The sequence below is a fragment of the Mya arenaria genome, chromosome 11, assembly GCF_026914265.1.
Source record: "Mya arenaria isolate MELC-2E11 chromosome 11, ASM2691426v1".
Taxonomy (NCBI): domain Eukaryota; kingdom Metazoa; phylum Mollusca; class Bivalvia; order Myida; family Myidae; genus Mya; species Mya arenaria.
This window is the reverse complement of record NC_069132.1, coordinates 52,942,956-53,078,441: the sequence shown is the minus strand read 5'-3', so window position 1 is coordinate 53,078,441 and position 135,486 is coordinate 52,942,956. Positions and strand designations below refer to the sequence as shown.

Genomic DNA, 135,486 nt, shown 5'->3' with positions numbered 1-135,486 from the left:
CCACTCTGAAATATGGATGTGTCTTAATATCCGCTAACGGTGCTTAGAAGACTTGTATCTGTAGTCTGTATTAAACTTACGAACAAGTTCAAACCATATTATCTTATTATCCGTATTAACTTATTATCCCCTGCCGATATGTAAAGGGGATTTACGCACGTGTGTGTGTTTGTGTGTGCGTGTGTGTGTGCGTGTGCGTGTGTGTGTGTGTGTGTGGACGGGGTGTGAACGGGGGTATGCTTGTGGGCGCATTCGTGCGTGTGTGAATCAACGCAATTTTGTCCGGAGCATAACCGAAACTGATAACTCGAAAAGTCTTTCAAATTTTCAATATTTGACAGACCCTACTTAGCGTTATTGTTGGAATTTTCATTAAAAAAGTGGTTCATTTTAAGGCAGCATATCAATAATATATAACAGATAACAATTATAAATGAAAGGCAGTTGTTTTTTGTAACAATTACAATGTAAAGAAATTATGCACGAAAATGACGCGCAATATCTGTGTAATCACTATATATTTACAGTAAATTGTAATATTTATATCCCGTAGCCCCGATTCAGTCTATAAATATGCTAGTGTGCCGCGTTGTTCCTAGGAAGACAATTGATGGATATTCTATAGAATAGTAACGCTATCTCCGGCTGGCCCTCCATCTCCAGGCAGTGTCCCACCAGGTGTAAATACGTTTCCTTATGGTAGAGCTGGGGACGAAGGCTGTTGTCAAGGAAGCAGTTATTTAAGTTGATTAAAGCTTGTAGTTGTCTCCGTTATTGACCAAGACCGCGGAATGTTAGGTACTGCAGGTAGTAGAGGTAGGGTTGCGCGTCCACCACGGCCCAATTCATGCAGTCATGTTCAGTCATGTGTCTATGATTGATATCCTCACCTATTCCCTTCAGCATCTCGTAGCGCAATATCGGTGGTGCACAGAAGACTTCCTGTCTCATATAGCGAACCCATAACGCGGTTTTATTTGTTAAGAGAACATCGTCGTTATCAGCAACACTGGTAGTACACAGTGGTTTGTGATGTTCTTTATCGAAAGGATTCATTCGTCCACATAAACATACCGGTTGCACGCTGTCGTCATATCTGCGTTCAACATCATTTAGCACCTCCACTGCTCTTTCAAGCTCATTATGACAGATGAGAAAAGAAGCCAACTTCAGTCTTGATGAGGCCACATTCGTATCTAGGGAACTTTCAAATAAAAACAGTATATTTCTAGGAACACCATAACCATTCCATATGCAACATGATGCAGCAGTGGATGCCAAAATGCTGAGAAATTGTTTCGAGGTATAGCGGAAACATTCTTCTATAAGAGGAAACGGCAACCCATGTGCATGTGTAAGCGCTGTTTGAAGATATAGGCCGACAAAAATACTCATTTGTTTAGGCATCAAATCAGACGTCTTAGAAAGAATAACCAGAAGATGTTTATTGATTCTAATGTGAGCGAAAACACTAAGCCACCTACATAAACTATTGTTTGTCGATAAAAGACACCCCTCAGTGAAACGAACAGTTCTGATATGCGTGATCACCATTCGATTGCCCAAATCGTCTGCTTGTATGCAAGCAAGTATTACTAAGTGAGTGTCAATGATGTTTGAAAGGACCTTAGAAAGATGTGGTAACTGCGGATTAGTAATTTTTCCATGGAAAAGATTCACGCCAGCTACAATGTAGTGAGGGCACAAACCGCTTTTCGTCCAGCCAAGCAACAGTTTCAAACAATAAACAATGCAGTCCATCAGGCGGTCTTCCTTCCACATTCCGGGCGGCAGCATTTCCGCGGCGAAAAAGAGTGCAGTTTTGCAATGAAAGCTTGTCAGCTTTCCGTTATTATGTAAACAGGGGTTAATGACGTGAGATTTCAGAATCTTGAGGACCACATAACATTTAAGCTGTAATGTTTTCATGCTGAACATCACGGTTCTCTCAATAAGACTAGGAGAAATTCTCCATTCCACATATTTGTCACGGCTGTCAAAGTAGCCATCAGGAACAAGAAAACATCCACACTCCTTTACGTCTCTTAACAGTTCCGGTGTCGGCCAGTGTCCGGACCTAGGTCGTTCAAACCACCCGTGGCATTCTAGCGGAAGTTACCTGCACCAAAACGCGCACACTAAGTCATACATTTTAGCAAAGCTATGAGATGGACCACTGGAGTAGAAACGTGAATTAGTTGCTACTGAAAATACTTGTGTGGCAACTTTAGCTAGTATGTTGGTAAGTAATACACGGCCGTTTCTGTCAAATACACTAAACATATCACTTGGAATTCTGGCAGGTTCAGGTGAGTCTGGTCTGATCACTTGTAGAAGATAATGTTGTGGAGAGCACGTCTCCTCCTTTACCATCAGAAAGTTTGTCTTCCCGAACTCCCATTCAGACCATGAGGACATGATATTGAAGTTGTTGTAGCAGATTAATTCGTCAATATCGGAGTTAAGTCCCGGCGTTGTTGTTCCCTCTGACTGACTTCCGAAATGAAAGTGGGTAGTATGATTTCCATTTTTTTAACACTAATCGTCTCGCCCGCCTCTATCATGAGGAAAGTTCTCCTTCTTCTCCTCACCATCCAACTGTTGACGCCGATGTCGCTTAACGCCCTCGAAAGGCGGAGAGACATGGACCGGTAAAACTCTGGAGGGTTCTCCATATTTCACAGAGAAACAATGATTATCATATTTTCATTGGACAAAGTATGTATTAAGAATTTATAGAAATTACTGTTAATTTCCATTTTCGCTTTCGAATCGTCTTATAATATCAGTGTATATACCGTGATATCATTTATATTCGTGGGCTTGAAATCTCGTTGTTTTACGAAAAAGGACAATTTCGTGGGTTCTTAAATTCGTGCATTTTTATTTTTTGGGGAACAATGAAACTGCGAACCTAAATTGTCTGCGAATTCACCATGCGCCAATCTCGTGTTATATATCATCTATGTCATGCAGCTTATGATACTACAATGGGACAATATGTTAATTAGCGCAGATACCCATGTCAATTATCGCTTGATCGGTAATTTGAAGTTCATAAAAGATGTTAGGGATATAAGAAAAAAATGAAGCCATTAAATCTTTTTGTTTATTGCAAACAGTGAAATCATAGCAAAGGTGTTCAATTAAATAACCGATTAAACATTTGATCAAAGAAACAAAATAAAGTGACGACGCTCAAATACACGGGATTAATAATCAGCACGATTTATATGTGGCAAACAGGAGGATTGATAATCAGCTTGTTATGTCATACAAAGAACGTAAATGCAAGTACTAATAACTGAATTTAATCATCGAGCCTAAATAATATATAATATAAACAGTATTAACGGTGAAATAAACAATGATTTAGGTACTTAACAAGTTGTATACCGCGACCAGGTATATTCTGTGAAAACATGTATACCCTTATACAAAGGCAGCATTATTTCAGAATTATAGATCAAATTTTCAATTATTGAGGGCGTGGCTAATTTATACTTTAATTAGTTTACCATACGCCTAATGTAACAATTATATGCCAAACTCACTAACTAAAATCAAAGTATACTTACTATTTTCACAACGTGCTGTTATATCATGACATCGGTAATGACCATCTCTCTGTAATTTTCCCAGTTTAGCTGATCATCAACTGCGCAACGGAGTTGGCCAGAGTTTGGATAAGGATACAACTGAAATAAAATATACAGAAAATGTTATATGATTGTTTAATGTATACTTTAGGCAATTCTATTATTCAACATCACACTTTTTCTGATATCAGTAGCCAAAATCAAATATGAGTTTTGGGTGGATGTGTAAGTTTATTTTTACGTGCACGCTGACAAGGTCCATTCGAGTGATCCGAAAAGAATGTAAATCATATTAGGTTTTTGGAGCATAATGCTCAGACAGGCTGAAGCTCTAGTTATAGCTTCCCTGTTTTTTTAACATGCACTATATAGCACTGTCACACGTCCGGGATCCCCATTTAATGTCTCTTCCGGCCAACGATTAATATTTTGTTTTTAGTGGTGCGGCGTGGAATTTACACCACATCGATAGCGACAATCTACGCCTACAAAGTCACATGACCTCTGAGTAAGGGCCCTCCGACAAGTTCGCAAAAGCAGACGAAAATATACAAAAAAAATATACAGATTTAAATTTCATGGAGCATGTTAAAACATAGCAATAAAATCAAGTATAACATTAAATTAGTTCACTGTTATTTATTGTATACAATGTATTATTCTGGTAGAAATAATGTCAAAACAACGAAAATAATTCATTTCTAAATAGCATCGTAATGTTTTACAGTAGAATAACTGTCTCTATTTAAAAACTCATATTTAGGGAAACAAAACCTGTATTACTTTCCTGTACGAAAGTCTACGTTTGTTTAGATCCATCGATTTCGCTGTTTTTCTTCTTTACCTTAATAATCTCCTGTTTATACAATTGCGATGAGTTTTTATTATTGATATAACTACCTTAATGCCCCTCTCAATGAATTAATATCCTTATTAAATGAAATGCAAAACTGTTATACACAATATCGAAATTAAAAATGGCCATAGTCAGTATAAATGCATAGGTTTTTACCTTGATTTTACAAATATAATTTTGCTTTTGGTGACCTTTATTAACATTTTATAAGATATTTTAATTGAAATCACATGAGTTGTCTTTTTCACTAATATATCCTAACAAACTTGAATACAAATCTATATGCTTCGGATTTAAAACTAAACGCACACGAAGAAGACATATTTCAAAATAAAAATAATTCTCAAGTTATCGTCAGTATTATACACTTATATTCATTATGATATTTCTCGTTTTAATACTAACGGAAAAAATACGCATAGTATGTACGGTTACATTTAGACACCTGGAGGTTATAAATAGTCTACTAAAAGGGCCCTTGTTATTAAACAAATGCAAAAAATGCATAATTTGAGCAGCATTAAGGGAAAATCTCAGTATTTCGGATTTCCTTAATTGTCTCTTGTCTTAGTTATGAGAAACATAATTTGTATTAAATATTGAGAAAACAGCGTAATTACACAATTGTTGATAAGTGCAGATCGTGGAAGGTCATGGCGGATATCAATGGCAACTGATCAGCCCCGCCTAGTGTGGACGCTAATTGGTCAGTCGAGAATCATCCAGCTAGTTTGACTGACAGTCCGTGTCCTGTAAATTGAACCTGCGACCCCTGGATTGACAGACAAATGTGTTACAACTAGACCAGGAGTCTGACGCGACTTATTGTGAGTAATAGAGACGTGATGAAATAAAACAATATGAGACTACACGATCAGCAATTGGACCAAGATCCTGTTAATTTTCTTATTCAATGTCATTTATACACTATTCATTAAGATCGATTGTAAATAGAGCTGATAGTTGATAAAATCACTACACGCTTAACAAGTACGGGACAAGGGAGACAACGCTACATTAAACAAAGTCAAACTTCACTTAGTGTGACGTCCATTACAGTATAGTAATTACATCCATCATGCGAATCACGTGACCATAGATACTATGTTAAATTATCTATACTATTTAAAACTTTATTTTGTATTTTCGACTTAATGCACCTTGAATAATTGAAATTTAATACAACTTCCTAAAATGAGAGAAGAAGAAACAATTTAACAATAAAGTTTATATAAATGAAATCCAACGTTTGCAGAGTTCTAGTTTCTTATTCTGCTAGACAGGTGAGATCACAATTGATCCAAGATCAAAATGAACCAAATATCAAAAATCAAAATAAGATTATCGTCTTTGGTATATGAACAATTTAGAAACCGATTTCCAAATAAGTCAATTAAATACAATATTACGCATGCTTCAAGTTGACAACTATATTCCCCACACCATATAGTCACATTCTCCGAACCATCATTTCCATGATGTTTTAGTAACTTATTTCGTAATCGTGAAATACATAAGTTTAAACTAAACTATATACATAGATGGCTGGTCGTTAGAGGAATTGAACTCACAGGAGTACGGTTTATTTTATTGAAACCTTCTGTTCTAAAAATTGCCTACTTTTATTCGAAGTCTGTTAGCTATATCCTTTGTTAGATGGTCCTGGAAGAGTTGTTTGGATATTAACACACACGCAAAGTGTCCAAACAACTCCTGCAGGACCATCTAACAAAGGATATAGCTAACAGACTTCGAAAGGGCAGACCCTTGACTCACATGAAAAAAAATAAAATCGAAGATTTTACCTCTAATAACCGTATGATTTATTTGTGTTTGTTTTTTTACAAGTGCACCCTTGGACATAGCGCACACGCGATCCAAGGTTTAAAAGAGAAATCTCAGTGTGACTGACAGCAATGCTGTTTGCATACACCGGTGTACAAGAGTCATTAAGCCATAATCAATGATATGGGCAAGGCAGTCAACCCCACCTAGCCGTATTCCAAGAGTCATAAAACATATTCACTGATATGGGAAACACTGTCAACGCCTCCTTGTGGTATTATATGTTCAATGTCATCAATCCATATTCACTGATATGGGAAACACTGTCAACGCCTCCTTGTGGTATTATATGTCCAATGTCATCAATCCATATTCACTGATATGGGAAACACTGTCAACGCCTCCTTGTGGTATTATATGTATTCATTAAGCCATATTCAGTCATATATACAAGACTGTCAACGCCCCCCCCCCCCCCCCCCCCCCTAGAACGATCGAAAGCGATATTCTATTTCCAAGAGTCATAAAGATATATTCAATGATATATGCATCCATGTCAACGCCCCCTTACAAATACAAATACAAATACAAAGCATTTATATAGCACAAAAATGTATAAAATATTCGATTGCGCTGTACAATATCAGAACAAAACATCGCATACATACGATCCCAAGCGACGTTCTATGTTCAAGAGTCATTCAGACATATTCAATGAAATAGGCAGCACTGCCATCGTACCCTTACAACGTATTGACAGGTATTCTATTAACAAGAGTTTTAACAAATATTCAATTATATGGGCAACACTGTCAACGCCACATAGCACAGACTTATTCTATGTTTAAGAGTCATTATGACACATTCAATGATGCTTGCATTACTGTGACCCCCCTGCACCAGCACCCGACTTAAGCAGAATTGTATGTTTACGAAGCGCTATCATGACACATTCAATGATGCGTGCATCACTTGTACCCCTCCCCTTAGCATCTACTTAAGCGGTATTCTATATTTACGAGTCGTGAAGCCACATTTAATCACTAGTAACGCCCCCTAACACTGACTGTGTTGTATATGTTATCGAAATACCAAATGGTATACGCAACATTGGTAAACATCCACTTAGAACCGACTTATACGATAGTCTATGTTCACGAGTTAATAGGACATATCCAATAATATGGACAACACTGTCAACGCCCCCTAGCAGGCTCAAGACCACAGTTATCTGCCCCCCATTGACCGGATGTTAATACAGAAAAAAGTGCTTGTGTTCAAGTATCAATATTTTATTAAAATTGAATGAAAAAGGAGCAAAAAATGTGGTTTTTGCAGAGAACTTGACTGAATTTGACACTTTATTGCAGAAATTGATAGTTTTCAGTGTAAATATTGGAAAAATCATAGCTTGTGGAAGTCTGAAAATTAGTTGTTTGTAGCCGATTGACGCCTTGGCGGAAGGGTTCTGTATTTGAACTCAATTTTGACAGTCGGGTCAATGGTCAACATGGTGTTTTCTTGTGATTATATTTTGTGTCTTGAATTGTTCTAGAGATGCCATGTCCTTATTTTTCAATTGGGATGTGTATAAAGTCAAAAGCCACGTAAGTGTCTATATGAAACATATTGTAAAAATAACTGTGGTCTCACGCCAGCACCGACTTGCGCGGTGTTCTATGTTTACGAGTCATAATGACACATTAAATGATGCTTGTATTACTAGTAACGCCCGAAAGCACCGACTGTGTTGTATACGTTATAGACATATCCAATGATAAACGCAACATTGGTTAGTAGCCACCTAGAACCGACTAATGGTGGTATTCTATGTTCTCGAGTATTAAGACATATTCAATGAGAAATTTCAAAACAAATAAAGTAGAATATATTTCAATGATTGAACACATAAAATCCAAAAATATATATCAAGATTTCTATTTTATACAGATATCAAAAATAACAATATAGAATTAAAGAACAAACAAAAGTGAGAAAACTTTTTTTCATAAGGAGTTAAATTGGAAGCAAATTAACATAATGCCTTACGTAGACACAATTGATACATGTATACAAACATTTCAGTTTAAAATAATAAATAGAACCATACCTACAAACAAATATTTGTTCAAATGCAAAGTATCCAACTACAGGCGACGCGACTTGTACTCAAGCAATGAAGAAACAATTAGTCACATGTTTTGGGAGTGCATAAGATCCGTGGAAAAAACATCAAGATCAATCTTCAGATTTAGGGTATACTTATTGTACTTAATCTATTTATAGTTTTATTTCGAGTAAACACCAAATCAAGTAATAAATATAGCAGAACAAACTTTATTATTCAATTGGTGAAATAGTTCATTCTCTGTTCAAAATACCGACAAGCGTTATCAAACTTTCGTAACTTTGAAAGGTACTTGCAAATACGTATAAATATCGAACGCGAAATAGCAATCATGAAAAATAAATTAGAGATCAATTTACTTTAATGGAATATCTTATCATGAATACACACAACAACAACCAAACATGAAATACCAGTATGTCACACAGAAACCCCTTTTTTATTTGCCTTCCTCCACACTTTTCCCGATCCCATTGGATCCACTCTGAAAAATGGATGCGTCTTAGTATCCGCTTATAGTGCTAAGAAAACTTGTATCTGTAGTCTGTATAACACAACTTTAAATCTTATTATCAATATATACTTATTATCCCCCGCCGATAGGCGAAGGAGATTTACGCACGCGTGTGTATGTGTGCTTGTGCGCGCGCGCATGTGTATGTGTGCCTGCGCATGAGCACGTTTGTGTGTGGGGGGGGTGCGTGTGTGTGTGCGTGTGTGTGTGTGTTTGTGTCCGGAGCATGACTTGAAAAGTCTTCCAATTTTACAATATCTGACAAACCCTGTTTAGCGTGATTGTTGGAATGTTCACTGGGAAAGGTCTGTCATATAACGCTAGTATCAATAATATCTAAAGATAACAATTATCAATAAAATGCAGTTGGATGTTTCGTAGAAATAACAATGGAAGGAAATAATGTTTGAAAATGACGTGCGATATCTTTGTAATCTCTATACATGTACATAAGCAGTTATTTGTATTATCTAAACCTCGTACCCATGTTTCAGTCTATAAATATGCCAATGAGCCGCGTTGTTCTCTTAACCTCGTACCCATGATTCAGTCTATAAATATGCCAATGAGCCGCGTTGTTCCAAGGCATTAATGCGACGGATATCCTGTAATGTAGTAACGCCCATTCCGGTTGGCCCTCAATCTCCATGCAGTGCCCCAAAAGGTTGTTATACGTCTCTGGGTGGTGGAGCAGAGAACGGAAGTTCATGTCAAAGGAGCAGTTCTCTAAGTTGTTGAAAGCTTCAACTTGTCTACGTAGTTGACCAAGACCGCGGAACGTCAGATACTGCAGGTAGAAGAGGAAAGGTTTGGCGTCTACCACGGCCCAGTTCATCCAGATGAATTCAGCATGATATCTATGATGGATATCTTCGCCAATTCCCCTCACCACCTCGTAGCGCAATATCGGTGGTGCACAAAAGACCTCCTGTCTCAAGAAGCGAACACATAACGCGGTTTTATTTGTTAAGAGAATATCATCGCTATCAACAACACTGGTACTACACATTGATTTGTAAACAGCTATTTCGTTTTCACCCATTCGTCCACATCCACATACAGCTTGTACGCTGTAATCATATCTACGTTCAACATCATTCAGCACATCCGCTGCTCGTTCTAGCTCATTATGACAGACGAGAAAAGATGCCAACTTCAGTCTTGATGAGGCCACATCTGTATCTAGGGAACTTTCAAACAGAGTCAGTACATTTCTAGGAACAACATAACCATTCCGGATGCAACACGATGCAGCAGTGGATGCCAATACACTCAGAATTTGTTTCGAAGTATAATTGAGGTATTCTTCTCTAAGAGGTAACGGCAACCCACGTGCATGCGAACACACTGTTTGGAGATAAGCGCCGACGAAAACACTCATTTGTTCAGGCAACACATCGGACGTCAATGTCAGAAACAGTTCAAAAAATATATTCATTATAAAGTGAGCGTAAATACTAAGCCACCTACATGAACTATTGTTTGTCGATATGAGAAACCCTTCACTGTATCGAACGGTTCTGATATGTGTGATCACAATCCGATTGCCTAATTCGTCTGCCTGTATGTGCGCTAGTATTGCTAAGTGATTGTCAATGATTTTTGAAAGGATCTTAGAAAGATTTGCTAACTGCGGATTGGTAAATTTTCCATGGAAAAGATTCACACCTGCTACAAGGTAGTGAGGGCACATGCCGGTGTTCGTCCAACCAAGCAGCAGTTTCAAACAATAAACAATGCATTCCATCAGGCGGTCTTCCTTCCACATTCCGGGTGGCAGTCTTTCTGCGGCGAAAAAGAGTGCAATTTTGCAATGAAAGCTTGTCAGTTTTCCGTTATAATTTAAACGGGGGTTGATGACGTGAGATTTCAGAATCTTGAGTACCACATAACATTTAAGCTGTAATGTTTTCATGCTGAACATCAGTGTCCTTTCAATAAGACTAGGAGAAATTCTCCATTCTATATAATTTTCACAGCTATCAAAGTGTCCATCAGGCCAAAGAAAACACCCACAACCCCTTACGTCTCGTAACATTGTCGGTGTCGGCCAGTGGCCAGGTCTCGGTCGTTCAAACCACTCATGGCATTCTGGCGGAATGGACTTGCACCAAAAAGCGTACACAATGTCATACATTTTAAGAACGCTATGTGATGGACCACTGGAGAAATAATGACAATTATAGTTTTCTGCAAGTTGTCTTGCGTAAACTTCACTAAACAAGTTGGAATGAAATACACGACCGTTGCTGTCAACTACACTAAACATATCACTTGGAATTCTGGCAGGTTCAGGTGACTCTGGTCTGATCTCTTGTAGAAGATAATGTTGTGAAGAGCACGTCTCCTCCTTTACCATCAGGTAGTTTGTCCTCCCGAACTCCCATTCAGACCATGATGACATAATGTTTGTTCTATTTAAGCTTGCAAAGAGGTCAATATCGGAGTTTAGTCCCGGCGTTGTTGTTCCCTCTGACTGACTCCCGAAATAGAAATTGGTAACATCCAATCCGTATAGTTTTGAATTGATAGTAGCGCTCGCCTCTATCATGAGAAAATTTCTTCTTCTTCTCCTAACCATCCAACTGTTGACCCCGATGTCGCCTAACACTCTCGACAAGCGAAGAGACATTGGACGGTAAAACGCGGGCAGGTCCTCCATTCTCAGAGGAACGATCTGTAGCTCATCAAATTAAGTAAACTCAAAAACAAAATTAAAAAACAACACGCTGTAGTTACGTGCTTTCCTAAGATTGTTTATGATTATGGTGTTTGAAGAACACATAGTTCATTTTTGTTATCTTTTGTATCGGGTTCCCCATTGTTGAGAGACGATATCAATACAGCCTACATATATAAAGATAAAGCTTAAGGTCGTTAACAATAGATTTCAATATTTGTTTTCGATTAAAATTATAGATATACATATGATATACATTTAAATCTAGTAAAATAGCGAGTGTAAATTTTGCTCTTTTGGTATACATTCATTATGCCCTCCATTGATATACCGTATTATATGAAGGTTTATCACTTTTCTCTTTAACTGTTGAGCCAGCATCGCCCAATGCCCTCGACAGGCGGGGCGACATGGTCAGCTAAAACTTGGGCGGGTTCTCCATCTATCACAGAGATACAATAGTTATCATAGTTTCTTGTGACAGATTATGTATCTACAACTCGTTTTAACAGTTCGTAGAAATTTCTGCTAATTATTACTTTCGCTTTCAAATTATTCATCTCCGTTTAAACATATGCAATTTAAAATTGTCTAATAAAATCAGTGTAGACATGTTTATATATTACAGCTTTACAATTAGAATTTTCATCTTGTATTTGTCAACATGACAACACAATGTAAGGCTAAAAATAGGGGAAAGAAGTAAACTATTATATTTAAGTTAAAGGAGTATTACTAATGGCGTTACAATTGCATTTTACTCAACTAGACAGAGACATTATGCCTGCAAACACTGCCATCAACAATACCTATGTTATTGTCTGCACAACGATTGTCTGACGCCGACGCTTTTGGCCCAATAACTATGACATATTGGACGACACAAGCATAGACAATAGTGCATTTTATAGTATTCAAGATTACAATACAGCCTAATCAGTTATTTTAGTTTACTTTTTGACCGCTTTCAATACAGTCAGCCTTTCAGCACGTTGATTTTGCTGTTTTCCCGCTTTCTATACAGTCAACCTTTCAGAACGTTAATTTTGCTGTTTTCCCACTTTCAATACAGTCAGACTTTCAGAACGTTAATTTTGCTGTTTTCCCACTTTCAATACAGTCAGCCTTTCAGCACGTTGATTTTGCTGTTATACCGCTTTCAATACAGTCAGCCTTTCAGAACGTTGACTTTGCTGTTTTCCCGCTTTCAATACAGTCAGCCTTTCAGCATGTTGATTTTGCTGTTTTCCCGCTTTCAATAAAGTCAGCCTTTCAGCACGTTGATTTTGCTGTTTTACCGCTTTCAATACAGTCAGCCTTTCAGAACGTTAATTTTGCTGTTTTCCCACTTTTAATACAGTCAGCCTTTCAGCACGTTGATTTTGCTGTTTAACCGCTTTCAATACAGTCAGCCTTTCAGAACGTTGACTTTGCTGTTTTCCAGATTTCAATACAGTCAGCCTTTCAGCACGTTGATTTTGCTGTTTTCCCGCTTTCAATACAGTCAGCCTTTCAGTACGTTGATTTTGCTGTTTTCCCACTTTCAATACAGTGAGCCTTACAGTGCGTTGATATTGTTGTTTTCCCGATTTCAATACAGTCAGCCTTACAGCACCTTGATTTTGCTGTTTTCCCACTTTCAATACAGACAGCCAAAGAGGGCGTTGATTTTGCTGTTTTCCCGTTTTCAATGCAGACACCTTGAGTACTTTGATTTTGCTGTCTTCCCGCTTCCAATACAGTCAGCCTAAGAGTGCGTTGATTTTGCTGTTTTCCCGCTTTCATTAAAGTCAGCCTAAGAGTGCGTTGATTTTGCTGTTTTACCGCTTTCAATACAGACAGACTAAGAATACGTTGATTATGCTGTTTTCCCACTTTCAATACAGTCAACCTTTCAGTAAGTTGATTTGCTGTTTTACCGCGTTCAATACAGACAGCCTAAGAGTACGTTGATTTTGCTGTTTTGCTACTTTCAATACAGTCAGGCTTTTAGTACGTTGAATTTGCTGTTTCCCCGCTTTCAATACAGTCAGCCGGCCAATAAAGTCAGCCTAAGAGTGCGTTGATTTTGCTGTTTTCCCACTTTCAATACAGTCAGCCTTTCATTACGTTGATTTTGCTGTGTTCCCGCTTTCAATACAGTCAGCCTAAGAGTACGTTGATTCTGCTGTTTTCCCGCTTTCAATACAGTCAGCCTAAGAGTGCGTTGATTTTGCTGTTTTCCCACTTTCAATACAGCCAGCCTTTCAGTACGTTGATTTTGCTGTTTTCCCGCTTTCAATACAGACAGCTTTACAGTACGTTGATTTTGCTGTTTTCCCGCTTTCAATACAGACAGCCTTTCAGAACGTTGATTTTGCTGTTTTGCCACTTTCAATACAGACAGCCTTTCATTACGTTGATTTTGCTGTTTTCCCACTTTCAATACAGTCAGCCTTTCATTACGTTGGTTTTGCTGTTTTCCCGCTTTCAATAGTGTCAGCCTAAGAGAACGTTGAATCTGCTGTTTTCCCGCTTTCAATACAGTCAGCCTAAGAGTACGTTGATTTTGCTGTTTTCCCACTTTCAATACAGTCAGCCTTTCAGTACGTTGATTTGGCTGTTTTCCCGCTTTCAATACAGTCAGCCTTTCAGTACGTTGATTTTGCTGTTTTCCCGCTTTCAATTCAGTTAGCCTTACAGTGCGTTGATTTTGTTGGTTTTGCCGATTTCAATAAATCAGTTACAGATCGTTGATTTTGCTGTTTTCCCGCTTTCAATACAGACAGCCTTACAGTGTGTTGATTTTGCTGTTTTACCGCTTTATATACCGCCAGCCTTACAATATTAACAGTGCTGACCCTTATTATTTTGTTTTATGATAAAATATCATATTAAGATGATTGATATTGACTATCTTGAGCGTTATGTCTTAATTTTTAACCTTTACCTATGCTTCGGAAGTATAATGATATCTAGAGTTTAGTTATTTACATTGATCACAATACATTTACCTTCATTCACATCGGCAAACATTTAAAACATACTTTAAATAGTCCATACATGAACCAACTATTGCGCCAACATTCAGTGGAATTACGACAAACGTTAACCAGTTACGTGTTACAACTAGCCTTCTATTTTATTTTTATTTTTGATCACACGCTTTTAGCACTTTTCATTACGGCGAATCTGAAATCGATGTGCACGCACGGGCATACTAAAATATATAAATAGGTTCGGCCCTGGTAGCCGGTCTAAAGTGTAACAAGAAGGCAATGGTGGACCTTAATCGCTCTCCAGAGAATCATACACAGAAGTAATAGCAACAACCAAAGGCTATGACTTTTGGTCGAGGCCTAATTAGATGACCACCAGACACAACTTTATATCAAAATATCTTGCGGACTATTCGGGTAAGTCCGGTTAAAACAATCAACAATTAAAATACCTTAAAGGCCTATTTTAATGAATGTTAAGCATCATAAACTCCTACTGTGCATCTCCTGTTAATTGCGTTTATCATTTAGGCTGTGCACGTCCTTTAAGTTTATACATAAATATCCACCCCAGTAGCCATTAAATCATCATAATTCCTATATCAATGATAAAAATAGGTTTCATTGATAAGGACTATTTAACACACTTTTTCCTGACGCCGATTTTTTTTCCATAAAACATTATTGTTCCAAAGAAGAAAATGAGGACGCAATTATCAATACGCAATTCTTAAGAATAGGGGCTGTAGTTTTCCAAAGAAGTGGCTCCTGTCCATAGAAAGAAATATTCAAAACACGTATATTATACAATCTTTATTTCAGACAAATTTGGATATAAATATAAAAACGGGCAAGGCTATTTATTATGACCAGCATTGAAAAGACCAATAATTTATTACCTTAAAAAATACATGTAGGGATTTTATAATACATATACACACAGTTCACCATTTCGTTACCCGAACAAGCAGTCTACGGTGTGAAGAAACTGAATAGACTTCATCTATTCATTCCAACACAACTCACATCAACTCATCAATCAAACTTAACTTAAAAATGATACGATATGGCTTAAACTGTGGAGCAAAACTTTATATTTCAGTAGACAGTCATATCAAGTTATATCAACATGCTTTGCAAGCATTCGGAACACCTCGGCTATTTTCCAGCGAAATTAACCTCAAATGTAAACGACTTACAGTGTCAGAAACCTTTTCATTTAACTGCGCTGCAAGTAGATCGCGTAGTAATTCCAATTTATGAGTTAAACTAAATTCTTAACTCTTGGGATTTTTTATCGTTAATGCAATAATTTATTTTATTGGCAATCAATTTAAACTGAAATATACAACATACATGTTAAAATACTACAATAATTAAATACTATTTTTCAAAATCTTACGAACTACTTTATTGATGTACCGACACAACCGAGGTTTTTTCTATGGAAAATGGCCGAGAAGTTCCGAATGACATTGCAAGTACGCATATGCTAAACACTTTTTTTAGTTTTATGAAGCTGTATCCTGATAGGATGTTAAAGGGACTAGACACCATATGGTCCCAAAATCGGCAAATACAGCATTTTCTTAAAACAAGCCTAGAATTATCAATACGAGCAAGTATGAAGGTGATAATAAATCATTTTTCATGGCAAAAATAATATTTTGTCGCTGTTTCAGCTGAGTTTAACCGTTTAAAAATAGCGAATAACGGTTTCCCTGTTTATGGTGTGTATATTTAGCATGATTAGTACCGATACATATTCCGACGCTATTATTAAATTTACTGGAATTAACGTGGTAGACAAACCCAGTAAATTTCGAATTAGAAAAATACGCAAAAACTTCGAAAGATACATGTGTCGTAAGCGATGTGATACATAAGAAAGTTATATTCAATGCGTTGTGTACAACGATATCAATTTTATGTAGGTTGTTGGCGATCTTCGTTTTATCCATTGGTATTATCTGGTGCTTAGTCCCTTTAAAATATGTATAACACCTTAAATTGATGAAACATAAAAATGGTGTTTTCGAAACGTCGCTTTCAAAATCTGATGTCTTTCCTACACGGAGCATGTCTGAATAAGAAAATTTCATGAACAAAGGGAGGTAAATCTGCAACAATGAGACCAATAGTTATAGTTCTTGTGCTGTGTACACGCTAACATTACCATCTAAAATAGTTCTAAGTCACAATTACTTCCTTTGACTATTTTCTTTTGTAATTGGTTGGACCAATTTAGTTGACAGTAAATTAAAATAAAAAGGGGCGATAACATTGCAACAATTTGCTGTATAGTTATGATTCTTGCAAAGTGCACAAATTCGCATTGCCATATATGCTTCGATTATCTATCAATTCCTGCAAGTTATTTGCGAGTACTGCTTTAGACAAAAACAAATGGTTAAAAGGTAATGATAATAAGAAAAACACTGCCAACAACTGTATGTCTCTCTTTAAGAATAGTCTACGCCGCTCAAGAGTTTTCAACAACGGCACTGGCACATGATTTTCAGAAAGAAATTATCAAAACAAAGTAAAGCCCCAAGAATAATCATTTAATTCCAAACTAAAATTTACCATGCCAAAAAACTAATTTCTTTTTACTGAAACCTATTTTGTTTATAAGTATTCACTTTGAACTGTCTATATATATTCTCTGAGAATAGAATATAAAGAAAATATTTTTCAATACAGAAGAACGTTTCTAATATCCGATTTTTTTGACTGGAGTTATACTTTTTGTTTTTGGAATAAAAAATAAATAAAATCAGAAAATCATAGCTAGTGATATACACGACCAAAATTCAAAACGTAAAACAAAGTTGTTTTCCGAAAGGAATGGAATTGGGTGCTGAGTTGACGTTTACAAGGTATTATAAGTAGATCGAAACGTACGCCATGTTTCCCATTTCGTTGAACTTGTCAGTATGAAATTATAAAACGTTTTCAGTTGACTTGCGAGTTCATCTAATTTGCATTTATTAAAGCATAAGCAATGCAATTATGACTCATGGTTGCTTTTTTCACAACGTGCTGTTATTTCAGGACATCGGTAATGACCCTCTCTCTGTAATTTTCCCAATTTAGCTGATCATCAACTGCGTTACGGAGTTGGCCCGAGCTGGGATAGGGAGACAACTGAAAAAGATATTAAGAAAATGCAGTTTACCAAGACAAACTCCTAGAAGGGTTACTTCCCTTACAGTACAGTAATCACTTGCACCATGCAAATCACGTGACCATGGATGCTGTGTAACTAAGCTTTATTTTGTTTTTAACTTAAACTCTGTGCAGCTGGAATAATTGAAATTTAATACAGCTAACTAAAAAGTAGAAGTAAAAACATTTAAATAAAGAGTGTATATAAATGAAATCCAGAGGCTATAGAGATCTATTTACTATCTACTTTTTCAGGGATATCATTATGGCCAAAGCATCGATTTAATCAAATATCAGAATAAAATTATCGGCCTTGGTTTGTGAACAATAAGTCGATTAAATAAATATTACCCAATCTACATTACAATTTCCTTTCAGCACAAGATCACATTCTCGAGTAACATAATGCTAACGCAGTGGTTAATATAATGTACATTTTGTAATACATGTAACTTGTTTCACTATCGTTGAAATAAAAGTTTTAACTAGACTAATCTAGACCTAAACGATATAGATTGCTGGTTGTGAGAATACATAAAATAACATAAAGTATAGAAAACATGCTTTCATGAAAACGTATACCTTCATTCGAAGTCTGTTGGCTATATCCTTCGTAAGATGGTCCTTCAAGAACTGTTTTGATATCAACACACACTCTGCCCCGTGGCTCACCTGAAATAAATAAAACGAAGATGTTCTTTTTGACACCTTAAACATTGATTTGAGTGCAAGTTTTACAGAATAAGTATATTCTGAAAATGAGATATGGCTTAAGCCGTATTATTTGTTCAAGTGCCATTAAGATATATTCAATGATATGGGATACACTACTGACACCCCTTGCGCCGACCTAAGCGGTATTCTATGTCCAAGAGTCATTACGACACATTCAATGATATGTGATACACTATTGACATCCCTTCAACCGACTTAAGCCGTATTCTATGTCCAAGAGTCATTAAGACACATTCAATGATATGGGATACACTATTGAAACCCCTTCAACCGACTTAAGCGGTATTCTATGTCCAAGAGTCATTACGACACATTCAATGATATGTGATACACTATTGAAACCCCTTCAACCGACTTAAGCCGTATTCTATGTCCAAGAGTCATTACGACACATTCAATGATATGTGATACACTATTGACATCCCATGCACCGACTTAAGCGGTATTCTATGTCCAAGAGTCATTACGACATATTCAATGATGTGGGGTACACTATTGAAACCCCTTGCACCGACTTAAGCGGTATTCTATGTCCAAGAGTCATTACGACACATTCAATGATGTGGGGTACACTATTGAAACCCCTTGCACCGACTTAAGAGGTATTCTATGTCCAAGAGTCATTACGACACATTCAATGATATGTGATACACTATTGAAACCCCTTGCACCGACTTAAGCGGTATTCTATGTCCAAGAGTCATTACGACACATTCAATGATGTGGGGTACACTATTGAAACTCCTTGCACCGACTTAAGAGGTATTCTATGTCCAAGAGTCATTACGACACATTCAATGATATGTGATACACTATTGAAACCCCTTCAACCGACTTAAGCGGTATTCTATGTCCAAGAGTCATTACGACACATTCAATGATATGTGATACACTATTGAAACTCCTTGCAACGACTTAAGCGGTATTCTATGTCCAAAAGTCATTACGACACATTCAATGATATGTGATACACTATTGAAACCCCTTGCACCGACTTAAGCGGTATTCTATGTCCAAGAGTCATTACGACACATTCAATGATATGTGATACACTATTGAAACCCCTTCAACCGACTTAAGCGGTATTCTATGTCCAAGAGTCATTACGACATATTCAATGATGTGGGGTACACTAATGAAACTCCTTGCACCGACCTAAGCGGTATTCTATGTCCAAGAGTCATTACGACACATTCAATGATATGGGATACACTATTGAAACTCCTTGCACCGACTTAAGCGGTATTCTATGTGTAAGAGTCATTACGACACATTCAATGATATGTGATACACTATTGAAACCCCTTCAACCGACTAAGCGGTATTCTATGTCCAAGAGTCATTACGACATATTCAATGATATGGGATACACTATTCACACCCCTTGCACCGACTAAAGCGGTATTCTATGTCCAAGAGTCATTACGACACATTCAATGATATGTGATACACTATTGAAACTCCTTGCACCGACTTAAGCGGTATTCTATGTCCAAGATTCATTACGACACATTCAATGATATGTGATACACTATTGAAACTCCTTCAACCGACTTAAGCCGTATTCTATGTCCAAGATTCATTAAGACACATTCAATGATATGGGATACACTATTGACATCCCTTCAACCGACTTAAGCGGTATTCTATGTCCAAGAGTCATTAAGACACATTCAATGATATGTGATACACTATTGAAACCCCTTCAACCGACTTAAGCGGTATTCTATGTCCAAGAGTCATTAAGACACATTCAATGATATGTGATACACTGTTGAAACCCCTTGCACCGACTTAAGCCGTATTCTATGTCCAAGAGTCATTAAGACACATTCAATGATATGTGATACACTATTGAAACCCCTTCAACCGACTTAAGCGGTATTCTATGTCCAAGAGTCATTAAGACACATTCAATGATATGTGATACACTATTGAAACCCCTTCAACCGACGCGGTATTCTATGTCCAAGAGTCATTAAGACACATTCAATGATATGTGATACACTATTGAAACCCCTTCAACCGACTTAAGCGGTATTCTATGTCCAAGAGTCATTAAGACACATTCAATGATATGTGATACACTATTGAAACCCCTTCAACCGACTGAAGCGGTATTCTATGTCCAAGAGTCATTAAGACACATTCAATGATATATGATACACTATTGAAACCCCTTCAACCGACTTAAGCGGTATTCTATGTCCAAGAGTCATTAAGACACATTCAATGATATGGGATACACTATTGAAACCCCTTCAACCGACTTAAGCGGTATGCTATGTCCAAGAGTCATTAAGACACATTCAATGATATGTGATACACTATTGAAACCCCTTCAACCGACTTAAGCCGTATTCTATGTCCAAGAGTCATTACGACACATTCAATGATATGTGATACACTATTGAAACCCCTTCAACCGACTTAAGCGGTATTCTATGTCCAAGAGTCATTAAGACACATTCAATGATATGGGATACACTATTGAAACCCCTTCAACCGACTTAAGCGGTATTCTATGTCCAAGATTCATTACGACACATTCAATGATATGTGATACACTATTGACATCCCTTCAACCGACTTAAGCCGTATTCTATGTCCAAGAGTCATTACGACACATTCAATGATATGGGATACACTATTGACACCCCTTGCACCGACTTAAGCCGTATTCTATGTCCAAGAGTCATTACGACATATTCAATGATGTGGGGTACACTATTGAAACCCCTTGCACCGACTAAAGTGGTATTCTATGTCAAAGAGTCATTAAGACATTAAATTATATGGGCAACACTGTCAACGCCCCCCCCCCAACACCGAATTAATTAGTATTATACTATATCAAAAGTCATTTAGACATATTCAATAATCATTACATTGTTGGGTCGTTCATGTTTATGCACTTGAATATCATTTAAAGTTAAGTCATACATACCAGACTTAAATTTGGCATGTCTTCATAAATCAGCTGGTGTAGTCCCTGAAAAGGCAATATATTACAGTGTGAGGTCATTGAAGACAACGTCATTATCATCGTTTTCCGCTACGTTTTTAATATTGTAAAACAGTGAACGCAAATATATAAACCACTTCATGAAAAAATATCGGAAATACTGCATAATAAAACAACTTACAAAAACTCCCTTTTCCATCACAGTTCCGAGGCGTACGTAGAAAGTAGAACCAATCGTATCTCGCGGAGAATCACTCCCTGACCAATCAGAATGCGACTTTTGATTGTCTGAATCGGATGCATTCGATTGTTTCCGATGTGAAAACACTGACTCGTTTCCCGAAGACACACTTTCTTTCTTCAGTTTTATGTGAATCATTGATTCGGAGGAAGGACTTTGAGACCGAACTTTCTTAGTATGATTTACTGGCTCTGGCGTTTCGCACATTATAGAGTCATTTCGTGATAGTCTTAAAATGTCTGGAGTATTTTCACGATGACCCTTCGATAGTTTTATGTTTTCAGATGTTAATTTCTTCACCTGACGGGGCGATAACTCCTTAGACCCTCGTCTTATATTAGTGGTTGCGATATTTGGGGTCTGAAAAAATAAGTATTTTGTTTTAATATTTCTGATATTTACAAACAAAAAATTTGATCTTAACTATGATTACATCAAAACATTTTCATCCAAAAATATTTCGTTCTAATTTATTTGTTTTCACATTTTTATAAAACAAATAGTGGAAACCGGACTATCAAATTTACTACCGTGACACATACATGTATTTATTAAAAAAGTCAACAACACTTACCTTAAAAGAATTCTTTCTATGCACCAAGCAAGCATTTCCTGAAATAAACATACGCTTGTTAGTGTTTGAAGACCTTTAAAGTAATTTAGAATCGAATACAAATAACTCATTTCTTGAAATTCTAATAGTCTTTTTATTTCGTTCTAAAAAAGGAAAATAATATAACGGCTGTTTAACCAACATGTATCTTCATTCACAACATGCAAACTATAAATTTGAAGTAAAGGATCATTCTTAATTGTATAAAATATGATAAAATGTATTCGATTTGTGATCTGAACCTTATCTAGCTTACGAAAATCAAAACAGACTGTGAAAAAACAAAAGAATATATAATATGATATATCAAATTCGATTATAATGAATCTAAACGAACAATATTGTGCTATTTACGACATGTTTTGCCCATATACAATACATCCATACAGTGCTTTGATTTTGACAAGCTACATGGCGTAAGGGAGAGTAATTTAAGAGTGAAGTAGCGCATACCTGGGGAAAGAGAGGGTAGTGTCAGAGTGTGGGAGCGTTCCAAACCAGGGTGCTGGCCCCTTTTCTTCTTCTGTTTTATTATAAAAAAGGATTTTAATATGATATATGTATACATAGTTAAACCGTCTTGGATTTTGTGTCTGTAAAATTTAACCCTTACATTTCGCTTCGGTAGTTTAAAGGTGATTTCTAGGTTTTAGTTATTTAAGTTATTTACATAAAACACAAAATATATACCTTCGAGGAAATTTCATCAACATCGGCCAACGAGGCACACTTTAAAACATCTGAAATAACATAAAAATGAAGAAGATAATCACAGTACGTCCAAACAAAATAAATATGGTAATTATGCAAGCTACATAGTTTAAAGCAAAGAAAGTACACACTTGTTAAATTACAAAAGGTTTTAAATAATTTTTGATCAGAATGGAAATAATGTTACCCTGTTTAAGTTTGTGTATATTTGGCAGGACGAGCCCGCTGCCTACACGCTCCTTCTTCCGGGGGAGACCGGAAGCCGGGCGACTGTCTGGCATCTGTCGCCGCTCCTTCCTAGCGTCCTTGATCGCCTTATACACCTGACATGATCCCTGTAACACAAATGGTTTCAAAGTCATGTTTAAACCAACCCGCATATATTACTTTCATTTCAAACTAAAAGACCACTTATCTAGCGGATTGAAGAGCAAGTAGGGAAGCCGGGCACACTGTGACCACCCTCCCTCCCCCTTACGTCAATATCTGAGTAAAAATAAGAATATGATACACTTTTCACTTTTATTCACCCTTTCTATCGTCATACAAACAAACCATTTTTCGGTTTTTGTTGTTTTCACTCCTTCAAAAGTTCATCCCCCTCCCCCAACCAAATTTGCGCCCACTCTAACGTAAATTCAGACTATAAATGACCTTGCAAGCACAGCTTTAAGCAGCGAGGTTGAATGAGTATCATAAGATTCACTGAAGGCCTACAGACCATGACTGACATGTTCGCAGGTAACGACTCACAGATGTAGATGGGACCCGTTTCTATAATAATCGTAAGGCTTAAGATCGTAAACTTCCAGTGGTGTAACCTGGGTTGGGCGTTTCAATTAAAGCTATTGTAAAGGCATTTATAGCAGATCATGTCCGTATTTTTACGGGTGTGACTGAACAATCAGACCACTGTGCCATGTGTCAATTAAGATCGTAACTTGCCATGCGTAGCTCCGTTTATTTATTTATTTATTTTTTATTTTTTATTTTGGTTTTGTTTTATGGGTTTTTTGTGTGTTTTTGTTGTTGTTGTTGTTGTTGTTTTTTTTGTTTTTTTTTTTTTTGGGGGGGGGGGGGAACTACGTTGGCTCGAACTTCCAGGGACCGGCGAAAATACCTTGAGACTCGGAAAATTCGAGCTAAGCGGGAATGCTTACGTTCAGTGTTAAGAAATCGGGCCATTACATTCAGTTCGAGCCAACGATAAATTCGAGCCAAGCGAGTTCGACCTAACGGGGTTCAAATGTATACGGTTAATATTCTAACGATTATTTAATTGAAACGCAGTTTACACCCAGAACGATATTAAAACCTTGACATTAACGATCGGTATTGCCAAGAAGCTAGAAGCCTAAATCTAAAGTGTGACTGCTATTGTAACGACTTACAGATCTGACGATGTAGACCCATTCGGAATCGTTGGTATTCTTGACGACGACGGCTCCCCGGCGGTAGTTATGGACGGCCATGGAAAAGTGGTAGGTCTTCAGCAGCTCCAGTGGGAAGTCAGACAACTCGGGAATACCTCTGCGAATAAATGTTAAATACGCCAATATAACCAACCTATTCTAACCATTTGATATCAGCCTCCACCTTCGACCGATTGTTTTGTTATACATGAACACGAATTGAGTATATGATTTTTTTTATTTATACAGTTAAAATAAGGAGACTTTAAATTAATTGCTAAAGTTTCATCCATGGTTTGTCTATGCAATAAAAAAGAGCATATTCAACGGTGAAACAGTCATCTAAATATGTTGCCTCCGGCCCCCATTTTAAGAAAAAAATGGATGAAAAATTAGCACTGAATTTATATTGGCGTGATTATGCAATAATTAAGCAATATAATGTCATTTTCAGAAAAAGAAAATCAAAAAAAACATCTGGCCAGTGTGGGGGTCGAACCCACGACATTCGCGTTATTAGCACGACGCTCTAACCGACTGAGCTAACCGGCCTTGTGTCTACCGGGGCAGAAAAGATAGTACAAATATCATTTCTACTGTACTTAACTCTTCATCGACCATAATAATATATTATATTGGTTTATAAAAGAATTGCCTTGGATAAGATTATAATTTTGTTAATATTCTGTTTAACCATGCATAATAAATAGCATAATAATTGTAACAACCTTTATTCTATTCTATTTCATGTATTGTATATCTTTCGAGCCGATTGCTTTCGGGGCTTACCGGAGATGGCCGAGTAGTTACGATTGGTGTCAAACAGGTTATCAACTTTGGTGGAAAGAGAGGGACATAAAATATATTTTTTATTGTGTACCAACGTGATCACAAATTAATTAGCTCTTACGAGTACTAATGAATTACTTGGTCATGTTACATGGTTGCATGCCTATACGTAAGGCAAAACAATAATAACAAAGGTTTGGTAAGGGTAAGCTAGGTAGGTAGGCTTTTCTATTTTATTATGTTTTATGTAAGTACGTATAATTGTCATCATTGGAGATTGGTGTTTAAGTATTCTGTATAGAGTTTTACCACTTATATAAGTTACATATTTTATTTTTTTACCAACTGACTATGAAACATGGTACTATTTAATTTGCAGACCACGTGATAAATTACGTTATAATATAAATGCTACGTCGGAAGGCAATATTTTGCTTTAATGAAGACTCTGAACAAAGTTATATTCATTTTGGCGGGGCGTGGTCATAGGGGTGTGGCATAACAACGCACCCTGCCCCTGTGTAAATTTGCACATCCTTACCAAAAAAATATCCAGTATTCGAAGAATATGCGTGCGCGTCATAGTAAGTTAAGGGAAATAGACTTATTCTTAAAATGAACTGGGGACCGATTCAGTAAATATACACCCAAAAATCGCTATATCGAAGTCGTAGGAACGTCGGCAGCACATCGAGATAACGAACATTCGATATAACCGAGCTGTAAAAGATATTTAACTAAACCCAAAATATTAAAATCAGTTCGACATAACCAGAACATCGAGATAACAGAGTTCGATGTAGAGCGTTTCGACTGTATAGTGTCATAGTTTCATTATTTTGCTACGTATTTGAATGAACTGAACTTTAGCCAGTTTTACAGATGAACACAAAGTTGAGAAAAAATCAATATGTTGCTTTTACAGATTTAAGATTTCTGAAGCTACAACTTGAAACAGCCCCCAGACTTAAAACTGAACTTAAAATGGAACTTATTTTTTCCTGTCCATGATAACAGGTAGTTATGAGTGTTTTATGTTCTCGTTACAATGTTTCAGGAATATTTATGATGTGTGCGTTGCTTTCCGCCTTTTTTATATTAACATTTTAACTCCAATAACAAACTTGTCTGGCAGGTAAAGCTTAAATTTGTGTTGTGTATGGAATGTTTTAATGACAGGGAAGCCAATTGTTACCAAAACAAATATTAATATTATGGCTAGTAAAACAAATTAAATTAATGCATCTTAATAAGAGTGGTTATGAGCAAAGCCACTTTAAAGGCGCACTATTTACCACTTTTTATACAAATATACCAAAAGGATGAAAATATGTCGAAAACAATAGTTCTGATGAAGGATACCGAGTTTAATTTGAAAGAATGGTGCAGAAAACACGACATTTCTACCATATGAGACGATAGTTGATCACGTTAAACCTTTTAGCACTCACCAATCATTTAATATGTTTGCGTTTTCAGCTATTAAATACACGATTACAATCTTGTTATCAGTAATGAATATTTTCCATCAATGCATTATTTAGTAAGTAGTTAAAAGTTTATCACTCAAAATTTATGTTTGTTATACTTGGTTATGTATTGATTTTGAATAAGAGTGTCACTTTAAAGGCGCACAATAGTATAAGTTGGTGCCAAATCATTATTATTATTTTCTAATTTTAATGCATTTTCATGTTCAAAGTATTTGACTTTTATGATAAAAAAAAAACATTTCATTTCGGTACAGATAAAACATTTTAGCGATATTTAGGCTCTTATTTAACTGGAGAATTTGTGGCTATATCTGTACTTCACTCATGTGCCTTTTTTGTTTTGATCATAAAAGTAAAAAAAAAATGCATTTACCTGTAATGTGCGCATTTAAATGGCCGTCTCGTGTAAGAGAAACGTGTCCCTTCTTATACGCATTTGAAAGCAAAAAAACTGCGATAGTCTCCATCTCCCACTTTGACTTTATAAGCTTTTAGGTTCCGATCAAATTATATATTTAGAATGTAAAATATGTTGTCACTTGTGTATTTGAAATGAAATAAATATGTTTAAACCAGCCCTTAATTATACCTGAGAAATTCTATAGACCCCAGTCCGCCTGCAGCGTTAAATATTTCTAATAAAGAGTCCCGATCTAGTCCTAGCACCTCCACCGGCTCTTTGCAAACCACCGTCGCCGGCCGCTCCTGGCCCGTCAGGATTTCGCGTTCCTGTAACAAAATACAATGTTAAACACTGTCAATATTTGGTCTCAGACGTGTTTAAGTTAACAGTTTTTGTATATTCATATTACAATTGTAACTCATCGGCCATCCCCGGGAAGCTCGGAAAATTCAAAAGAGGACAAAAGCCACCTCCAGAACGGAACATGTCCGTGCCGTCTACCGGGTGTGCGCATGTACGTTTAAGAGAACAAACGCGTAAAACCGTCGTCCTATTTACGCCCCAGGTCAAACGAAGGATGCGTACCCTCGGCGTCCGAGCAACCAGAAGATCGGAATCGGTACAGGCTCCCTCGGGTGCGCGAATGCGCTTTTTTTGGATGAAAGCCGAAAGCGTTCCGATTTATAACCTTTGTCTTCATGCATGCACGACCCTACTGAATGTTTTTTCTCTCTTTTATTTATATACATTGGTTACGTTTTTCAATTTATTTATTTAGTAATGTTTTACTTTATGTCACGTGATCAATTATGTTAATGCAATTAATCATGAAACAAACACAATTATAATCATGTTAACGTTACGTTTGAATTGTGTATCCTATAAACCGAAAGCCCGAGAAACTGAATAAATTTTTAAATACAAATTATAATAACACTATTACCCCTAGAGCGTCCCCGGGTTTCAGATACGAAGCGACCATCTTGTTTTCGGCTGTGTTCGTTTCGTCAACCTCGGTGGTAATATCCCGGTACACCGCTGAAATTTGGAACATCAAATTGTGTTCATCAACACATGTAGTGAAACACTCGATAGGTTTTATGATAAAGGTAAAATTGTTTTCCCACTGACGAAAAACATGCTGCATTTTAGAACAAGAGTATGCAAGGAAAACATTGGCAAACATTAAAACTTCATTTAAAATCGTTAAAAATGTGATAAGCTACAGTAGAACGGTCATAGTAGAACACTATATATTAACGGTCGTAATATATGACATTCATCAGGTGTGTATAAAGTAATGGGTACGAAAGACTATGGGTACGGAAGAGCAAGGGTATGGAAGAAAATGGGCACGAGGAGCATGGGTACGGAAGAGCAAGGGTACGGAGGAGTATGGATACGGAAGAGTATTGGTACGGAACAGTAAGGGCACGGAAGGATATGGGTATGACAGAGTATATGGGTACGGAGGGGTAAGGGTACGGGAGAGTATGGGTACGGAAGAGTATGGGTACGGAAGAGTATGGGTACGGAAGAGTATGGGTACGGAAGAGTATGGGTACGGAAGAGTATGGGTACGGAAGAGTATGGGTACGGAACAGTAAGGGCACGGAAGGATATGGGTATGACAGAGTATATGGGTACGGAGGGGTAAGGGTATGGGAGAGTATGGGTACGGAAGAGTATGGGTACGGAAGAGTATGGGTACGGAAGAGTATGGGTACGGAAGAGTATGGGTACGGATGAGTATGGGTACGGAAGAGTATGGGTACGGAAGAGTATGGGTACGGAAGAGTATGGGTACGGAAGAGTATGGGTACGGAAGAGTATGGGTACGGAAGAGTATGGGTACGGATGAGTATGGGTACGGAAGAGTATGGGTACGGAAGAGTATGGGTACGGAAGAGTACGGGTACGGAAGAGTATGGGTACGGAAGAGTATGGGTACGGATGAGTATGGGTACGGAAGAGTATGGGTACGGAAGAGTATGGGTACGGAAGAGTATGGGTACGGATGAGTATGTGTATGGAAGAGTATGGTCATGGAAGAGTATGGGTACGGAAGAGTATGGGTACGGATGAGTATGGGTATGGAAGAGTATGGTCATGGAAGAGTATGGGTACGGAAGAGTATGGTTATGGAAGAGTATGGGTACGGAAGAGTATGGGTACGGATGAGTATGGGTACGGATGAGTATGGTCATGGAAGAGTATGGGTACGGAAGAGTATGGGTATGGAAGAGTATGGGTACGGATGAGTATGGTTATGGAAGAGTATGGGTACGGATGAGTATGGGTTCGGATGAGTATGGGTACGGATGAGTATGGGTATGGAAGAGTATGGTCATGGAAGAGTATGGGTACGGAAGAGTATGGTTATGGAAGAGTATGGGTACGGATGAGTATGGTCATGGATGAGTATGGTTATGGAAGAGTATGGGTACGGATGAGTATGGGTTCGGATGAGTATGGTTATGGAAGAGTATGGGTACGGATGAGTATGGGTATGGAAGAGTATGGTCATGGAAGACTATGGGTACGGAAGAGTATGGGTACGGATGAGTATGGGTATGGAAGAGTATGGTCATGGAAGAGTATGGGTACGGAAGAGTATGGTTATGGAAGAGTATGGGTACGGAAGAGTATGGGTACGGATGAGTATGGGTACGGATGAGTATGGTCATGGAAGAGTATGGGTACGGAAGAGTATGGGTATGGAAGAGTATGGGTACGGATGAGTATGGTTATGGAAGAGTATGGGTATGGAAGAGTATGGGTACGGATGAGTATGGTCATGGATGAGTATGGGTACGGATGAGTATGGTTATGGAAGAGTATGGGTACGGATGAGTATGGTTATGGAAGAGTATGGGTACGGATGAGTATGGGTTCGGATGAGTATGGGTACGGATGAGTATGGGTATGGAAGAGTATGGTCATGGAAGAGTATGGGTACGGAAGAGTATGGGTACGGAAGAGTATGGGTATGGAAGAGTATGTGTACGAATGAGTATGGTTATGGAAGAGTATGGGTACGGATGAGTATGGGTATGAAAGAGTATGGGTACGGATGAGTATGGTCATGGATGAGTATGGGTACGGATGAGTATGGTTATGGAAGAGTATGGGTACGGATGAGTATGGTTATGGAAGAGTATGGGTACGGATGAGTATGGTTATGGAAGAGTATGGGTACGGAAGAGTATGGTTATGGAAGAGTTAGGGTATGGAAGGGTTTGGGTATGGAAGAATATTGGTATGGAAAAGTTAGGGTACGGAAGAGTATGGTTATGGAAGAGTTAGGGTACGGAAGAGTATGGGTACGGCAGAGTTTGTGAACGGAAGAGTATTGGTATTTAAGAGTATTGGTACGAAAGAGTAAGAGAACGGCAGAGCATGGGTACGGAAGAGTATGGTTACGGAAAAATGTAAGGGTACGGAAGAGTATGTATATGGAAGAGTATGGGTGTCACTCACCAACACCGGAGAGTATGAGATAGTAGAACTCGGCTTTACATCCCTCCTTCACGATCACCCGGGTACTCTCAAATCTGCGGAGATAGTAACACATTTAAAAGTAAATGTTAAAAATATCCGTTAAGACAAACATGTTTGCTTCCGGTTTCCCCACCTACTCTATGTTTTCATATCTCTTTTTTTACTGCATCAGAAATTATTTAAACATAAATAATTGTTTCTGGGTCCCGACACATGATATTTTGACTCATTGAGGCCTTACTTTGTATATCACCCCGGCATAAAGAGGCCCGCGTGGAAGCCCAGACATATAGTTACATGTATATACCACATAAAATGTGTCGAACTTAGCCCTTACTTGGCGTACCATCCCCGTTTACAGAGGCCCGTCTGTACAGCCTGTGGGTAGTTGGAAAACTTGCTGAACCCGCGCATCGTGTGCACCATCTGTAAAGAAGACAGACATATAAGTTCAATCTATCTGAAATCATCAGTTTAATTGGCCATATAGCAAAGCTGTCCAGTTGTTACTACTAGTGATGTTGCGATTTTCGAATACAAACGATTGATCTTTGATGGTCGCCCATCATCAGCGATAATCAATTATGATCATCTATAATCGATGTTTATCATTCATTTCATTGTTTTTCTTTAAATGAAATTAATACACATGTGTAACGTGTAATAGTAAGACTAATTTTGTATTAGGTCTAAAAAAATATGTCCGTTTCGGGTAACCCGACCCTACCCATAAAAAACTAATTTTTTTCCGTTTCTGAGCAAAAAAATATTCGTTAGCGAATAGAGAGTTACGAAAGGCGGATAAATGCAGATTTTAATCAGAATTATTGTTTATATGATAAAACAAAGTCAGGCAATGACATTAATGTAGGAAAGACTGCCATGTGCAAGAAAACACTCTGAACTTACGACAGATTTTGAAAAAAAAATAATAAAAATCCCTATCTACCCTACCTAGAAATTTTGTGAAGGTTACCCTAAATAAACATTTTTTTTGGCCTTACATGACATGTGCTCTGCACAAATATGATCATACAAATGTACCATAACATATGACCCCATGTTGGCATGTTCCTTCAAAATACCAAGTTTCCACACTAAAACAATGACTGGTTGTGTTCAAGAAATTCAAGAACATCAAAAACATGAAGTTATTTATTATTAAATGAAAAAACAATTGTTGAGTTATTACATAATTTAACCAAATTAGTGCTATGGACGTACAAAATATAGCTCACTTTTTAATTAAATGATTCTGTCTTTTAAAGCTGCACTCTCACAGATTGAACGTTTTGTTATTTTTTTATTTTTTTTGTCTTGAAACAAGCCATTTTTTGCGAAAATCAATGGAAGGCAGTTATATAAGACTGCTGACAAAAAAATCAGATCGCAGATTTTTATATTTAAGTTTAAAAATTGATGTTTTATGCATATTTCTTAAACCGTTAGTAACGGTTTAAGCCATAAAACGGTAATTTTCGAACGGAAATATAAAAATCTACAATCTCATTTTTTGTCAGCAATATTTTATCATTGGTTTGCAGATATTAACGCAAAAATTTGCTCTTTCCAAGACAAAAAAATAAAAAAAGTTGTAAAAATGGTAAATCTGTGAGAGTACAGCTTTAACATGATGAGCCAATTATGAAATATATACGATAAAGTAGATAATGAAAAACATGAATGCTGAGAAAAAACACATTCGTTAATTTCATATTCGATGATCGATTATTGCTGTTCATTATAAATCGAGTATAATTATAATCGATTATAAAATATGGCCGATCGTCCAACATTACAATTTGTTTGTCACTAATTGTTATTGTTAATAAGAAAAACTGTGTTGACAGTAACTAAGCAAGAATGAGAAACAGTATGTAACAAGTTTTCCGTACATTTGTTTCAGTAAATTAGAAGTCAACTGTTATTGATTTTAATCAGGTTGAGCGGAAGAGTGGTCAACAGTATGTTTTGTCGAATGAGAAGACAGTATTCCACACGTTTGTAAATACATTTGTTTCAGAAAATGAGCAATCAACTGTTATTGATTTAATCAAGTAGAGCGGACGATATGAAACCGTGGCTGGCCCAGTTAATGATGTTTTGTTATATAATGCACACCACTAAAAATATCTTAGATTGTTAGTACAGTGTGCGTATACTACGTGATAAATTGTGTCATATATGCTGCGTCGGAAGGCAATATTTTGATATGAAAAAATGACTTTAAATAAAGATAACTTCAATATTTCTTCACCATTTTTAATAAAACATAGCGCAGTGTAAGTCGCTTACGGAGCCGCACATTCGGTCTTTTACCAGAATTTGATTGAGAGTTTAGTTAAAACACTTCGACAAACCTTTTCATAATTCGGCCGTCTGACGGAGCACTGTCAAAGGATTATTTTGGAAACAGGTTTATCGAAGTGTTTGATGAAACTAATGAACTCATCAAATTTCGGAAATAAAACAAATACGGGGCATTTTAAGCGGCATAGACTGCCCTTTGTTTCATTTAAAATGGTGTATTAAACGAAAAGTTATTTTTGAAAAGTCTTCATTTTAAGCAAAGTTTTGCCTTCCGACGTGGCATGTATGACGCAATTTTTTACGTGGTTTACACACACTGTAGTATGTACACTTACACATAATAAATGGCATGTCACTAGGTCACATCAAGCCACGATTTTGAAATTACATACTAAAATCTGTAACGTTCATCACAAGTGTACGTACGTGGTTGATTTGCGCGTCTGTCCGCTGCGGGGGAGGTATATCCAGGCACGACCGAACGCTCGCCATCTTCGTTTTCTGAAGAATTTCACAGAAAAGAGTTTGGACAATTATCTAAAGACAATTATCTAAAACTATTTCAAGAAGATAAACTTAAATTGTATCAGGGTGCTGTTATAAGACTGCGACTGAGTAAATGTATAATGGTGAGTGTGGTCTAGTGAAATATGTTTCCGCCTCTAACCTTGTGGTTGCGTGTTCGATCGTTGTCATGGCTTGTCAAAATGGACATCAGAAACGGTTTCTACCCATGAAACGGACTCACGAGTGATTTATTTCAACTCCCGACACAGATGAGTGAAAGAAATAAGTATAAACTAAATAACACGAATATGCATTCGATATCAAATCCCGCTATATGGAATGTAGAGGGCATTGTACATTCGCTGTCCGGGATAGTTACTCTTAAACGTTACATCCTCATTTCATTGTGACTTTCCTTTTATCAGTTCACTGATGGTAAACTGTGTTGTAAATTATTTTTTATTTGGTAGTTTCATCTTTATTTACATAGAATTGGTAAAATATATGGAACAAAGATGAGTTTGTGTTCCTAAATAAAAATGATTTTCCAAGTCTGATTCTAGCCTCAGACTTGTGACTGTTCGTAATCATTGACCAAGATGCATTGGCCTTTTATTTTCATTACAAATGACAGTTTAAATTGCATAATTACAGTAGAGTTCACAACTGTATCATAAACAAAACATCGCCATATACATTACCTGTCCGAGCGACTTGAAGGCATTGACGTCAAACTTGGGCTGCTCTCCGTCCACGTGTTCGTCCGTCTGTCTGTCCAGGAAAAACAGGATACTGTCCCGCCGGCTCAGGCTCACTGATCGCCGACTGGAGAAAACATTTTTACACATATGAGGTTTATACAACAATAGCTCATACAGTATTATGCTTGACTCAAATGCGTTTAAAGACCCAAATAAGATTTACCACAATTAATACAATTGTTTGAATATACCATAAAAGATAAATAAATGTCAAAAACAATGGTTCTTATAAAGGATAGTAGTGTTTGAAAATCGGACTCCATTTGCTATCGATAATCGAATCGTATCGGACCAAGCATTTCGATTTACTATCGGACAATAATCGTAGTTCATACATTGTACTATCAGTAAGGAATACATTCTTTATAAAACTGTCATCATGATCATTTAAATGGTTTAACCTGGAATGAGTACGTGTGATGCTATAGTCATGCTTTTTGCAACAGTACTTTCCATTACCTTTTCTGTCTTAAATAACTTAACAAAAACACATAACAACACAACACATACTTTATAAGTGCACATCAATTGCAAAATGATGCACACCGCATCAAGCAAGTTACCTTAGCATTTTATACTTGTAAAAGCGTATTAAATATTTATTAACCAGCTTAACATTCAATAACCTGTTATATTAAACAATTCATTAAATCTATATTTTAATATATCTTTCACAAAAAAGTAAATTAGTTAATTACAAACGGTACCAAAAAGGTTTCAAATACAGAATGCATCGAGCCGAGATCCCCGGTATTTGCAGGTAAGACCGGACCCACTTCATCATAGAGACAGGTTATTTATGAAGGTGTTATGAAATATATAAACACTTAAAAACCATTTGTAATTTTGGGAGAGCTTGTAAATTGTTAAGCAAAAGTGTTAATATTCACCGCAGTTGTATAAGAGAGTGATCATACTAATTAAAATAAACTTAACAGGAATTTACCGGAAGAAAATATTGACATTTACTCAACTTTTACCAAAAAACAAAACGAAAAAGGTAGATACCGAAAGTAGCATTAGCGACATGATTTTAGACAACCACTATCGATTGTCGGCGACATAGCATTGACAGCGACGATTAATCGATTATTCTCGATAATCGTTTCATCACTTAAGGATATACGAGTTGAATTCAAAAGAAAGGTGCTGAAAACACTGTATATTTACTGTATATGAGACGATAGTAGATCACAATATATCATAAATATGTTAAAATTCATTGAATATTTTTGCGTTTTCAGTTAAAACTTATTAGATACAAGGTTGTCGGTTATTAAAATTTTCCATAAATGCATTATTTAGTAAAACGTTTAAGGTTTATCACTCATAATTGATGTTTTGTGTATGTATTGATTTTTAAAAAGAGTGTCACTTTAATGATCAAAACAAAATAAGTTTTTGATTTGTGAATAGATAAAAACACATTTTTTTTTCTAAACACCATTTTAAAAAAATCTTGTATCTCGTGCCCATGAAATTTAAACTATAAAATGTTTATATAAATTTGTAAAAGGTAATTAAACAATGTCCATTTTTCTTCTTCTTGTGCTGGCTTTCAACAAGGGGAGATCGTATCTCCTTTACTATTTTCATTCGATGTTAATGATTTGCATCAATATTTTTCTGAATAGCTTAATTGTATATCGCATTGTTACTTATAATCATGAAAATGATTACAGATTTATCGATTTTTTAAAAGTTGTTTGTACAACTTTATGCTGACAATACTACTGTATTGTATGTATCAGCTACAGATTTATAGATAATACGTAATAAGAAAACAATTGTTTGCAGTGGAGTTTAACTATTAAAATGTCAAAAACTAAGGTTGTTTTCTCCAGAGGTAGATTCAATGATTATGCATTTTCTTTATGTAATGATGCAATATATTTTGTTACCGAATAAAAATATGTATGTGTTATTTTTGCTAAAAGTGGCTCGTTTTGCAAAGCAAATGACTATATAGCTTAACAGGAAACAATGTTTTGTCTGCTTGAAAGGCAAAACATTTATCTTAAAGTAATGATAAACAAATATTTGATTTACATATATATTTGTTTACTGACACACTTCTTGAACCTATTTTTATTGTACGGCTGTGAGGTTTGGTGATTTGGCAATAATTATGTACTAGACAAGGTTCAAATGAAATTCTGTAGTACGCCCACATGTATGATATATGTTGAAACGGGTGTCAAACCTTAGCAAAAAAAAATATAAGACTAACTAATCGCCAATCATTCCTTAAATGAAAAGGTGAACAAGTCTCTTTAATAAAAAAAATGTGTATGAGTTTCTTGAATGAAAACGTGAATCTCTTGAATGAAAACGTGAGAGAGTCCCTTGAATGAAAACGTGAGAGAGTCCCTTGAATGAAAACGCTGAAAGTCCCTTTAATGAAAACGTGAACGAGTCCCCTGATTGAAAACGTGAACGAGTCCCCTGATTGAAAACGTGAACGAGTCCCGTGAATTAAAACGTAAACGAGTCCCTTAAATGAAAACGTAAAAGAGTCCCTTGAATGTAAACGTGAACGAGTCCCTTGAATGAAAACGTAAACGAGTCCCTTGAATGAAAACGTGAACGAGTCTCCTGAATGAAAACGTGAACGAGTCCCTTGAATGTAAAAGTGAACGAGTTCCCTGAATGAAAACGTGAACGAGTCCCTTGAATGTAAACGTAAACGAGTCCCTTGAATGAAAACGTGAACGAGTCCCTTAAATGAAAACGTGAACGAGTCCCTTGAATGAAAACGTGAACGAGTCTCCTGAATGAAAACGTGAACGAGTCCCTTGAATGTAAACGTGAACGAGTCCCTTGAATGTAAACGTAAACGAGTCCCTTGAATGAAAACGTGAACGAGTCTCCTGAATGAAAACGTGAACGAGTTCCCTGAATGAAAACGTGAACGAGTCTCTTGAATGTAAACGTGAACGAGTCCCTTGAATGTAAACGTGAACGAGTCCCCTGGATGAAAACGTGAACGAGTCCCTTGAATGAAAATGTGAACGAGTCCCCTGGATGAAAACGTAAACGAGTTCCCTGAATGAAAACGTGAACGAGTCCCTTGAATGTAAACATGGACGAGTTCCCTGAATGAAAGCGTGAACGTGTCCCCTGAATGAAAACGTAAACGAATCCCTTTAATTAAAGCGTGAAAGAGTCCCTTAATTTAAAGCGTGAACGATTCCCTTAAATGAAAACGTGAACGAGTCCTTTTAATGAAAACGTGAACTAGTCTTTTAAATGTAAACGTGAACGAGTCCTTTAAATGAAAACGTGAACGAGTCCTTTAAATGTAAACGTGAACGAGTCCTTTTAATGAAAACGTGAACGAGTCCTTTTAATGAAAACGTGAACAAGTCCTTTTAATGAAAACGTGAACGAGTCCTTTTAATAAAAACGTGAACTAGTCTTTTAAATGTAAACGTGAACGAGTCCTTTAAATGAAAACATGAACGATTCCTTTTAATGAAAACGTGAACAAGTCCTTTTAATGAAAACGTGAACGAGTCCTTTTAAATGTAAACGTGAACTAGTCTTTTAAATGTAAACGTGAACGAGTCCTTTAAATGTAAACGTGAACGAGTCCTTTTAATGAAAACGTGAACGAGTCCTTTTAATGAAAACGTGAACAAGTCCTTTTAATGAAAACACGAACGAGACCCTTTGTTGAAAAAGTAAACGAGACACTTTAATGAAAACGTGAACGAGTTCCTTTAATGACACATAAACATACGTAAAATACATCAGAGGCCAAAACCATATTGTATTTTAGAAAGAAAGAATTATTACCTTTGCATGGGTAATACTAACAAATAATACGCTTTGTTTATTTGATTGTGTATGCTTCGCAAGTGCTTCGAGCAATAAATAACGCTGAAAACGCATTTTTAAGCGCAAAAAGATTATCTCATACTTAGTAGATATTTTACACGATTAGATAGTTTAGTTTAGATTAAACTTATTTGTTTTACAACGATTGTGTAACATCATTATATTAATCTCGTTGGTATAAGTTTACGCCAGAGAGTGGTAATGTGCTATGGGAGGAAATGGGAGTACCCGGAGGAAACACACTTGTCCGGCTTGGTGACCACATACCAAACTCGCATGCGCCCAGGCCGGGAATCGAACCCGCCCGGGACGCCTAGGTGAGAAGCGAGTGCGCTAACCACAGCGCTAACCGGACAATGATTAGATAGTAAGAGTAGATGGTAATTAAGTTCTGGCTTACCATGTGAAGATGTGCCGCGCAAGGATGACGAACTCCACCAGCTTCCGGAACCGCGCAACGCCCTGTTGGATCATAAATGCAGCCTTTAGTTTCCGTGCACGTTCATATATCGATGCATTGCTTGTTATAGTCGAACGAAAGTTTGAGTATCCATCAACTGGTAAACGCTCTTTTCCTATATTTAAACACAGCCATGCACTAAATATCGGCTCGTTTTAGTTAAAAATAAATCCAGTGTTCTAGTCTGTTCTGAAGTTACGTAAATCCACAAGTCCATGAAGTCCACAAAAAATAATCTTTAAACGGAACTCATAGATTTGAGGTTAATACCTTTCGTAATCAGTCATCATATTTCTATTCGGAAGCAGATGTTTAACTACATCATTTTTTTTCAATTGGGAAAAATCTAACACAACGCAAAAAAAAGCGCTTGTAAAAACGAAACGAATGATCGAAACAAACATTTTAACATGATTCAGTCTCTTTTATTTCACTTCAATACAATTTATTTTTGAGATAACGATATATAAAGTATCTGAATTTCTTCTTCAGTATTGTTTTGGGCTGATATTAAGATAGTTGTTGTCAATCGAGTTTATACCTCTTTGTTTATCAAACAATACTTCAGACGTATCATACAATTGGAGAATCCGAGTGCTAGAGTTGAATTGGGTACCCTGTTATCTGAACTTGAATAATCAAAAACATTTTTATCTTGAAATAAAATGGAAAATATTTCTCTTCTTGATATTTCGTTATCTTCAGAGCTACAACTTAAAATGTCATTCTATTTGCATTGTTGATGCAAAACAGTAGTTTAAAACTATAAACATGGACTCTGCACCTTTTAAAACACAAATAATTTGCTTAATCTAAGTAAGTGATTTCAATTGCCATCAACTCAACATTGAACAAAATCCTGTCAACCAATGATTACCCCATGACTATGGCAAACATTTAAGAAACATCATTTAAGCGTACAGAAAAGTGCTCATAGTCATAAATATTAGTAGGCATTCTATACATGTATATAAAATATAAATGGTATATAAGAATTAAACAAGTATATAAATTAAGGGTATTCGTATCTTAATTTGCATTAGAGCGACAGCCACTGGGAAAATTTGCTAAATATTTCATAATCACAAATCAAACCCCACGCTTCTCAAATCATCTTCAATCACTGAAAAAACGACGTAAAATTAAGCTTATATTAACTACCTTATTTCCGGCTGTAAAGCTCCACTTCCTGGTGTGCCGTGTTTTTAGCGTGACTTCCTGCTCCTCCTCTTCGTCGGAGTCTAGGGCCCCGAAAAACACCGGGTTCTTCGACTTCTGTGGGAGTTCTTTGCCCTTGTACTCGTTAAGCGTCTCTTGCACGAGCTTCTGAACACGGTCAGACTTCCGGGAGAGCGGCGGTGTGCCGGCCGCATAGTGAGTGTCGCGCGCCTTGGCGCCAATAATGAATGGACTCAGCTTGGTTTCCGGTTGGGAGCTCTTGTTTCCCTTTCCGTCGGCGGCGTCCTTTGCCTTCTTCCGGCGCGTGGTGCTGTGAGTGCGGACCATCTTCCGATGGATGGTCGTGAATTCTTCTTCCTCGTATCGGACTCTCTCCTCCACATCGTCCATAGTTACGTCACTTCCGCTTTGTTTTCAGTTAATTAACCTATTAATACTGCTATATTTGTTAATTCCGTTCTACGTTAACTTGATAAAGATACCCTCTAAAGATAACACATTAATTATGCACTAATACGCTTAAATACAACACTTTATAAGGTTATTTGCTTAGATCTTACAAACCTCTTTTTATGTAAATTAAAGAGCTCCATCCTTCGTCCGAAAATAAGGTTAACTAACGAACGATATAAAATAAATGATAAATAAAAATCTTGAATAACATTTGTCAATAAAACTGCCTTGGAGACAGCTATTGAGATTTGGGGAAACGTCAAATTGCGTGAACAACTCGTACAGCGACCGGCATGACAGCTTCAAACAGTCGATTATTAGGATACAATGCATTATAGCCCGAAGTCGAAGTGAGAACAACTTTTTATCAAGACAGTTTCGACGTATCCGCAATAAGTTGGATTTATATTGGTTTGTTAATTAAATCAATTTATTAGATATTATGCTATGTTCGAACTTGTAAACTCGAAAGTTTTTCAGTTCAACAGAAATGCTACCATATTATAGTGCCCTTCGATGACCCAATGACCAGGCATCTGAACTTTTACGAAAATCATACAGAAAAAAAACTTTTTCAAGGAGCGCAATTTTTACCGTCAGGAAAAAGGAGGAATTTTAATCACCTCAATTAATTGTCTGTATTGAATTGATTCATTTAATGACAGTATGTAAAGTCTAATATAGTTTCCTCTAAATACATATATATGTAGTACAGTCGACCCCGTTAGCTCGAACTCACTTGGCTCGAAAACCTCGTTTGCTCGAACTGGATGTAAAGAACCGATCTCTTTAAACTAAAGCTAAGATTTCCTGCTTGGCTCGAGTTTTTCTAGGCTCGAGGTATTTTCGCCGGTCCCTTGGTGTTCAAGCGGACGCTGAACTGGTTGATCGACTTTTTAGAGAATTGTTGATAATCGCCTCAGGATTTTAATGTATGAATAAAAAACATTGATTTACCATTATTTTCCAAGAAAACGCATGAACAGCTGCTTCGAAAAAGAATCTCGGCCAATAACTTTACGCCGCTAGGCCGCCAGGCCGCCAGGCCGCTAACTTCATGCCGCTAGGCAGCTTTGCCGCTAACTTCACGCCGCAAGGACGCTAACTTTACGCCGCTACATGGCGCTAACTTCCTGCCGCTAGGCCGCTAGGACGTCAATCTCATTAAAATCGTTAACTTCACGTTCATATGCTATCTAACCGAATATGTTTTAATTATTAACCGTTGTACAGTTCTGTTCATTTTGTTTTTCTCATTTGTGGTGTAAAAAATACAAAGGGTGTATCGATTATTTACCCCCTCCACGTGATCGCTCTATCGATCGGATAGCGTCATTTATGTAGGAGGTGAGATATAAATATATTTATGTCACGTGACTAAACATATACTACAATTCATATAAATTAAAGGCATACATTTCTTATAAACTATATATTCTGATCAGCAACGTATATTTATTTGATTAAGTTAAGACTTATTTCTAAATGCCTAATAGCAACATGAGCTGTTGAATAAAAAAAAATAATCACACATCTTGGTCCGGCCAGGGGGTGGGCGGGACGGGTCAATAAAGATCCAAGTGATTTTATTCGTAAATTAAAATGTTCTTAATAGTATCATAGTTTCATTAAATTGCGACATATTTGAATGAATTGAACTTCAGCCTATAAAAATAAACACAAAGTTGAGGAAATCAGAAATAGCAATGCTTTTTGTATTTGTGAAGTTTATATAGATTCAAGATTTTTGAAGTTACGAATAAAATCCATTATTGAAACTGGGGCCCTACATCTTAAGGGCGGCCCGAATGAGGCGTATCGCCATTGTAGGGTGTCAAGTCAATGCACAAGTACCGTTTAGACTTTTTTTATTGTGCTCATCAAAAGTTTTGAACGACGCCAACAACCACATTAATAATATTAAAGCTAATAACTTGGGACATTCTTTCTGAGCTTAAAAGTTGTTGTAGGTTTAAAGAAGTATAATATAATAGCTTAATGCGAAAGGAAATTGTAATTTAAATGCCTTATCATGTTTAACTCATTTGACATTAATGTTTAAAAAAATAAAAAATATATACTTATGATTTGTGAACAACTTTAAGCATTTATCCTTTTTTCTCAATTAATGACCACGTGGCCACGAATTCGCCAGATAAAAAGGTCAATATTACAAAGCATTTGTTGTTGTTTTTTATCACTTAAATCAATTAAGTTAAACATAAAATTGCATTTAACTGAAAAAATAACATTAATTTGGGCATCAATATTTGTCATCAGATAATTGCTTAAAACTTCGAATTTTTTTCCGAGCTTAAAAGCTAGTGGTTGTTTAAAATATTTATGATATTTCAGGGCCGTCTCCAAACAAGTCATCATTGGTGGGGCTTACAAGGGGTGGGCTTTTTGGGATGAAATGATGCATTTTCCAGCACTTCTTGGCTACTTGATATTCGACTTATTGCAGGTGCAGTTTTTGTGGGTTAACATGTCTTTTCCTCTTCAACCCACAACTAGCTGACTTGTAGTGGTTATTATAAACTTATATTAAATTGTACGAGATTCATTGTTATAAAACAGCGAAAGGGACCCAAAGTTTTGCAAACTACAGAACTTGGTTTCATACATAACTTTGTCTCATCATCATCATACATAACTTTGTCTCATTGTCATATAGAACTTTGCCTCAATATCATACAGAACTTTGTCTCATAATCATACAGAACCTTGTCTCATTATCATACATACCTTTGTCTTATCATCATACATAACTTTGTCTCATTGTCATACAGTACTTTGCCTCAATCTCATACAGAACCTTGTCTCATTATCATACATAACTTTGTCTTACCATCATACATAACTTTGTCTCATTGTCATACAGTACTTTGCCTCAATCTCATACAGAACTTTGTCTCATAATCATACAAAACTTTGTCTCATTGTCATACAGAACTTCGACTCATCATCATACATAACTTTGTCTCATTGTCATACAAAACTTTGACTCCATTTTATACAGAACTTTGTCTCATTATCATACAGAACTTCCACTCATTATCAAACAGAACTTTGTCGCATTGTCAAATAGAACTATTATCATACAGAACCTCCACTCATTATCAAAAAGATATTTGAGTCATTATCATACGGAACTTTGTCTCATTATTACATACAATATTGCCAATTTAACAATTTCATGTAATTTAAGGGCGTTTTTGTTGATACCAAACCAGTTTCAGTTTTGGTGTCAATGGTTTCAGCAGTTTCGAACTCGGTGTTGATAAGTTGGCTTGAAGTAACAAATGCATGGTTTTGTGGACAGTTTAAACAACATGGTGGGGCTTATGCATGTAGCCATTATTTCTTATTATTACTATAACCTTTATCATTTAGCTCATTTGCCCATTGTAAGGCATTGTTATCAAAAAGACTGAGTTTCAACAAAGGTGGCTGATAACTTTCCGCCATGTTGGTTTCAAAGTTTTCGGATGGAACGAACCGATGAAACCGCCTCCGGTAGGGGTCTCGATAGTTTGGAAAACCGGTTTCGGTTTTCGTTAAAAAAACCGATAAAACTGGTTTGGGTTTTTATTTGAAACTGTTACAAGAAATACACAGATCGTGAAACCGATATAAAACCGAAACCAGTTTATAACCAACAAAAACGCCCCTAGTTTAGGTATACATCAAATGTATCGCTGATTATGCTAGCAAAATTTATTAAAACACAATCACAACAATACCAATTTTATTAATAAAATTACCAAAATGTGCATAAGATCACAATAAAATAAACACGAATGAAGCTTTATTTAAATGACTGTAAAAGATATTCCCTAAATTATACACAAGGTTTGTTCACTAACTGTATAAGAGAGTTTTACATTTCAGATTCAAAGTATATTTCTAGAAAATTATTAATGGTTTGACAATAAATTGATCAACCTAATGGTTTGATCAAAACAACAAAAAATCATATTGTGTGTGGATAAAAAAGTAATAGCCTTTATAAAAAAATCAATTAATAACCACGTGGCCACACTCCCCACTTAAACAGCGCCAATATTTTTATATGTTCCCCAATTCATACTTTTTTGTTTTGATCAATCAAGTCAATTTAGTAAAACATAAAATTGCATTTAAATGATTTTTTATTATATATTTGGCATCAACCTTTGCCTAAAAAATAAAAGCTAATTACTTTTTTGCGAGCTTAAAAGTTGGTTGTGGTCAAGATATTTAATGTATTCGACTTGCTGCAGGTGCAGTTTATTGTCGGTCTACAAGTGTGTTTTTTTTTCATCTTCAACCCACAACTAGTTGACGAGCAGTGTATATTGACTTATCTTAAATATACGAGATTCATTGTTCAAAATAAGCGATAAGCACCGGAGTATTGCAGCTGAAATAGTTCAGATGGAAAGAGAAATTGATAACTTCCAGAACGTTCACACCTTCGACCAGGTGATTGAAATCTCACCTTTCGGTACCATCAATCAGTTGTGATTTGTACTCTACTGAATAAACGTTATTCCAAGACCCAGTTATATCTTGTCCCGGCAATAAGTAAAAATGAAATTTGCATAATGGAAAGTTATGATTTTAATCTCACATTTTAGGCGGGTCAAGTGGTAGATTTTGTATTATTGCATGGAATTTATATATAAAACTATCAAGGTTCATGTTTCCGTTTGTTTATTTGTGTTTTATTATGTTTACCTGTATATATCTGCCTAATGGTACTGAAGTTACTGATGCTAAATATGACACCTGTTGTTTATTTTTAGCTTCAAATAATTACAATATATCTGTAGATTACCTTAAAGCATGTTACATGCATTTCTGTTTTTAATTATTTCCTTAGGCTTAGCATTCCTATATGAGGAATAAAACAAGTGCGCCAACTTAACTTCTCTCTAAGATCTATATATGTAAACAATTGAAGTGAATTCATTTTGGACTTTTCAAGTTATGCGCCGTTAAGTGTTTACGCATTTCGAATTAAAAAGGTCATATTTCAAAAAAGAAAGCTATAATTATACTTACGTGTAAGACATGAGCATATGTTTTCTGGCAACATTTGTTCCAAGTTTCATATGGATATCTTGACCTGTGTTTGAGTGTGTTTTCTTGGAAATCAAATCATTGTTTTTATTCATACATTAACATAGCAGTCTTAAATTGTTTTCTACTCAGAGCATTTGTATGCGTTTTCTTCTAAAACATTAATTAATTAACCATTTTAATGCACATCAAATTATCAATCTGAAGCGATTACAAAAAAGTTTTTTTTTTCAAAAAAATCGAACAAGCAGTTCAGCAGCCTAGCGACCTAGCGGCCTGAAGTTAGCGGCCTAGCGGCCTAAAATGTTATCCTATTTTAAAGCCTGTATACATGCCTTTTCTTCTGAAAACAATGATTTATTAATTGTTATATGCACACATTATCACTCTGGAGCAATTCTCAACATTATTTTCAAAAAAGGTCGATCAAGCAGTCAGCTATTTCAGAGCATGTTGACATACCTGTTCTTTTAAAACAGTGATTTATTTAGAAGAAAACGTACAAATGCTTTGAAATAGAACCCAAGTTTATGCCGCTAAACCGCTAGGCCGCCAGGCCGCTAACTTCACTCCGCTCGGCAGCTGAAGTGCTTAATCGACTTTTTGAAATAATGTTGATAATCGCTCCAGATTGATAAGTTGTGTACAAAACAGTTAATATATCATTGTTTTAGAAGAAAAGGCATGTATACAGGCATTAAAATGGGAATTTGTTTAGGCCGTTAGGCCGCTTACTTCAAGGGCAAGGGGGGGGGGGGCTCTTTAAGCGGCATAAGCTGCCATTTGTTTCATTGAAAATGTTGTAGTAAAAGAAAAGTTATCTTTGTTTTAAGTTTTCATTTTCAGCAAAATGTTGCCTTTCGGCGTAGCATATATGACGTAGTTCATCATGTGGTATACACACACTGATAAACGCCGATCCCGGACAGTACGGGACGCCAATTATACAATCCCTAGTTCGAGTCAGTAAAATTTAAGGGAAAAGAGAGTGTCGGCGGGGAAGAAAAAAATGGTGGTTGTTTTGCTGTTCCTATCATCTTTTTTGTTGTAAAAAATATTCTTAAGAGTGACTTCCTGAGTTGGGTGTCTGTTTTAATGGTATAGCCCTAAATTTGGTAAACGTCTATTGCATGAGACAGTCTTTTGTTAGCACTTACTAATTTCACAATAAAATGAAGACATTGCACATGAGTCTTATGAGGATATAAGTGGTTTAACAAGGTTTTATAAAAAAAACACTTTCAATCCATTCTACATCATTATCATTCAGAATATTGTCTCGATATCAAACAGATATTTGTCTCATTATCATACAGAACTTCGTCTCATTATCCAACAGACATTTCACTCATTATCATACAGAACTTTGTCTCATTATCATACAGAACTTTGTCTCATTACCATACATAACATGATCTCATTATCATACAGAACTTTGCCTCAGTATCATACAGAACTTGGTCGCATTGTCATACGGAAAGCTGCCTCATTATCATACAGAACTTTGTCTCATTATCATACAAAACTTGGTCTCATTATCACATACCACGTAAGAGAGTTTTGCACTTCAGGTTTATAGTTAAGGAGCTACTTATACCATATTTTAACGTCTTTCGGTTTGACGCGACCGGAGTTTGAACTGGCGACGCGCTCTACCCCCGAGCTATCGTGGCATTCAGAACTCCTCGGACATTTTTATCGGACACAACCCGGGTGTATTTTGACGGTTTACGTTTAAGTCCGCTGCAAGTAGATCGCGTAGTAATTATATTTAGCAGCAAAACTTTTTGACTTAACTCTTGGGAATCTTCATCATGTTTGCAATCATACACTTCACTGGCATTCAATTTAAACTTAGATCAATAAATACAACTCTATTAGAAAGAGAGCTACGTTGGGGAAATCCCTACGATGAATAACTAACTATTAATACGCTGAGAAAGAGGCCTACGATGAGGAAGAGGCCTATGATGAGGAAGAGGCATACGATAAGGAAGATGCCTTCGATGAAGAGGCCTACGATGAGTGAGATACATATGATGAGGGAAAGGAATCCGATGAAGGAGATGCATATGATAAGAATATCCCTTCGTAGAGGAAGATACCTACTATGAGGAAGAAACCTACGCAGATGCGGCCTAGGATGAGGAAGATCGAGAAATATACCTTAGTGTGAGGAGGATGCCTTCGATTAAAGAGCCCTACGATGAGAAAAGACCTATGTTGTCAAAGAGGCCTACGATGAGGAAGAGCCCAGCGATGAGGAAGAGCCATTTGATGAGGCAGATGCCTACGACGAGGAGGAGTCCTACGATGTGGAAGATACATACGATGAGGAAAAGGCTTAAGTTGAGGAATGGACGTTAAACGTGAAAGAAATCTATGATGAGAAAGAGACCCCAATGAGGAGGCGAACGATGAGGACCTACGATGACGAAGGGCCCTACCATGTGGAAGAGGAATGCGAACAAGAAAAGCCCTACGTTGAGGAAGAACCCTATGACGAAGAGTCCTACGATGAGGAAGATCGCTACGATGAGGAAGAGGAATGCGATATGGAAGAGCCCTACGATGAGGAAGAGACATAAGATGAGCAAGAGCCCTACAATGAGGAAGAGACCTTAGATGAGCAAGAGGCCTACAGTGAGGAAGAGACATAAGATGAGCAAGAGGCCTACGATGAGGAAGAGACATAAGATGAGCAAGAGCCCTACGATGAGGAAGAGACATAAGGATGAGCAAGAGGCCTACGATGAGGAAGAGACATACGATGAGCAAGAGCCCTACGATGAGGAAGAGACCTTAGATGAGTAAGAGCCCTACGATGAGGAAGAGACCTAAGATGAGCAAGAGCCCTACAATGAGGAAGAGACCTTAGATGAGCAAGAACCCTACAATGAGGAAGAGACCTAAGATGAGCAAGAGCCCTACTATGAGGAAGAGACCTTAGATGAGCAAGAGGCCTACAATGAGGAAGAGACCTTAGATGAGCAAGAGGCCTACGATGAGGAAGATACCTACAATGATGAGGAGACCTTAGAGTTCATGGCAACACCTCAACATTTTTTTGAAAAAAACAAACAAACAACAAACTAAAAATATGTAGGTTTATTTTCAACTTCAGAGTGTGGTTCATTTCAACAAATTGTATATAAAGTTCAAAACATAACGTGCATTTATAAAAATGAAGGTGTATACAAATGTTTTACAAAACATGGAGAACTACATAATGACCTGTATAATCGAACTAAAGCATACAACCCATCCCAGGAAGGCAAACTTAGGAAATTCTTTAGGTTTGGACTGATGCTCTTTGTTTTTGTTTTAGAAAAATAATTATCTAGAGGGAGAATCTTGTTATGTGGGAAAACAACTGAAACAAACTTCTTAATGGAGACAGTCAAACCTGAAAGAGCCTTCCTGGGGTGGGGTGTATGTTTAAATGATATGACCCTTAATTTGGTATAAAATCTATTTCATTAGACAGTATTCTGTTAGCACTAACTAGTTTCACGATCAAGTTTTGACATTGCACATGATTTTTATCAGCATATAAATGTTTTCAACAATACTTAATAAAAACAAAAGTCATAACTTTAATCACACATATTTTTTACACATTATCATACATAACTTTTTCTTAATATCATACAGAACTTTGCCTTATTACCATTCACAACTTTATTTTATTATTATACAAACCCTTGCCTATTTATCATACAAAACTTTGTCTCATTATCATACAGAACTTTGTCACATCATATTCAAATAATGCCGATTTAACCTAAGAAAACACTCTACAAATACATCCACACTAAAATGGCTACATGTGTTATAATCATATCAAAAATTGAATAAAAAAGGTGCTAAAAATCACATTTTGGCGTAATATTGTAAATCAACAAAATCAATTAGGTATTTTTTTCTTAAACACTACATGTACCTCATTAATGTTTAATATGTATATTTATATCAGTTATAACAAAAAGGCAACATTCACAGTCATGGTATTTACATAAACTAGCACAACAATTTGTTTCATTAAAAAGTCTCAGACATTGTCTACAGCACACGAATGAGATTTTTGTGCTCACTTACTTAAATGATTTTCAAACAATCTATTTTCACACATTAAAAAACACACACATATTAATACTTTTCTTTTATTTTGACATTGACAAAAAAATATTCACCGTGGAGTCCTGGGAATATATTCCATATTAAATAATCAACTTAGATCCTACTTAAGTTTAAGGGTTGAATTTGAGTGTTTTAGTTGGAATGTAAAACTGGCCGACATACAGAATGGAATCACCGAGGCAAAGCTAATGATAAGGGTAAGAATTAAATTAAATACTGCCTCTGGCGGCATTTCATGAAGAAATCTAGGAATAAGTTCGTACCTAGAAGAGCTTTTCAACAGTGGTACTTGGGATGATATCTTACCTAGGAAGGATTCTCAAACAGCAGTACTGCACTCTTAAAAATCTCTCCTAGATATGAATTCGCTCCTAGAAGTCTTGATAAAAAGAACCCAATCACTATTGAAAATCTCTTCTAGACTTGAGACCATTCTTAAGATTCTAGAAACAACTAGGTGGAAAAGCCTCCTGTTGCTAAAAAAAACCCCAGAATACCCTTAAGTCACACAATCATTTTTCAACTTCTGTATAAAAACACTCTTTCATTTTAAGGTAAGCCAGCCTTCATAAGTACAAAAATACTACTTGTAAAATTTCATTTTAAAGGTACAAAATATAAAGTGAAGATATTTTTAAAGTGTTCACAGAGGGATTTTGAAAATATTATGTTATTTAAGATAAAAATTAATAAATTTCTATATAATCATAGTCAAGTTTTGTTTTCTTACCTCCCTTTACTATATCATGTCATTATAGTAGCGTCATTATGGTTGTATTCATAAATGTAATCAATGCAAAATTAATATAATGGTTAATCAATATAAATCAAACATAGAAATAATCTCTGATGTTAATATCTAAAATATCACCAACACATCTTTGCATCTTTATAATGGATGGCTTACCTTAATGCACTTACTAATCTTTGCATCCGAATAATGGATGACTTATATTAATGCACAAACATTATATGCATCCTAAAGATGGATTGCTTACCAAAGTTCCACTCACATAAAGGTCTTACATTTTTTTTTAATTTTCATGTAATTCAATTTAGGCAAACATAAATTTTATCGCTGATTACGTGCTCAGCTGTTTTAACTATTATGCCATTAAGTTAAAGCAGAATTTATAAAAACACAATCAACAGTCTACAAATTGTTAAAAAATGCTAAAATGACTAAAAAATAGACCTGATCTATATAAAAAACAAATGAAGCTTTATTCAACTGACTTATAATGCTTGCTTAATAAAACATGAGATGGCGTTACATAATGTATAGGAGAGTTTATCATTTTAGACTCAAAGTATGTCCCTAGAATATCAATTTCTCCAAAATTTATAATGGTGCAAGAAGAGATTTACAAGGTCTATTCTAAAATGTGACTGAAATTGATAACTATGATCTTGTGCCCTTTGGTGCATTATAAGTTATTATAAAACCAAGAGCTGTCACAGAGCAGCACGCTTGACTATTCTGCCACTTTTGGCAGTAATATAACTTGATTATTCGAGTAAGTTGGGTTGTTGAGTACCGTTGTATCAAGTTTCAATGCAATACATCAAGTAGTTGCTGAGATATAAATCTATGTCTGCTTAAATGCAAAATCCAGAATTTAAAAATGAAGTAATTTCGATAGTTTGGAATACATATATCTTAATTTTCAATGCAATACATGATGTTTTTGCTGAGATCAGTGGTCGAAATTAGCACAAGCCCGCAAGCCCTGCACTGGTAAAATGTCTTTCGGGCTTGCTCAAATTCTGAATTTTATATAGCAGGGCTTGTTACAAAATTTGATGCCAAGCATTAGTATAAGCATTCAGGCTTGTTCAAAAGTCTAATTTCGATGACTGTGAGATGACTTAAAAGTGCTTACATGCAAAACCTTAAGGTGTAACGCTGACACCAACTCTATTGTGAGTAGAATAGCTCTCATTATTCATTGAATAATCAAGCTAAAAATACATTAGTGCCACCTAAAACTAACTGAATAATAATCTAGTTTATATTGAAATTGACATCACCATCACGAAATAACGTCATTATACATTTTTATATAAAACTAGTTTTATAATTCTTAGACATGATGTCACAAATAAATAGCACTGAAAAATTTGGTTAAAATTCTTTGAGGCCTTAGTAACATTCTGTACCATGGCTTATCAGCCAATACAAGTTTTCCTTAATGCCACACCAACACAGGTGCCTGGAGTCTCGTTCATGACTCTGGTTTGTCGGACACGTCCTCCTGGTTCGATACAGAGTCTATTTCACTATCTCGCCGCGCACTGTCCAACAGAGGAACATCTGCAAAAACACCAACATGTAATGAATACAAACTTTTTAAGGGGCACAATATTGTAAGTTACGGGGTAAGAAGGTGACCTGATATGGGATATACGGGGCAAAGGAAACCATATGGAATGAGAGCTAAGCTCCAACCCGAATATGGCACTTTTTTAATTGGGGAATCAGTAAAATATGTTGCATGCCCTTTTTGGTAATATGTACATTTCTACGTCAATTTTTTCACTTTTAAGGTATGCAAAATAAAATATCGTGCCTTTTAGGTTTGGATCATAAAATCTGGCCCTTGGGCATGCTACCAGCTTATGCATGTGTCCTTGGTAATGATTCTTCTCTATAATACTACATTTTCATATATGGAGCTAGTAACATCTATCTGACACCAGTTTCAAAACTTCTCAAGTAGATACTCAAAATATACTTAATATCTGTTAGAACTGATGTACAATGATGGTGAAAATTCATCATGTTTAAGAGACCTTTACTTCCATGTGTGATGGTGAAGATGGTCAAAATTCCGCTTGCAAATTCTAAATGTTTATTTAATTATCATCAAAATCTCTAACATGAGATTGTTTTCCTCAGTATAATCTTTTTTAGGACGTATTCTTACCTTCAGTGACGAGACTGCCGTTTGATGAGTTTATGCTGCCAGCGTTGGCCCTGCGCGACATATTGGAATGGTGTGATCCTGTGCTATCCATTGTCTCCACGGTAACAGCCGTACTAGCATCACTCATGCTCACATTCACCGTATCAATAGACCCGAACACTTCCCGATCTGATATGCCATCCCTATTCATTGTACTCGTAGTTAATATCGAATGTCTACTTGTCCCCTCCCCATGGGGTAACTGAGTTGATCGGAAAGTATTAGGAATGCTTGGTAAAGGTCGATATTCCCCGACCTGACCCAGATCGTCATTTCCGACACTATGATGATGACCTTGACCTCTATTATTTCGGTTATTTTCTCTTCTCGTTGCCTCTTCGTATGACGGTAAAGCAGCTTGAGCATTATCATACCCGATTAGCAACATACGATCATGTTCATCGAGAGGAGCGCTACGAACGCGGGAGTAAGGGGGCGGCACAGCTGACGTGCGACATAACCGAGGTGGGTGGGGTTTGCGACGACGGAAAACCATAATGACCATGACAAGCACAAGGACACCAAGAACACTGCACGCGGTGGCTAGGACGACTGCCAAGGTGCTCATGTGGTATGTGGATCCGGATGAATTCATGCCTTGGTCCCCGTCTATTTCTGGTTCTGTAAAAGATAAAAATCACTGGTTATTGCTAAGGCCTAAAAGTACTTCTTGTTTGGGTAATCTGACCGAAACCTACTTGTTTGGGTAATGTGACCAAACCTTCCTTATTAAGTAGGTGAACCTGACATTTTTATATTGAATCATTTTTTGCAGATTCATTTTTCTGTGTGTTTTAATATGCCATTCTTGATCCTACATTGCAGGACCGGACCAGTTTTTGCAGGACCAAACATTTTTTGTATACCGTAAATGACTGGGTATAAGACGATAGGGGGTATTAGACGCAGGGAAAAAAAATCTGTGAAAAATCCGAGAAAAAAACTTTTAATCTATGTTTTTGGTTAAAAGACGCATAGAAAAAATGTCAAAATCGTCCGGCATTTTCAGCCACCATGTTTGTTGACAGTGACAAAAAATATTTTTTTCGTGAAAATGGCGATGGTTATCTTTAAAACCATACTGTCAAGAATGAAAAGTTATGTTAAGCAAAAAATATTTTGACAGTGCCCAACTTTGCTTTTTTATATGTAAGTTTGATTATTGTTTAATTCAATTTATTATTCAAAATAATATTGAATACCGTAATTCACAAGAGTTCGGACACCATTAATTATTTTTTTTTTTCGCTCTCCGAATACATAGAAAATAATCATTTTTACATTTTATTTACATGTTTGTTTAACCTGCCTTTTTTCTTCATGTTTGCTTTTTACCACTTATTAATTTATCCGTAGTAATCAATGGTCATAAACTTATTTATTACGCCTATAAGTGTAAATCCTTCATGAAGTTAATTAAAACACCATTTTATACATGCACTGAACTGAATAAACACATTCTATCGGCTTCAGTTCAAAGAGTCACACTGTGTGACGTCACATAACTTACAGTTATGCCCACGAGGATCTTATTAATTAAAAGTCAGCGCTTCCAACATTGTCTAAAACACAAGAGTAAATGACTCTTGAGATCTGATTTTCAAGAGTCAAAATCAGATCTTCAAGTGTCATTGTCCGTGTTTTTCTAAGTACTTGGTCTTTCTTTATAAATTATAGTTCTCATCTGTCATAAGATGGCAAGGTACATGATTATCTATACTTCCAAATCTTTAATTAAAAAATATTACAATTCCAGTGTTTTATTAGGATCAGCTGTATTAATTCACTTTTTATTCAAGAAAAATCTCAAGAAAGAGAAAAAAAATATCAATATAACTTAATAGTATACCCGTGCTCCAGTCAGTATTTGAAAAGGGTAGGGTGCTAGGCTATTAAAAGGCAATTTTGATGTACATTGAATGACCCTTCATGAAGCATTATTGCAAGGGCCAATGATAAATTCTTATTGTGTATGTGTAGTAACTACTTTCATGCTATGGACACCTTAGCTGTTATCTTTACTTTAATTAGTGTCAAAATTAGGTATATTTTTTATACTTTAATTTCTGAAATACTGCTCTGTCAAACAAAAGGGCACTGAAGGGTGCGGTAAAAAGGCAGTAGAAGGCTGGAAAAGACCTGCAGGTAACCACACCTTGCTATTTAGGTCTACATGTAGCCTGAGCACTGGACTATACCTTGTTGTCTTATTTCCTGCTCTTAGGTGGTTAAAAAAAATCCCAGGGTCAAAACTTGGACATTTATGTTTTGACTCGTATGAACATATTATTTATTTACTGCATGTTCAGTGAAACAGGAATTATGCATGTACTATTCTTTATGTAACCCTATGCATCCTTGTCAGAATCCTACATGCAACAGTGATTGTTGAGTTGCACCGACATCTCTCATTTCTACTTTCAGTTCACTTTCATGTTTTTCATTTTCAAGTAAACAAAAACATTCAACGTTCCTATTGTCAATATTGCAACACTGGTTTTATTTTTTCATAAATGGAATAACAATTAAACTATTATATTATATAACAATACTCTACACTGGCAACGTTTTACACAGTAATCTCCTTTCACTTTCATTAAAATTGACAGAAGGTAAGCGCGCACCTGCTTCCCGCGCTTTTTAGACCATGTGCTACGAAAAATGTTTATCTTTATCAGTAACACATTAAAATCTAATACAAATATATATTTTAAATTGATATAGACATGGTATAAAAAACTTAAACAAAATATATTTAAGCATTGTTGTTTCTTAAACCATCGTACTAAGCGAAAAAGCTGAAGGTATCCGTTATTTTGCATAATGGGCGGAGTTATCACGTCATTGAGTTTGAGTGCTGCTAATTGACATGGAAACCGTATAGATTCCAGATTGATAATAAGTTGTCACTTTGGGTTTTAATTGCTCTTGACTTTAATTGATTAAAAAGGCATTTAGAGCATGCCTTGCGGCTCCTTTCAAATGATAATAATACAAATTTACAATAATATTACAAATTTATTATGCATCATTTTCGGGTCATTTACTATTTCTATTCGTCAAAACCCGAGGAGCTCGGGTCGATAAATGCCCTGATTAAGTTGGTTTGATCAAGTAAACATAGGTAAGTTAATAAAATTAACAAGTTACACGTTTGACACATATTTATTAAAACAGTTTGCCCCAAAAATTATTGCCGGACATGCGGGCCTACAATATAGCTGTGATTATTGGACCTCGCCATTTATTATCGGCGGGAGCCAAGGCCCAGCGAACTTTCATACAGATTGCAAACACGCTATTTTATAGGGCTGAAAAAATACCTTCTCTACCTGTTCAACACTAAACAGCAATTATTTCTAAGTGAAATCTTTTCTACAGCTGGCCCCAATTTCTCGAAACTTCTTAAGTCCCTTATAACAGGATTAAGCTAATCTCACTATTTTTGTTGTTCTATAAAATGTGTTATATTCAATTCTTCAAGAATTTTTAGAAATTATGTAGGAATAATCTGTATGATTATCAGAATAAACCATTTTTCATTTATCAAAATTCATTTTCAGTATGTATTTTGGCTAATTGAAATAAGCGTCTTAAGCCTGTTAAGCTTAAGAAGTTTCGAGAAATTGGGGCCTGATGCTTATATATCAGGGGTGAGAAAGGCTGCAAACAAACATCCCTGAATTTCTCGCCCGGGGTCCAGGGTGTCGAGTTACGTCCCATGGCAGGACAAGTGCAGTCCCTTAAAGCTCCTGGGCTTGAAGCATTTTGAGAGCCTAAGACTGCATTTAAACATATCTGCACTACCATACAATTTTGAAACTTTAAAATATTGAATTACGTTTTTTTGTTCTTTTCTGTTTATTCTGATCAATTTTCCACTGCCAATATAACTAAATCCCTCAATAGATGTGAGTAGCGTCCCAAGTCAGGGATGTGATTGACCTGGCAGCTGAAGGGCTGAAACATTTTCGGCCATGGGTTTATGGGGCGCTCTTTGGATCAAAAGCGCACTGCTGTAGAAGAAAAAATGGGTTTTTAGAAGCTCTTTTGAGAGCTCGCCAGACTTTAAATTTAAAGCAAACTTGAATATTAACAACTGAAAGCAACCAAAAAAAAATTTCAGGTAATTTTTTTTATTTATTCATTTATAATTTTTTTTTTTTTTTTTTTTTTTTTTTGGGGGGGGGGGGTCTCTGGGGCCATTTGATCCGCGGAATTCCGCGAATCCGCGGACAAATCACATCCCTGCAAGTGTTTTAAGTGAAATATAAACAAACACCTTTTGTTCAATTTAATTCTCTATTATGCAAATTTATGCCAGAAATGGACTTTGAAAAAAACACGCCAAAAGCCTACTACTAAAGATAAAACCCAGACATCTTTTTGGAGTGAATTTGGGGGAAAAAGAGCTTCCAATACACAGTGATTTACAGAGTCGTTAACAGAAAAATAAGGAGACTAAAATTCAGGTCTGCAAATTCCGAAAGATTCTCAACTCTGATAAAATCATTGAAGTGTATGCAAATGAAGTAAAATCTATCTAAGCAAAGAAAATAATCGAAAGTTCATAATATCATTTTAGAATACATTTTTTACACAAAGAATGATAATTATCATTTCAATGGTTTCACATGGAGTCAGGTAGTGTGATATAGTTATGCTTTTTGGAACAGTCACTAAATTTCAATCAACTTGTTCTGTCTTTGAAAACTAAATAAATGAACAACAACAAATCACTTACATCATAACTGCACATCAGATGCAAAATAATGCACACCGCATCAAGTGCATATATAAGTTTATAAGTTATTACTGGAAGTAACATTAGTGACATCGACATCCACTATCAATGGCCAACATTACAATGACAGCGACTATTTATCGCGTGTACTCAATAATCGTTTTATCACTACTTCTTACAAGAGTATTTAAATGCAAAATTCCAGCAAAAAATAACTTAACAAATATATATGGTAGCATGTCAAATAAATTTACCCCTGATACAGCTGGGCATTTCATAGTCCCAATGCCCATTAGCGCTGCACGTGACAATGGACTGTCCCAGCATGCTGAATCCGTGGTCACACACACACTCTATGTGCAGGCCCTGGTAGAACGGCTCGCAAAACTGCAGGTTTGATTTCGACTCACAATAACACCGACCGTTACTTACAGTGGTGACTGTTGGGCAGTAATGTGCTGACTCTGCAAAACATTATACACTTGATAATTTGAGGTTGTCCGGTTAGCGCAGTGGTCAGCGCACTCGCTTCTCACCAAGGCGACCCGGGTTCGATTCCAGGCCGGGCGCATGTGAGTTTGGTTTGTGGTCACCAAGCCGGACAAGTGGGTTTTCTCCGGGTTCTCCCACAACACAAGACCACACTCTCGCGCAACATCGTGCCAACGAGAGTGACTTAGTATAAGCTATCATAGCTTATTTCACAATCGTTGTAAAATATATAATGGTTAAAGTAATATACTTGATTTCGAGCCATGATGTAAAAAGTGAGATTTTATTATGATTACTAGCATTCTCAATACGAGTCACTCAAAAAGATCAAAGTGTCAAAACGGCAATCTTTAATATATATGTACATTGTAGTTTCTCATCACTAAATCGTTTTTTAAAATCTTATTTACCAAATTTTAATTATCCATTTTTATTTAAATTTTAACATTTTCAAACTTTATGCACCAATTTTAATCATTAATTTTATTTAAATCTTAGCATAGATGACAGAGTTTCACATTTATCAACTGCTGGAATTGTACATGTGGTCTGGTTCATGTATAGAAATCTTCACGATGATGTTCAATTGGATCATTGTGACCATATAACCATGAAATGGATGATCTTAAAGTTTGAAAGTCCGGGTGCTCGTCAAATGGATCCCCCCCCCCCAAAAAAAAATCACTAAAAGTTTGGACACTTCTTCATCGGACACTGTCACATGCATAATTATTTCAGAAATAATCAAAAATTAATGTTGCTTCCTTATTTTCATACATCCAATGGTTCATTAATATTTGTGGAAATCCAAGATTTCAGCCATGATTTGAAGGTTCTCAGATCACATTTATTGATTATCAATTTCCGATTGTATGCTTATATATATGCATGAATATTTTACATATATATATATATATATATATATACAAACCATTTGTATACAAACCATCTTTCGGAATGCACTGTGGTGGGTTATGCGACCATTTGGAATTCTGCTCACAAAACAGAGTGGCGTCCCCTATCAACTTGTAGCCCGGGTAGCAGTAATACTTCACGTGGGAACCTATGCTGAACTCATTCCTGCTTTTCGGCGCTGTTTCAGGGTTTGAGTAGTGACCGTTGGGGACGTCCCTGGGGAGACCACACTTCTGTATGACCACTGGAATGGGAATATGGTCAGTCTTCATGTACATAACAGCGAAAACAAGAGCTGTCACAGAGACAGCGCGCTCGACTATTTCGCCGCTTTTCAGTGTAAGGATTGAAAAGTTTTGGCAAAACATGCATGGATCACTGTTAGATTAGATTTCAATGCAATACATGATGTGCTGAGATATTAACATAAATGTATTTACATGGAACATTTTAACCAGAATTTTTAGTCTAATAACAAAGGGCCATTATTTGCAAAATACAGTTATCTCACTTGGTTTTTCAATTATGTTGGGTGGTTGAATACCATTGTATAAAGTCTCAATGCAATACATCAAGTAATTGCTGAGATATTATCCTATGTATGCTAACATGCAAGACCTTAACAAGAATTAACTCGCATAATAAAGGAGCAAAAAATTATAAAATATGAAAGATAGAGTTATCTTACTTGATTAAAGAAGAAGGTTAAATGGTTGGGAGCATGTGTAAAAAGTTTCAATGCAATACATGATGTTTTCGCTGAGGTATTGACTTAAAAGTGGTAACAAGCAAAACCTTAACCAGAATTACTATGTCTAAAAAGGGGCCATTTTTTTAATATAATGCAAACTAGATTTATCTTACTTGCTTAATTAAGTAGGTTGGATGGTTGAGTACCATTGTATAAAGTCTTAATGCAATACCTCAAGTAGTTGTTGAGATATTAACCTATGTGTGCTTGCACCCAAAACTTTAACCAGAATATCTTAGTTGAATAATAAAGGCCTATTATTTGAATTAAATGCAAACTAGAGTTTTCTTATTTGGTTAATTAAGTAGGTTGGATGGTTGAGTGCCACTGTATAAAGTCTCAATGCAATACCTCAAGTAGTTGCTGAAATATTAACCTATGTGTGCTTGCACGCAAAACCTTAACCAGAATTTCTAAGTCGAATAATAAAGGCCTATTTTTTTGCATTGAATGCAAATAAGAGTTTTCTAACTTGGTTAATTAAGAAGGTTGGATGGTTGAGTTCCACTGTATAAAGTCTCAATGCAATACCTCAAGTAGTTGCTGAGATATTAACCTATGTGTGCTTGCATGCAAAACATCAACCAAGGTGTGACGCCAACGCCTACGCCAACGCTTGGGTGAGTAGTATAGCTCTCCATATTCTTCTAATAGTCGAGCAAAAAGGGACAAGTAATAATAAACAAGTATTGACATGACGACAACCCCCTCTAATTGAATATTCATAACTGTTACTCAAATGACGAAAGAGGAAACCATTAAACTCTTGGCGGTCCATCAGACAAACATAAGAACAAACCGGAGCTAATTGTACAGGTAAGGGCCATAATGGGATTCAATAAAGGATTTTAGTGTTACTTAAATTTTCTTAAATCTGAAAAAATGAAAGAATTTATTTGTTCTCGTCTGTTGATGCTAACCGTACCCAATTTTCCACTGCCAAGGCCTAAAAAAAAAAATTGTTTGGTTAGGGTTACATCTTTTTCAAAAATAGGTAGGGTAGGTAGGCTTTTTAAAAAAAAAAATTTTTTTTTTTTTATTAGGCTTTATATAAGAATATCATTTTCATCATTGGAGAATGGTGTTAAAGTTATCTGCTGTAAAAGCATTTAAGGTTTAAACTACATAATGAAAAGCAATTAAAAAAAAATAATAATTTTTTTTTTTTTTTTTTTTTCATTTTTTTTTCAAATTGACTATAAAAACGGTAGGGTCGGCGCCTATTCCGTAGGTAGGGTTGGGTTACCCGAACCAAATGTAATTTTTTTAGGCCCAATATGTAACTTAATCCATCAATCGATGTGAATAACACCCCTTTGAAGTGTAATGTAAACTAACACCTTCCATGTGTTCAGTAAACGTGTTTGCGGCTAACGTCTGCTGTTTGGTTCCCCGCTTGCAGTGTATGCGCTGCGTTGAAACAGGGATACCAAACAAAATGTTTTTTAGCGTTTTGATTCTCTATATTAAAGTAATTAATTACGTGGGTAAAAAGTGCGTCCTATATATATATACACACATTAATGTATGACATGTTGATTAGAATTAAACAAAATATTAGAACACATACGACAAGCCGGCAAACTGCCAGTCCACTCTCCGTTACGACATGTGAGGTTGTTGGTGCTGGGGTCGACCAGCATGTAGCCCTCAATACACGTGTAGAACGCAACCTCCCCATCCATGAGGGTGGGAGAGAGCTCACTCAGATCTATATGACTGTAAGGCACCTCTGGCGGAGGTCCACACAGAGTGACTGAGGAAAAGAAAGAAATTAAGTATAATATTATGAGGATGTTTATAAGTTATAAGAATACATATATACTGGTATCTATTCCAATACATAAAAGAAATGGTATTGCAAAAACAGGGCCAGGGCTTTTTGAAATGTGAATAAAGCAACAAAATGCCTTATTGTTAATAAACAGTGCTTCCGTTAAAGAAATTTTGTAGAATATTATAATGACTTTAAATAAAAAATTACTCTTCAAAAAAGAAAGTTCAAAATCAACTTGGCAAGGAAGTTCATACATCTTATTTCAAATTCTTAATGCAAGCTCTTACTTAACCATGGTATATTTCAAACACAGGATAATATATATTATATATAATATTATTTTTAGTCCACTCCTAGGTAACTCTGAGGGCTTTAACAGTTGTTTGTTAAAGAGTAAAATAAAAAATAATTTACTTTTTTGGATTGTGGAATGAGGCATTTAAATCTTTGCAGGCAGGATGGTATAATTTCTTGTCTCCATGACAAGAGGGCAAATGGGTGCATCCTAAAAAGGACAGGGTGCAGCATCCTCCCTTAAACCCTCTAGCTAAAATCCCAATCCATACTGTATGCCGATCTATTCAGGGATGTGATTGACCTGGCAGCTGGAGGGCTGAAACCATTTCGGCCATGGATTCTTGGGGCACTTTTAGGGTCAAAAGCACACTGCCGTAGAAGAAAAACTGGCTTTTTAGAAGCTCTTTTGAAGGTTCTCCTGACTTTAAATTTGAAGCAAACTGGGATATCAACTCTAACAACCAAAAGCACAACAGTATCTTTTTTAATCAGCTAAAAAAAAATATTTATTTTTTTGGGGGGGTGGGAGGGGGGGGGGGTCCCTGGGGCCATTAGATCCGCGGAATTCAGTGAATCCGCGGACAAATCACATCCCTGTCTATTAGTATTTACATGTAACCCACAAAGCTACATCAAAAGACAATTTATATTATATGATTTACACATACACATTTTGAGCAGTACTTACTGGAGCAGTCGGGTTTCACCTTGAATCCATCGATAGTGATCCAGCTACCATCCTGACCACACACAAGCTGCAGCTCCTGGATGATTGTGTCGCTCACCCGTAGGGCGTGGTTATCGCTACACTTCACAGTTATCATGTCTCCCACCAGGAACTCCGAACCAGCCATATATTCCAGGTGTCCCTGACGGAGGTAGGGCCTGTCACACTTCACTGAATCTGAAAACAGAAATCAAGATGTGGGACTGTTTTGATCTCTACATAGGAATGAAGTGTGGCATGCCTCATAAAGTATAGAAGATTATTGTTTGCTTCAGTGGAAGATCATAATATATTTCACTGAATGAATATCAAAAGCTGTATTTCATGAGTGGCGTAGTCAGGAGTGATATATTCACTTTTGGTATACAAAAAGGAGAAATATATTGTGATCTTACACTCGAATGACATCATTGAAATTTGGTCCCATTTCCAGCACGATAAAAGTTTGGTTACAATGATGTGGGCTAAATTTCCATAAGAGTGGAAAAAAACAAAATTTTATTTTACTGTCATTGAAGTTGGGTGCCAGTCCCAACACAATAAAATTTTATTTCAACGATGTGGACTAAAATGTCATAAGAGTGAAAAATATCAAACTTTTATTACACAAGGAAAGGTTCTGGATTACATTTTGACTATCAAAGTACCAGTATATGTATCCTGTGTGCATCTTACCAAATTTCTGTATAATTCCGCCATTTTCATTTGCCTTCCTTTCAGACATCGATAATGCATCTACACAAACGGGCAGGCCCGGGGGATTCCACCCGCCATCCTCGCCACATATCTGAACCGTTGGTCCCACCAGTATAAAGCCCAGGTGACAGGTGTATTCTATCTTGTAAGGGCTACCAACACTCTCTATATATTGGCCGTTGTCAAAGCTTTTTGGTGGTTCACAATTTTTTACTTCTGAAATGGATTAACACTATAGTTTTTATACATTTTCAATAATTTAAAGAGTCCTCACACAGCCTTATATATAAACGCGGCTGATGAAATATTGAAAAATCAAATAATATCGCTGAAAGTCAATTTATATTACTGAAATAATGAGAGTCCAGTAACATTACTGTATTTAATCCTTCAGTTCAATTGTTTGTTAGTGTAGAAAAAACAATTTAGCTGCAATTATGTTTAAGTTTCAACTTTTTTGCCTTTCATGTCTTTGAATCATGCTTATCAAATTAAATAATTTTAATTGTTGCTTAAAAATTTAAGCAAAAGCCAAAGATTGTACCTGGTATATATATTTTTTTATAAAAAGGGACATTATTGGCTGACTATCTTTAAGCCAGAGTTATTAACCTTGCTTTATAAGTGCATATTGTTGCTAGCAACATGTATACCAAGTTACATTTGCATAAATTTGAACAGTTCTTCACCTATTGCTTTGGTTAATGTTTTTACACAATGATGCCACCCTTAAAGCTGCACTCTCACAGATTGAACGTTTTTACAACTTTTTTTTTTTTTGTCTTGGAACGAGCCATTTTTTTGCGAGTAATCCATGGAAACCAGTAAAATAAGACTGCTTACAAAAAATTAGATCGCTTATTTTTATATTTTAGTTTAAATATGATGTTTTATGCATTTTTCTTAAATTGTTAGTAACGGTTTAAGCCATAAAACATTTATTTTTTAACAGAAATGTGAAAATCTACGATCTGATTTTTGGTCAGCGAACTTATATCATTGATTTGCAGATATTTATGCAAAAATTAGCTCTTTCCAAGACAAAAAATAAAAAAGTTGTAAAAATGGTATATCTGTGAGAGTGCAGCTTTAACGACACCTAGGCCACCACTATACCTAGATGTTTATTCTTTGAAAGACAGGCAGAATGCATTTGAAGATTAAAACTTTCATGATAATCTTCCAATCTTGCTCTGAACAGATCCAGATGTTATTAAAATTAATTTGTTTCTATAGCTATTGTTCCCATGGCAGTACAAAGCTTGGCTTAAAAATTTAAATGTGAACTCCTTACTGATGATTACAGGGCTTCCATTAAAGGAAGTTTGGAAATATATTACTCCCTAGAAATGTGTTAAAACTTTTTACACTTTAACATGTACATTAAAAATTTGATTCCTCGGAAGTACAAAAACTTTCATAATTTTGAGGAAAACTTCATAAGTCGAAAGCTTGGAAGTTTACAATATCAAAACCTTTTCTCAATATTTCTTTTATGGTAACAATTGTAATCAGTCTTTAAGTAAAATGAATTCTTATGATAGAAGTCTTGAATTTTGCAAGTTAAAGTTGCAAAAAACTTGATTTTAAACATACTAGTTGACAAATAGTGGAGAAAAAAATATTGTAATCAGGAGACTAAAACTTCCACATTTCAGTGAAAAACTTCCAAAATTGATGGACAGGAAGTTCATACTTTAAGTTTCAAATTCTTAATGGAAGACCTGTGAATAGGCTGATGACATGAAAAATAGTAAAATTTAAGTAATCCAGAAAAAAAATGAATGACCAGTACCTTCAGTATCATTGGATGCTGGGGTGGAGAGAACTGCAGCTTCTGTGTAGAATACAGCTACCAGGCTCAGCAGTAAGACCCCAGACCATCCATATTGACCCATAATCCTTGCATCTGTCTGAACTGAAAAAAAGGATTGACATTAGTACAATAGTGTTGTTTTTCAATGTAACCATACGGAGCGAATAGTATCTGTGCCTTTACGAAAGCATATATAAGGAAGCCAATTATTGGTGGATTTTGAGCTCTATAACTGATATAATTGAAGTGTTGACAGCAGCTAGTTGAATCAGTCTGATACAGATCCACAACCACTTATCACTTATCAGGGGGTAATCGGTTTAGATGTCCTGATACCGTTAATTGCACTTGTGTATTGATATTTTAATTGAATAAAGCTATTATTATCAAAACAATCAAGTGTTTAAGGTCCAATATGATGCCAGACTGTTCATCCCATTTCCCAATGCTTTAAGATGCACTCTTAATCCCACATAAGATTTACCACAATCAAAACAATTGTTTTAATTGACCAAAAAGGATTAATGAATGTTGAAAACATTTGGTTCTTATGAAGAATACCGAGTTTAATTTGAAAGAAAGGTGCAGAAAACACGGTATTTCTGACTTATGACACAATAGAAGATCACAGTGAATTTTTTAGCATTGACCAATCATTTAATATTTTTACGTTTTCAGCAATTAAATTTACGGTTACAATTGTGTTATCACAGGGGTTTTTTTCTAAAAGAGGTGACGGGGCCTGGGGCCTTTGAGAAGGGGAAAAATTTGCGGCGTTTTAGTACAAAAGGGGAAAATGTGCATGTTAATTTTTTATTTTTATTTGACTATCATACCCCTTATAATATTTGATTGTTAGATTACAAGTCCATAGTCATAGATCTCTTTTTTTCCTGTTCTTAAACTCCTAAACTAAATAGCCTCAGCACTACTTATAGTTTTTTTTTATTTGGTGGGGAGATTACATACATGTAATCAGGCTCGCTATTACGTCGTGAAAATGCCAAAATTTTACAGCTAAAAGAAAAGACTGTCTAGTCTCCTGCGAATAAGAAATGATTTAATATAAGTTTATTTTCACAAAAAATATCAATCCTTTTGGTGGAAATATCTATTGCAATAATTCATGACAGATAATATTTCATACACTATTCTCTGAATGTGATAAAAATCAATGATTTCTGAGTTCAATTATCAAAGAAACTTTACATCACATTATTTATTAGGATGTCGAAAATGAACCTGTACAGGTAAAAAGATTTTCTAAAAAAAAAAAAAAAAAAATGGATTTTTTTTTTTGAATTTTATCGGAGAGTATTTTTATTTTTAGGGGAAAAACTAGGCTTATTTTCCGAGGGGAAGGGGCCGTTAAACGGCCCCACTCATATAAGGTAAAAAAAAAACCTGTATCAGTAATTAATATTTTCCATAAGACCATAAATGCATTATTTAGTAAGAACTTTATGGTTTATCAAAAGTGTACATGTCATTAGTCTCCTTTTTTGCAATGTTACAGTTCTTTCCTAAAAAAGACCTAAAATGAAGAAAACTACAAATACAGCTAAACATTTTAAAAAATCAGAGTGGCCTAAATACATGTACTGTCAAAGGCTACCACTCATGATTTTGGACCAACGATTAGTTTTCCCGATAATCATTATAATTAAATGCATGTGAAAACATTTATTTCATCATCATTTTTCTCCTTGATAACGAAATTGCAGCAAAAATGCAATAACAGTATACATGAAAAAAGGCTTTTATCAGCATATTCTATGATAGAAGTCTTTAGATAAAACAACCCTCCAAAATGATCACTTAATAAGCGTTCCTAGTTCTTTATTTTCAGCAACAAACAAATTAATGTTGCAATCAATTTTCTTTTCACAAGTTTGATTATCGTTTGATTATCGCGCGGCGCAATCATCATTATCGATTATCGAGTTAACACAATATCACAGGTGAAATATTTAACTACGCACCGGCTGTCAAAACAAAGTGACACACGATTCGCGAATTCATAATACACAAAAACATTTTGACATGTTTGGACAAATATACGTCCGGTTTTGGGAAGTAAAATTACGTTGATAACGAACAAATTTTCTCGATTTTTTGTCCGGTATCCGGAATTCCGAGGTTCCGGTTTTGTAGGGATTATTTTACATTGAAAATAGAAGGGGGAAATCGGGACTCTGAAAAAAGTCCAGTATCCCGAGGATTCCGGTTTTGTGGAGATCCGGTTTAGTGAGTTTCCACTGTATATCTAGGGGACATCTGAGAGCGATAACCATCTGCGTTATTTGACTTCACTGTTCATTACATGAAAGTTATGTCAAATTCGCAGTCTTTTACTCATGAACACAATTGTCCCACTATTTCTACGAAAATCCATTATCATTGTATTACAGTGCCCCAGCCAGGATTTCAAAAGGGCAGGGTGGAGTTTTGAAAAGGCCAAGCTACATGAGTCTTGTAAGGGCGATTGGGGGTGGTTGTGGGAGGGGTCCGCCACTGTCACAAAGGGGGTTTTGGGGGGTCTCCCCCTAGAATTTGTTTTGTGTTCATACTCAATTTAAATCATTTTCCATGATATCCAGACTTGAACAAAATGTGTTTTTTTTCTCAAAATTTAGAAGGGTGTGTTTGAATTAAAATTTGTCTTTTTGTCTGTGGTTGTATGTTGTACTTGTCTGGAGTCTTCTTTATTGCAATGTCACATATTTCCCCTAAAAATCATGTAAAATGAAGAAAAAACAATGACAGTTAAACATTTAAAGCAATCAAATAAATAAATACACAAAAAAAACAAATATGTAGGGGACGAATCTTAGTTTGGTACGATCAGAATTGGGTACGAATGTAACATTCAGCTTGGCTGTTATTCAATTGTCTTTGGTAAAACAATGTTTAATATGCTGATGTTTTAGAATAAATTGACAATAAAAATCACTGCCCTTGCTTAAAAAATCACTTTTAAAACATAGAACATTGATAAAATAACCCCGAAATTCGTTCTGAAAAATGGCGGTTTCGGCGAATTTTGGCATGATCATAGACATGATAAGTAAACACTACATAAAGCATCAACATATTTTTGTTGGTTATCATGATGAATATTTTACAAATAAACTTTCAAAACATTTACTGAAAAAGTGATGTATTTGACTGTGTCAGCGCCACCTTTCTTATGATTACAAATCGGCAGTGACCGTCTGCTTCAAGTCAACAATGTTTAAATTGGCTATTCACGTCTGTACAATACACTTAACAATTATTTAAAAGATTTAATTGTGCTTGACAACATTATTCACCATCCCTTCGCATTTGCTATCACATTTTACGAACTTTCATCATTGAATGAACAAGTTCTCAATGTATATTCTGATTGGCTGACATTCAAAAGTCCCGCCTCCTGGCGATGTTTCTCTATTTGGCGGTTCCTAATTATCGGATTAGAAGATGACCGATTATGAATACACAGGTCGTCTGCTTATCACACAAATACACAATAAGCTGTCATATGACTTGGACAAGGCACATGGGAAGATGAAAGGGCAGTAAGGCATATTTTAAGCAGTCAATGGAGGCATTGTGACACCTAGCGGGAGCACTATTATCATAAGTATTAAGTAATTTGTCTCAATTAAGACAGCGGATTAAGGGCTGCCGATCTTTTATTATGATTTCAATAGTAAAAAGGGCACTAACGGAATAACTGGCGCTAATAGAGCACTTGTGAAAAGGGCACTACTCAAAAAAGGGGCAGGGCGGTAAGAAAAGGGGCACGGGCGCTGCGCCATTGAAAAACGGGCTAGCTGGAGCACTGTATTATAAATAAAATTGTCATTGTTAATCCATGAAAGTATTAAAATTAAGAACTTAAAAACCTAGCCTTGCCCTAATTCTAAAGGATATCAACAGCGACACGCTTGATTAACTACAGGGTTTGAAAGCTGAGAGTGCCGCATACATGTACGTCATTTTGAGAAAATGTAATGAAAAATTTGTTGTTGATATAAAACTTTTAGAAGACCTGATTAAACATATAGATCTGATTTGATTTTCAGTTGAATGCTGATCCACTGTAGAAGCATTAATCAAATAAATAACAACACTGTATCAGTGTTTCACTTTTTGTCATACACATGTATGTCTGCTTTCACAGAATTCAATGAGAATCTCATTTAAAATTAATTTTGTATCAATTACTATCTAAATCAGCTGATATGGCTCTAAAGCACAGCTTACGAGTTGCCATGTCGCAAAAAAATATCGACAGAATACACATCGCAAAAAAGTGTGACACAATTCTTCGGACATTTCTGTAATCAGACTTTTCCAATAAAACGAAAGCCAGCCACTCGGAGGAACTCAGGGGGATGTTAGCGAGGGCAACAGTTTTACCGTCGGAGGAAACCCGCGATCATCGACTTTATCCCTCAGAGTGAGCGAGGAAAGTGGGTCTAACTCGTTGAGTGTACTGTATATATCGTTATGTTTTGACAGAATGAAATGAAGAAAAGCTGTCAAACTCACAACTATAAGTTGGATATTTATTTTTTGTGTACGGAACTAATATAAAATATCATTATCTGGTAATATTTCTTGTTTTTATGATATTTTATAGACGCTATATGCTTTAACCCGGAATCCTGATCAGAACAACTACCCACTTTTGATACTAAACAATTCGTACATGAAGGATTTGCCATATCAAAAATCTAAAAAAAATCCGTCAGCTTACAATTATTTGGACTAGGCTGTCAATATGGCAAAATAATGGCATTGTTTCTGCCAATAATGCTGATCGAAAAAACTGACAGAACTAACAGCTGATTGCCAGGATTCAGTATAAATACAATCCTAAAAACAATAAGCGGATTGTAGAAATTTCGACAATAGGTATGATAACAGCATAAACCTGTTATCCAGGTCATACAAAGTATTAGTTTTCCAAATTACATCATACATGTATCAAATTTCGTGGATTTTCCAATTATTCTTGGGTGTATATTTTTAGTATATTTCATTTTAACGAATTCAGATGTTTCAATAACAAATACTCGTTATCAAAAACATTCTATATAAATATGTAGTATTAGATTCTTGAATAATAAATATAGAAGAACTTACAAGTTAATGTTTTTGTACGTTTTTGTTGTTTTTGTTAGTAGGATGTACTGCGCATGTCAAGGCCTTTTTCCGGTTTTAAGACAAAACGTCCTGGTTTTAGAAAAACGGAGAAAAATGGTGAGTATGGTTTAAATTGCCATGGTCATAATAGCGCGTAACATCTGGGACCAATAACAATACTTCTCCCAGGTAACATTTAAGCTTTTAAGTGACATTGAAAGTAAAAAATGTGTATATATAAAAACTAAAAAAATCTTACCAAATTACACAGAAACATTCTGCATGTTCAGTAGATTTGGTTCGGCATTTTGATTTTAGCGAGTTAACCACTTCAGGTAGTTCATTCAAAAGTAAGCGTTTGCCCCTACATATTTTTTAACTAGCACAGCTTACAAAAGAGATAAAAGGTTCAATAGATATGTTTAAGTATTGCATAATAAGGAATATTGAGCTAAAAATAAAAATCCTGTTTTTTTTTTAATCGCCACAAAACGAGCTGTGTACAGATTGAAATTCAGACACACAAAACCTATTCTAGGCTTGATATATCGTGAAATGGTATACGAGAGAAAAAGGGTGTTCATACATTTACTTTCAAACAGGTCCTTGTTTTGAAGAAATTGTGAATAAAATGTTTGGTTCTTAATCTGATTTCAAAGTTTCCGGTTTTCCCTCCTTGACTTTTTCATAACATGTTTTGTAATAGGTTTCAAAAATTATATTTATTCCTAAAGTCCTATATGCCTCAATCTTAACCAACCAAACTTTGAAACAAGTAAATTTGGCATAGATAAAACATCATTTCGTCACCCTAGTGCAATAACTCAATGCCTGCGTATAGAAACAGAAGCAGATATTGAGTTCTTGCACTAAGGTGATTTATTTTAGGCTGACCTTGAAGCCAGAAATCCTGAAAAACAAGGAACGGTGTTTGGAGTTTACGAGGATTACTATAAATAGATAACTGCAAAATCCTGACGAACAAATGACAAGAATATTAATTGTTAAGGCATAGATGACACAACGGTCATAATGAACTGACTGAAAAGTTGAAGAGCGTTTTTAATTTTGGACGTTTTGACTGTTGCTTGCCGTTTTCAAAGTGGACGTTTTGAACAATAAAAAGATGACAGGTAACCAAACTTTTTATTTCTTTAAAATATGACCTTTTTTCAAGTGTTTTCACTTACCTGTTACAGAGTTTATAAGTTATTTCAATAACCTACACATGAACAAATTGATTGAATCGGAAAGCTTGTCATGACATCTATCATTTGTCATAATTATTTAGTCCTTCAATATTGCTAGCTCTAATTTTTAAAATAAGGTACATGTATGTATTTCTTTAGACCTTGGGGTGAAGGATAATCCGTCAAAGTGCAAGCACTTATTTCCAACGGGGTCCTTTGTTTTTGCTGAAGGGACAGCACACTGAAGTAACTAGTGGGATACAAGGAAGTCCGGGTGCGATACCCTAGCTCTTTTTCGAAGAGACCCCTTGATTCTTTCACGTGCACCGATACACAGGGTACAACTTGCCTGGGTTAACCAATACTGAGTACACCACTTTTCCAAGCCAGGCAAAGGAGCCAATTGTACCAACTTTCAATGTCTTTTGGTATGATGCGGCCAGGGATCAAACCAACCACCACCCGCTCTGTAGGCGGATGCTTAACCACTAGGCCACGGAGACGGTTAAAACTACTGCCTTAACAATTTATCTTATCGTCATTGGACAGTACTTAATAATACTGGTTGTAATCCCAAATATGACTGTTTTCAAATCCCGAGCACATGTTAAAACACTCTGTTGCTTACCATAAAAGATAATTAATTGCTCTCGGTCAATAAAGATGCTTGCATTAGCAAAGCCTACTAGTTTCCTCTTGTTTTGGTGAGTTATTTTCTAAAACAACAACATTGTTCTAACCTGCTTAAATGTCAAAATGTAACACAGAATTTCGTCACAGTGCATACGAGCATCTTTAGGCCCATCTTTTGTGTTAATTAATAACTCATATTACTTGCAGATACATCTGGGTTATTCTGTTTCATAAATATCTTATTTCTGCTTCCTGCGAATGCCAGTGATTGGTCAGGGCTTTTTCTATCCATTTTTGGAAATAGACCTTTGACAATTTGGGAAAATTTGTGATGTAAATTTTACAGATTTGGTTAGAAATTTCAGGCCTTTTTGTCAACTTGGGACAAAGTACTTACAAAAAGTTTTTTACAAGTTGTGTAATAATTTGCAATATTGGGAATAAAAATACTCATAAAATTATCATTTTGGGCAACATTTCTCTGTGAAATTAATGTACTGGGCAGTTGCCTAATTCCGGATCAATTTTTAAGTTTTCTAAAAATACTGTCAGAATTACTATACATAGGTGCATGAAATTTTGACAGAAAAATGTTGGGTCCTAAATTAACCGAAATGGAAAGAGCATTTAAGAAAAAAACAATTAGTTTTTGTATAATTATTAGGAAGAAATGAGGACATAAACAATGTCCGAATTCATGCATTTAGTGCCTAAATATTCAGCTTTTTTTAAAGAACAACGTAAACATCATCAAGTCAATATACAAATATTTAAATGCTATTTAATTGAAAAGCATGCATTCAATATTCCCATGTATTCTTATGTGTATTTTTGTATTTTGTGAGTGATGATTTGTCACAAACTTCGTATAGTAGGTCTCTTATTCAAAGATACCTCTACAGAATCTCAATATAAAAACTCGCGCTGAATGACGTCATCCCCCACTTGACTTAATATTGACATTTGGAAAAGCGATAAATATTTAAGAGGTATTTATTTTGTGATTATACTCACATAGTTGCATTTTTGTTTTGTTTCTGTTGCTATTGAGGTCAGTTGCGTACACTGTGATCATTCTATACTAATCACGGTCATTGAAACGTTTTTTTAACGATTTCCGATTTTTCAGGCAAATCTGGAATAAGGCAACTGCCCAGTATAGTACGTTCCATGAATGTTGCCCAAAAGTGCTGATAATTGCATTTATAATTGTAAATGAACAATTGTTCCAAATGAATTATTCCTGGCTAAATAGCAAAGTGTAAGTCGAGAAAGCAGGCTTTTTGTGACAGTGACTTCATCTCATTTGAGAATTTTTTTCTTAAAATTTTGAATAAATAAACATATTTGGTATTGGGAATGGGTCAGACATTCTGACCCATGAGATGGCCTGTTTGTACAAAAATCCTGTTTTTGACATCTACATCTACTTTGTTTAGTTGACGATAAAATCCATAAATAAGAAAATGTTGATCTTGGTCAGAGCAAAATGTTGAATGAAACCTATTCTCAAAAGCAAGGGAGGTAGCTTTTCATTGTTACTGAACTGATTATGATTAAGTTGCTTCCCTTGTATTGTAAGTTATTTAAAAGATGGCTAATTTTAAATCATGTTTTAAGTGTAAGGGGTATGGGTTTTCCGTGGAATAAAACAGAAGGTAGATTTACTGGACACACAAAAACGGTTTTTACCATAAAATTAAAAAGAATGTGAACCAGTACTTTGACAGATGTTTCCTATAAAACTTATAACAACTTCATCAAAATCTCTGTAGTCTATGACGAAAAACACCTTCGAAAGTGTTTGAATTTGGTATCACAAATTTGTTTGCTGTTGGAACCAATTTAGGGTAGGATCATAGCGGCTTTGAATGAGTAAACTAGACTATATAATATGACAACAATGCCACATTTTCAGATGTAAGGGTTGAAAAGCAGCGCAAAAGGAGGTCTTCAAGTTTTCACAGTTCAAGAAGTGAAGAATATAATGACCATGGTAATACACCATTTTGTTTCCTTGTCTTTTTTATGTTTTTGCGACTCAAATAGATTAATGGTGAGGCCCCCCCAAAAATACATTTGGTTCGGGTTACACGGCACTACCTATGGAATAGGCGCCGACCTTACTGTTTTTATTTTCAGTTTGAAAAAAAAAAGAGAAAAAATAAAGCAAAATATTTCTTTTTAGCTCGACTATTCGAAGAATAGATGGGCTATACTACTCGCCCCAGAGTCGGCTTCGGCATCCGGTTAAAGTTTTAGGGCAAGTTGGGATTTTCACTTATAAGTCCAATACCTTTCATTCAATTGAGTTAATACTTCACACAGTTGTTCAGGGCCATCACATGATGACGTTAGATAACTCCATATTATTCTTTACACAGATTATGGCCCCTGATTGACTATGAAACTTAGGTTAAAGTTTTAGGGCAGGTCGGGATATTTATAAATAACTTCTATACCCTTTGTTCAATTGACATAATACTTCACACAGTTGTTCAGGACCATCACACAATGCGGTTACATAACTCCATATTATCCTAAATACAAGTTATGGCCCCTGATTGACTTAGGTTAAACTTTTAGGGCAGGTTAAAGTTTTAGGGCAAGTTGGGATTTTCACTTAAAACTCCAATACCATTCATTCAATTGACTTAATACTTCACACAGTTGTTCAGAGCCATCACATAATGAGGTTAGATAACTCCATATTATCTTTTATACAAATTATGGCCCCTGATTGACTATGGAACTTAGGTTAAAGTTTGAGGGCAGGTTGGGATATTTATTAATAACTTCTATACCCTTCTTTCAATTGACTTAATACTTCACACAATTGTTCAGGACCATCACCCAATGAGGTTACATAACTCCATATCCTTAATACAAGTTATGGCCCCTGATTGACTTAAGTTAAAGTTTTAGGCAAGTAAAAGTTAAGGGCAAGTTGGGATTTAAATAAAAAAACTTCTATACCTTTCATTCAATGCACTTAATAAAATTCAAAATTATTTACGACCATCTTACAACAAGAAACATAACTCCATTTTAACCCTAAATACAAATAATGTCCCTTCAATATATATATATATATTTTTTTTTAATTTCTTTTGACAGGCACATTTTTACATTCTTAACCAGTTTTTTACCAAGGGAAAACAAGGAGGGCTATGCTATATGGCCCTTGAATTTTTTTATTATTTTTTTTATTATTTCTTTTGAAAGGCATATTTGTATATTCTTTACCACATTTTCATAATGGGAAATCAAGTTATTTGAATGACTTGCGTCATTTTTCGTCTGATGGGAGGGGAGCATCAAAGTCACCGTATGTATTGAATAATTTTAGTTAGGTTTGACATAAATAGACCAAACTTGGTAATATTACATTGTTATTGTATTCACTTCTAAGTCAAAGCGGCGAAGTCGAGCGCGCTTTCTTACGACAGCTCTTGTTTTAATTGCTTTTCAATATGTAGTTTAAAACCTTTAATGCTTAACAGAAGATAACCATAACACCATTCCGCTTTGATGAAAATGACGTTCTTATATAAACCTAATAAAAAAAGAAAAGAAAAAGCCTACCTACCCTACCTATTTTTGAAATGGATGTAACCCAAACCAAACAATATATTTCTTTTAAGGCCTGACTGTTTGTAGTTGTCATTTATTTAATGGAACAGCCTTTGAAAATTATGGTTAAGAATAAGAGTGTATTTTACTTTCTTTTGTAACATTTGTACAATGGTTTGGTACAGGTGGTTTATGGCTTGGCATAGAATCAAGCTTTATAACTTTTATGAAAAAGTATTTTTGTATTGAGGTAAATGTTGTATAAATTATATGCCCAAGTTTTGGTTTTCATATTAAAATACCATGTAAAATTGTACATGTTGTGTATAATATTTTTTAAATTCAAATTCAGAACCAAGAAAGAAGAGAAGACATTCCCACAAATCCAGAGAAGAGTCATCCAGTTCTTCATCATCATCATCCTCGTCTTCCTCCTCCTCATCCTCCTCCTCCTTGTCATCATCCTCCTCTTCCTCTTCCAGTGAATCAGATTCATCATCTTCAGGTTTTACTTTTTGTTTAATAAAAGTTATCCCCGCTCTTCATATCGTGTTATTACATGTAGCTTAGCGAGTCTTTAGTTTTAACTCAATCTTTTTACCAATGAGGAAAGTTACATTAAATGATACTAAGTCAATAATACTTATAATAATAATAATTATACTTAATACTTATATTTCCTGTTTGGCTACCACCAATCAAACTTAATGAGACTTTGCAGGGTGGCAAGGTCTAAGGAATTCTGTTTGACGCAATGCAATTAATGTGTGTGTGTGTGGGGGGGGGGGGCATTAACCAGTACATATGGCCCTTAAAATAGCAATAAATGACATTTCTAAACTTGAGTCACTCAAAACTCAAAAACTGTTTCAACTCAAGTCAAGAAACCTTGGTGGAATTTTATTTAGCTTATTAAGTTTTGCACCTGGGGTTTCGTTTACCACTGCACTTAGTAAAAGCAGAGTGATTGAAAAAACATAAATTTGCATTTCTCGCCTTGATGTACAAATGTCCAAAACTTTTCCACTTAAGAGTCAACAAACTTGGCAAATGTTATAGATGACTGGTTTTTAAATTACCTGATATTTTAAGAAAATATAGTGCTAGTCAGAAAGTCAAGTTAAAAATACCTTAATAACATGTTTAAAACTACGTTTATTATCTGGAACCAAAATCCAACCCAAGATTTTATTTAAAGGTACTTTTATTGGGTTTAAGGGGAATGACAAACCAGGGTTGTGTATTACAATTTTTACTGACTAAGCCATTTTGGACCAAAAATATAAAAAAAAATTACAGACCAAATTTTAACCCTTTTCGGCTACTGGCTACTGAGATCAGTTCGGCAGTGTCAAAATTGGTCCAGACCGGCAAATTGTTGTTTTTTAGAAGCCCTGGTACATATACATACATACTTTATAATTGGGGTGTTTATTTTTATTCAATATTTCCAGATGAGGAATATCGAAAGAGAAAGAGACGCAAACACTCTGGGAAACACCAGGTAACATTGATTGAAGCTTTCACATAATCGGCTGATTGTTCAGAATTTTGTTGAAGTTAACAACATGATAAATGCCATCGTTGTCAACTTTTAAACAATTTGTCAACATATTTAAATATAATTAATACAAGTACAGCTGAAACTGTTTTCTCAAGTTTTGTTAGTAATACTTTGATCAAAAGTGTACCGTAAATGACTGCGTATAAGACGGGGGGGGTATAAAAAGCTGACAAAAAAATCCGTGAATAATCTGTAAACGATAACCTGTCTAGAATGAAAAGTTAAGTTATGCATAAACCTTATATTGTACGGGTTTGTTCTCAAAATGTCAAGCTTGATTGTGACAAAAGATGGTAGCTCATAGCAGATAACTTCATGGGTAGAAACCAGTGTTAATGTCAATTTTGAGAGGCCATGAAAACGCTTTAAAGAGTAAACCCACAACCACTTGGATAAGAGGCAGACACCCATGTCACTAGACCATTCAAACCCAATTTTGATCATATTGAAGATGGTATAGATCTAATCTAAAAGCTTGTTTAACCCTTAGGCTGCTGATGGCGATTTTAAAGGCTTTGCAAACAGCTTGGAACCAGACCAGACACCGAGTAACTCGGCGCCTGGTCAGGTTCCAAGCTGTTTGCCACTCAGTCAATATATCCCAAAAGTTTTAAGTAAATTGAAAGAAATTTAGAATAAAACAGACGACATTTTTGAGCAGACGACAATTTACCCAGCATGCAAAGGGTTAAGCTGACATCCTAACATTATTTTTTTCTGACACATTACAGTGCTGCTAGTGTTATGTGATATCCTTATAAACATTTTATTTATACATTGCTAATTTCTTCATCTATGTAATGCCGACTCATGAGAATTGTTAATAGGAATTGTGTCACATAACAGTTTTTTGGCATATTTTATTATAATAGCTGTTAATTTCTTTTGGTCTGAAAAAGAAAATCATAGTAACTGAAATACTATTCAAGTAATTGATATGAAACTTGGTACACATGTAGCAGTGAACATTGAGCATATATTTAAGCCAAAAACTCTGGCTAATAATTTTTGAGTTATGCCCCTTTTTGACGAAGAAAAACAGAGCGTTGGCAAATACTCACAAACGCTGTAGTTTTAAATTGGGGCTTCTGACTTTGAACCCAATTTCCTGTAATGTGACACATTTATGATTTAAGCCATTTTGTTCCTTGTTACTCACTGTCTGTCTTTTCCATGAATGGGTTTTCCACAACCTGGTGATTTACTGACGATCTATGATGTTTCTGGCTTCGTGAACATATGCAAAAATAAACGACGGCTTTTTGTACTGTCATGGGCGATGTGCATTTGTGGGCTTGGTAGAAGGAAAAGCATAGACGACGAAAAAGTAGCGACAAGGCAGGACCCGTGCAGCTTTCACAGGTTGGTACAGGGTCTAAGTTGTCATTTTTAATGCTTTAGAGCTGCACTCTCACAAATTGATGGTTTTTATGTATTTTTTAGTTTTTGTCTCAGAATCAGCAGATATTGGGCATAACTGCCATCAATTCAGTCATATAAGATAACTCGCAATAGAACAGATCTCATTTTCTTAAAAAAAAAAAATTCTGAAAATTGCAATTTTCTTTAAGCTTTAGAAAAGCTTTTAGCCATAAAACATCAATTATCAACCATTTATTATGAAAAAAATGTGATCTTATCTGTAGTCAGCCATCTTGTATCACTGGTTTCCAAATGCAAAAGTGGCTCATTCCAAAACAAAAAATGAAAAAAATATGTCAATCTGTGATAGCGCAGCTTTTAATGTAATATCTACAAGTTGTAAGCAGAAACATTTCTTTCCTATTGGACGCATGCATATATCTTAATATAATTGTGCTAATAGTTGTATAAGCAGTCATCGAAATAAGACTTTTGGATGAACAAGCCTAAATTCTTATACTATTGCTTGGCATCCAATTTTTTAACAAGCCCTGCTTTATTATGTTCAGAATTTGAGCAAGTCCAAAAGTCATTTTACCAGTGCAGGGCTTGCGGGCTTGTGTTAATTTCAACCACTGTGTTAGTACACAGTGATGTGTCAATGATCGATTATAATCGAAAACTGATTGGTTGGTCCTGAAATCAGTGACAATCGATTGTATTTGGTCATAATCGATCATTGATTCAAGCGGCAGTTGTTTTAATTATTTTCTCTCTTTATTTGCGTTAGGTTTATTTCCCCCAATTTTCTTCTTTGAGTTCATTTGTACAATTGGAGGTGTTCAGTTCTTATCATTAACAATATGGCCGAAAGCAACAACAGCACTTTATTACTTCAAACAAACACATAATATAAGCATAGTTAAGGAGGACAATTTATTTTACAAGATTAAAACTACAATTAAGATATTGTCAAAAAGCTATTGTACTGTTGATAATCGGTCACCTGAGTGGAACGAATTATCGATAGTCAAACTGGAAATGATTCCCAACACTAGTTCATTATAATTCTGTAGTTGATATTTGCTGAAGATGGAGGCCTGTCTGTTTTTTTAAAGAAATATTGTAGGTATTGACATAATTATTTTATTATTGTTGGCATTGGCCTTTGTCGTCAGAGTACAAAAACTTGAACCGCAGTCTTACCTTAAAAAATATTAATATCAAACTTGGTACTCATGTTACCAGAAACAATAAAAATTATGCAAATGTATTGCAATACCCATAAATCTGGCTTTAAAAGAGAATATAATACCCCTTGTTAACCGGGAAAAAAACAACAGACTAACATTGGCGTTCAGTTCGCGGTGCTCTTGTTTTTCTGGCAAATCCATAATTGAGTTATGCGCAAAATTACTTGAAGTTATGCTGATTGTTCAATAAATGCATTTATTTAATGAAAAAAGTTAAAACTGTTCTTTCCTTAATGTCTCAATTTTTTGATGATGCAAAATACCATGGTGTTTCAGTTTATGAAAGGGAAGGGTAAAAGGAAGAAACAGAAGAAAAGCAAGGAGGAACGAAGTGCCTTGTCGGGGCGGAAAATTCACCGCAAGTTGAAAAAGACCAAAATGGATAAAGAGGTATCATCAGTATTGTTTTATTTTTAGAAAAAGTGTTATTTTTGCTGAAAGAACTGAATTAAAACCTACTACTGTTTGTCTATCACTTATTTGGTTGGCCACTTAAAATAATTATATGTTTTTCTTAAGTCTGAGCTCAGACATGAGACTGTTCATAATAATGGCCCGAGAATAATGAAGCTCTAGTTTTAGCCAAGGTTGTTACCATTGTGTTTGTTTTCATTTCAGGGAGACAAAAATAGGGAGGAAGTGCTCAAGTTTCTCAATGCGACCATGTAGCTGATATAATACCCAGGGGTTACTACTCTGCATGCAGTATTTACATTCGGTTGAAAGTAGTTTCCCTTGATCCATTTCATTGATTTTAATATCCACATTTCTGTTATGGGAGTTATTTCCCTTGATCCAGTTCATTGATTTCTGTTATGGGAGTTATTTCCCTTGATCCAGTTCATTGATTTCTGTTATGGGAGTTGCATATTTTGAAGAAAATCAAAATAACTTGCATAAATTCAACATAGCTATTAATAATGTTGAATGCTTTTTAAAGTGACTCATTTATTGTTATTCGGGTCAGAAATCGAAACAATTCATCATAAATTATCATCAAAAGTTCAAAATTGACCTCTGTTGTAAGCAGTTATTTAACAATGCTTGTGAAAATGCATAATCTTTTTAAAAGTCATTAAACGATATTGAAAGTTGCATTATTTTATAATTTGATTTACAAAATTATGTTGATTTCCGTATCTGCTTGTTGCTTTTCGTCAATTGTTCATAAAAATAATTAAAATAACTCTGTTTCAACTCAACGCACTTCTCCCAGGTTTAAACATGTGAATTTTAGATAACTGCTGAGGATGTATTATTTTGGTGTTATTTGTAAGGATTTTGGGTGCAGGAAATGAAAATGTAAATTTTATACAGAAAAATAAATATATAAAACTAGTTTGTTTTTATAATGATTGTAAATATATCAAATGTAATAACTTGATTTTTTATTTTCTATACAGCTGTTAATAATAATAATAATAATAATAATGATAATATTAATAAAACGATAATATTTATTATTTCTATTCAGTTGTTAATAATGATGAAATAGTAATATTATTATTTTATGTTTTCAATTATCAGCTGTTAATGATAATGAAATATAATCATTATATTATCAAAAAGATAATTACTTAAATTGCTATGATAATGGCTGTTTTGTAAATGCTTGTGCATATATAATTCTTCTTTCATGTTATTTGTTAAGAATAGTTTTCCATTTTACATTGTTAAAAACTTAAGTACCGGTATCATGTTTTTTTATCACAACTTTATGTTAAAGTTGAACTTAAATGGGGGGAATATTGTTGTTAAAAGAAATATCAGATACTTTTAACCAAGGCACATATAAATTATGCATCTATTCAATTTGAAATGGCCATACTTAAAGTGGCGCCATTTGATTCGTTGCATGTGATTATGTGTATATTGAAGCGCTTCCGATTTTGCTGGCATATAACCCGGTGACTTTACGTTGACCCGGAATATTCATATTATCTCATATCATATAATTGTTCTCTTTCAAAGATAAGATGAGTTCATCATAGGAGTGATATTGTTGTTCTCTGAGAGACCTAACAATGTTATACATGTTCAGGTCAGAGACCATTAAAAAAAAAATCCTATATATTCTATAGACAATTGAGAATTTTATATGGAAATTAGCACTGATTTCTTGAGTTTTCAAAACCGTTAACACCAAATATGGGAAGAAAGTAGCCAATGGTATGAGATGGTATGTCCATGCTTCGATTCACTGTCATGTGTTAATATTAAGAAAAAAGAAATGTAACAGGGAGAGGTCACTTCCAAATTGGTGTTATATGCCCTTCTGGCTTGTGAATTTAGTTTTAAAACAAGGTAACTTTATTGTAAATTAAGATTCAGCCAAGTAAATTCCTTGTGAAGTAAGTTTCTGCCTAGTAAAGTGAACTTGTAAATGAATTTTCATGGCAATCCACTGTCCTGGACATTTTTTGTTCATCAAAAATGATACTCGAAGTACATTTATCACATTTTTATAGTCTCTCGGCGTATGTTAAGACTTGAAAGTGAACCAGTGTTTTAGTATTGCTATCTAACAGAAGTATTCTATCCATTATGCACTGTGGTATTGTTAAAATAATATGCATTGTACATATTATATTACTTTTTTGTAGTTAAAGTTATAATAATAAATGATAATAGTATTAAGAAAACAAATAATTTTTATAAGATCATGTATGATAATATAACAAGTTGTATAGTGGTTGTATGTACAACCTTAGTAATTGAAATAATACATGAGGGCAATGTGTGAGTGTATAATTTGAATCACAGTGGAAGTGTGTAAATTGTATCTGATTTAAACATCATGTCAAGGACAACTTTCAATAACTACTTTATTAGCGTGGGTATGCAGGCCTGTAGCTTGGGCCAATTTGGGATTTCGCAGATCGATAGACCGGGCAGCGTATTAACCCCTTCCCTTCCCCCCTCGGTTTTTATTTTGAATTCAGGGTTTTTGGAATGACAAAAAATTCGACCTGTAAAAAATTCATGACACAACTGCGTATATGCGTACAGTCAGCTACGCGCCTGGTATGAGTGAATTTTGCGTGTAACGTGTGTTATTTATCCAAACGGTAGTTATTGAACGTTTTTTACGTATAACTGTTTACTTGGTACTATTTAGATATTCGGAACACTCTAAAATATGGTTCAAAAAGTTGTTGACTTTTTATGTTTAATATATTGAATAAAATATACGATGAACTATTGTACATTATAGATTTGTTGACGTGTTTAAATGTATGTGATTGTTCACGTATTAATATTTTTAGGCAACAAAATCAAATATGAAAAAAAGGATTCAAACGAACTGCACACTATGTGCCACTGAAAATATTATGAAGACAATATTACTTTAAGTTCACTCCAAATAGATGTTCCGTATGACCGTCATGTTAACTGATATATGTAAAGAAGTAGGAAATCGCAGAACTATGAGACCAAAATGTGTGCTGTAATGACTGTCTGCTGGAAAATTCGTCCAATCTAATAGTCATAATAATGTGCTATCAAGTAGTCAAGTTATACTGGAAAATGCATCATTTCATACAAAAAGGTCAAAATAATCTTCGAACGGGAGGGCCCCTCCCGAGCCAAACCCTAGTACCCCCCCCCCCACCAAACAATGACTTGTCTGGATCTAGCCCTGACGGACGGATTTCGTTTAAACATATTTATTTCATGAACATATACAAGTGACAACATAATGAAATTTCATTTTAGATATTTAATAATTTGATCGAAGATACTGAAACCTAATAAAGATCATCTTCTTGGCGGATTTACCACACATATCTTTTGAAAACTGCCAACAATAATGCCGACCATTTCTATTTTTCACCAATTTTAAAAAAAAAGTCAGCGAGACTTATAATGTTCTTAATTGCAAAAGTAAAACCACAGCTTTCTTGTAAAGCAATGTTGCATCAAATCGCACAAAAATGTTTTCTGGTCGATCAATTCCGAACAACGTTAAGGTTTGAACTGCACTCAAAGGGCAAAAAAGTTCAACATTTCCATACGGTTCCAAGTACAAATGATATGGGTTAAAGTATGTTTGCTTTTACACGCTTCTGTTCTCTCATAGATGAGAAAAAATGTATATTGAGTTCGCCCTCATGTCGCATTATATAATAGTTCAACATTTCCATACGGTTCCAAGTACAAATAATATGGGTTAAAGTATGTTTGCTTTTACACGCTTCTGTTCTCTCATAGATGAGAAAAAATGTATATTGAGTTCGCCCTCATGTCGCATTATATAATAGTTTAACATTTCCAAACGTTTTCAAGTACAAATAACATGGGTTAAAGTACGTGCTTTTGCACGCTTTTGTTCTCTCATAGATGAGAAAAATGTATATTGAGTTCGCCCTCATGTCGCATTATATAATAGTTCAACATTTCCAAACGTTTTCAAGTACAAATAACATGGGTTAAAGTATGTGCTTTTACACGCTTCTGTTCTCTCATAGATGAGAAAAATGTATTTATTTCGCCCTCCCGTCGCATCTTTTTGCTTAGATACATATAACATACAACAAATAAACAAGGAATGATGCGGCCAACGGTATGACTCTAGATCAGTTAGCCATAATTATGTCATAGTTGGCAGGTACATCGCTAGACCTGGTAAATAAATCCACTGGCTTAATTAACCCTGATGTAACCTGTGCTAATACATAATCATATGTATCTACCTCGACATGCACATCTCATCTGGAAGGAGATATCTACATTACTGTGAAATTGGTTAGTAGTACTTGTACTTGCATAAGACTTGAGAATAATGAGAGTTCTACTCTGTGGGTTAACTTTAGAATGTTGTTATAAGGTGGAGATTTCTGCCAATTATTGGCGAAAGAAGCTTTTTTCGCCTTGGGCTGGCATTCATGAAATGAAACACCCTTGGTAATTTCTTAGCTTGAGACGAATGCCTTTGGGGGGTTTTATAGTCAATTTTAAAGCTGCACTCTCACAGATTTACCGATTTTACAACTTATCTACTTTTTGTCTAGGAATGAGCAAATTTTTGCGTAAATATCTGCAAACCAGTGATATAAGATTGCTGACAAAAGATCTGATCGCAGATTTTCATATTTCTGTTCGAAAATTAATGTTTTATGGCTTAAACCTAACGGTTTTAAGAAAAATGCATTAAACATCAATTTTTGAACTTAAATATAAAAAATCTGTTATCTAATTTTTTGTCAGCAGTAAGTATTATTTAACTGGATTCAATGGATTTTCACCAAAAAAATGGCTCGTTCAAAGACCAAAAAAAAAAATAAGTTGTCAAAACGTTCAATCTGTGAGACTGCAGCTTTAACACACTATTTGTGTAATACATAAAATTCATGAGAAAAAAGTATTTTAGATATAATTGAGTTATTATACTATATGACCAGCGAGATACTTATCTTCAAATGTTTTGACTTAAAGGGACTGTACTCCGTATGATAAAATAGCGGGGGAACAAGAAAATTGTCGAAAACTGTAATAAACTTGGCATCGATGTGTACAATGCATTGAAACTTACTAACTGAAGTATCACATACTTTACAATTTATTTAAGTTTAGCAGTTATTTCGTATTTTTCCATTACAACAGATTACTGGGTATGTCTACCAGGTAGAATTCATTCCTTAAGCTCAGTCGATACGACGCTTGACTGCAATTTTGGCGACACGGGTCGGTGACAAACCCGGTCTCCGACACTTTTGTTTACATTCTGGTACCTTTTTTACAATTATGATATCAAAGCGTAACACATTCTATGAGATAATTGTTCTGAGATTCGTTACAGAAAAAAAAACTTGTTGGTGCCAATCTGGTGTACAGTCCCTTTAAGCTATGAAATGACGTCATCTGTTTTATGAATACCGCCCAGCTACTTTAAGCTGGTGCATTTTTGCGAATACCGCCCAGCTACTTTAAGCTGGTGCATTTTTGCGGAGAAAATGTGACACACGAATAGGCAGAAATCAGCCACCAGGGGTCAAATTCATATAGTTTTTCAATACCAAAAAACTTACCGGTAAGGATAAAGGTTTTTTTTCGGAGTTGAGTTGAAAGAAAACAATGTTTTTACACCAAAATCACGAATAAAAACGAGAAAAGGGTTCAAACTCATACTAGTGTATGAATTAATTTCATTGAAAAATAGGGTTTAAAAAATATTCATTTTTAAAAATTCGAAAAAAGAGTGAAAAAATGCTAAAAAGCTTTAATGCATGATTTTGTACACATAATTATTCTTGTTTTCGTTCAATGGAAATTAAAAATGAAAAAAAAAAAAAAATAACAAAAACGCTCGTTCTTGTTTGTTTTATTTTGACACTATGTTTTGACATAGAATAAAAATGCAGATCTATACAGCAGCTGATCTATACTGCGGTAAGATAATACGTCATTCTTATGAAAGTTCATCAACTTGAACATAGTTTTCAATACTACTTGTAAAGCTGATTTTTCACAGATTGACAGTTTTGACAATTTTTAAAAACATATGTCCCAGAATCCGCTAATTTTGGCATTAATGTCTGCAATTCAGTCATGTTAGATACTTCACATCAAAAGAGATCTGAATTGTTTGAAAATTACGAAAGTTTTTCATTTTTCTGAAAGCGTTAGTAACGCTTTTAAACACACAAAAACATCCTTTTCTAACTTCAATATGTAAAAAAAGATCTTTTGTCAGCAGTCTTATATCACTGATTGCCACACATATATGCAAAGAACGGCTCATTCCAGGACATTTTTTAAAACGTCGAAACGGCCAATCCGTGAGAATGCAGTTTTAATGTTCAAAGGACTGACCCCAATATCACGAAAATACTTAAGTCAAATCTCAAACTCAGTCTCAACTCATTTCACCATATATAAGCATATAATATTCTTCAAAATCTTGCATGTTTATATTTTTTGAAAATGTATTTTCTCATATAATATGTTAATAAAAGAGTTTGTCATTATTTCAAAGAAAACTAATTCTAGAGCAAAAAGTATACTTGAGTTTACTCAAGTAAAGAATACAGAATTGTTACTCAAAGACATTTTCGGCTGTAGAATATGTTTGCCTTTGAATTCAACCAAAGGCTTTTATCAGCATATTCTATGATAGAATGCACTTATAAAACTGTAAAAAACATATATGATTTTTAATAAATATTAATGCTATGTGATAAAATGTGTTAAGACGGAGTTTGAGATTTGACTTAAGTATTTTCGTGATATTTAAGCCTGGTGTTGAAGTTTGAAGTTACTCTTATATGACAGCGGAAAACGGTGAGTAAACAAGCTACCTTTACAATACAATGTGTCGAAACAAGTCGTGTTTAAATTGTTTGACTAAAGTTAATTTGAATTTCAAGTAAAGCCACGTAACAGCTTGCTATCTTCAGTAAGTAATTCTTCATATTGAGAGAATCGTAAATTTCGACTTCAAAATTGAGAAATTATAATACCTTCATAAAACCTCTTCGGCCATAAACGGGCAGTACCGGGTCAACGACCATTAAATGACCATAACTTATGGTCAAGAACAATTCCGTGCCTCAATATGACGTGAAGTTATCAGCTGTGACCGCACGTTACATAGGGTCAAGAAGCAGTAAACCCTAGCTTTAGAACTTTTAATATATAATCTCACCCAGTGGTCAGTTCGACCCGTGGTACTAAATCCAGGTGTAGATAGCCTAACGGCTTTTCCATGTTATGTAAACAATATGTACGGAATATTATGAAAAATCAACGGAAGCTGGAAAAAGGCCAATTAATTATGTAAATATTATCGTGGTCTGCTGTTTCGCACATCATCCTTTAAATGTGTGAGATGTTTTAACAGTGACCAGTTTGGCCTTTGAAATATGTCTTAGGTCTAAGGAAAAAAAGTATTGTTTGTAGTCCTACCTTACATGTGCTGTTTCCCCTTTCTGGCTCCTTCCGTCGTCCGGCAATAACGTAGAGTATCTGATATATCTACAATGTACTTATGTGTTAGTTATGTTTAGTTCAAGTTAACATAACCATAACGAACTGCACTGCACGACGTTGGCTTTCTGATCTATATTTTGAACGCAATGCATACCATAAAAAGCATTGGTAATAATATGCTTCTAGCAGACCTACATTACCTACTTCAGTGGTTGCAGACCTACATTACCGACTGCAGTGGTTGCAAACCTACATTTTCCATAACAGTGGTTGCAGACCTACATTTCCCATAACAGTAGTTGCAGACCTACATGTCCCATAACAATGGTTACATTTCCCATAACAATGGTTGCAGGCCTACATTTCCAGTAACAATGGTGGCAGACCTACATTACCGAGAAGAATGGTTGCAGACCTACATTTCCCATAACAATTGTTGCAGACCTACATGTCCCATAACAATGGTTGCAGACCTACATTTCCCATAACAATGGTTGCAGACCTACATTTTCCATAACAATGGTTGCAGACCTACATTACCGAGAACAATGGCTGCAGACCTACATTTCACACAATATTGGTTGCAGACCTTCATTTCCCAAAACAACGGTTGCAGACCTATATTTCCCAAAACAATGTTTGTAGACCTTCATTACCGAGAACAATGATTGCAGACTTAACATTTCCCAAAACAATGGTTGCAGACCTACATCTTCCACAACAATGGTTGCAGACCTACATCTTCCACAACAACAGACTTACATTTACCAAAACAATGGTTGCAGACCTACATTTCCAATAACAATGGTGACAGACCTACATTACCGAGAAGAATGGTTGCAGACCTACATTTCCCATAACAATTGTTGCAGACCTACATGTCCCATAAAAATGGTTGCAGACCTACATTTCCCATAAGAATGGTGGCAGACCTACATTGCCGAGAACAATGGCTGCCGACCTACATTTCCCACAATATTGGTTGCAGACCTACATTTCCCAAAACAATGGTTGCAGACCTACATCTTCCACAACAATGGTTGCAGACCTATATTACCGAGAACAATGGTTGCACACCTACATCTTCCACAACAATGGTTGCAGACCTACATTACCGAGAGCAATGGTTGCAGACCTACATTACCGAGAACAATGGTGGCAGACCTACAATACCGAGAACAATGACTGAAGACCTACATTACCGAGAACAATGGTTGCAGACCTACATTACCGAGAACAATGGTTGCAGACTTACATTACCGAGAACAATGGTTGCAGACTTACATTACCGAGAACAATGGTTGCAGACTTACATTACCGAGAACAATGGTTGCAGACTTACATTACCGAGAACAATGGTTGCAAACCTACATTACCGAAAACAATGGTTGCAGACCTACATTACCGAGAACAATGGTTGCAGACCTCCATTACCGAGAACAATGATTGCAGACCTACATTACCGAGAACAATGATTGCAGACCTACATGACCGAGAACAATGATTGCAGACCTACAATACAGATAACAATGATTGCAGACCTACATTACCGAGAACAATGATTGCAGACCTACATGACCGAGAACAATGATTGCAGACCTACAATACAGATAACAATGATTGCAGACCTCCATTACCGAGAACAATGATTGCAGACCTACATTTTGAGAACAATGATTGCAGACCTACATTACCGAGAACAATGATTGCAGACCTCCATTACCGAGAACAATGATTGCAGACCTACATTACCGAGAACAATGATTGCAGACCTACATTACCGAGAACAATGATTGCATACCTCCATTACCGAGAACAATGATTGCAGACCTACATTACCGAGAACAATGATTGCAGACCTACATTACCGAAAACAATGATTGCAGACCTACATTACCGAGAACAATGATTGCAGACCTACATTACCGAGAACAATGATTGCAGACCTACATTACCGAGAACAATGATTGCAGACCAACTTTTCTCACCAAAATTTGTTGGAGACCTAAATTTCTCACTAAAATATGTTACAGAGCTATATTTCCCATTAGAAATGAATGTGGACCTAAATTTCCCTCTACAGTGGTTGCAGAACTAAACGTCCCATAAAATTTCACAGAACGGTGCTTTTTGTAGGCATACAATGTATGTCCCATAATTTTGTAAACCTCTTGACCAGGAACCCAATACAGCATTGCTAATCCCTTGACACAGCCTGCTTCTTACCACCGACGGCAGATGGAACATATCCTGGCACTGATCTGGTAATTTGTTAAAACTAGCTCCTATATTTGTAAAGGTTTTCGGACAATAAATGCTGACCAGCATATATTGCTTTTTATTAGTACATGTATATATACGTAACGTAAACGTATATCCCAAAGCTTCTACGTATTGCTAACTAGCACACATTTTTCACTTTATCTTTAACATGTTTTAAACGTATATCCTGGAAAAAAAATATAACAAAAACACGTGCACTAAGTAATGAGTAAGCATTCGAGTATCGCAGACATGTGGAACTCAGACATTTTGCAACACCAAAATGTTGCCATTTACTCGGTATCATGTTGCCATACGTAATTTAAGGCCATATTTTTTAATACATTATCATGTGTAACTTATTTGAATTCAATGATCAAAACAACAAAAACATACGTTTAGGTACAATTTAAAACAGCGATATGTCGGTGCTTTTTAACTGGGGTTGTATTATTGTAGTTCTCCTCAACTCAAATGTTAAATTTTGTACTTATATAACTTGATTTTTGGATGACCATTGACTATGAAATATATGAAATAAGTAACAAATTGATAACACATTCATTATTTGCTGCTTGTGAATGCAAGCGCATAATTTATTGTCTAATGTATTAACTCTACAACATCTTGAATCTTCGAAGAATTAGGAGAGCTATACTCATGAACTACTCATCCTAGAATCGACGTCGACGTCACACCTTGGTCAAGGTTTTGCATGTAGGCACATTCGAGTTATTATGTTAGCAGACACCATGTATTGCATTGAAACTTTTAGCTAAGTATTACCAACAATTTAAGCTACTTAAGTATTAAATGAAGTAAGATAACATAATTTGAATGTAATGAAAATAATGGCCCTTTATTTTTCCACTTCGGAGATCTGGTTAAGATTTTGTATTAATACGTACATATAGTTGAATATCTCAGCAACTATTTGATGTATTGCATTGAGACTTTATACTGTGACCATCAACCATCCAACCTAAATAATCATGTTATAACTACGTTTATCGAATAGTTCATGTTTTAGAGAAACAACATCACAATGGAGCATTAAACAGTTTGAACACGTTTAAAGAAAGGCCTTTATTTTGCAATTTTTACCACAAGATGTTCCATATTGTGATTATTATGGGGTGATAAGTTGATAAAAGGCAATTTACGTTTCATACTTGTGAATTTATAGCTGCTACTCTGCGGTATAAACGCCTCAATTATTTTCTTCATTCTTTGAAAACGTCTCAATTTCGCCTCGTAATTTTATTTACAAAAGCATCTCGCACCTAAATTAACACCCGGCTATTCTGTGCAATTTTCTCCTTTTCAGGCTCTCTCTTAATATATCGCGCGGCGAAAGTTGTCGGAAAGGGCTATTTTAGGGTCACTCGGGGGACGATTAGCCTAGCTTCTTAGTTTATGGACAGATTGAGTGTGCGCTACTCTGCATTTGGCCATATGTCACTCTGTGCAATACGGGGGTAATGTTCGGTCCATTGTTCACGACACTTCACATCATATCGCCCAACAAACACGGACCGCTAATTGAAACACTTGAGAGCTTGATTTGTCCGACTGCTGAGGCCCCGACGGTCAGCGTGCAGAAATATGCAGTCTCTATAGAACCGTGGTCCATGTTGGGGTGTTCCTTTTCCCCTTCTATACATTAACTTCCATATCGGAACGGTGATAAGCAATCTGAATACCTCTAAAAGAATTGTCCCGAAGCTTGCCGGAGATGGCCGACCGTTAGGATTTGGTAACAAGTAGGCGGAGCCTGAATATACTGACGCCTTTCGATAAATGAAAAATAGTTGCCTATATTTTAAACGACGAACTGGATAACTTCTCTGGGTTGGTTTTCAATATTGGTTTTAATATGATCTAGAACGATGTAGCTAATCGGATAACTTGTTATTTATAACTGACCATTAGAGCGAATAAAGTCAAAGATGTATGATTTACTTAAGTTAAATATTAAATATAACACCGAGAACAACGGTTGGTCCAATTGGAGTGAAACATTGCATGTCGTGTGTCAACTAATTAAAATGCATGTTTTATGTAGTCATTAACATCTGGTCCAAATTTCTCGAAACTTCTTAAGCCCCTCATAGCAGCATTAAACTAAGCTCACTATTTTGTGTTCCTATAATGTGCGTAATATTTATTTCTTTAATAGTTTTTAGACGTTGAGTGGGATTTATCTGTATGATATTCACAATAAACCATTTTTCAGTTATCACAATTTATTTGGAGTATATTTCAAGCCCCAATTTCTCGAAACTTCTTAAGTCCCTTATAACAAGATTAGCTTAACTTAGCTCGCTATATTTGCTTTTCAATAATTAGCTTAATATTTACTTCTTTAAAAGTTTTCTTTATATTTTAGATAGGAATTATCTTTATGATAATCTCAATTAACCTTTTTTTAATTTATCAAAATCTATTTTAACTATGTATTTTTACATATTGAAATAAGCTACTTAAGTCAGTTAAGCTTAGGAAGTTTTGAGAAGTTTTGAGAAATTGGGGCCGGACGATTGCTTATATGAGAAAAATAATTGATCCTGATTATAGCATTGCAAAGACCGAATAGTAATGTAATCAAAGTAAAATTGATGTACATTGAACATGGTTATACCTTGTTTTCATAAACTAAATACTTTAAGAGTTCGGAAAAGGGAAAAATTGTTGATGTTGTTTCGAAGCAAAATAGCATACTTCTTTCAACCGACAAATTATGCATATAACGTACATGCAAAGAACGAAGATATCAAATTGTTCGTTCAACGGCAAGATTTCTATTCAGTTGGTCTCAAATATTATTTCGTGAAAAAGACTTTCGAGCGTCGATCGACACTGCACAGGGCCTCTCATGAGAAAATTAAAATGTCCAGAGGAATAGCGAATTATTCTCGTCTTAGACAGCTGCATGTTGACACATCGTAATTTCTATAATTAAACCTTTATAATGTGACCAATTCGTTTGGGCCGAGTTGACCTGATATTGCACCGGTAATGACGTAATTATGCGCAGGTGCAGTGCGCATATCCGGGCACTTGAAGATGTCAAGAAATTGTCGTCTGCGATGCAACTCAGTGGTTTCTTAAAATGTTTCTAATCTTAATCTCATTTCTTTATTTATGAAACATCATCAGTCATTGACAAGACAGAATTAAACGCGAATTACCACTGAATTGTTGACCGCCATCAGCATATTTTAGAGGTAATTGCAAAAGGCATTTTAACCTGATCTAATTTATTTCTGTCCAGTTTTCATAATGCGTGGATGATAAGACGGCGAGATAGGCCAAAGGTCCCCGGTCCACTCTGTGTTCGCATCACATTGCTCAACTTGGATATAATTGTTTTGACACGACCGGTCAACAACAGCAGATCTTAAGCTTTGTGTTGTAAAGGTTGTTGTCCAAGATTGTTTCAGTGATATTTTCCTGCCATACAACTACAGTCGGTGCATGCTAGGTTGATTATGCAAACAGGGACGTAGATAGAGCCGATTTGCTGCGCAAGCGCAAAAGTAGAGGGGTCTGGGGGAGTGGCCTCCCGGAAAATTTTGAAAGCTTAGCTTGCAAATGGTGTGTTTTGGCGTGTATCAAGAGGGAAAATAGACTTAAAAAATCGAAGACTAAGACAGAGTTTCAAGTAGTTTGTCAAAATCAATTTAACAAAATTTACATTTCTTATTAGCTATTTGCCCTGGTGACCCTTGCTAAATCATATCACCTTATGACGACGACGAAAATCCACAACGCAACGCAGATAACATTCGATAAAGCCCCTTTAATGCCCGTTTGAAACAGGGTGACCTTAAGATTGACTTCATCTTGTTGGTATTATGTCTTTGCCACAAGATTTGATAACAATTCGCCAACCGCATTGTTATACTGTGGGAAAGTTCATCGTTTGTGGACATTCTACGTAACTAGGTGATTTTTCAAATTAATTGCGCCACTTATCCGCACCAGTTTGGGTCATACTGAAGGACATTGGTTGCGAGATATGACACAGGGTCTTCTCCAGCTCTAACAGGCCGTGAACGTCAACAATCAACACCATCACTCTAAATGATGAACGACGAATCTTGATTTTAGTTGAAAAAAATTAGTTTTGCACCTACTATAGGTTTCTTTGAATTATTGTTCTATCCTACTATTGGCCATGATGTATTTTGTTCATCATTCTATCGACCATGATGTTGTGTTATTAATCCGAGTAAAATTTACCATGGTATTGTTTTTTCAACCTACTTTTGAACATGGTGTTGTTGTTTTTTCAACCTACTATTGAACATGGTGTTGTTGTTTTTTCATCCTTCTAGTTGAACATGGTGTTGTTGTTTTTTTTCATCCTTCTAGTTGAACATGGTGTTGTTGTTTTTCATATTACTATTGAACATGGTGTTGTTGTTTTTCATATTACTATTGAACATGGTGTTGTTGTTTTTTTCATCCTTCTAGTTGAAAATGGTGTTGTTGTTTTTCATTCTATTATTGAACATGGTGTTGTTTTTCAATATACTATACGTTTTTTTGCTTTTCATCTTACAATTGACCATCAGGTGTCGTTGTTTTTCGTGACGCAAGAGTCTAAGGCACTGTTGACATTGCCGATTCCAACACTCTTCCAACATTCTCGGTTTATTTTTAAAAGATTAAGTGTTAAAAATTTAAACTGATAAATATTTTGGAACAAATTGAATTCAAATATTATAAAAGAAAATGTTAACGATAGTATAACTTCTACAAAATTGAAAAGTGTGCAAAACAATTGGTTTATTCTTAGTCTCTCTTCTAGATTTTGGCTTTTGGCGTGTTTGTCTCCCTCAAATATGTACAAAAAGCCGGGCATTGACTGAAAGACTAATAGGTCAATGCATTTGCCATGTTTGGCGGAATGTGAAAATTGCAGCTTATAACTCCTTTGTTACACCCAAGTTTAGTTGCAGTACAACATTCTTTGCCGTGAATTTTGGTGACCCCACCAAAACCCTGTCTCAGGTCATAGTACCCATTTTATAGCTTCAATAATTTGATTTTAAATTGATGTAAGAAAGTTTAAACAGAGTTTAACTTCTTACCAAAGTAACAATTACACTTTTACCCCGACTGTTGGGGACATGGGCGCGAAGCAGACCATAAGAAATGGCAATATCCATTGTCTATCTTCGCACGTATAAACCATGTGACCCTTTGATAACGCCGTTGACGGAATGCCATAAAAGGTGATGATTTTGCACCAAGATTCTTTTATGAAGTAAACTACTTCAGTCTTATAGAGTCTTCCGGTACTTCATTTCTATGACTCCAACTTGCAATGCACTTCATAAAATTATGTTAATTCTCTCAAACATTTGCTACCTTTTCAACCATAAATTTAGACCGTTAGAAGTACCATTTATTGCTCTGCCATAAGTACCATTTCGTGGAGCCATCTAGATTACATGATAATAACACTACAAGAAACTATTCTGAAAACAAAGTTTCAATGTTCTCCCAACCCTTTTAAGTGAAGTGTGCTCTTCCGCATTTCCGAGTTTCCTTTATTATAATTGACAAGATCAATGCAAATATGACATATTTCGTAAGATGTACTCAATTTCCCAAAGACAGCTCACTATGATGTTTGAATTGAAGCAAATGCATATATATATATGCCTTTTCAGAAAACATGGATGAAGCCATGTATAAACAATGAAGCCATGTGTACAAATACTATTAAATTCATTATAAGAAGCTTTAGTTTAAATCCACTGTACGAATGTCTTATAATTCTATAACGTAATTACGTAATGCATCTAACATCGACTTCGATGAAGCCATTTTGTATGGCCCATGTTGTTTTTATTCTGCGTTTTCTTTCATCGCCCATTTTTATAGCTTTACTATAAAAGGCAAACTTTTGATGCCAATGATATGGTAAACTGAGTAGTGCAAAACGAACAAAAACATGTTTATAACGCTCTATAATACTTGCACTGTTTCATAAATAACTATTGTAATAAAACTGATTACAATGGTCAATTTCATCTGCCGTTATTTGCATTGTCCTTACATTGCAATCAACTTTTCTGGGTCGCCGGGGTCAAAGTCACGTAATAAAATCTTAACAGTCTCTAAAAGTTACGATGTTCAAATACACTATATTGCTTTGTACCCTGAATATACTAAATTGGAACTCATTTCAAAGATATTGGATTGGATACAATATCCTTGGAGTCATGTACATACATCAGAGGTACTTATGAACCATAGTCCAATATTATAAAATGTATAAAATTATGATAATGTTTGTGTCTGGCCAAAGGCATGTATTTGCTGACAATGCCAATAAACTGAAACACCAGTAAAATGCACCAAGTTCGTCTTGAACTCCATGACCAAAGTTACCGACTGTCCTTTTCAATTAACAGAAAGTAATGCGCCTGTGATATATGCAACTCCCAGAACATTTTGATTAATAGATTTTCAGATTTCACAAGAAGTAAATGTGACCGGTTTTTTATTTTAACATTTGAATTGTTTGCAAATATCACTATAAAATAGTTAGCTAAATGAAACCAATATTATCTAACAATATAAGTATTTTCTCTGTATGTTTTGCTAAAATGCAGTCTGTAACAAAATATTCAAATTCAGATGTGTGTATTTCATCTTGTCTGAAAAAGTTCGTATTCATATTTTTACAATATTAGTTTGGATTTATTTGGAACGCATGCATAAGTCATTATTGCTGTCCTCCGACTGTAATTTCCCAGGTCAGAGTTAATAATAAGCCAGATGCATTATCAATCACCAATAATTTCGGTGCAATACCATACCAGTAATTGCAACCTAGTCCTATCGCTGTGTGCTTTACAATGTAATGCTAGCTTTGTCTCGCGTCGTTTGCTATTTCAAAACTCAAAATTCCGTTTGAAGTGACAACGAGATTGGCACTATGGTTCGCGCTATGACGTAATAGTCCCTTTGATCACGTGGTACGCCAGCGTGGGGTCACGGGGTCCTTGACGCAACAGACATCAACAGCTAGTTGAATAGTTAGCTGCACAGACAGCTTTGGGTTTAAATTATTCTTTATGCATATTGGCACATGCATTGAACACTATGAACAGGTTATGTGTTTAAACTTTGTTAAAATCTTGCACAATTGCGTGTTAATATTACGCATGTATCCCTGTATTTCCCTATGTTGTTAATATTAAACATGTATCGCTGTATCTCCCTATGTTGTTGATATTAAACATGTATCCCTTTATCTCTCATATGTTGGCAATACATGTGATATGTAACGTTTGACATACAAGCCACTTGACATATGTCGTTTCATATCCCATATCAGACGGGGACTTGGAGTAAGCTTCGTGGCAATGACGTGTGTTCTTTTGATGGACATGGTCTTATGGCCCTCCTATGAAACCCCTAATCACAATATATCACCGGGAAAACCAGAAGCAGGTGCCCCTGTGACTTATGTGAGTGCCTGTTACCCGCTGTTGGCTTCAAAGGGACAGGGGACGCTGCCTGGCCTTGTTATGACCCTTCATGTTTGTGTGTTTGCAGAAATGACCCAATGCCAGTTTGTCTAACTCAGTGAGATCATTAGTCGAAAAATCATAAATGCTACTTTCGATCATATTCCTTGGTTTAATGGGTCTGCTGACTGTCTGTTCATTCCTGTCTACAGATCATGCCAAATGTTAAGCACCGATTTCTGATTGTGTTTTGTTGAAGCGTTTCTGTTGAATAGATGTGGATGGTGAGTTGCGAACCCGTGGATGTATTTATCCAAAGGGCTTTGAATGTAGTTATGTATGAAATATATTTTTTAATAAAACATCTTTGAGTTAGGAGTTTTGTCGTCATGTATGCGAAAAAATACTGTATTTTTCCGCATGACATTTTGAACAATGCCTCATGCATATCCGCATCAAATTTGCACGTCTTGAAACCACCTGTAAGAGGCTGGACGCCGTCCGATTTAATTTGAAATTATCGGCATAATGGTTGTCTAACAAGCATCATTTTACACACGCCAATATTTCACGTGAGCTTATCTTATCTCCGGTCCATGATTGGTCATCAGGAAAAGCCAGGATAGCTTATCAGTAGAGATTAGGCACGGTAATTTATTGGAGGCAAACAGACCATTCAAAGTTATGCTTCTGCAAAAGCTCTCTTTATCAAACCATTACCTTATTGCCTGATAATTGTAATTGCCTCATTATTACGTGATGGATATGGGCGATTTGGTTTGATATATTCATTAGATATTCATCTTTGAGTTTCAATGTGTATAAAGTGTAATTCATTTGAAAGTTATCTCAAGTTCACCATGAGGTTTAATCGGCGGTAGACCTTTTGCAACCTTTAAACTCTTGACACTTCTGAGACCGCAACAAAATCTCACAACTGTTTTGCATTTTAACTAACATTTTCATTTTATGACCTACAGTAAAAAGAAATTAATGCATCGCAGCCAACGATATTTCCTGTATCAGTTTGATTTTGAATGTTTCCATCAGTTTAATATCTTTCATTTGTGCCTTTTGAAGGTGTACTTGATCGCTTTCACCTCGTTTTGCCTCTAACTTGAATCATCTTTGTAATCATGTGATCTCAGAAACGTCTGTGTTTGCTTGACCCCGACAGGCTAATAAGTATTCGCTTAGATGTTGTGCTTTCCAAATTGCTTTTCAAACTGTCCATCAAGAGTAAGAATATTTTTTTTGAGGAATAATATAATAATAAGATATAGGAGTCGTTTCGTCAAGAATCTAAGAAACAATTTTGTACATAAGAATGATAAAGAAACTTTTGATAACTGCGGTTGAAAATTACGATACGAAATCGCTTCCATGATTATTGATGAAAGGGCCCCATGGAGTTTATCATATCCGTAAGAATAGTTACATCGATTGAATACAGTTGTATTTCGCCCCGTTCATGGTATTAGTTCTAGTTTGTTGTCTTGTGTGCTTCTATTGTGTTTGTCCATTGAATGTGCCCTTTAAGGAACTCGTTCATGTTTTAAAGGACCAGACGTTGAAATAAGTAGTTTCGTGTGAAATGTAAAAAAAAATCTTGATTCAAAAATATCTATGTCAACAAAAGTTCGAATGAGAGCTGTATTGTTAATATGTATTAAAAAAGGTAACAAAAAATGCTCTGGCCCCACTATCCTGAAAGTACTTTGATCAAATCTAAATCTTATTCTAAACACAATTTACTACAAAGCATCAAGAGCATCATCGCGGCAAGATTTTGAATCATACTATGCTTTTATGTTGTAAATTTGACATGAGTATTTTTTGAGATATTGGGGCCCGTCAGAGTTTTTCAAAACTCAATTATTAAAGGCCTGGATTGACACTGTTGTTGAGTGTTCGTTCATAAAAATAAGTAAGTAATAAAATAAAAATAGAGCACGGCTGCTAGCACAAAATCCGTGAGTCTCTGTAATAAAAGTGTATCATTAAAATAAGAACGTATTTATTTCACGAATCTTGCTCCAGAAAACTTGAGTGGTTTTCATAAATATAATGTTTGGTCTTTAACTAATGATATCATTCAAAAATATTTTTACGCTAAATTAGACAGGTAGTACACACAACTAATTTCACTTCATAGCTTACGGTAGTTTATGCTTGAAATCTGGGATCAAGACAAGGGACAACTCTCGGTCATTAGTTTTTATGCATAATTGATGGTCATAACAAGAGTTAAGAGGATGTATTTCATCTGATGTGACCGTAACTGCGGATGACACATACAGGTTATGTGACTTAATAAATGATGCTTCATTACATCTTTAGCTGGACCAAGATTTCGAACGCTAGATAAACAAATAGTGGACATGTCCCTAGGTGATTTCTTGTTTAATACCTGAGTGTAACATGCTAAACATATGTATCGTTGGATTCATAAGCAAACGGTTATACCAAACTGATCTAACCTCTTCGCTGTTACAATATAGTCTGATTATAATGTCAAACAATTAAAAAACACCAAGTAGGGGCTGAAAGCAAGTATGTCTATTATCAACGAGTGTGTAAAGTATATTAACAGAAATATATTATGAATACAAGGGAGAAAAAATAATTGTTTACAAGAAATAATCTTGATAAAATGGTTTTCCAAATTTCGATTATAAATTGAGTACTTATGGTTCCTTGTAGTAACTAAAAGTATGCTTTTGCCTGCATAGTGACTTTATTCCGCAAGTATAATTAAAGTACAAGAAAAGGAACCACATCTTTTTTCTTATGTATGAGTAATTGTAAATTAACTGAGGTGAATTATTCACTGCTGGATATGATGTCAAAGGTTTTGATAACAATTAGTTTTATTATTCAAACAAATAATGGTGTGCTATGGTAATAGTCTTATATTTATTGATTTCAACCAAGGACTTTTGTGGCCTTGACTTTTTCTTTTGTCTATAATACTAATTTATAGGATATTTATGTCGTCCATTGTCAGTAGGTAAGGGTTACATATATGTAACTATATCTCTTTATTAACCATGCCAGTATACATAACTGCAACACACTACATTGCGTATGCATTGTAACTACTTTCGATACTAATAGTTTGCTATGAATACCTGTGCTGATATTTTTACTTTAGTGTCAAAATAATGTATATTTGTTCTTTATATACTTAAAAACTGACTCTGTCAAACAAAAGGGAACAGCAGGGCGTTGTGAAAATGCAACAAAGTGCTGGGAAAGGGCAGCAGGGTACACTGCCCTGCTATTTAGGCCTAGCTGAAGGCAGTGAAGTAATTTAGTTATTCCATAATCACATTGTGCTTGGTGTGATATATATTCAGTTTTTATGCATATTGTATAGAAACTCCATACTTTGTAAAATTTGATCTCACATGTTTTCCCATATTTATAAATCATCACCAGGCTGATAGAAAGAGAGAGAAAAGGTAAATGATACTTATGGCTATGTTATATGTTTTATCGTAACTTTACCAATAGTGACGTTGCGTGTATTGCATGTTTCAAAAGTTATATAATGTAATATACTTACAAAGGGTTTACGCTCAAGGGTAATGGAAGGGTGCTGCATCCTGTCCTTTTTTGTAGCACCCCTCTGCCCTCATAGAGACCAGACTGTAGCAACCCTCTGCCCTCATAGAGACCAGACTGTACATCCTTATGCCCTCATAGAGACCAGACTGTACATCCTTCTGCCCTCATAGAGACCAGACTGTAGCACCCCTCTGCCCTCATAGAGACCAGACTGTACATCCTTCTGCCCTCATAGAGACCAGACTGTAGCACCCCTCTGGCCTCATAGAGACCAGATTGTACATCCTTCTGCCCTCATAGAGACCAGACTGTACATCCTTCTGCCCTCATAGAGACCAGACTGTACATCCTTCTGCCCTCATGGATATCAGCATGTTTACCTCCCTACCTTCATAGAATAAAATGCTTAAGATAATCAAAAACATTTTTTTTGTATTGACTAAAGCTTTAAATACTATTACCAATTCATACAATTATTGACGTATTTGGCAGTTGAAACCTTCTTTTACTTCAGTAAAGCACGATTCCTACTGACTAGTTTTGTGAAATTCAAAATGTTCAAATTCTTCACTGCTAGACAAATTGTATCATTTTCTCCCTTAGCACCTTATTCTGTTTTCTGCAGAACCACGTCCTTTGGAAAACCTTGCTTAAACCTTACATACATGTACATTTCCTATCAGTTAGTGTATTGGTAAGTAATACGTTTATCTCAATGTTTGATTGACCATTTAACCTTGTCTAATTCCAGAAAATCCTACAATCATTCCAGTGTCAAGATATTACATAGTAGATATGGTATTTCTTCGGTTTTCACGCAACTTCACCTGTGTTCAGCCGTACATACATACTCCATACATACTCCATCTTAATTGGAATCTGGTTTGACCGATGTATTATTAGGCTGATCGAATGTTTCACTCAGATCAATTTAATGTTCCCCGCAGGCTGATAGACGTAGAGAAAATTACATAAGAAACCTGGAAATTATGATCGAGAAAATTATTTTGACCTACAGCATGCAAAACCATGGAAACGTAGGAAATGTTATGCATTTAGACACAACCATCAGTTCCCCAATATATTTCACTCATTCGGAATACCTCGGACATTTTCGATCGAAAACAACTCCGGATGTTTGTCGGTACATCAGTAGAAGTATTTCGTATTTTTTTAATTAATGTATCAATAAATAATTGAAGTGTGAACGTGTATTTTGTACAACTAAGATTGAATTGATTGCCAGTGAAGTAAATTTATACATAATTAACTCAGATTTCCATGAGTAAAGTCATTGAGTTTAACTGCTAAATTGAAATTACTACGTAATCTTCTTGCTGCGTTGTTAAATGTCAATATTTCTGACATTGTAAACCGTCCATATACATTCGAGGATGTTCAGTTCGATGGAAAATGGCCGAGATGTTCCGAATGAAATAACACAGTCATGCACATGGATTTTTTTCTACCAACTATTACTAGAAAGCCTTGACCACAAAAGTGTCACTAGACAAAAGATAATATTCATCAAATCAACGATGCATGTTTCAAATGTTTAACAAATTGTTTTCTCCATTTGGTACCGGGGCATACGTTTGAACGGAATAAAAGATGCATAAATACATCAAACGCATATTAAACACTACTCAAAAGATAATTTTTGATTTATTGTAAAACGAAGCTTTATCCATCGTATCTTTGGGCAAATTTTGGCCACAGATCATATCTTAATTTCAAATTATTGTGATGACACGCGCTGATAAGTGTATGGGCGCACGCGCGCGCATGCGCTAAATGAGTGCATCACTTTCATTTGAATCGTAGACGCAAAATAAAATATAATTGATTGATTTTTACATTTTCATGGCATTTATATCTTTTTAAAAACAATGAAATGAGATACTTTGTCATTTCTAAAAATATAGTCGGTTTTAGGTTTTAATGTGATTTTAGGAAATTAGTCACTGCAGTATTTCTGTAAACGCGCGAAAAAGCAATCAAATTGCATGGACGTTGGTTAAAAGGATGCAAATCGAGGCGTGACAAGTCAAAAGGGATCTAAATAACATTAGATAAAGCAGCCGATAGGTCCTTTTCACTTTCACCGTCTAAGAAATGAGGAGAAGTGCTGTCAAGTGTCATAACATTCCTTGGTGCTGTGTCCGTGGAGAGACTCGCTGTTACAAGTTGTCCCCTCTCTGGGCAAGCGACTGTTGACCGCTGAAAGCAATGTGCCTTACCAAAACTTTCGAAATGGCTATAGCTTGGTCTCAGACTTTTTATTGAAGCTGCTACTTAAGTATACACGGCTTTTTTTCCAACTGTTTAATAGTCGTTGTTCGGCTGTATTCACAATAAATTGTACCAAAAAGAAAGTATTTTCCCGATTTGAATGTGTAAATACAAAACAACCACTAAACTAAGTCAAACATGACAGAAATAGATTTTTGCTCGCAGTTATTTGATAAGAAGTAGTTAAATATTACTATAATCTATTTATTTCAGAGTTTATTCCAAAAGGTCATCATCCCAAAATAGCCAAAAGCAGAACAAGAACTGGTTGGAACATTATGAAATATAATAATATATGTATCTAAACAAATGTTACCTATGTTCATCATCATATTATTTAATCCTTGATGTGTACACAAACATGCAATTGTACAAGAACTTACCTGTCAGACAATACAAATAAACGAAATATTGATCATGTAATAACTTTACAACAAAAGACATTAATACACATAATACTAAATGCATTTAATGCAAAAAAAAAATCCTAAGATGCAGTTATTCATCTGATTGTACATTTCAATATAAACAAATGATATGTCATAGTTGAAAAGCAGTTGTAGTTAATTAAGTCGTAAAAAGAAAAAAATATATTACAACCGGAAGCCAATATTGTGTAGCAGAAAATTCAAACTTGACACAATATAGATTGATCATTAAAGTCAAATAAGTTAAACATAATAATGTATTAAAATAAATATATGACAACCGGAAACGAATATTGTGTAGAAGAAAAATCAGACGTTAAAGGGGCATAATGAAGTTTCATCAGTCACGTCAAATGAGTTAAACATAACAATGCAATAGAAACATTTTTTGTTTGCAGCAACCTTACTGCGCCCCTTTAAAATATTTAGGATAATGAGCCAAGCTACGGCGGGCTCTGTCATTTCGCTGTAATCATGCGGAACCGAAGGTGCAACTAATGCGTGATGAATGAGCGTGCTTTACCGCATTCGGCAAGAAATAATTACAATTTCATATTCAAAGAGATGCCAGACCAGCACTCGGGTTATATAATTGAACAGATGCTCGGCCGTCTCGGGGAATGGGTTCGGTTCTCAGTAGGGTCCATAAGGGGATTGACAGTTTATGCCTCATTTTGTGTGTGTAATTAATTACTCAGAAGTATTTATATTAAAATTATTGCAGACATAAACATGGTCCCTTTTCATGTATCGTTTAATAGTGAATTATGGCCGACGCAATGAGAACGCTCGGTTTTGAAAAAGTTTAAGTGTATTAAAGTGAGCCTTATACTAGATTATTAGAGTTAAAGTAATCGTCCAAGAGTGAATGAAAGTAATAAATAAATGTTCAACTGATGTAAACATTTAGTATATTTTTAACTAGATAGGAATATTGTCATTTACTTTGGGTATGATAAGAGTTATGCTTTTAGATGTTATATGATAATCAGATCTTATATAAAGTGGTGACATATAATTTCAAGATACAAGATTCAACTTATGTATAAGTAACTTGAACACAAGGTGTTCCTCATTGCATGATATATATAATTCATTCAATTAAACATATATACATCGATAACATGATAAGTTGGAAATGTCAGACATGAGAAAAGAACTGATAATATAAATAATCAATATTTAAACATAAATCTTTGCATTAGATACTTTTACATAACACGTACATTTCACTTACACCTCACAGTGAGGATGGACTAACAACTTATTAATACATATTTATATCAAAATTTTAATAGTGATACACGTATTATCACGGACGTTACGGACAAACGTCCGTGACACCGGACAAAGGTCCGTGGTATTATCGTGTGAATAATGAAAAGGCTATTGTATCACAGCGGCAGTGTTATTTCGAGTCGGTCAATAAATCACTTATTGTTAAGCAATATTGCACGGTGTATATAGGCTAACTTGATGTAACATTGCGGTGAACATTACGTTATGTTACCCACGGCGCAATATTACGCAATTGACCCACTGCCCTATAGTGCACTGTATTGAACCATCACAATGGTGTTTGGAGTATGAATTTATTTATGTGCTTTTGTTCAGCCTAAATTACTTAATTCTTTTCCGATAATAAACAAAATATTAGAGTACGAGAGAAACGCAATTAGTGTCCATTGTTTAAAGATGCACTCGTACTCCCAAATAAGATTTACCACAATTAATACATGTGTTAAAATACTAGTATACCTAAAATGATGACTACATGTCGAAAGCAATGGTTCCTTTGAAGGATACCGAGTTAAATTTGAAAGAAAGATGCAGAAAACACGGTATTTCTACCTTATGAGCCGATAGTAGAGCACTGTAAATATTTTAGCACTCACCAATCATTTAATATGTTTGCGGTTTCAGCTATAAAAAAAAACCCGGTTACAATCTTGTTATCAGTTATTATAATATTTTCCATAAATGAATTATTTATTTAGTAGTTAAAGATTTATCACTCAAAATGTTTGTTTGTTATACATGACGTGTATGTATTGATTTTGAATAAGAGTGTCACTTTAATCAGACAATCAACAACGTTGTTAACTTGAACAAAGTTCTGAACAATCGACCCACTATATTGTAAATACCAAAAAGTTGGCATAGAATTTGATTTCAGACTTTTCAGAAGGTATCAGCTCGTTTAATTTAAAACTTCTTTTCACTGTAACTTTTGTTCCTGAATTTTACACTTCAAACCGTATTTTATATGGATAACTTGAATCAGCATCGCCCGAAGGAGATTATGCAGCTAGAATTAACTACGTATCGGGAGTTGATATGCGAGCTATTTAGGTTAATAATTTAACTTGTCACTTAACTAATTACGTTACGTAATGTTTGATTACAGTGTAACCTACGTTACATAATTTTATCATCGAGTGTTACGTACAATTTGATAGTATTAAGAGTCCGTTTTCATGATTAAATTATGAACATCACGAATTGTTGATATTATTCCAATCTTGCCGCGTTTTCTAATTCTAGCATATTTATTTTTTTGTATTTTAAATCATGTTTACGCCAGGCCGTTTTAAGGGCTGTTATATTAAGTTATAAATACAACTACTTTTGATTACATGGTGCAAAAAGAAACTATTATGTAAGTCAATATTTTCTCCAGATATTTATGTCTTGTATTTAAAATCATGTTTATGGGCTGTAACCTTTATTTAGTTAAAAATGCCATTATATTTAATTACATTGTGCAATATTTAACAATTATGAAAGTCAATACTCTTTCCAGATTGCATTAATATTTAACCAGATATTTAACAATTGCTTTGTTAATTCAGTGCCCAATGTCCTTATATAATATTAAGGTATCCGATGTTACATGTTTAAGGTTTAGCTTGTTGTTGTAACGAGCCATTACAAACACCATTAATGTTCATACCTTGTGAAACCTTATCATTTTGGTATCATTTCAAATAGCACTTCTTTTTATTACAAATATATAATAAACATATTTACACAAGAGAACATACATTGTAAGGTAATATTAGAATCTCCTTTTACATTATCTTTCTATACTCATAGAATTTCCTAATATATCAACAGAATATGAGGTCACCAAACATCCAAAATATTCGGAGTACCGCGGCCATTTTCCCTTGAAAACAACCTCGGATGCACATGGATGGTTTACAATGTCATAAATCCTTCCATTGAACTACGCTGCATGTAGATCGCATAGTGATTTCAATATAGCAATTAAACCTGGGGGCTTGACTCTTAGGAATCTTATTTATTTATGTATTAAAAACACCTATCGGCAATAAATTTGAACTTAGTCATACAAAATACACGTTAAACACTACAATTAATTCATAACATTTTTTTTTAAATTTTACGAACTTCTTCTATTGATGTACCGGCATACATCCGAGGTTGTTTTCGATGGAAAATGACCAATGTGTTCCGAATGGCATCCTAAATTAAAATAGTTGTGCCTCTGATACCTTTATAAAATACCTGCCTTTTATCGCCACAAATCCGTAAATGAAATTGTATTATGCAATTTTCTAAATGCCATTGAAAGTATGGACGAGAAACATTTGGTCAAAAGTTCACCTCATTTGTTATGTAAGATTTTGTAAAGTTTTCTTGCTGTCTCATCGATTAGGTTGTGTAATGGTGGCGCAACTATTAGCTAAGCTCGGTCGCGACCTCTTGGTCATCTTCATAATACCATTTGCCTTTATTGAAATGTTACGTATTTTAAGCAGAATTCTAAACAAAGAAAACAAAGGCATCCCGTAATCTCTGAGCTATTAATCTTATTAAAGTAACAAGAAAAGTCATTTTAATAATAGTTATGATATTAAACATAATGTTTTCATTTTACCCGTTTAACCTTTTTTGATAATTTGTAGAGATATCATTCTAAATTGTTTGAAACCTAATTTCCTTTGTTGATATTTGATCATACACGGAGTAGCGCCTTTTGCGTATAACAATACATGAATATTTCCACGAATGAAATATAATGATTTGTGATAATTGGCAAGTATTGGTGTAAATTAATGAAAACACAAACAGTTTAATGTCGTTATTTCTTTAATTTCAAGTTTACAAAATTAACAAGAATACAAATAGATTTCTTAAAAGCTCTACTGGATTTAACATATATTACTACTTTCATCTTAAAAACGCATAAATTGATAGCATGCATACAGAACATAAACATAGACATGTAAACACACAAACACATTCAAAACGCACTGATATAGCACAGATTTGCAGTCGCACATAATCAAGCACTGACTCTCAAAACACGCACATAATTAAGCACAGATTTACATATTTAAGCACTGATTTTACAAACGCATATTTTAAGCACAAAATGTGAGATTCCCTGAAATATCAAAAGTTTTCAAAACAACAACACTTCTCCCTCATCAATATTTGAATGGACTCGCTCAGATTTACGATATATTTTGTTGTAATTTTTGAACAATAACAGCAACTGACATGTATCATTTGAATACAATTTTGTAAATCCAAACTTAAAGTAGTTATCTTTTTTAAATAGCGTTACTTACACTTTCCAACATATCAGAAAATATTCTATAAAACTGTATCATTTTAATTATTACAGCATAGCAAGCATTCTGTTCACATTTCAAACGAACATATCAAATTCGATGCTGACCCCGTAAAAGAGTTCCGTTTAAAGGCCAAATCACACCAACATTTAAACGAATTCAAGTAAATGTTAGCATTCACAACACTAAGGTAGATGGATATATATGGAGTGTCCTGAGGAATTGTTACCTGAGAAATAACAATACCAAGTGATTCAAAATACGTATATAGTACTGCATAACACATATCTGTTGTTCATAAGTAAGTTAATGAAAGTTTCATTTCAAAATTATACAAAGATAGTAAAAAATCACTAAAATAATAAAATCCTGTATATTCAAAATTGCATTTTTGTTTTAAATGTTTAAGAAATAAAACGTTAGTCTAACAGATATATACTATCTACTGTACAACATACAAATGCACCAAGATAGGCCCTACATGAGGTTTTATCGGTCATATAGTACCCGGACGGGCCTCGCAAATAGTTCCAAAAATATTTATCCCAAATTGAGAAAGAAATATGTTTAGAATCAGTTACAAGTCGGTCGCAGGAATTTTACATATACTATTAGCTTCATAAATAATAAACACAATTTACAAGACAAACAATAAATTGATCTAACTTGTAACTTTAAAGGGAAAAAAGAAGTTTGTTAGCACGAATGAGGTATTTGTACATTTTAAATATTTTGTAAAATAATGATATTTACATATGTTAAAATTTACAGACAGCACACACATATATAAAACTATTTGTAAGTAAATCCACTGAACACACTTAAACAACAGATATAAAACATATTCCTGAGAAAGCACATTTAAATATCGTCCAGATCCAAAGCACTGAGGTAATTGTGAGTTTCATACCAAAGCAAACAAACTTAGGAACAAAAATCTCATATTCGGTTGTACAGCATGTAATGAAGTTTAGCAGTTTCGTTCTTTAAAATGGTCACTTGTGCTCTGAGTTTGAGGTTCTCTTGTTCCAAGAAAGCTGCTCTCATTGCTATCTCTTCCTCCTTATGCCGACGACTGTCCCGAGATCTTTTAGCTGCTTCATTGTTTTTTCTCCTCCTTTCCCAATACGATTCATCTTTGTTTTCATCCGGCACATGTTTAAGTTTTTTGCCTTCACCATCGCTGTTATCGTTTATGGAACTTACACTAGCTCGACTTTCTGCTCGGCGTTTCCTCTGCAAAAGATGAGATGTTAATGGAGTCACTGGGAATGCCGGGAACGCCGACGAACTGTCATATAGGGACGAAAGTCCCATCCCCATCGGCATTTGTGAATGGGATGCTGCGAGAAGTGATGATTGAGACGAAAACATTGATGCCATGGATTCCATAGCATACGAACTAAATGGTCTACTTATCGGCGTCGATGGCGACGATGGAAGAGAGTCTTGTTTTTCACCGTCGGCAACTGAACAAGGGGAGTCCCGAAGACTCGATGGCACTGGACCTAGAACTGCTTTTATGGCTGACGTTGGTGCCGACGACGAGTCACTTTCATTGTCGTCGGCGCCGGAGGTGTGTCTTAGGGGAGTTCTAGGCGAGGGTGGGGACTCAGGTGCATAGTTGAGACTGAATGAGTCCTTGTCGGACTTGGTGCTGCCCAGGGAGGATTTAGCAGAGAGGTCTAGCGCTGCTTCCGTCATCTTCTTGGCTGGAATAAATTATGTTAAATGTAAACACATTTCATATTTAAATGGTTGTGCGTTTATAAGTGCCCTTTGAAACATTTAAAGAGTGTTTAAAATAGTTAAGAAGATAAGAAGTGAATAATCTTAAAACAATAGAAACTTAACACGTATTACACTTCAATTAATTATAAAATTCTTTAAACTTTTTAAATTCAAATAAATTTATTAATATTTATATATAAATATCAAGCAAGCAATATATTACATACCCTTTTCATGAAACTATTTTCTATATTTCAAAACTAAAATCCTGTTAGATAAATACTTAAGAGTCCATCAATATATCCAATCTTCCGTGTACATCTGTAAGATGTTGTAAAATGTGGTTACTCTAACGAGAGAGTGAGCTAACGTACACTATGATCCACCCACTGGTCAAGCTTAACTGTACTGGTCAACCAATGACCACTGCTTATATGATTTCTCGTTACGGTGAACTTTGGATGACCCGCTTGCACAATGTCTGCATAAAGCGGTGCGCTCATGACGCGGTTTAGACATGGTAGTATGGGGAAAATATTTCAATTTCTCCACTTTCGATTCTGTTTCTATATCTATCAACAGCTCATTGAGTGAAGTTGCGTAATCTTTGATATTGGACTTGATATAAAAATCGGCGGAAATTATCGCGAAATCTTAGTTCGTTTCACGCAAGCGCTTCGTACTTTTTTGCACGCTACTCAACACGCAGTATTGGCAAAATGTTAACTCAATGTTGAAGGAGAGATCCGGGTCGAATTGACCGTCGGGGATATTTTAGTGTATTCGCGATATGATCTGAATGTTTAGACAGGAATAGGGGAAAGATGGGCATCTTTGATGAACTTGTAAGTTAGCGATTGTGGCAACAAGACACCTATCATTACGGGTGCTTGTCTGCTCTCATCATAATATACGTCAATCTGCACGCTTTTGAAATTCCGTATCAAGTTGCAGCCACTGATGCCAAGATAGGGGCCTTTAGAGCTGTTCATGATAATCATATCTTAAAATGAAATTTATGTGACTCAACCATGTGAATCCGAAAAGTTTAAAAAAATATTTAAATTGAAGATAGAAAAAAAAAACATTGCAAAAGTGTTCATAATAATCAGAACTTAGATTTAAAGAATAGTCAGCTTTAGATACTATTCCTGGTTATTTGATTATAATCAAAATCGAAGCAAATGTTGAAGAAACAAAATTAAGGATCCTTATAATCAGAATTGAGGTTGAAATACACGTCAATTTAAACTCAAATCATTAGAGTCTTTAATAAGGGAACTCGGGACTGGCGTATTTAAATAGTTTTGTGATAGATCTTTAAACGAAACAGCGACCATGATTATTTTAGGACCACTTGAGCTTTGTATATGCCTCATGTGAGCGTTATAAGTTTTCAAGATTAATATTGTCCATGTTCTCAGAAACCGACTTTATTAAGCACATTAACTATCCCCCTATATGCCAATATTTAAACATGTATTCATTAAATAAATCCATCATTAGCTACATTTACGGAACATTATTTGAGCAGGTTTTGAATTTTTGCGCAACGGGCTTTGAATAAACAGAAGCCCGTATTGACTTTGTCTAGAGTCCCGGGTTAGCGCCAGGGCGACAAAATATACTAGAGTTTGCCGTCAATATCTGGAACAAAAACGAACATTTAGCTTCGGTTAGAGGAGGCGACATTATCTAAATCCCAGTCCTCCACGTAACATTACGCCTCGGATATAAATGGCCATCTTTTGCAAACAGTCTGTTTGAACATTAAGGTCAACCTTGGTCAGTTGGCGAATTGAGCCAAAGATAAATAAACTAAGCAAACATATATGAAGTAATGTTGGCAGACGGTAACAACTTTCCCCTCGGAGTTGCGCAATCGTGAAGCGAGCGGTTTACTCACCTGAATGTCGCTATGGCAGAAAATGTTAATAGACTTAATATGAGTTGTGTTCAAAAAGAAGGTCAACTGAATTTACAACGCATAAAAGGTCGTAAAGAAATTATCCCGCGTACGCATATTGGAATGAACAAGTGTATTTGTAAGTCGTCTACTTATTCACGGTAAATTATGAAATAAAATTAACAATATAAAGACACTTTTATACACTTTTACTGATCAAATAAAAATAAAATAAAAACAGATGTTAATGAATTAATCAACTATATTAAACAGTGAAAGATAAAGAAGTAAATGCCTTTTCAACTATTGTAATTCGTCTCCTGGATGACGCAAGTTGTTGTATTTAACGTGAGATTTGCATTTATGGATGATGCTTTTATGTGGAAAAAGGTGTTGTTGCGAAATATTCATGAAATGTCGAAGGTAAAAGCCAACGTTTTATTAAATGTCACTTAAATCTCAATTTAGCATGCATTTTGCCGCTCGAAAATTGAGCTTTGATTACAACCATTGCCTCTTTCAAGCGTCTCTTACATGCCTTACAAAATAATTTCCTCAGATCTTGGACAAAACATGAAATTAAAAATATCATTTCGGTTAGATTACACCTGAAAATCAAACGGACCATTCTTTGCATAATCAAACTTTCAAAAAATATCACAGTCACAAAATCCAGCGAACCCAGGTATGACCTGACCCTCTATGACCTTCGGGTTTTATGCAAATTGCAACAGGGTTGCGCTGGTGGTTTGGGGGACCGTTATCTCTTACCTGTAATTGTAGGGCAATACACGGGCTTTTGTCTGGGTGGCTGGGCTTTTGTTTGGGCTGTCTTGACCTCGGTATCGCCGAGTTCAAAGACGCGGTCACCGTACCACTGAAGTCATCCTCCTTTTGGTAAAAAATACGGTCCTGATGTGTTTGTATTATTCGTTTCATTTTAATATTGTCATAATTTTGAATGACTTTTTCATGACACTGACCGTCGGTTCCGGATGTATTGTATTTAATAGATTTACGAAAGCCATTCGTCAGTCATTTCATATCCTTTTTTAATTTCTGTGTTTAAAATAGTACATGACAATTATTATATAACGGTTTGAGACGGGAAAACCTGCTTTTAAGAGACAATATAATTATTACACTTGTTTTCGAATATTTATGTATTATTATGTTTTACTCATTTGTCTTAAGTAATCAAAAAACAAAAACCATATGATACGTGTACTGATAAAGAAAAAATAGCGATATTTGACGTGGAAATTTGTAGCCACGTAGATATAAAACGAAAACCCTTATTATAATGAAAATAATTATTAACTGAAATTTTTTATTTGCCCTTTGTGTTTTGATAATTAACGCCAAATGAGTGAAGCCGCGATAAAAATGCATACAAATTCTTTATTTGGCATATTTCAAACTGTAAACATATCTTGTGCAATAACAAGCGGATAAGGGGGGGGGGGGGGTATCCTGGATCCGCCCCTGTAAGTGACATATATACATCCTTCTTTGGAAAAAATGAAACCTGCATTTCAAAGGGTACATGCCATTTTATTGCCAGTTAATGAAGCTCTTGACGTCACTAATGGCAGTGGTGACTACCTTCTACCATTCTTAGTGTACGTCGATGAATTCGGAATTAATTTACTTTTCACATTCGCTTATAGTTATAAGATGTTAGATTGTGAAAATATTTGGGTATTATTAGAAATGATAAATATGATAACACTTTAACATAACATTATATCATTCATTGATAAATTCTGACCGAGATTACAACTACACATTGTGTTGGACATATCACATATTTGAATACATCATATATACAATATTATGTCCGCCCATATTTTTTTTTAGTTGCATATTTTGTATGTATTGAAATGTTTAAAGGAACTAGCTCATGTTTTTGCACCTAAATTATTGCGTCTTAGTATAAGAATATATATCATTAACATAGTTAACATTGGTTGTCCGGTTAGCGCAGTGGTTAGCGCACTCTCTTCTCACCAATTTGACACGGATTCGATTCCCGGCCTGTGCGCATGCGTTCGGTTAGTGGTCACCAAGCCGGACAAGCGGGTTTTCTGCGGGAACTCCTCATCATACAAGACCAAACTCTCGCGCAACATCGTGCCAACGAGAGTTACTTAGTATAAAATAGTATAACTTTCTTCACAATCGTTGTAAAATATATAATGTTTAAACTAACAGTGAAAATGACACACGTCATTATCATAGAATTTGGAAAAATAATGAAGTAAAATAATAGTTTTTGATGAATCACATAGCTTAACCAATAGAGATTTCTATTTGAAAGGCTAATATTAGCTATATTTAACATTATTTAACATAGGTTACCTATGAACGAATTACTAAACACAAATACATGGGATATAAATTACATAGATTTCTCATTACATAGATTAGTCATGTTCACATACGAGTTTACTAGTAATAGCCACACTTACAAGTAATTTACAGGCCCACGCAACTGACCCTCGGGCCAGCTTGTCTTTTGCCAGGCGTTAACCGCGTATTATGTCAAAAGGCTTGTAGTTGACAAAACATTACACTGTGGCCACATGCTTTTACTGTGTTCTCTTTGTTAATTAATGTAATGCTCGTGTATAGCCGGGTTATACTGACCTATGATCTAAATGCGTGACAATACGGCTGGGCAACGGAACTTACCACTAGCGGATTCAGTGGGGAGGGGGCGCGTGCCCCCTTAAATCGTCCCTTTTTATAAAAAAATATATTATAAGAGTCATAGAATACGCCCAAAATGCACCCTTTCGGACTAAAGATTGTTAAACTTTTCATGAGGGACCCCCCCCCCCCCCCCGCCCTGCCAACACTATTAACTAAATAAATTTCAACGGTTCTGATGGAGGGGCGCAAGATAAAACTTGCGTACAATTAATAATTATCTAATTAGTTGGTTTAACTAATCATGATTCATTTCATTATAACGATCATACATAAGACATGGTTATGCTAATAAGTACAATATGACTAGAGAAAACAACATGAAAACAAACAAGGTGCACATAAAAACTGCGATTTAAGCAATCCATTTCCTTAGTCTCTGTTCTGCATATCATCAAAGAACATTTAAATACGGTGTTTTATAATCATATTGTGAGTTTTGGTCTCGTTTTGGCGTGTCCATTGTAAATATGTTCGATATTCTCATTAATTGTTTACACATTTGTAAATTGAACTAACGCATTTAAATGATAATAATTTACATCCACTTACCAAGTTTGATTGAATTTTGAAGACAATGTTCTTTGGCAACACTGACAGTGCTTTGTTAGAACTGTTTGTGAAAGCCGACAGTGATTGATGTCAGTGGTGTAGCTTGGCTGAAATGCAGTTGAAACCGAGTTCTAAGGTTGTCCGGGGCGCTCACGACCCCACGCACAGATTTTTTTTTTCATTTTTCAGCTTGATAGTCGGAGGTGCGTTTTGGGGTTTATTTTCTTCGCGGTAAATATCTTGACCAGAACATCGTTATCCTTATAGATTATATAGCGTCATGGCATTTTTTTGTTATTCGCAAAACGTGAAAGCCGCTGTCTGCATGGCCAAAAGGAATCTACAATTTTGGACGTAATTCTACGTAACGTAGTAGACAAAAATGAAAAAAAATGTAACGAAAAAAAAATGTAACAAAAAATTTGATAAATAAAAATAAATAAATGAAAATGATGTAACACAAATATGGCATGTCAAAAGGTAGTTATGGGTTGACAGAAAATGTGCTGTTTATGGATTCCATCACTCGCCCCATATATGTCCAGCGTTGGTCATTTACTGCCCGCTAACCAGGTCGCGGGCCACATTGTCCTAACAGGTATTATGCAGTTTATGGTCCTGTTTTATAACCATCATTATCAATTACGATGAACATAAGTTTGGACAAGAGCGCTTATGCGAATTGCAAAAATAAAATGCTACTAAGTGGGCGATAAAAATCAATTAATCGTCCATTACTATGACATCTTTACGAGATGAACATTAAGCCTGGTAACATAACGGCCATTACCAAGGTAAGAATATGAAATTTAGTGATTATGAGTGTTATTGTCCAAAACCTTTGCAAATATTAGGCCAAACAAAATAAAACTGATTGTTTCCGCTTGTACTCCATGAGCTCAGCCCCCCCCCCCCCCCACCCTCCTCCCCCGAAAAACCCCCAAAGGTGTGAAGGTCTGGATTTGTTCACTTTCATATTTTATTTAAAGGTAAAGTTTATTCTAAAGATCATTTCCAGGCATGAAACTGACGTCATTTAGCTTGGAATAGCCTCGTAACTGGTTTTCACACGTGTTTCTCGGGTTGGACTTTTTGATACAGAGCGGAAACACACGATACATTATAATATTATAATTCCAAAACAAGAAACTTCACAAAAGATATACCCAAAAGAAGAAACATATACCAGTAAGAAAAAAACAGTCCATCGGCAATAGAAAATACGGTCCGGCGGAAATAATTATTAGGATTTTAGCCAGGTTTTAAAATGGACAGGGTGTTGTAGAAAAGAGACTGGCTGCTTAAGGCTTAAGGCAAAAATGTGCATATTGTGTCAGACAGTGAAACAAGTTAAAATTATAAATTTTACAGAAAATGTTAGGAATTGTGCTTCATAAAAGTGATATTAGGTTTTCTACAAGTTTGTATGGATGTTTAGTCGTTCAAGTTTTAATAAAAAAAAAATCATTATTTAAAAGAAATATTTGATTATCTTAAGCATTTAACTCCATGAAGGCAGAGGATGCACATGATGGTCTCCATTAGGGCTGAAGGGCGCTACTGAAAAAGGTGCAGCACCCTTCCATTACTGCTAACCTATGGTAGGTCGGGAAACCTGAAACAAACACATTTTCTGTTAATGCCTAACTTCATAATACCATTGAGAACACCGGTGAACAGGATTTTGACACTTCGTAACAGGACATGATATTAGAAAGTCGTGTAGAAAGAGTGATCAAAGAGGGAAAGGTCAATGTAATCTTAATTATGTCACATGACAAGTTGTATGAGAAAAATAAAACTTGTCCATCCATTCTTTCCAGGAACAAGTGATGAACACTTTTCACGACGACCCCCCCCCCCCCCCTTTGCATTTAGTTGCATATAATTATTAAGATGGGAGTATCCATAACTGCGTTGTGATATTATTCAGTTCCTATATCATTTTTTTCATTTAAATAAAAAATATATACCTGTTACAGTTTTTTCGTCAGCTAGGTCGAGGATACACTTTGTCAACTTGGTTTCTTTATTTTCTTTAGATCTATTTTGTTTAAAGTGACACTCTTATTCAAAATTAATACATACAAATGTATAAAAACATCATTTTTGACTGATAAACCTTTAACTACTTACTAAATAATGCGTTTATGGAAAGTATTGATAACTGATAACAAGATTATAACCGTGTATTTTAAAGCTGAAAACGCAAAAATATTAAATGATTGGTGAGTGCTAAAAATATTTACAGTGATCTAATATCGTCTCATAAGGTACAAATACTGTGTTTTCTGCACCTTTCTTTCAAATTAAACTCGCTGTCCTTCATAAGGACCATTGTTTTTTTGACATTTGAAAACTAGTACTGGTGTCCATTTAAGAGGCCATGGGTAGTTCCTCTGATGGGGAGCAAGCCCTTAGTCTCTTTGGTGAGGGGAACACACATACATCCCTACCACTAGGCTGAAGTTAAAATGGTTCAAGTTTGCGAGCAATTCGTCTGCCCCGGTATTTCGTGACTTAAAATAAATTAAATGCTGAATGTACAACCAATTTCATTTTATCGCTGGGCACAATTACCCGATCAGACATCATTCAGTATAATATCAACCTGATTACGCAACGAACTAGTTCGACTTTTGAATAAATTTCAAAAACCTGTCCGACGGATGACCCTGGCAATTGTTAAGGGGTAAGTCGGCTCTTATCCACAAACATGTCAACAGACATAAACCTGTGAGACAAGAGTTACGTCAGTTTGGGTCGAGGTTAACTCCAGGTTATGCTCCAAGTACCCAGCCAGCTTACCTTGGTATTGCATAATATGGGTCACAGTGATTTGCGACCGTCGCTCACAGGTGACAAGTGTAGCCCAAACCCTTACCCTAACCCTAACCCTAATCTACTTGCTCCTCCTCCAGAAACCCTTAAACCCCAGCTCTTTTCAAGCTTTCACCAGAAAAAGGGACGAATCTCTACAATAAAGTTCAATATTAGGTAACCAACAATGAGTGGAAAATGAAGATCTTCAACAAGGTTTCAGTTTCTCACGCTCTTTTCGACATTTCTCTCAACTGTTGACAATCAGATTGCGCATTAATGCGCATGCGTGAAGTCATGCACGTTAACAAATTGACTAAGTAAGAGACGGTCACATTCAAAATTACGTAATGATTGTAGCTTTCGACCAACTCCGGCCAGGTCAGACTTCTTCAATTAATGGACATTTTTAGACCAAGGTGAAGAGTTCATCCAGTTTTTGAGATTTCAATACCAAACTGTCTCGTCCTTTAAATGACTGTCATTTGAGATCATCTTTGCAAATAATGGTCATCTTAGGTAATAACAGAGCCTTTCATGAAGGCATGCGGTTTTCAAGCATATAGCACACAATTGCAGATGGTCATCAAAGGATATTGATCATCAAATATGTTTGATAAAGTGGTCAACCAATTCAGTGTTAGTAAAGTTTATCTTTGTTGAGTATGTGTGCAATCTGTCGTCCCTACTTAGTATTTTTGTGTGTGTGTGAAGTTCAGAAATTAGAAAAATAAATAAAAATAAACATTTGGAAATTTGATTGTAATTCATTTCAATAATTACCCAGCTTTACAAATATAAGCATAAATATTACACATTATTTTTCGAAAACATTTGAACATAAATCCTACATTGAGGTTTATATCACAAACTGGTTTACCCTGTCTTTCATACAGTTTAAGGATTAATATTAATATTAATTGGTATAATTTTGAAATAATTTTATCAGTAGAGAAAGAAAATGAAAAGAATATCATACCAAAATGTTCCAAAAAAGCAAAATGTTGTCATTAAATGCCCGATTTTTGTTAAAATAAAAACAAAAATACAAACTGCAATTACCTTTGCCCTTCTTTTCCTTGCGTTATTTAATGATAAGGTTATTCCTTTTCCAGTTCTTATTCGACAAGCCTCTACATTAAAAACTTTTTTTAAGTTTTATATAAAACATACCTTATTAAAGATCAATAATTGAATAATAAATACTCGTAGTTTTATTATAAATGTATGTTGCATTATAAGAATTGCTGATTAGATTTGCATTATTTGCGTGTATGTGTAATGATTGATGATTATTTTGATATAATTGTTAAATCCTGTATTTAGATGATCTCTGCTTTGTCATAGTTGAAGACCACATTGTAAACAAGATACTGATTTGCCTTAATGTGTTAGCTTCATAAAGAAAAGTTATTATTATTATTATTAGTAGTAGTAGTAGTAGTAGTAGCAGTAGTAGTAGTAGTAGTAGTAGTAGTAGTAGTAGTGGTAGTGGTAGTAGTAGTAGTAGTAGTAGTAGTAGTAGTAGTAGTAGTAGTAGTAGTTGTAGTAGCGGTAGTAGTAGTAGTAGTAGTAGTAGTAGTAGTAGTAGTAGTAGTAGTAGTAGTAGTAGTAGTAGTAGTAGTAGTAGTTGTAGTAGCGGTAGTAGTAGTAGTAGTAATAGTAGTAGTAGTAGTAGTAGTAGTAGTAGTAGTAGTAGTAGTAGTAGTAGTAGTAGTAGTAGTGGTAGTGGTAGTAGTAGTAGTAGTAGTAGTAGTAGTAGTAGTAGTAGTAGTAGCAGCAGCAGCAGCAGTAGTAGTATTAGTAGTATTAGTAGTATAGGTAATCATCAGTCAATGCTCTATGAAATGATACCACCATTACACGAGGCCACCAGGCATAAAAATGAACATTGCTACCAAATGGTTGCTTAAAATGGTTGATAAAAAAACTTATTTAGTTGAAACTTTATTCATTTCACAACGATTGTGAAGAAAGTCATAATAACTTATACTAAGTCATTCTCATTTGAACGATGATGCGCGAGATTGGTCTTGTGTCTTAAGTGGGGGAGACCGGAGAACTCGGAAAAAAACAACTTGGCCGGCTCGATGACCACCAACCAACCTCATAAGCTATTTGGTACATTTGATCACGGATCTTGTTTATAGGATCGTGATTGGATATCTTATTTAAACTTAGTTAATTGATTTTGTACCATAAGTAACATCATCTCATATCATTTAGTTACCAAACACTAGAACAAAACGAAACAATAGAGTGTTGTGTGTCTGTCACTTGACGTTATGCATAACTTTTGGCTTAGTTGGTCAAAAGGGAAAATCTTGCATAACTTTTAAGTATTAATGGGTGTCAGAATAACTCGAATTAATCTTTAGGTCATTCTCGTAACGGATGTCATAATGAAAGTCAAGATGGTCACTACTTACCGTGTTTCTGCCCTCTTGGTTACACAAAATAAGCGATTATAAGTCAGGGTTATTGCTTAGTTTTCTGGTGAATTATGCGAATAAAACAAGTTAACGTCCAAACACATGGACCTTTCGAAATAAGTAGGTTTTGAATCTTAAGTGGTACTCGTATTTAAAATCAGTACATACATATGTAAAATAAACATAAATTTTGAGTGATAAACGTTTAACTCTTTACTAAATAATGTATTATTAATATTGGAAAATATTAATTACTGATGAGAAGATTGAAACCGTGTATTTGATAACTGAAAACGCACACATATTAAATGACTGCTGGGACCTAAAAAATTACAGTGATCAACTATCGTCTCATACTCTTTGCACATTTTTTTTTTAAATGAAACTCGGTGTCCTTCATTAGACCCATTATTTTCGAGATTGATTCATCCTTTTCGGTAAATCAGTAAAATAAATGTATTAATTGTAGTACACCTTATTTGGGAAAAAGGGTTATTCTTCTAAATTTTATGAATAAACACCGAACAGCAACTGGCAAATACTCAGTTGATATTTTGTTTGTATGTCCAAACCCAGATTCATGATGTTTTCTAAAGCGTTGCTAACGCTTTTCGGTGAAATCGAGCATTTGCTGTCATATTTTAATAACAACACGGCCTTAACTTCCTAACTTTTGTCACGTTCCTATGTAAAGTATCCTTCTGGTCATATCAAAAAAATATGTTTTAAGTTAAGAAATGACTTAAGATGTTAAATTACGAATGACAGCCCAGAGGCCGTATTCATAAAACTTCTTAAGTCATCTCTACTTAAAGGGGCTGTACTCCGTATGATAAAATAGCGAAAAAAAGAAAAAGAAAATTGTCGAAAACTGACATAAACTTGCCATCGATGTGTACAATGCATTGAAACTTACTAACTGAAGTACCACATAGTTTACAATTTATTTAAGTTTATCAGTTATTTCGTATTTTGCCATTAAAAAGATTACCGAGTATGTCTACCAGGTAGAATTCATTCCTTATGCGCGATTAGCTAGTCCTTGTTATCACGTGATATTACCGAGGAAGGTGTATAGCTTAATTATGTCACCCAATTTGAGTAATCCGTTTTAACTCAGTAGATACGACGCTGGACTGCAATTTTGAGCACACGGGTTCGAACCCGGTTGCTGACACAATATTATTTTTTTTACATTTTGGCATATTTTTTTTTACAATTATGATATCAAAGCATAACACATTCTATTAGATAGTTGTCCTGAGATTCGTTACAGAAAAAACATTGGTGCCAATCTTGTGTACAGTCCCTTTAAGTCGATTTCCTAGGATTTTAGTAAAGTACAAATGTTTTGAACAAGAAAGTTTGTATATTCAATAATCAATGACGTTAAAGTATTTCAGATAGTATAAAGATGTTATAGGATATGACAAATGAGATACTTAAATTAAGAAGTTGACTTAAGTTAGGAAATGACTTGAGATATTTTATGAATACCAGCCCAGAGCTCTTGATGACGTATTATCATTGCAACAATCGCTTAGTTTATATTTCACACGATAATGGTTTCGGTAAGTGACATGAACAAGCCCCTTAAGAAATAATAGTTTGTAAAATTCGATTGCTTATATTATAAGCATACCACTACTTAAAGTACAGCAAACTGCATGAGAAGCCTGGGTGGGTATTCATAAAATATTTAAAGTCATTTGTGTTAACTTATTACAAAATATCAGATCGCCGATTTTCATATTTCCTCTCCAAAGTTGATGTTATATCCATTTTCCTTAAACCGTTAGTAACAGTTTAAGCCATAAAACATTAAATTTGGAATGAAAATAGGAAAATCTGCGATCTGATCTTTTGTCAACAGTCCTTCATCACTGGATTGCAAATATCTACGCAACAAAAATGCTAATTCCAAGTCAAAAAATAAAAAAAAAGTTGGAAAAAACGGTTAATCTGTGAGGGTGCAGCTTTAAATTGATATCTTTAAAGTTTTCATAATCAAATGAAAAGAAAATATAACTGATTTTAGAACAAATGAATGTTTGTATATTCAATAACATCAATGAAAATAAAGTATTGCGGATTATATCAAATAACCGGTGAAATACTTAACATAGGAAAATGACAATAGTGACACTATTATTCAAAATCAATACATACACATGTATAACAAATATATATTCTGAGTGATAACCTTAAAATACTTACTAAATAATGCATTTGTGAACAATATGAATTACTGATCACAAGATTTTAACCATGTATTTAATAGCTGAAAACGCAAAAAAATATTAAATGATTAGTGAATGCTAAAAGATTTTCTGTGATCTACTATCATCTCATAAGATATAAATACCGTGTTTTCTGCGCCTTTCTTTCAAATAAAACTCGACATACTTAATGAGAACCATTGTTTCTGACATTTATTCATCATTTTGGGTATATTAAAACAATTGTATTAATTGTGGTAAATCTTATTTGGGAGTACATGTAAGACTAAGAGTGCATCTTTAAGAAATGACTTAAGATGTCTTATGAATACCGGCCCTGATCAGATATCGATCAGCAGTTATTCACGTTATCATATTTATAAACAGAACCGTTTTATATAATTATGCATTCACTAGCTCATTCGTCTGAATATGTGTTACTTTTATTTCTTAATTTCAAACTTCAAAGATTTCAACTTCAGTTTCATGGTACTTTTATATCTAATCGTTCTTTAAATATCAACTTCAGCAGTGTCGTGTAAGTTTATTTTTTAAACATTCTTTAAATAACAACTTCAGTTTCATGTTACTTCAATATCTAAGCATTGTTCAAATTTCAACTTCAGTTTCATTTTACTTTAATATGTAACATTTCTTTTAATATCAAGTTCAGTTCATCATTGTTACTTCAATATCTCTCCATTCAACAACCTCAGTTCAAATTACATGTACTTTTATTTCTTAATCATAATTTAGTATCAACTTCAGTATCATTGATTCTTGGGAAAAAATCTTACCAAGGACTATATTACCACATAATTATCTACTACAACGTATATATAAGAGAGAGAATACTTCGTACCAGAAAACCTGTACTAATATTAGTATTGATTCACCATTGTCCTCTTACAAATAACGTTACATAAGTCACAAATTATGCCATGTCGGTAGATTGAATCATGTTCTGTTGCGCAATGCCGATTGGCCAGAACCTTTGTGAATTGGATCCAATTTTCTTGGTTATGCAACATCGCCTAAGAGTTGACCGTTGGCCGTAGGAGCACGGTATGCACAGGTGAAACATTCGTAGTTATCACGTTCTAGGTAACTACGACGTAATGCTGGCTTAATGAAGGCCAAAAGGTTGGGCTTTTGTGATTGGTGTTTGCGTAACAAGAGGACAAAATAGTTATACAAGGCCACAACTAAACAAATTGTTTTGTCCTACCCGATTCATATTAAAGTGGTGGTAGTGCGCCAGTCAATTATAAGACCGTCTCCGTGGCCTAGTGGTTAAGGCACCCGCGTACGGAGCGGGAGGTCGTGGGTTTGATCTTGAGCCGCGTTATACCAAACGACGTTAAAAGTTGGTACAAGTAGCTCCCTTGCCTGGCGCTCGGCATTTAAAGGGTAGTGCTTGGAAAAGTGGTTTTCTCAGTACTGGTTCAACCCAGGAAAGATGTATCCCGTGTATGCGGTCTTTGCATCGCAAAAAGCTAGGGTATCGCACCCGGATCTCTTGTATCTCACTCTGTTTCTTCAAGTCTTCCAATGTCTGGATTTGACAGCGATTGCTGTCACTTCTATCTCATGTCACTTATGGGATATGAACACAATTTAAGTCGTGATGGCGTCACGGCGGGGTCAAGCCATAATGCAGCCAATGGGCGCGGGCAGACCTTAATAAACTCAAATTAACAAACAAACAGTAAATTATAACCACACACCCCAGGTCGGGGAGAAGGGGAGACTTTGACTTTCGGTCCAGCCAATCCCATGTAAAATCCCCGCCCAGCAGGGACAAACTGCTGGTGAAATTCCCGCCTGAAAGGCCCCCGCACCCAGGGGACATCCTTGGTTAGGCCCATTCCCTGCTATTTTACGCACGAAAACAAAACCACCGCCTTCACTCGGCACTGCGGGGCCACTTGGAAGGTAAAAACACGGCCCATTTCCACCGCTTTCCTGGTATACCCCCGGACTTGGAGGGGGCGGGCGTGGTTACAATTTACTGGTGTATAGGTAGGTAGCTTTTCTCCCCCTTAATTATTTGGCCTTACCCCACACCCATATTTTGTGGGTAGTGTTGAGTAGCTTTCATTTCCTTCCTACTCCTTTATATTAAATTAAATATTAATTAAATTGATATTTCGGCCTTAAACGACCCATATTTTGAGTGGTAGTGGTAGGTAACCTCCTACTTCTTAATTCATAGGCCCCACCTGACCCAAATGTTGAGTGGTAGTGGTAGGTAACCTCCTACTTCTTAATTCATTGGCCCTACCTGACCCATATTTTTGAAAGGTAGTGGTAGGTAACCTCCTACTTATTAATTTATTGGCCATACCTGACCCAAATTTTTGAATGATAGTGGTAGGTAAACTCCTACTTATTAAATCATAGGACCTACCTGACCCAAATGTTGAGTGGTAGTGGTAGGTAACCTCCTACTTCTTAATTCATAGGCCCTACCTGACCCAAATGTTGAGTGGTAGTGGTAGGTAACCTCCTACTTCTTAATTCATTGGCCCTACCTGACCCAAATTTTGAGTGGTAGTGGTAGGTAACCTCCTACTTCTTAATTCATAGGCCCTACCTGACCCATATTTTTGAAAGGTAGTGGTAGGTAACCTCCTACTTCTTAATTCATTGGCCATACCTGATCCAATTTTTTGAATGATAGTGGTAGGTAACCTCCTACTTATTAAATCATAGGACCTACCTGACCCAAATTTTGAGTGGTAGTGGTAGGTAACCTCCTACTTCTTAATTCATAGGCCCTACCTGACCCATATTTTTGAAAGGTAGTGGTAGGTAACCTCCTACTTCTTAATTCATTGGCCCTACCTGACCCAAATTTTGAATGGTAGTGGTAGGTAACCTCCTACTTCTTAATTCATTGGCCATACCTGACCCAAATTTTTTAATGATAGTGGTAGGTAACCTGATACTTATTAAATCATAGGACCTACCCGACCCATATTTTTGAGTGGTAGTGGTAGGTAACCTCCTACTTCTTAATTCATAGGTCCTACCCGACCCATATTTTGACCTCCTACTCCTTAATTATTTGGCTTTACGGCCTATCCGACCCATATTTTGAGTGGTAGTGGTAGGTAGGTTTCATCAACCTCCTACTCCTTAATTCTTTGGCCTTACACCACACCCATATTTTGAGTGGTAGTGGTAGGTAACTTTCATGAACCTCCTACTCCTTAATTCTTTGGCCTTACACCACATCGATATTTTGAGTAGTAGTGGTAGGTAACTTTCATCAACCTCCTACTCCTTAATTCTTTGGCCTTACACCACACCCATATTTTGAGTGGTAGTGGTAGGTAACTTTCATCAACCTCCTACTCCTTAATTCTTTGGCCTTACCCCACACCCATATTTTGAGTGGTGTTGGTAGGTAACTTTCATCAACCTCCTACTCCTTAATTATTTGGCCTTACACCACACCCATATTTTGAGTGATAGTGGTAGGTAACTTTCATCAACCTCCTACTCCTTAATTCTTACGCCTTACCCCACACCCATATTTTGAGTGGTAGTGGTAGGTAACTTTGATCAACCTCCTACTCCTTAATTCTTTGGCCTTACACCACACCCATATTTTGAGTGGTAGTGGTAGGTAACTTTCATGAACCTCCTACTCCTTAATTCTTTGGCCTTACACCACACCCATATTTTGAGTGATGTTGGTAGGTAACTTTCATGAACCTCCTACTCCTTAATTATTTGGCCTTACCCCGCACCCATATTTTGAGTGGTAGTGGTAGGTAACTTTCATTAACCTCCTACTCCTTAATTCTTTGGCCTTACACCACACCCATATTTTGAGTGGTAGTGGTAGGTAACTTTGATCAACCTCCTACTCCTTAATTCTTTGGCCTTACACCACACCCATATTTTGAGTGGTAGTGGTAGGTAACTTTCATGAACCTCCTACTCCTTAATTCTTTGGCCTTACACCACATCCATATTTTGAGTGGTAGTGGTAGGTAACTTTCATTAACCTCCTACTCCTTTATTGTTATGCCCTACCCGAACCACATTAAGAGTGGTAATATGAAGTTTAGATTGATCTTTCTATCCCTTAATTCTTAGGTCTAACCTGACCCACATATTAGAGGTGTTAGGAAGCTTTCATTACTCCCTACCCCTTTATCCCACCCATATTTTAGATATAAGCCAAATGTTGATAATTCTAATAAATAATGATCATATCGGTTCAATGCTAACGATCATAAACAAAATATCGATTAATGCTAATGAAAATATCGATTTAATGGAAACATACAGTTTTTACGGACAGTCATTTTATTATAATACATCTTGGTGGAATGAGCCCCTTTGATGCGTTTATGACATATCAAACTAACCAGGATTTAGCGTCATAGTTGTGTGACGCAAGACGGTGGACCGAGATATTTTTCTACTCCTTTATTCTTAGGCTCACATACTTAGGGTTAGGAAACATACTGTAATTGTGAACTGGCACTCCAGTATTGTTATCCCCCGCCTATGAAATAGGGAGGGGGATATTGAAATGGCGTTGTCCGTCCGTCCGTCCGTCCGTCCGTCCTTCCTTCCTTCCTTCCGTCCGTCCGTCCGTCCGTCCGTCACCTGCGTTTTCTCAGTAACTAGCCGGTAGAATTTCATGAAACTTAAAATAAATATGAACCATATACTGGAATGATGCCCGTCCAAAAAAAATTTGATTGGTCAATTGTCCTTTGAGTTATTACCCTTGACTTTTTTTAAAAATGCACATTCACAGCCATTTCTCAGTCACTAGCTGGCAGAATTTCATGAAACTTAAAATAAATATGAATTACTATACTGGGATGATGCCTGTACATTTTTTTGGATTGGTCAATTGTACTTGGAGTTATTGCCCTTGTTTTTAATTGGCACACATGGGTTCACACTTGATAAACGCAAAAGCAATAATGCATTATAATGTTAAACGTATTTGACTTAAATGATCAAATAAAAAAACCCATATGATTTAAGTAAAGTTATTCGCCCTTTAAATTTAAATATGCGAGTATTCATCTTAATAGCCATTGCCTCTTACTGTGTTAATGACTTAATGTCTTTCATTATAATAATAATATAATGGAGGTAATGTAAATATGTCGTTTAGCTGGTTCAAGTCACTGTCTCTCTTCTTTTTTCATTTGTTTAATAGAGAAGTATAAGGGAGATTGTTTAAATGTGTTGTTTAATTGATTCAATCCATTGTCTCCCTTCTGTTTTCATTTGTTTAATAGCGTAGTAGTATAAGGGAGATTATGTAAATGCGTGGTTTAATTGATTCAATCCATTGTCTCCCTTCTGTTTTCATTTGATTAATAGAGTAGTATCAGAGAGAAAATGTAAATGTGTGGTTTAATTGATTCAATCAATTTTCTTCTTTCTTTTTTCATTCGTTTAATAGTATAGTATAAGGGAGATTATGTAAATGTGTGGTTTAATTGATTCAATCAATTTTCTTCTTTCTTTTTTCATTCGGTTAATAGAGTAGTATAAGGGAGATTATGTAAATGTGTGGTTTAATTGATTCAATCCATTGTCTCCCTTCTGTTTTCATTTGTTTAATAGAGTAGTAGTATAAGGGAGATTATGTTAATGCGTGGTTTAATTGATTCAATCCATTGTCTCCCTTCTGTTTTCATTTGATAGAGTAGTATCAGAGAGAAAATGTAAATGTGTGGTTGAATTGGTTCAAGTCATTCTCTCCTTTCTTTTTAATTACAAAGGCTGTCAGTAAACATGCTAATACTCAAACTGAAAATGAATCGTGAAGATCGATCAGTTTTATATCAGAAATACGAAAAAGTACTATAAGGACATTTACAGTAGACAAGGCACAAGTGACAGGAAAGGACAATGCATAAACTATTATCAGTGGAAAAGAAATAAACTATTGTCAGTGGACAATACATAAACTATTGTCAGTGGACACGACATAAACTATTGTCAGTGGACACGACATAAACTGTTGACAGTGGACACGAAATAAACTATAGCCAGTGCACAAGGCATAAACTATTGTCAGTGGACACGTCATAAACTATTAACAGTGGACAAGCCATAAACTATTGCCAGTGGACACGAAACAAACTGTTGACAGTGGACACGACACAAACTATTGTCAGTGGACACGACACAAACTGTTGCCAGTGGACACGACACAAACTATTGCCAGTGGACAAGACACAAACTGTTGCCAGTGGACACGACACAAACTATTCACAGTGGACACGACATAAACTATTGCCAGTGGACACGACACAAACTGTTGACAGTGGACACGACACAAACTATTGTCAGTGGACACGACACAAACTATTGACAGTGGACACGACACAAACTGTTGACAGTGGACACGACACAAACTGTTGACAGTGGACAAGATATAAACTGTTGACAGTGGACACGACACAAACTGTTGACAGTGGACACGACACAAACTGTTGACAGTTGACACGACATAAACTATTGCCAGTGGACACGACACAAACTGTTGACAGTGGACACGACACAAACTATTGTCAGTGGACAAGATATAAACTATTGTCTGTGGACACGACATAAACTATTGTCAGTGGACACGACACAAACAATTGCCAGTGGACAAGACATAAACTGTTGTCAGTGGACACGACACAAACTGTTGTCAGTGGACACGACACAAACTGTTGTCAGTGGACACGACACAAACTATTGTCAGTGGACACGACATAAACTATTGTCAGTGGACACAACACAAACTGTTGACAGTGGACACGACATAAACTATTGTCAGTGGACACGACATAAACTATTGTCAGTGGACACGACACAAACTGTTGTCAGTGGACACGACACAAACTATTGTCAGTGGACACGACATAAACTATTGTCAGTGGACACGACACAAACTGGACACGACACAAACTATTGTCAGTGGACACGACATAAACTATTGTCAGTGGACACAACACAAACTGTTGACAGTGGACACGACATAAACTATTGTCAGTGGACACGACATAAACTATTGTCAGTGGACACGACACAAACTGTTGTCAGTGGACACGACACAAACTATTCACAGTGGACACGACATAAACTATTGTCAGTGGACACGACACAAACTGTTGTCAGTGGACACGACACAAACTATTGTCAGTGGACACGACACAAACTATTGCCAGTGGACACGACACAAACTGTTGACAGTGGACACGACACAAACTGTTGTCAGTGGACACGACACAAACTATTGTCAGTGGACACGACACAAACTGTTGCCAGTGGACACGACACAAACTGTTGACAGTTGACAAGACACAAACTGTTGTTAGTGGACACGACACAAACTATTGTCAGTGGACACGACACAAACTATTGCCAGTGGACACGACACAAACTGTTGTCAGTGGACACGACACAAACTATTGTCAGTGGACACGACATAAACTATTGTCAGTGGACACGACACAAACTGTTGACAGTGGACACGACACAAACTATTGTCAGTGGACACGACACAAACTATTGCCAGTGGACACGACACAAACTGTTGACAGTGGACACGACACAAACTGTTGTCAGTGGGCAAGACATAAACTGTTGTCAGTGGACAAGATATAAACTATTGTCAGTGGACACGGCACAATCTATTGTCAGTGGACACGACACAAACTGTTGTCAGTGGACACGACACAAACTATTATCAGTGGACACGACACAAACTATTGCCAGTGGACACGACACAAACTGTTGACAGTGGACACGACACAAACTGTTGTCAGTGGGCAAGACATAAATTGTTGTCAGTGGACAAGATATAAACTATTGTCAGTGGACACGACACAAACTATTGTCAGTGGATACGGCACAAACTGTTGACAGTGGACACGACACAAACTGTTGTCAGTGGACACGACACAAACTGTTGTCAGTGGACACGACACAAACTGTTGCCAGTGGAAAAGACATAAACTATTGCCAGTGGAAAAGACAAAAACTATTGTCAGTGGACAAAACATAAACTATTGTCAGTGGACACGACATAAACTGTTGACAGTGGACAAAACATAAACTATTGCCAGTGGAAAAGACATAAACTATTGCCAGTGGAAAAGACAAAAACTATTGTCAGTGGACAAAACATATACTATTGTCAGTGGACACGACATAAACTGTTGACAGTGGACACGACATAAACTATTGACAGTGGACACGACATAAACTATTGTCATTGGACAAGACATAAACTATTGTCATTGGACAAGCCATAAACTATTGTCAGTGGACAAGACATAAACTTTTAACAGTGGACAAGCCATTAACTGTTGTCATTGGACAAGACATAAACTTTTGTCAGTGGACAAGACATAAACTATTGTCAATGGACAGGAATAAACTATTGTCAGTGGACAAGACATAAACTATTGACAGTGGACAAGACATAAACTATTGTCAGTGAACAAGACATAAACTATGGTCGGTATAGAAGGAACATATAAATGAATGCAAATGGACAAAAAACTAATTCATGTCATTTAATAAGACACAAAAGTATACAGTGGACAAGGTATAAACAGGACACGAATTAATTTCACCGAGCGGTACATTAACTATTGCCAGTGGACAAGGCCCGAACTAACGGCAGTAAACTGCAGTCAATTATATAAAATTGGTTATTGTTTTTGTTTTGTCCAAGTTAGTTAATCATGTTTTGATTAGCCAACAGTTACCGAATAATTATCATAAACCAATCAAACAACATATAATTATAAACAAACAAGTAAGTAACGTTATCTTCTAACGACCCACAAACTACTGTCCGATTACAAGGCACAAAAGTATTCCTCTGATAATTCATAAACTACTAACCGTGGACAAGACTCAAACTACTGGCTGTGGACATGACAAAAACGACTGTCCGTGGATATGTCACGAACTTCTGTCCGTAGACATGACAAAAACTAATGTCCATGAACAAGACACAAACTTTTCTCCATGGACAATACACAAACTTCTGTCCATGAACTAGACTCAAACTTATGTCCGTGGACAAGACACTTAATACTGTCATTGGACAAGACGCAAACTACTGTCCATGAACAAGACACAAACTATTATCCGTGGACAATAAACAATCTACTGTCCGTGGACAACACTCAAACTATTGTCCGTGAACAAGACACAAACTTCCGTCCATGGACAAGACACCAACGACAGTCCATGTACAAGACACAAACTACTGTCCTTGAACAAGACTCGAACTACTATCCGTGGACAAGACACTTACAACTGTCATTGGACAAGACGCAAACTACTGTCCATGAACAAGACACAAACTATTCTCCGTGGACAAGACACAAACTACTGTCCATGGACAAGACAAAACTATTCTCCGTGGACAAGACACAGGCTACTGTCCATGGACAAGACTCAAACTATTGCCAGTGGAAAAGACATAAACTATTGCCAGTGGAAAAGACAAAAACTATTGTCAGTGGACAAAACATAAACTATTGTCAGTGGACACGACATAAACTGTTGACAGTGGACAAAACATAAACTATTGCCAGTGGAAAAGACATAAACTATTGCCAGTGGAAAAGACAAAAACTATTGTCAGTGGACAAAACATATACTATTGTCAGTGGACACGACATAAACTGTTGACAGTGGACACGACATAAACTATTGACAGTGGACACGACATAAACTATTGTCATTGGACAAGACATAAACTATTGTCATTGGACAAGCCATAAACTATTGTCAGTGGACAAGACATAAACTTTTAACAGTGGACAAGCCATTAACTGTTGTCATTGGACAAGACATAAACTTTTGTCAGTGGACAAGACATAAACTATTGTCAATGGACAGGAATAAACTATTGTCAGTGGACAAGACATAAACTATTGACAGTGGACAAGACATAAACTATTGTCAGTGAACAAGACATAAACTATGGTCGGTATAGAAGGAACATATAAATGAATGCAAATGGACAAAAAACTAATTCATGTCATTTAATAAGACACAAAAGTATACAGTGGACAAGGTATAAACAGGACACGAATTAATTTCACCGAGCGGTACATTAACTATTGCCAGTGGACAAGGCCCGAACTAACGGCAGTAAACTGCAGTCAATTATATAAAATTGGTTATTGTTTTTGTTTTGTCCAAGTTAGTTAATCATGTTTTGATTAGCCAACAGTTACCGAATAATTATCATAAACCAATCAAACAACATATAATTATAAACAAACAAGTAAGTAACGTTATCTTCTAACGACCCACAAACTACTGTCCGATTACAAGGCACAAAAGTATTCCTCTGATAATTCATAAACTACTAACCGTGGACAAGACTCAAACTACTGGCTGTGGACATGACAAAAACGACTGTCCGTGGATATGTCACGAACTTCTGTCTGTAGACATGACAAAAACTAATGTCCATGAACAAGACACAAACTTTTCTCCATGGACAATACACAAACTTCTGTCCATGAACTAGACTCAAACTTATGTCCGTGGACAAGACACTTAATACTGTCATTGGACAAGACGCAAACTACTGTCCATGAACAAGACACAAACTATTATCCGTGGACAATATACAATCTACTGTCCGTGGACAACACTCAAACTATTGTCCGTGAACAAGACACAAACTTCCGTCCATGGACAAGACACCAACGACAGTCCATGTACAAGACACAAACTACTGTCCTTGAACAAGACTCGAACTACTATCCGTGGACAAGACACTTACAACTGTCATTGGACAAGACGCAAACTACTGTCCATGAACAAGACACAAACTATTCTCCGTGGACAAGACACAAACTACTGTCCATGGACAAGACAAAACTATTCTCCGTGGACAAGACACAGGCTACTGTCCATGGACAAGACTCAAACTATTGTCCGTGAACAAGACACAAACATCTTCCCATGGACATGACACAATCTACTGTCCGTGGACAAGACGCAAACAAATGTCCGTGCACAAGACACAAACTATTGTCCGTGAACAAGACACTAATGACTGTCTATGAACAATACACAATCTACTGTCCATAGACAAGACACTTACTTATGTCCGTGATTAAGACACAATCTACTGTCCTTTGACAAGACACTTACTACTATCCGTGGAAAAGATCAAATCTACTGTCCGTGTACACGACACTTACTACTGTCCGTGAACAAGACACAAGCTACTATCCATGGACAAGACACCTACTACTGTCATTGGACAAGAAACAGTCTACTGTCCGTGGACAAGAGACTTACTTCTGTCCATGGACAAGACACAAACTATTCTCCGTGGACAAGACACAGGCTACTGTCCATGGACAAGACTCAAACTATTGTCCGTGAACAAGACACAAACCTCTTCCCATGGACATGACACAATCTACTGTCCGTGGACAAGACGCAAACAAATGTCCGTGCACAAGACACAAACTATTGTCCGTGAACAAGACACTAATGACTGTCTATGAACAATACACAATCTACTGTCCATAGACAAGACACTTACTTATGTCCGTGATTAAGACACAATCTACTGTCCTTTGACAAGACACTTACTACTATCCGTGGAAAAGATCAAATCTACTGTCCGTGTACACGACACTTACTACTGTCCGTGAACAAGACACAAACTACTGTCCGTTGACAAGACACTTACTACTGTCATTGGACAAGAAACAGTCTACTGTCCGTGAACAAGACACTAACTTCTGTCCATGGACAAGACACAAACTACTGTCATTGGACAAGACACAAACTACCGTCCGTGGACAAGACACAAACTACTGTCCGTGGACAAGACACAAACTACTGTCCGTGGACAAGACACAAACTACTGTCCGTGGACAATATACAAACTACTGTCCATGGACAAGACACAAACTACTGTCCATGGACAAGACACAAACTACTGTCCGTGGACAATACACAAACTACTGTCCGTGGACAATACACAAACTTCTGTCCATGGACAAGACACAAACTACTGTCCATGGACAACACACAAACTACCGTCCATGGACAACACACAAACTACTGTCCATGGACAAGACACAAACTACTGTCCATGGACAACACACTTACTACTGTCATTGGACAAGACACAGTCTACTGTCCGTGGACAACACACAAACTAATGTCCGTGCACAAGACACAAACTACTGTCCATGGACAAGACACAAACTACTGTCCATGGACAAGACACAAACTACTTTCCATGGACAAGACACAAACTACTGTCCATGGACAAGACACAAACTACTGTCCATGGACAAGACACAAACTACTGTCCATGGACAAGGCACTTACTACTGTCCGTGGAGAAGACACAAACTACTGTCCATGGACAAGACACAAACTACTGTCCATGGACAAGACATAAACTACTGTCCATGGACAAGACACAAACTACTGTCCATGAACAAGACACAAACTACTGTCCATGGACAAGACACAAACTACTGTCCATGGACAAGACACTTACTACCGTCATAGGACAAGACACAAACTTCTGTCCGTGGACAAGAGACTAACTACTGTCCATGGACAAGACACAAACTACTGTCATTGGACAAGACACAAACTACTGTCATTGGACAAGACACAAACTACTGTCCATGGACAACACACAAACAACTGTCCGTGCACAAGACACAAACTACTGTCCGTGGACAAGACACAAACTGCTGTCCATGGACAAGACACAAACTACTGTCCATGGACAAGACACAATCTACTGTCCTTTGACAAAACACTTACTACTATCCGTGGAAAAGATCAAATCTATTGTCCGTGTACACGGCACAAACTACTATCCGTGGACAAAACACAAGCTACTATCCATGGACAAGACACAAACTACTGTCCATGGACAAGACACAAACTACTGTCCATGGACAACACACAAACTACTATCCATGGAGAAGACACAAACTACTGTCCATGGACAAGACACAGTCTTCTGTCCGTGGACAAGACATAAACTACTGTCCATGGACAAGAAACAAACTACTGTCCGTGGACAAGACACAAAGTACTGTCCGTGGACAAGACACAAACTACAGTCCATGGACAAGACACAAACTACTGTCCGTGGACAAGACACAAACTTCTGTCCATGGACAAGAAACAAACTACTGTCCGTGGACAAGACACAAACTATTGTCCATGGACAAGACACAAACTACTGTCCGTGGACAAGACACAAACTTCTGTCCATGGACAAGACACAAACTTCTGTCCATGGACAAGACACAAACTTCTGTCCATGGACAAGACACAAACTACTGT

General features: G+C 35.7%; 4 protein-coding genes and 1 non-coding gene across 7 annotated transcripts; 1 reads left to right on the top strand and 4 right to left on the bottom strand.

Annotated features, from left to right (window-relative positions):
* Positions 1–17,391: 17,391 nt before the first annotated feature.
* On the bottom strand, positions 17,392–40,018 carry LOC128208616 (uncharacterized). Its single transcript, XM_052912163.1, has 17 exons — positions 39,611–40,018; positions 38,390–38,451; positions 34,090–34,213; positions 33,308–33,382; positions 30,909–30,997; positions 30,551–30,624; positions 28,014–28,108; positions 27,257–27,396; positions 24,365–24,503; positions 23,161–23,308; positions 22,953–23,002; positions 22,716–22,779; positions 22,224–22,261; positions 21,590–22,009; positions 21,391–21,435; positions 18,291–18,380; positions 17,392–17,687 (listed from the first exon to the last, which is right to left on the bottom strand). The coding sequence occupies exons 1-17, from the start codon at positions 40,016–40,018 to the stop codon at positions 17,586–17,588; spliced, it is 2,163 nt and encodes a 720-aa protein (XP_052768123.1). The 3' UTR covers positions 17,392–17,585.
* Trnai-aau (transfer RNA isoleucine (anticodon AAU)) lies at positions 24,864–24,937 on the bottom strand. The gene has a single exon. It is a non-coding gene; the product is annotated as a tRNA-Ile (tRNA).
* Positions 40,019–48,241: 8,223 nt separating the features above from the next.
* On the bottom strand, positions 48,242–69,675 carry LOC128208895 (sushi, von Willebrand factor type A, EGF and pentraxin domain-containing protein 1-like). Of its 2 annotated transcripts, none has more exons than XM_052912584.1 (9): positions 69,606–69,675; positions 64,449–64,571; positions 62,633–62,869; positions 61,919–62,134; positions 60,727–60,912; positions 58,422–58,649; positions 57,253–57,462; positions 52,216–52,875; positions 48,242–51,602 (listed from the first exon to the last, which is right to left on the bottom strand). In XM_052912584.1, exons 2-9 carry the CDS (start codon positions 64,549–64,551, stop codon positions 51,514–51,516), a joined length of 1,929 nt encoding a protein of 642 aa, XP_052768544.1. In that variant the 5' UTR covers positions 64,552–64,571; positions 69,606–69,675; the 3' UTR covers positions 48,242–51,513. The 2 variants fall into 2 exon arrangements, with proteins under 2 accessions (XP_052768544.1, XP_052768545.1); XM_052912585.1 differs by having other exon boundaries at positions 58,437–58,649.
* A 1,041-nt stretch (positions 69,676–70,716) lies between these two features.
* LOC128209948 (uncharacterized protein DDB_G0280579-like) lies at positions 70,717–82,378 on the top strand. The gene is made up of 7 exons (XM_052914221.1): positions 70,717–70,738; positions 73,347–73,424; positions 75,354–75,506; positions 76,456–76,505; positions 77,868–77,927; positions 79,457–79,570; positions 79,799–82,378. The coding sequence occupies exons 1-7, from the start codon at positions 70,732–70,734 to the stop codon at positions 79,847–79,849; spliced, it is 513 nt and encodes a 170-aa protein (XP_052770181.1). The 5' UTR covers positions 70,717–70,731; the 3' UTR covers positions 79,850–82,378.
* Positions 82,379–107,379: 25,001 nt separating this feature from the next.
* LOC128210030 (thyrotroph embryonic factor-like) lies at positions 107,380–109,980 on the bottom strand. 2 transcript variants are annotated; one of them, XM_052914336.1, is made up of 2 exons: positions 109,864–109,980; positions 107,380–109,470 (listed from the first exon to the last, which is right to left on the bottom strand). In XM_052914336.1, the coding sequence occupies exon 2, from the start codon at positions 109,460–109,462 to the stop codon at positions 108,698–108,700; it is 765 nt and encodes a 254-aa protein (XP_052770296.1). In that variant the 5' UTR covers positions 109,463–109,470; positions 109,864–109,980; the 3' UTR covers positions 107,380–108,697. The 2 variants fall into 2 exon arrangements, with proteins under 2 accessions (XP_052770296.1, XP_052770295.1); XM_052914335.1 differs by having other exon boundaries at positions 109,717–109,967.
* Positions 109,981–135,486: the final 25,506 nt, after the last annotated feature.

Coding starts and splice junctions, on each gene's coding strand:
- LOC128209948 (XM_052914221.1), top strand. Junction 73,425..75,353: donor TGAAGAATATAATGACCATG/GTAATACACCAT, acceptor ATTCAAATTCAG/AACCAAGAAAGAAGAGAAGA. Junction 77,928..79,456: donor GACCCGTGCAGCTTTCACAG/GTTGGTACAGGG, acceptor ATGGTGTTTCAG/TTTATGAAAGGGAAGGGTAA.
- LOC128210030 (XM_052914336.1), bottom strand. CDS start 109,462: ATGACGGAAGCAGCGCTAGACCTCTCTGCTAAATCCTCCCTGGGCAGC.
- LOC128208895 (XM_052912584.1), bottom strand. CDS start 64,551: ATGGGTCAATATGGATGGTCTGGGGTCTTACTGCTGAGCCTGGTAGCT. Junction 60,913..61,918: donor GGTGAAACCCGACTGCTCCA/GTAAGTACTGCT, acceptor TCTTTTCCTCAG/TCACTCTGTGTGGACCTCCG. Junction 51,603..52,215: donor CGGCAGTCTCGTCACTGAAG/GTAAGAATACGT, acceptor GTGTTTTTGCAG/ATGTTCCTCTGTTGGACAGT.
- LOC128208616 (XM_052912163.1), bottom strand. CDS start 40,018: ATGGACGATGTGGAGGAGAGAGTCCGATACGAGGAAGAAGAATTCACG. Junction 33,383..34,089: donor CCTTCAAGTCGCTCGGACAG/GTAATGTATATG, acceptor GAAATTCTTCAG/AAAACGAAGATGGCGAGCGT. Junction 21,436..21,589: donor TGATGGAAAAGGGAGTTTTT/GTAAGTTGTTTT, acceptor TTGCCTTTTCAG/GGACTACACCAGCTGATTTA.